Source organism: Watersipora subatra, chromosome 2 (genome assembly GCF_963576615.1).
Source record: "Watersipora subatra chromosome 2, tzWatSuba1.1, whole genome shotgun sequence".
Lineage (NCBI taxonomy): Eukaryota > Metazoa > Bryozoa > Gymnolaemata > Cheilostomatida > Watersiporidae > Watersipora > Watersipora subatra.
In genome coordinates, this window is record NC_088709.1 from 6,315,573 (window position 1) to 6,421,177 (window position 105,605).

General features: G+C 36.6%; 4 protein-coding genes and 2 non-coding genes across 18 annotated transcripts; 1 reads left to right on the forward strand and 5 right to left on the reverse strand.

Moving 5' to 3' along the window:
- Positions 1-464: 464 nt before the first annotated feature.
- LOC137387383 (sulfotransferase 1C2A-like) lies at positions 465-6,829 on the forward strand. 2 transcript variants are annotated; one of them, XM_068073794.1, is made up of 8 exons: positions 465-514; positions 2,838-3,045; positions 3,312-3,512; positions 4,134-4,189; positions 4,779-4,958; positions 5,393-5,536; positions 5,778-5,856; positions 6,274-6,826. In XM_068073794.1, exons 2-8 carry the CDS (start codon positions 2,856-2,858, stop codon positions 6,381-6,383), a joined length of 960 nt encoding a protein of 319 aa, XP_067929895.1. In that variant the 5' UTR covers positions 465-514; positions 2,838-2,855; the 3' UTR covers positions 6,384-6,826. The 2 variants fall into 2 exon arrangements, with proteins under 2 accessions (XP_067929895.1, XP_067929894.1); XM_068073793.1 differs by having other exon boundaries at positions 497-624; positions 6,274-6,829.
- A 977-nt stretch (positions 6,830-7,806) lies between these two features.
- LOC137386848 (bridging integrator 2-like) lies at positions 7,807-31,279 on the reverse strand. Of its 2 annotated transcripts, XM_068073016.1 has the most exons (12): positions 31,159-31,279; positions 27,451-27,531; positions 27,168-27,222; positions 26,249-26,343; positions 25,695-25,898; positions 25,022-25,183; positions 17,362-17,476; positions 16,101-16,207; positions 15,038-15,148; positions 12,944-13,067; positions 9,249-9,397; positions 7,807-9,029 (listed from the first exon to the last, which is right to left on the reverse strand). In XM_068073016.1, exons 1-12 carry the CDS (start codon positions 31,219-31,221, stop codon positions 8,829-8,831), a joined length of 1,467 nt encoding a protein of 488 aa, XP_067929117.1. In that variant the 5' UTR covers positions 31,222-31,279; the 3' UTR covers positions 7,807-8,828. The 2 variants fall into 2 exon arrangements, with proteins under 2 accessions (XP_067929117.1, XP_067929118.1); XM_068073017.1 differs by lacking the exon at positions 15,038-15,148.
- A 9,332-nt stretch (positions 31,280-40,611) lies between these two features.
- LOC137387214 (RNA-binding protein FUS-like) lies at positions 40,612-53,499 on the reverse strand. 2 transcript variants are annotated; one of them, XM_068073552.1, is made up of 12 exons: positions 53,408-53,499; positions 53,087-53,211; positions 52,247-52,289; positions 52,050-52,110; positions 51,704-51,930; positions 50,660-50,684; positions 46,885-46,925; positions 46,083-46,300; positions 43,741-43,870; positions 41,643-41,823; positions 41,318-41,394; positions 40,612-40,927 (listed from the first exon to the last, which is right to left on the reverse strand). In XM_068073552.1, exons 1-12 carry the CDS (start codon positions 53,412-53,414, stop codon positions 40,824-40,826), a joined length of 1,239 nt encoding a protein of 412 aa, XP_067929653.1. In that variant the 5' UTR covers positions 53,415-53,499; the 3' UTR covers positions 40,612-40,823. The 2 variants fall into 2 exon arrangements, with proteins under 2 accessions (XP_067929653.1, XP_067929654.1); XM_068073553.1 differs by lacking the exon at positions 46,885-46,925 and having other exon boundaries at positions 53,408-53,493.
- On the reverse strand, positions 41,096-41,272 carry LOC137388974 (small nucleolar RNA SNORA53). Its single transcript, XR_010978063.1, has one exon. It is a non-coding gene; the product is annotated as a small nucleolar RNA SNORA53 (small nucleolar RNA).
- Positions 51,454-51,630, reverse strand: LOC137388975 (small nucleolar RNA SNORA53). The gene has a single exon (XR_010978064.1). It is a non-coding gene; the product is annotated as a small nucleolar RNA SNORA53 (small nucleolar RNA).
- A 944-nt stretch (positions 53,500-54,443) lies between the features above and the next one.
- On the reverse strand, positions 54,444-103,090 carry LOC137386829 (beta-hexosaminidase subunit beta-like). Of its 10 annotated transcripts, XM_068072982.1 has the most exons (22): positions 102,956-103,090; positions 96,177-96,452; positions 93,022-93,270; positions 84,640-84,737; positions 80,850-80,990; positions 79,180-79,233; positions 78,523-78,564; positions 76,835-76,858; positions 75,023-75,116; positions 74,405-74,559; positions 71,093-71,247; positions 68,586-68,602; positions 67,763-67,983; positions 66,045-66,146; positions 62,701-62,806; positions 61,961-62,156; positions 59,259-59,369; positions 59,073-59,151; positions 57,401-57,593; positions 56,603-56,693; positions 56,325-56,429; positions 54,444-55,164 (listed from the first exon to the last, which is right to left on the reverse strand). In XM_068072982.1, exons 2-22 carry the CDS (start codon positions 96,319-96,321, stop codon positions 55,071-55,073), a joined length of 2,472 nt encoding a protein of 823 aa, XP_067929083.1. In that variant the 5' UTR covers positions 96,322-96,452; positions 102,956-103,090; the 3' UTR covers positions 54,444-55,070. The 10 variants fall into 10 exon arrangements, with proteins under 10 accessions (XP_067929083.1, XP_067929082.1, XP_067929081.1 ...); XM_068072981.1 differs by lacking the exon at positions 68,586-68,602 and having other exon boundaries at positions 71,112-71,247; positions 80,850-80,987; XM_068072980.1 differs by lacking the exon at positions 68,586-68,602 and having other exon boundaries at positions 71,112-71,247.
- Positions 103,091-105,605: the final 2,515 nt, after the last annotated feature.

Here is a 105,605-nt window from a genome sequence, read left to right on the forward strand (position 1 = left end):
AATGTTGCACAAATGAGGTTTTCTTCAGAACTTGCTAAATGTTTTAATATAGTAAGTAACATGTTTGCCTGTTATTTCTAAGACTTCTTTTTGAAGGCCTTTATGTCAAAAGCTCTATGCTTAAATGCAAGTGTGTTTCTCTTCTAATTACTAATTTAGTTGGAAGCCTTTTATTCCCATCTGTCCTGACAAACTGATAAATTGGAATGTAAGCTAGTTGTAACAGCCAGCCAACTGTGTGGCAACCTCCTAGAGGTTAATGCAATTTTGTGAGGAATTTGTAAACAACTGAAAAATTACCCAAACATATAAATAGGAAGTCTTTGTCATACGCTTTAGCCCTAATTCTTTAATATTTTCGTAGGCTACGCCTCATCGCACAAGTGCTCTATGAAACAAGGAACAGGCTTTCTAAGCTGAATCTCATTGGTTACAGGCACATCTATCTTGCTATAAAATGATATGAAATATGAGTCCTGGTGATTATTAGTTTAAGAGCTTCACCAATAAACAGGTAACTAGCCATGCACAGCAAGCATAGGCTTCCGTTTTTAACTAACTCAATCTAACCAGACTAGAGCTGAGCTTGTACTAACCATGTCTAACAACGTGAAAGAAGCGCAGGTAACTAATCTTATTTACAAAGAATAAGGTCATGCTCGTGTGCTTGTTTCTTACCAGATTTAACAAGATTAGGGGTGTGGAAATAGCTTACTTTGTGTTATGACGCCAACACTGTGCAGATAGCTAAGAATTTTGGCAAAACAAAACACCGGTACAGATAGCTTTTATTTGTAAAGCTGTAGGTGGGTTCGCAATCTGCAGGTATGACTTCTGTACAGCTATCTGTGCAAGCAACTAACATGACTATCAGTGTTTAATGGATCAGACAACTAACATGTCCAACAATGTTAAAGCGTGAACTAGGAGATTAGTGTATCTGAGATATTTGGTGCAGTGAAGCAATCTTTAAACTTTTCAACAGCTTTTCTAGTAATGGAGTGGTTAGAGTTCGAAACCGCTCTAATAATTTAGGGTGATTTGAAAAAGTAGAACAGCAACTGTAGAAATGTTGATATACTCTTGTTCGAGAGCAGATTCTCATGATTAAGACTGACCTAATATAGTCTGAGGTACTAGTCACTCATTGGCATTTTTATAGTTCTCTTTACTTCATCTCCTCTATTTTTTCTCCACACTTTTTTTCACCAGTTTCCTTTTCTTCTTCCCTCTTCCTCTTCGCTTCTTTACCACTCTCTTATTGTCTTGTTTTTTTCCTCACTTTTTCTCAACCCTTTGCTCACACTCCTTTCTCTTCTTTTACTCTTCCATCCCATTCATCCTCTTTGCTTTCTCTGTCTTCCTGTCCTTTTCTATTTCTCTAAATTTCCTCTGTTCTACTCTTTTCTGTTCTCTCTGACCCTCTCCATTCTTTTCCTTTTACATTTTTAACCTTTTTATCACTTCATTGGCTTTTTTTCTCACCGCCTCTTACCTACCCTTTCTCTAATCACCCAAGCATCATCTTATTCACCACCACTTCTCTCCTTGTTCTTTAACTTTATTCCATCTCTCCCCACACTCTCACCTCTTTCCTTCTCATTTAACCAAGTCTTACATTTAGCAACTGCCTTTTTCTCTGCTGCATAGTTTCAATATCAACTAGGTTCACCGTCTGGGACACATGACACACGAAAACCAGCATCAAACTTTTTAAAGAAACTCCTTCATCAGACAATAATATTCTCAAATGTTCTTGCACGAGCAGGATCTAATAACACATTCCTTGACCTCAGCGCACCGCAAGCTTCTCAGATGATATCATAGACTTTAATTGTGGTATTAGAAGTATTTCACATCCGCTCACTCAACTCACCCAACTAAATATTGTAATTATAAGGTCAAGCTATTTCTTTGTCTGATACTCCTAATTCTGTTACGCTGTACTGGCTCGCCGCCGCGGCTTTGCATCGTTTTACGTTTTGGTACTGCTGCTGATTCAACTGGTAGCATTGGCTACTTCTGATATCTTTGCTTTTGAAATTCAGTAGTCTTTCTACTTCTTAAGTCAAATTGGCATTTGCTGACAGCCAATCGCAAGTGAAGCTAGATTAAATGCAGGAGATTCAGAGTTGTGTTAAAAAGCACATTTGGTAGTAGATCAGGTAATATATATATAGTAACATTCTTCGAGATGAGAAAAATGTTAGGCGAGACACCTGGCCTTTGTTGCCATCCAGTGCTGAAATATGGGTAAAGTGAATTCAATGTGAGGCCTGTGTAAATTCGCCTGTGCTCAATAAAATGAGTTTCTTCAGCTAGCCGCTGACCTTTAGACAACACTGCATTACTGCAGTAAAGACTTAAAAAGACTTGAGAAAACTTGAAAGGACTTGTGTAACATCGCTATTTAAAATTCTTGGCAGCATTTTAATAATTTTGGAGCTTTTTGGTAAGCATTGCACATTTGAAAGCTGAAGTGGAATAAAGAAACAAGGCATAGATCTTATAAGAGCTATTGTTTGGAAGAGTTCTGTACTGTGTTATCCCAAATATGAGATTGAGTAAAAATTTCTTGTTGAAATAACCAACAAGAAATTTCTACATCTTTATTCGAAGTAGAATGCAAACCATAGGGGTATAACAACTGCGCATAGCCTGTGCTCTAAGAGCAGCAGCTATGCATTGGTAACCATTATTAGGCTGCATCATAGCTTTTCAAGAGTAAGCACATTTGGTTCAACAACATGAGTACTGTCTATATATACTTTTTTGTCCATATGTAAAAGTATTTTTAAATACTTCCTCATTATAGCTAGAAGCATATGTTTTAATAGGTACTGAAAAATTATAAAATGGGACCAAATGCCCCAGTTCATCCTGGAGCTCGATCAAAGAGTGGCCGGTATCTCTCCAGCGAAGATGGAACTGTGCAAGTACCAGCATTGATAGCATTGCCATCCGCATTCAGACACGTGCTATCTGATCTGGAAACATACAAGTGGAAAACAGGAGACTTCATGCTGAATACGTACCCCAAGAATGGTAAGTGTTCAGGTCATGGACTGCGACAGTACTGGTACAGCGATGTAATCACTGACACCTACATTATAAACCATGCGTAACCATCACATTGTACTTGTGCAATAGACAGGCAATAGCCATAAATACATTTCATCATTCATATCATTATATAGCCATGACATCAAAATATTGCTACGATCATAAATTTATCAAAAGTCTTAAAGGTGTCAAATATGTAACAACTCCACGTACACGCTCACTTCTCAGACTATCTAATGATGTTTCAGGCACATACTTTGTATGGGAAATAATGTCAATGCTGCTGAAAGGGTCAGCGGATTATATAGAAACCCCGAAGCAACTGCTCGTGATCGACTTATTTCCTGTGAGTAAAATTGAAGATACAGTTCCATCCCCTCGTGTCTTACAGAGTCACTACAGACCCGATGTGCTTATACCAGAGTTTCGCAAAAACAAAACTGTCATAGGTAAGCTGATTGTCAGGACTTCCATCTGTTGACATATTTGATGATTGATGGCCATTGTGAAATAGAGACATTCTGCCATTAGAAAATGACTTGCAAGAGGTTGACACGAAGCGATGTTGTTTTAGAAAATACAATTGTTTGTACCATGTGCAGGTAAAGAAAGTAAATTGTGTATAATTGAAAGGTTAATTTGAAGCTATTTTAAGTACAGCCATTTAATTCAGAAAGTAAGTAGACTTGTGGAGAGCGCATCAGATGTGACTAGAAACAGTTATTAATATTAAAGAACTATTAATATTATATTCTGTTGGAATACAGCCAAGTGGAAGTAACTTTACGAGATCAAAAGGAAAGAGTGAGAATAAGCTGGATGTAAACACAAACTAGTAATCATAAACAAGGTGATGTTTTTGTTTCAAGCCAAAAACAAAGCTGAGAAAACTGAAACCAAGAATCATTGACTAAGTTTAACAAAAGTGTTTTAAAAGTTGGTAATCTAACAGTATTGCGGAAGAGTCAGGATAATCTGCCGGATAGTGAATTGAAAGTTGTATAAAAGTTTTGGTGAATGAGTCATCTGAATGAGGTGAATATTATATGTATATTCTATATTTTTTGCAGTGATTCGTAACCCAAAAGATGTCTGCATCTCCCTGTACCACCATGAGCGAACAGTGGTGAGTACCGTATGCATCTGTAATATGGATAAGTTGCAAAGATTAGCGATAAGGATTATTGAGTGTTGCTGCGATACTTAAGGTTTAATAGCTATTCTATGAATAGAAGACAACTTCATAACTACTTGGAGTTGTATCACCATTAACAGAGTCTTCAGTTCGCATGCATGAACAAAAATTCTCAAAAAGCTTTCTTCTAAAACTTGATAATTACCCATTTAAATTAACTCTTCACATAGCATATCATACTCATTGCATTTATAAACTTTTTGTCTCTCTACTTTTATCACCAAGTGTTCCTTCATAGCCTTTCCAGGTTATTAGCACGAGTTTAAAGGCAATTTATGGCGCATAATGCTTGTCTGATAACTGTAAGACATGCATTACCACCTTTGTAAGACCATAAGTAGGTGTGAGGTAACTACAAAAGACTATATATGAAAATACTAGCTGTACAACCCACGCTGTCCGGGTAATAAAAAAGTCTTTTGACAGAAAATTTATTTGTATTCGGCATAGCAGGAGAAGATGGTTTAGGTAGCAACTGCCTGCTGACTGCAGATTTTTCATCAACTGTTGTTATTGGTAGATGGCCAACATCATTGAGTCATATGAACCTCTCAGAGACTTATCGCTGTCTGACTGGGTGCGAATGTTCCTCTATGATAAGGATGTGCCTTATGGAAACTACTTTGACTACACAGCGTACGTCTGGTCTCTTAGAGAAGATCCCACTGTGCTTGTGCTATTCTTTGAAGACTTCAAAATAGTAAGTGTTGATGATTATCACATCTGATGAGTTTCCATGATGTTAGGTGGGTGTTTAGAGTCTCTAAAATGTTTTAAGGAAGCTATTCCATTCATGTCTTGCAACATGATGTCATTGACTGACTTCCAACTAAGAATACAGGACTACACCAGCTCTGAGTGTCTGGTGTACATATAGACGAGTGACGTATTAGGAAGAGACACGTACTAGTTTGTCATACACAAATTAACTGTGAATGATTCATTACGACTCATACATTCGGAAAGTAAGATGTAAAAGAGAGCAGTGATTCAAAAACAGCTTTTGAACATATCTAATGGATTATTTCCCCGAGGAAAAATATTTTTTGACTGGACTCGACCTATAACACAACTGATTGGCTATAAGCAATTAATCATCATTTGTACTATCACATCATTTGTTGATTTTCCTAGAATCCCGTGGAAACCATTGCGAAATTGAACAATTTTATGGAAACCGAGAGATCAATGGAACTTGTTCAACAAATTGCAGATGCCACGGAATTTGAAAAGATGAAGAAAGGAAAGATCGAGCATTGTAAAGATTTAGGAGTGAAGGTAAGCTATTGGCTATTGCTCCAAATCAAATTAAATGGGATTTCAGTATTTGAAGTAACAAGAAGACAACTCCTAATTTTGTTTTGCTTACACATTTAGCTGGTAATGATCAGTTGCTTATTGTATATTCACTGAGTTGCTACGGAAATGTAATAGCTTTAGATGAACAAGCAGAACATTCCCTAATGCTCTCTATCCATTTACTTTATTATGAGTATATTTGTTACATCCGTATGCGTAGATGGCTGCCCAGACGGGACAACCAGAGGACGAAACAAAGCAAAAGGCTCAGCTGATAATCAATAACTTATACAGAAAAGGTAAGTGTAGACTCAGAATATTTTCATTGCAATATGAAAATTGCCATTAGTAACTGGAATAATAATTTTATAGCACAAGACACATTTATGCTAAATGATTTTACGGGCAAGTTTACAATTTTACATGTAGTTGGTTTGTAAAAGCTTATGCATGAACAGTATATCATGAGACATGAGTCTACTCGCAATAATCTTGCGCAATCCGTCAGTGCTGATTTGAAGTGAATTGCTGTGAGCAATGTCCAATAAGAATTGATCAATAGAAATTGACCAATAGCAATTAACCAATCATATTTCTACCAAAGCATGCTCTTTATTGGCGACATTTTAAGGTTGCAAAGAAAACATCCAACCCCAGTTTCTTTGTAAATATCATTATTCTTGCAAACAGTTCAATGGTTCAACTAATGTTTGCAGGTACAATTGGTGACTGGAAGAATCAACTAACAGTTGCAGACAATGAACTATTCAACTCGTTTCTAGAGAGCTGGGAAGAAGGAAAAGATATTCCATTTTTGTATGAATAACCAAATCGATATAATCGTTTTTCAAATTGGAAAGAAGTTTTATGTTGGCGCTGAGCCCGGCCTAAACACAGCTTGTCAAGTAGTGATATGTTGGATTCTATTTTCATTATCTGATTTTAACGCCTCTCTTTATCAGATATTGTGTATCCAAACTTTCTATCAGCGTCAGGTAGCAGATCCTTCATAACTTCATAGAAGAGTTGCTTACATTTATGGAGATTGTATGCTATGTTTTGTTTAACACAGCATCGTTTATCAACATGCTGACCAGAATTGACAATCCTTTTTTTCTTTTTGTTGTATCATTTTTTGTTACTCTCCTTTTCACTGTAAATAGTCCAACTTCTTACTTTTGTACCTGATTGCATTGTCAAGTAATTTATTATAGCGATAAAGAAATTGTGTATGAAATCAAAGTAGTATCTCTCAAATAGCCAGCAGTGAAACGTTTGGACCAGGCTGTAATCCTAAAGCTTTGAGGTTATTGACATGAGATCAAGTATTTTATAAGTCTGTGATCGAAGCGGCAGGTTAGAAAAGATTAGACCTACTTTAAAAGTATTTTGTGCATTTGTGAGAATCATACTACGACATGGTATATGCAGTAATGCTACCTTGAGTTTGCGACATAGTTTCTCGCTATATACATGCTAAAGAATGAATGCTAAGACACCTGCACTTGACACCAACTTTATAACCAAACTTTTGGGAAGATGTCTAACTGGATGTACATGATAAACAAATAATATCACAAACTCACAAGTCGACTTTCCTCAACTTATATTCAAAAAATAATATTGTTGTGCTGGTAGTCTGGTTTCTAAAATATATTTTGATGGAAACACTATTAGGCAGAAAGGATTGAAAATGAAGCTGTCTACTGTAACACTATCAATCAGTTTTCACTTCTATGCGTGGTGGAGAAAAAACCAATACAGCAGCTCAAAACGCAAGTTAGCATTAGGTCTGTGTTACACTTGGAGGAACATGATGGAAATAAATAGCTTATTTTTTACATTACAATGATTTACTAAAACTGGGAACCATCAGCCCACGGTTCATAATCCAACTAAATGCCTCTCTAGGGTTTATTCTCTGTGCGATTCATATACACATATGCTTTGTTTATTCACTAGTTACATGACCCTACCCATGGTTTGTTCCGGTACCCGAAGGGTACTCAAACATCCGCGCACTAAACACATACTTCGTCATTACAATGACTATTTATGAATAGTTATTGTAAGTAAACCGAGCGCGAATTTGTGTTATATAATTTAGAAAAACAACTATTCATTTAAATAAATATTCATCAAATGAGGTGGTAGTTTCCATAACTAGTATTTGCATAAGAGTCCTTGCATCTTCTGATCTTCCGCGGATAACACTGTCTCACAAAAACCCAGTTGCGTTTAACAGAATATAGAAAGTACAAACGATAAAATTTCGCTTGCTTCATTTATTAAAGTACAGTATACTAGCTGAAGATATAGTGAGTACTGTTGGAGAGAATGTACTGCGTGCAGCAAACAAAAAGAGGCATACCAAATTACGCACACTAAATAACATAGGAACAAGATATTTGTCCCTACTTGACAGGAAGAGATGTCACTATTAGCTGTGCTTGCCACACCGACCTGTGTTGGCAGATGCGATGAAGCGATATCAAACCTGGCAATCTTCAAGGTATGGGATTGTTGCTATGAATATCACAATCGGCACACAGTATTGATTGGGCAGATGATGAAAAACTGATGATGCATATTCTCAAAGGTTTGCGTAGAAAAATCATAACATATAATATTTGGATAGGAACAAGCCAAAATAAAACAAAATAGTTCAGAGGTATAAAGCCAAGATAAAACTAAAATTAAATGTTATTATTATTATAATTGTTGGTGAATATGCATCTCACTGTCTAAAATTACTGGTGGCGGGGAGCTAAATAAAAAGGCAACAAAACAGTCGATTCCACAAATGGGTTATTTTGGGGCAATCTGATTGGCCATCTGTCACAGGGCCATTGCAGCTCGAAAGTGAGAAATAGATGATTGGCACTTGTCTATACTTAAAATAATATAATATGGTATGGTACATATTCTCATACCACTATGGGTTAGGCTATGTACAAAAAATTTGACAATAAAATTGGCAGGTAGATGTAAAAATAAAATGGACGATAAAAGGAGTAAATTTGAGACTTTAAATGTAATTTGATCAACAAATCTCAGTCTAACAGCTAGGATCTCAGTCTAACAGTCAGTTTAGTCATAGCCTAAGAAATATGTCATAGTAGGTTCCAATCTTAAAATGACAAGAAATTGATTGACTTGCAGGTGTTTCTGCAGAGGTAATCAGCTAAAACTAATGGCTAATGTTAACATACTATTTAAAAAGTTACCCCTGTTTTTACACAATAATAACAGAACTGTCGGAAACTATACGTCAAGAACTTCTACGACCAACAATCTTTTTTGTAAAGTTCTGAGGAAAGACTCCTTTAGCCCCGGTAGTTCTGCTCCTGCCCATCAGCCATCCCTCATCCTCATCATCCGGGTCATCAAAGTCTATCACATCAATGATCTCTCCTGCCACAAAGGAAAGCTCATCCTCATCTTGGGCTGTGTACATGTGGGTTGCCATCACCTAAGGAAGCACCGCACCATCTTCATCAGCTCAAACATAAAAGTCTATTGAGTAACCTGTTTAAAGTTCGGCAATCTTGTTATGTATTTGTGCAGTTATACCCTGCTTTGTAGGTAAATATGACGACATACCGTATCTACAGCAAGAAACCCAGTCAGCAAACCACATGACTTGAGTAGGTATGGAGTTATGAATAGTTAGGAGTTGAGCGCTTCTTACCTGCTGGCCAATCTTCACAACATCTGGTTGTACTACAACTGGGGCATCAGATTTTGTCGTGTTCTGGTACGTAGACTCATTTACAGCGCTGACACCTGCTGACACCTGCGGACGCCTGCTGACACCTGCTGCTTCCTCCTCCTCTACAACTGACAATGACAAACTACTCATTATTACCTATTATGGTTTACGTTACTAGATGAGTGGAATATCAATGCTTCATACTTCAATGAACATGTACCATAGACATGATAACCAATATTTATAGAGACGATACTCCGTATAAACATGCCAATTTCTTATCCATAGACATGACAGCTCTCTATAACAACATAATACGGCCTCAGTTCCTGTTACAAAACTGTTCAACCTGAATCGCATTCACTTAAGTTGCAATTAGTAAAATCGGAGTAAAGAGTTCTTGCTTTTGATGCAAGCAGTTTATCAGAGTAAGAATAGAATAAGTTAAATAAGAATGGGGTGAACACAAGTGCACTTCCTAGTTAGACATATAAGACTCATCAACGCTCCACCATGTCTTCAAGCTAATAGGTAGTCAAAGTTTGGAGTTATCAGTCCATTACAAACCAACTTGTGAAACTATAATTATCAACAATTGCGGAAAGATAACTTTGTGACCAGCGTGATCGCGGGATGTTGTTTAGCGATGCATTCTAAGTCCTGTTCTTTGCAATTAAGGCTTTAAACTTATCAAATCGTAGAAGTTGAAACTTACAAAGTAGCAAATCCTGTCAAGTAAACACAAATAATCACTAAAATAGACAATAAGGTGAGTCAAAAGCTGCCATTAAGATACCGATAGCTTAAGCAGTACGAGTGGTGCGGTACGAGTGGTGCGGTACGAGTGGTGCGGTACGAGTGGTGCGGTACGAGTGGTGCGGTACGAGTGGTGCGGTACGAGTGGTGCGGTACGAGTGGTGCGGTACGAGTGGTGCGGTACGAGTGGTGCGGTACGAGTGGTGCGGTACGAGTGGTGCGGTACGAGTGGTGCGGTACGAGTGGTGCGGTACGAGTGGTGCGGTACGAGTGGTGCGGTACGAGTGGTGCGGTACGAGTGGTGCGGTACGAGTGGTGCGGTACGAGTGGTGCGGTACGAGTGGTGCGGTACGAGTGGTGCGGTACGAGTGGTGCGGTACGAGTGGTGCGGTACGAGTGGTGCGGTACGAGTGGTGCGGTACGAGTGGTGCGGTACGAGTGGTGCTTACATAAAATGATTTGATGAGCTTTACTTTGTATTTTCTATCTTGCGAGATGACAATAGCGTGTTTTCATGATAACAGAAATTTACAGTTAATTTAGTAGAAAAATAGTAAGTGACATTTCTACTGTTTAAAAAAACAATAATTGGTACTTTATAAAAAAACATGGCATACAATATGATTTAGTCTCTAATATAGGGGTAAATGTAGGCATCTACATGTAGGTAGGTACATTTAATGTAGGTATGTACACGTATGCATGTACATGTAGGTATGTACATGTAAGTATGTACATGTAGGTATGTACATGTAGGTATGTACATACCTACAAGTACACATAGGCATGTACAAGTAGGTATGTACATGTAGGTATGTACATATAGGTATGTACTTGTAAGTATGTACATGTAGGTATGTACATACTTACATGTACATGTAGGCATGTACAAGTAGGTATGTACATGTGGGTATGTAAATGTAGGTATGTACATGTAGGTATGCACATGCGAGTATGTACATGTAGGCATGTACATGTAGGTATGTACATGTAGGTATGTACATACCTACAAGTACATGTAGGCATGTACAAGTAGGTATGTACATGTAGGTATGTACATGTGGGTATGTAAATGTAGGTATGTACATGTAGGTATGTACATGCGAGTATGTACACGTAGGTATGTACATGCAAGTAAAATATGAAGGGAGTTATGATATTTGCCATGTCCTCAGTTCATCAGCAGGCCTGTGACATTATCTCCTGATCTAACAAAGTTTGCTTGAGGCTACCTCAAAATAGAAGCCAACGGGAAGTTTGCCTTCACATAGAGTAGACAAACTCCTCAGCTGATTAACGAGCTAGAGAGTGAGGCCACGCAAGTTGGATATGAGAGTGAAGGCTCTATATAGTAAAAACTTGAGTAAAAATTTGAAATGACTTAGATTTTAGGGAAGAAGGGGTAGGAAAGGTCTATCTTAAATGTAGGCTATGCAGAAAGGATGGAGTGATCTGTTACGGTGACAAATAGTTATAAGTGAAGCCAATAAATGATGTGTAAGGCATCTTTAACAGGCCGGTACATTCCATTCCTTGTGGCACCTGACGTACTCAGATATCTGCTGGACTTCAAAGGTGCTCATACTTTTGCTCACGTACAGTTTGTTTCGTGTAGAACTGTGCAAGGTTTATATACATACCTTGGTATGAGACAAGACCACCTCAACTGATATAGCCAAGCAAGAGCAGTGCAATCAAACGGTACTGATCAAGCTAGTAGAAGCAATAACTACCAGAGTAATCTGTTCCACTATAATCACCTTGCATGATACACTCAGTGTATCTTATTAGAATACAGTCATACCTCGACATACAAGCGTAATGTCCTCGAGGACTGAGCTCATAGGTCGATGCACTGGTATGTCGATGCACTGGTATGTCGATGCACTGGTATGTCGATGCACTGGTATGTCGATGCACTGGTATGTCGATGCACTGGTATGTCGATACACTGGTATGTCGATGCAATATTTCCTGTATAAAGTAACTAAATACAAATTAATTTTTTCCTATAATATAGAAACGCTTAAAACAGGATATTATGATGGAAAAACGTGTTTTTATTGTTGTAATTCAGTAACTACGCTCACCAAGCGAAAAAAATACCCATTTAGTGGTTATAATCTGCAATAAATTGTAATATTACTTTGTATAGTACTGTTTGGAGTTCTCATCTTTGAGACAGACGTAGTGGTTAACGGTGGTGCAAGAGAGACTTGCTACCAACTCATTCGGTAAACTAGACTTTTGTGACGCTACGTAACATAACATTTAAATTTAAACTTAAATGAATTTAGCTTACCAAACACACAGTTAAAGCAAAGTTTTAATCTTTTACTACACTCAACTTCAATCTTGACATAATTTTTAATTTTCATTATCTGTTTTCGATTGGACGCTTTTTGCCTCGCTTTTACTATAACTTTAAGCCGACCTTATCAAAACTTTTTTCAAATTGATACGACAAGACCAATTAATGCTGTTCTTGAAAGTGGCCTCTAACATACTTGCCGGTTTAACAGCCATCAAAAACCGGCTCGTATCTCAGTTTCTCGTATCTCAAGGTAGAAACTTGCTCGAAATTGTGCTCGTATCTCGATTTTGTCGTATGTTGGGGTATGACTGTACAAAAATATTTGTTAGCCTTAAATGTTTGTGTATAAATCTATGTATGACTAGGTCCAAGTAGCTGAAAACTATGGAACAAGTTCAAGCCTTTTTAAATTCACAAGAGAAGACAAGTCTGTTTTATCTATGTCAAACAAGATAGACGATTAATAATGCCCTATGATTGCAGATTACAGTCTGTGTGCCTGTTTTATGTTAGCGATTTGTCATATTTTATGAACATCCTAATAATCATCCCTTATTTTACGGGAGTTTACGCTAGAGATAGATGTTAAATAATTAAAACTTACCATCAATGGGACTGCTCGGAATGTCATATTCTACGACGTCTGCAGAAGTTGCTAGCAGTATTGTATCACCATATTCTTTGTTACTAACAGCTATTGGTTGATTCCTTGAACTAGATGTTCCATTCTACAGAATTCAGAAGGCTGTGCTAGCATTCCTCAGGCTGTACTAGCATTATTCTAGTACAGTATGAGGAATGCAGATGCATAAAACTGCTAGTACTGAGCTGAAACAAACATAAGTACATGTAAATATTTGAAATTTATTTTACTTTATTAAAAGCTTCATTAACTTGTTGAGCACTTTCTTTTCAGTTAATTTAGTGTAATGTTTACAAATAATCATGTATATGTATCTACATGATTAATAATAGCAGTAGAAAAATAGATTAATATATATCAACAGAAAAAAATACATATATATATACACTAGGTTAATCCCCGGCATTGCACAAGTAATAAAAAAGTTTTTGTACAAAAAATTTACCTTTAATCAACATGTACAACATTTACTATTCTTACTTTTAAATGAAGGTGTTTGTTTATCTCTGTGAACTGTGTTTATATTTGTGTAATTCATACCGTACTGGCTGCAGTGCCTATTAAAGATCTATACTGATTGCAATAGTCGTGTTGGCTATATGGGTTCAAGTATTTTTCTTCATGTATGGGCATACATTTTTCTTATGGTATGGTTTCAAAGAAAGCAGCAGCAGTGTTTAATGTGAAGCCATGAAAGATTGGGATGTGTTTGAAGTATGTGTCCAATTTGTTCCATGGTATAGCCAGTTGGACAGAGCAGTATTATTGGATAATATAATACATAGTAGTATAATATTGGATAAATGGTTGTCTGCAGAACTGGAGGTTGTGAGTTCAAATCCAGTTCACAGCAGATTTCTCATTCATAAACCTTAATTGCTAAAGCTGGACAGACACAAGTACAGACAGACAAACATTGAGATTTATATATAGGCCTTATATACACATGTATATACACATACTGTATATACATGATTAATAGCAGCAGATAACATTACTGATCGTGTGGTTTCAATAATATTTTTGTAGGCTTTCAAAAAATACCAGGTTTATAAACATTTTCAAGTTGTAAAAATGAACAGAATGATTCACAATCTTTGCTAAAAATTTATTATTCAAAGTACTCAATTATATTAAAATTGTTTATTTTGTTGAACTAGATTATCTACAAGTTTTCCATTCAGAATCGGTATTCATGAAAATTGTGGATGGGTTAACAGGTAATACTCAGATGACTTTTGAGAATAGCTAATTTTAGGAACAAGTTTTGCACTTTCCAATTTGTGTGAAGCGAAATTTCTTGCTAGAACACTCTACAAAATGCTAGCACAAACCGATTAGTATAATCCTATTATAACAACCACTCAAAAGTTAATGCGGGATGTACAGACGAGATGGGCGACTAGATAGGGCGACTAGATGGGGCGACTAGATGGGGCGACTAGATGGGGCGACTAGATGGGGCGACTAGATGGGGCGACTAGATGGGGTGACTGGATGGGGCGACTAGATGGAGCGACTAGATGGGGTGACTAGATGGGGCGACTAGATGGGGCGATTAGATGGGGCGACTAGATGGGAAAATGCATAAGACATGTGGCCAACATAAATGCTTTTGTCTCAGTGTTCAAGCATCGACTAATCATCAGTGTTAACATTATAATTCATGTTTTGTCGATAAAATGACCGCCTTATGCGACAGCTAGGAGCTTGCATCAGCATTTCTAAGCTGTGTGCACAGCTTAGTGCTTTTGTCTCCCAAACTGGTTCTTGTTCTTCTAATATCAAAATGTACGCCGAAAAACATGACTATATAAGAATAAATAGACGTAATTTCAAAATGCTGTCAGTTCATCGTCAACTCAGAGAGCGAGAAAAGCTGCTCATAAAATAGATATGTAAAAGCACTTGAGACGACAGTGCTGTATAATGCAAAGATACGGAAAGGAGAACTTTTCAGACGAAATACGTGACTGTATGAAGTGTGCATCTGACATTAGAACAAGCTAAGGCAGTAGAAAGCAGGTTGAGATAATTTCTAATCTCTGGTCATACCGCATTTTCCTCATTCAAATCATTTTCCTCATTCAAATCAGGCTGAGTATCATTGTTCTCTACAACTAGAGGTGACTCTGAAAGTGGGGAAGGGTCATTAACTTCTTCAGCCTAAATATAGCAAGCAGTGGTTAGAAGCTATAACAGTTAATATAAGACAGCATCACCTCAAAAAGGCTAATACCATAAAACCTAGTTAAGCCTAAAAGTGAATGGGACAAAAAAGAGCTAAACCGCCCTAGCATAAATACACCAGAGTAGCGATAATGTTAGTTAGCTGTCAAGTGCGGAACAGGGAGCTCGCAGATTAGAAAACCAACAGGGTAGCAGCAAAGAGCAAAATAGATTTTGGAGGGTTTTTGAAGGTACAATGACAGGGTTATGGCAAAGATCAAAACAGAGATTTTGCAGTGTAGTACAGTGCCAGGGTAGTACAGTGCCAGAGTAGTACAGTGCCAGGGTAGTACAGTGTCAGGGTAGTACAGTGTCAGGGTAGTACAATGCCAGTGTAGTACAATGCTAGTGTAGTACAGTACCAGGGTAGTACAGTGCCAGGGTAGTACAGTGCCAGGGTAGTACAGCGCCAGGGTAGTACAGTGCCAGTGTAGTTGCAAAGAGCAAAATGTAGTTCCCAGGGTAGTGACCGACAAGGCAGCTGCAAAGCAGAAAGTTTTCAGGGTAGCTGCAAAGTGTAGGGCAGAAAGTTCCCAGAATTGCACACTGGCGGGGAGTGATAGGGTTACGCTGCCAGAGAAAAATTTCTTGCGAACCTTCTGTATAAGCAGCAAAGAACCTTCACAGAATATGATAGGCTGTCATACGATAGGCTGTCATACGATAGGCTGTCATACGATAGGCTGTCATACGATAGGCTGTCATACGATAAGCTGTCATACGATAGGCTGTCATACGATAGGCTGTCATACGATAGGCTGTCATACGATAGGCTGTCATACGATAGGCTGTCATACGATAGGCTGTCAACATATGTAAGATAAGACCTAAAAAATAAAAGCAAGCGAGGCAAGAGATGAGAATCAATATACTAATCAGAGCAACACACCTGATGAGATGCCCTAATATCTGCAAACTTAGTCTCAGATCTAGATCGCTGCCTTTGAAGGTTGAAGTCACTGTGAGGTAAACCTTCAGAGATTGCTGATTTTTCCACTGAAAGATAATAACAAGATAAAAAGGACGACTGCAAAAAGGAAGACAACTCTCGACGACCATGACCATGTACCGCCGTTACTCAACTACCACCACTTAAACTGTCAAGCTTTACGAAAAAGATTTGTCCGTAGTTAGTTATCAATTTGTAAGCAGATGTGTTTTGCAGTGAAGGTAGGCATTTTACCTTACATATAACACGGGTAAACCCATTATATCAAAGATTGGTGCACCATTTGTGGCTTGCCAGTGAAAAAGTTATATTCTCCATTTTCCTTCTGAAGTGCCTATTCATTTCTTTTCAATTCTTTTTTAGACATTCTTATGAATCTGAATCAACTTAAATTTCTATTCTCTTGCTCACTATTACTCTGAAATATACTTCCATCTGTCCATAAACACCCTCGAATTCATCATCATAATCCACGTATTAACTCCTGTGTCTATGTCCTGCGTTTATGGACAGATATAAGTATATTTCAGAGTAATAGTGAATAAGAGCATGATGGAAATTTAAGTTGATTCAGATTGATGAGAATGTCTAGAAAAGAATTAGAAAAAAATGAATGAAGGGGCACTTCAGAAGGAAAATAAAGAATATAACTTTTCTACTGGCAAATGGCGCACCGGTCTTTGATCCAATTACATTATCTCCACGAAGTAGAGATTTAGAAGCAATAGAACAAAGGCTAAGATCCCTTTCTAGAAAGTTTAGCATGGAGCATCATAAAGTTTTCACTTTTACTGTTAATGGGTACATACGGTGCAACTGCTAAACCTGCAAATGGCTGTTAAAGGTGAAAACTGACAAGCCAACTACAACAAGCTTTTTATGATAACAATCATTTGATACAGCATTTTTGTTGACTGTAACATGTGCAGAAAGCTTTCAAAAAGATATCAAAAACATCTTATAAATCATTAATTATCAAAAAAACAGTATCTAACATGCGCAAGCATAAGCATTTTGTTGAAATCTTATCAGAGAAATATAATTTTCCAAAAAAGTTCATGTTACACTATTCCTAGGAGCAATACAAAAGTGCCAAAATAGTGTTCAGACATTGCTGGGTTCAGCCCGCTATTGTTAAAGCTGGAACAGCTGAGTCAGCCAACAACTTGTTGCAAAGATTTGACATCGATTGATAACATACGGTTGGAAAGGTCATGTCCTGTATGGTCCAATGGATTGCTGTATGTGTCATGATTCAATGACCTGTCTTCCGCTTTGGGTATGCCTTCCATAAGTTGATGTAGAGCTAGGGCTATCTGTGCATATACAAATATAGCCAGAAACTAGTAGCTAAAGTCACAAAATTTATTCACAATAAAGATAAAAGTAGAGAGACTCAGTATTTACAAGAAAAATTCAAATTAATTATAGATGCGCGCTACTAAGTCAGCTGGCCCATTTTTCAGCAGCCCTCTCATCACCATCAATTATTCTACTCATCAGCCACTACCTAAAGTCCTAGGTCATCAAGAGTGGAACTGAGCCGCTAGTCAATCATGTCTGAGAGTTAACTGATAAGCAGTCAACCATCGACGTACACTCACTTCTACATACAAATCCTTCGATAAATACCGTACCATTTATGCCAAGTTTTACTAATGAATGCCTAATTCTTACATGAGCATCTGCTCCAACAAACAAGTTTTTACACCCTAGCAAGTGCTGTAGAAATCCTACTTGTGAAAGACTCTCCAGTAGAAACTTACAAGTTACAAAACATATGTTTGTAGAAATATTGCTTCGACCTACGAAGGATGTTTTTGGATATGAAAGACTGAAAAGCCTTTCACAATTAGGCTTGTTTGTTTGGTTTGTTTAAAAAGCAAAGCAAAATAAATAGCACAAAAGCTGAACAACAACTTCAATTATACTATATTATTAATTATACTACATTATGAATTATACTATATTATTAATTATACTACATTATTAATTATACTACATTATTAATTATACTACATTATTAATTATACTACATTATTAATTATACTACATTATTAATTATACTACATTATTAATTATACTATATTATTAATTATTCTACATTATTAATTATTCTACATTATTAATTATACTACATTATTAATTATACTACATTATTAATTATACTACATTATTAATTATACTACATTATTAATTATACTACATTATTAATTATACTACATTATTAATTATCCTACATTATTAATTATCCTACATTATTAATTATCCTACATTATTAATTATACTACATTATTAATTATACTACATTATTAATTATACTATATTATTAATTATACTATATTCTTAATTATACTATATTATTAATTATACTACATTATTAATTATACTATATTATTAATTATACTATATTATTAATTATACTACATTATTACTTATACTACATTATTAATTATACTGCATTATTAATTATACTGCATTATTAATTATACTATATTATTAATTATACTACATTATTAATTATACTATATTATTAATTATATTATTAATTATACTATATTATTAATCATACTATATTATTAACTATACTATATTATTAATTATACTACATTATTAATTATACTACATTATTAATTATACTATATTATTAATTATACTATGCATGTGTTCGTTACTAGTTTACTGTCTGCTCATTTTCTTACATTTTATCCGTTTTCTCTCTGCTATCAACCGTTGACCGCCTCCCCGTTGGTGTATAACTCGGAGTTATCATTTATTACATACAGAATAGGACAACTTTAGTTTCTAGTAATATTTAGTTTCTAGTTTTTTTGTTTGAAGACAGCTTGTTAGTTCAGGCTGCTGTAAATGAACATTTCTACTTACCTTCCTACAACATACTGAACAAAACCAATACAAGAATACAACTCCCACTTCCTCTGCTTTCCACTCTCGCGGTCTTTACCTACCATCATCGAGACAGGCAACGCCACATTTAAAATTTTGATTTATTATTTTCCTGTTCTCTCTTTTTCTATGTGTAGTTTTTCTATTTGTTATCTAGTAATATAATTCTAACACGTATTTGTTACAGGTTTTAACCATTACATGTATTTATAATTTATAGAAATACAGTAGACACAGCTAAAGCGTAAGACCCCGTTTACATAAACTCCACTTAATGTAAAGAATTTGTGTAAATTTTTTGCTTCCTACTATAAAAACATTCCATATAATGTAAAGCATCAAGTCGATGCAAGTTCACAAATCCGATCTGAGTAATGAGAGTTCGATAGTCAGCCTTGATAATATCTTTTTTTTTCTGTCGCACTTGGGAGAGAAAATGACATATAGAGGTATCTCTATTATATAAACAGGTACCCTGGCAGTCTGGCATGTCGTGAGAGATCGTCAGGTGTCATGATACTACTCAAAGAATAAGTAGCTGTATAATTATTCATAAATACTGTAAAGAGTCGATTGGTGCAGATGTTAGAGCGTCGGTTTACCAAGCTGAATGTCATGAGTTCGAAAGCAATATTTATCCTAACCTCTAACCCTGGCTCTGGACAAACGGACGCAAAGACAGACATCGCTTTTGCTATACTAAATATATATCTTTGTTTTTATTTATTTAGACATAAAAAAATTTTCCTTTGCAACATAGACCTTGCTGTCTAGGAAAATGTGAAAAAAGCTCCACTTGAAAAGAAAAAAAGCTCAAGTCAACGTAAAATTACCGTAATCATGAAACCAAATCAAGTGATAATGATAATAAAAAAGAGAAAAGTTGTCAATACGAACCAATAATACCAGTTACTCTACAGTCATTAATGTTGGAAATATCTTCTCAGGTATATGCTGACTAACTGATTTATTTGCAATTCTACCAGAATATATATACACATAGGATGTAAAAACAATAGTTTGACAATAACAGATTAACCTGGGTTCAAGTAAGGTCAAGAAACCACATTGATGACTTGTGGCTCATGTAAACATTGACCTCATCTATGAGTCAGTTAATGTCCATTGAATTACTTTCTGTCCAACACTCCCACTTAATTCATATGGTCATAAAGATAAAACAAGCACAAATTTAAATACAATATTCAGTACATAACCATCACACAAAAAAGAAAAAGATTTCCATGAGTAATACAAGTATATAATGATACATAAACAGAAATTTGACCTAAGTACATGCTTTCCCTACTTCTAGCATGATTTTCCTCCTCACACCTTTTATTACATTAAATCTGTTGTCGAAATATCAAGTGTTTATGCATACAAAAAGTAATTACTCTTTTATTAATTCCAAACTCGTGGCATCCTACACGGCTGATGTACCGCACACGATACCAAGCTTAGAGCGCAGAGCCTCAAATCGTTGGCGTGGCATTGGCTTTGTTAGTAGGTCAGCCAACATAACCTCTGTTGGGCAATAGGCTGTTGCAACAGCTTTCTTTGCTACCATCTCTCGAACGTAATGGTACTTAATTTCCATGTGCTTGATGTTTCTACTGCTTTTACCGTTTTTCGCGATTGCTGCTGCCGCAACATTATCAATATTGATTGTAGTGGGATTTGATTGCTTTACACCAAAATCAGAAAACAGTTGTCTAAGCCACACAGCTTCTTTTGTTGCTGAAAACAACGCAATATATTCTGATTCCGCAGTTGATAGCGCAACAGTCGACTGACGCTTGCTTAGCCAAACTATGGGGCTATCCGCGCAGGTAAACACAACTCCACTGGTTGAATGTCTATCTTCATTGTCCCCCCAACTAGCATCACAATATCCTACTACCTCAGGCCTCAGTCTGGAATACCTAAGCGTGTAGTTGCTTGTACCCTTCAAATAGTGAAATACACGTTTAGTAGCTGTGAGGTGTGTCTCTGTTGGGCAGCTATTGTACTTTGAAAGTGCTCCCACTGAATATGATATGTCAGGCCGGGATGCGACAGCTAAGTACAACAAACTGCCTATCATGGATTGATATAGAGTTTGATCCACTGGCTTGCTCCCATCATCCTTAACTAGCCTAACATCTACTGCTGCTGGTGTAGCTACTGGTTTACAAGCTTCCAGCCCAAATCTCTTCAAGATTTGCTCAATGTATGTTACTTGATTCAGGCATACAGCATTTTTATTTTGCACAACATTGATACCTAGTACATACTGCAGACTTCCCATGTCTTTCATTTTAAATCTAGCAGCTAGGGACTCTTTGACTGCACACATTTCGGATTCAGAACTGCTTGCAATAACCAAGTCATCGACATACACTGCAATTATAGTTTTCTCAACATCATGCGCTCTGATGTATACACACTGATCTCCACCTGACTGACAAAAACCTTGCTGTTTTAAAAACTCATCTAAAACTGCATTCCAGCACCTAGGTGCTTGTTTCAATCCGTATATGCTTTTCCGTAACTTACATACCAATTTTTCAGAGCCCTTTTGACTAAACCCTTCCGGTTGCTTCATGTATATTTCTTCCTCAAGTCTGCCATTTAGGAAAGCGGTAACAACATCCATTTGGTGTATGAGCATGTTGTGGGAGGCAGCATGTGAAATCAGTGCTCGTAGAGAAGGAAAATTGACCACCGGGGCAAAAGTTTCCTCATAGTCGATGCCATACTTTTGCTCAAAACCCTTAGCCACTACTCTACCCTTAAACCTGTCTACCCTGCCTTCACTATCATATTTTATCTTAAAAACCCATTTACAGTCTATCACTTTACGCCCTTTTGGTAGCTCCACCAAATCCCAGGTTTCATTTTGAATTAATGACTTATACTCAGCATCAGCAGCTGCCTGCCATTCCTTTGACTGAGAACCTGAGATAGCTTCGGAATAACTGCGGGGTTCAATTATGTCACATGCTTTCAGAGCTACATAATCAGCACAAGCACTTGTGTACTCATCAATACCAAATCTCACAGGTGGCTTGTGAACACGAGTAGAACGATGCGGATTGCTCGTTGGATTTTCAGTGCCATTTTCAATTGGGTCTGGGCTTGCATCGACATCACATGACTGTGGTTGATCAGATAGATCAGTTTGACTGGGTAACCCTAACTTTGACTCATCAAACACAATGTCACGACGCACTACTACTGTGTCAGTTGTGGGGTTGTACAGCCTATACCCCTTGCTTCTGACACTATATCCAATACAGATCATGCGCTCGGCTTTGACATCAAGTTTGCTTCTTAGCTGATTTGGAATATGGGCAAACGCAGCACATCCAAACACCCTAAGATGACTAATGTCAGGCCTGCGCTTGCACCACAGCTCATAAGGAGTTTTTCTAGTAGCCTTAGTGGGTAATCTATTTTTAATATAAGCAGCATTAGCGATGGCCTCTGCCCAGAAACGCTTTGGCAGCCTCGCTTGCGCTACCATAGCCCTAGCAGATTCGCACACGGTTCGATTATAGCGCTCCGCTACCCCATTTTGCTCAGCCGAGTACCGCACAGTAAGCTGATGTAGAATGCCACAAGACGAGAGATAGTTTTCAAAATCTTTTCCAATATATTCACCACCATTATCACTACGTAAAATCTTGATACTCTGGCCAGCCTGATTGCTAGCAAAAGCCTGAAATTCCTTGAACTTAGAAAGTACCTCAGATTTTTCACGCATGAAATAGAGGAAAGCATGTCTAGTATAATCGTCAATAAAAGAAACAAAATACTGGCTACCACCGATGGATTTTGTTTTCATCGGGCCACACACATCAGTATGTACTATTTCTAGTCACCTACTAGACTTAACAACACCATCTTTAGGAAAAGGTTTCCTAGACATTTTTCCCAAAATACAGGGTTCACACACATCTATTTTGACTGTAGACAAATCAGCTCCTGTCACTAAGTCCCTAGCATTTGCCATGACAGATGCACTTGCATGCCCTAAGCGTTGATGCCATAACTCTGAAACTACAGAAGCATGTTCTTCATTTAAACATGTGTCTAGATAATAGAGTTTGTCAATCAAAGTTCCGGTGGCTCTGACCTTGCCACTCTTGTTCTTCAGCCAACAGCGAGAGTGGCCGAATTGCACGATAACACCATGAGATGCTGCTGAATGCACGGAGAACAGGCTCACCTTCATTGCAGGGACGAGGAGTACATCATGCATAGTATTTGGTTTAGACTTAGTACGACTTACCGCGGTGTAGACCTCCACCTTACCAATGCCGACTGCATCCAGCTGATGGCCATCTCCAAGGCTTACCTTCCGAGGCTTTCCGAACTCGGTAAACTCTTTGAATATACTCCTGTTAAATGTCATGTGACTCGTGGCTCCAGAGTCGATGAGCCACTTGCATGTCTTATTGTCAGTAGCGTTAGTGTTTTGTATGGTGAATGCTGAGTCAGAGCTGCTCTCAGCTCGATCATCTGCAGCGTGCTTTGCAACGTGTTTTTGTCGATGAGCGTAACCACCAACGTTCAATTTCAGTTCTGGGCAGTCCGATCTCAGATGATATAGACTCCCACATCTGTAGCACTTCCTGTCGTGGTTCTGCCGTTTGTTTTTGAGTTGCCTTCCCTTGTTGGCAAGATTGGCAGAGTCTGGTAATGACAACCTTGAGTTTCCAAATGATTTTTCGTCCTGACGTTGCGCTTCATTTAGTATTGCCTGTTGTACATAACCCATTGAAAGGCCAGTATCCACTCTAGCCTCCAGTGCTGTCACTAGTGTGGAAAAGTTTTCTGGAAGACTTCCCAGTAGAGTCACGATCTGATCTTCTTCAGATATTACAGCATTTACTGCTGCAAGCTTATCAGTTAATTCTTTCATAAACTTTAAATGCTGCTCCACAGAGGAGCGCTCTTTCATTAACGCTCGAAAGTATTGTTTTTTGAGGAATAGCTTGTTTGCTAAAGTATCCCGCACAAAATGTTTTTGTAGGATGTCCCACACTTCTTTTGGCTTATCACAGGTAGTGATTAAGTATAGCAGATCATCGCTTACCGAGAGCACCATCAGCGACATAGCCTGATTAGTCTTTTTCACAAAGGTTGCTTTGGCTGTTGCTTCTGTCGGTTCTTCAGCAGACCCCTCCACTAATTCCCATAGCTCCTTAGCTATTAGCAGGTGTCTTAGTTTAAACTTCCATGTGCTGTAATTGTTCCTTGTCAGCTTGTCCAAACTTAACTTTTCTTCACCAGTCGCCATGCTTGATGCAGTTCAGTAATAAATAGTAAAGTAGTAAATTTAATAAGCCACTATGACTGGGCCCATAACCTGTTGGAAATATCTTCTCAGGTATATGCTGACTAACTGATTTATTTGCAATTCTACCAGAATATATATACACATAGGATGTAAAAACAATAGTTTGACAATAACAGATTAACCTGGGTTCAAGTAAGGTCAAGAAACCACATTGATGACTTGTGGCTCATGTAAACATTGACCTCATCTATGAGTCAGTTAATGTCCATTGAATTACTTCCTGTCCAACAATTAAGATAAAGAGCTAAGTTTAGTTTTTCCTATTTGAAGGATAAAGGAGTGAGTTTGACCAAATTGTGGAACGAATTAGGCAATTTATGTATTTTATGGTTCATATAACATGAACTCCCAACAACATAAACCTTCGAGGAACAGATTATTTACGTTGTCAGGGTTTTTACTGTATTTCCATTCATCCGTACTGTCAGAGTTTTGCAAGGGCTTAGAATGGATTATAACATTCACACGGTAAAATGCATTCCTACTTACCAAATTTTCTCAGCATGAAACGACACCAATTAATTTCGTAGGTAGAGCTTCCGCTGTACTGGAAAATATTAGCTGCAAATATTAGCCAATAAACACAAGCGCCTCCTCCCTCACTAACCTTGCCTGTCTCCGAGTGAAATGTGCAGTTGGTTGAGTAGAGTCTGCTGAGATTGGAGCTGAGAAAGTCTATCCTATAGTTGTAGAACTTTGGCAATTCCCTACACAATTCCATGTTCAAGTCATTGTAGAGTCGCTCTGCCTCATTTAGGGATTCATGAGCCTTACATGAAAGTCAATCAAAAAGTCAATGAGTGAAATACTCACTAAGAGCCACGCCACGGTTATGGCAAAAACATTTGAATGAAATGATGAAAATATGAAGAAACAGAATAGTTAAACACAAATACATATTTTATGTTTATCTTCATTATGTTTGACAATTCTGAGACAGTATAAAATTATGAGCTTGTGAATAAACAATATTTGTAGTGACCATAGTTATAAACATTTACATAGTTATAAACATTATACATCTACCATAAAATACTAAAATGTCAACCATTAACTTATGACGATCTTGTGATGAGCAAGTGATGACCATATTTTAAGAAAGGTACACTGAAAGCAACAACTAGGCAAGAGCTGACCCATATATGAGTAATTACAATTGGACACGTAATGCTGCTGGTAAAATAAATGTGATGTGGGATGATGCGTTGTAAATAATCTTTCACCATCATGGTCACTCCAGATAATTATGTAGGGAAGGACAACTCTCAAATGATTCTCACCTTTTGCATTTTACCCTCATCTGGTTTCTTAGCGTTGTGAAGACCTTCATAGGTGTGCTTGGCATTGTCATAGTCGAGGAGCTTTCTTCGTCGTTTGCTGATTTTTTCTTTCATCGGATTGAACAGCTCGACGTAGTTGCTGAGATCAGCGCAGACTCTCTCAAACAGTTCAGCCTCATAGTTTGTACAGAGCATATCGAGTTGCTACAGGTAACAACCAAGCAATGTTTAACCCATCAGTGTTAAGTATATGCTCCCAACTTGTGTCTATAAAATGCTTACGCTCTGATAGGTTGGATGAGCTGCGTCAAAACCAATCTTCATCGAGAGATTAGTATCAGTGTGGCTGTAATTGGCAGAAGATGTTGCTTCCAATAAATCAAACACCAATTTCACTTTAGCTCAAATCATTTGTATGGAATGGAAAAGAAGAGCGAAGGGAATGAGTGAGCATGAAACGAGCCATGAAGACAGAGAGATACTCCTGCACTCCAATTATCGATTTGAGCCAGCACATTGACATCTACATGTTTACTGGCAAGAAAAACACTTACCCGGAGAGCTGAGTCAACTGTATGTAGGTCAACCCACTCTGGCTCATAGCACTCCTTAATCACTACATTCAGGTCTCTAGAAGCTGCTGACATAGCTAATAAACGTAAGAAAAATCTACATTGACACAAATATATAATCTACATTGACACAAATATATAATTTACATTGACACAAATATCTAATCTACATTGACACAAATATCTAATCTACATTGACATCAATATCTAATCTACATTGACACAAATATCTAATCTACATTGACACAAATATCTAATCTACATTGACACAGATATCTAATCTACATTGACACCGATATCTAATCTACATTGAAATATCTAATTTACGTTTACACAAATATCTAATATACATTGACACAAATACATAATCTACATTGACACCAATATCTAATATGCCTTGATATTTAAGACTATTTAAAAACTAGCTAGCATCAACAGGCTAAATAGTAAATATTTTTTCGGAGGGTGGACCCGTTTTTTTGGGACACATGTTAATAAGCAACGGTTATTTCATAGATTTAAGAATTTTTAGTTAAATTTTAGTCAACGTTCTCAAAAATATGTGAATTAATTACTTAATTCCAAGTTTGACTTTTTTAAAACCAGAAAAGAAGAGCACAAAATTCTTGTACCACTCAGCCCGGGACCACTCAAAAGGCACATGATAAAACTGTGTATAGTATGAGTATAATGTAGAATGTATGGGGAGAACTTTTGGTTGAACCGGCTGTTGTTATTAGCATGATGTGAGACAAACAGCAACCTTTTAGGACTTTCATGAACAAGTAGCTGAAATATTAATTGCTTAGAACAGAGCATCCCGAGTGTAGACAAACTCAAGTTTTAAAAAGATGATACACGAAGCTTCACATACATGAACATTGCCTTAAACTAAGCTCACCTTTAACGCATTGTACATAATGCTTCACCTCTTTGTACAAACGAGCCGCCATAGCCTGCAATGCAAATATAACAGTAGCTCGACATAAGCCCTTAAGAAAACTGGTTGAACAAATGAAACCAGCTATGACGATAGCGAGCTGCTCGGAAAGATTACCGTGTGTTCAGAATGGTAACGTGTACTGTACACAGAAAACATGCAGAAACAGCCAAGAGTCTTATACTAATGTGCTGTGGAAATCAAAACCAGACACAGTGACCGAACAAACAAGGTCATTTCATACTTGTTGCCTGGTAAAGTTGGCCACATGATCCTCAAATCTATCATCCGTAGTTTTCTCAGCTTTTCCAAGATTTTGCAGCACCTAAAAACCAGGTGACAACCAGAGCAGTTTAATGTTCGACATTCGTGAATTTATTTTCTGATAACCAAGTACTGCAACGCATTGATGTGTGAAAGAAGTAACAAAAATAGGTCATAACGTACGTAGTTGGAAGGTTAACACAACTACATTAACTATGCTTTGTTTAATGTCCGTAACTTGAAAAAAGATTTGTAAAAAAAGCTGATGGCAGAGCCCAATTCTAAGTTCATCCACTTTTACTAGCAGGACTTGGGAAGTATGTTTACACAAACTTTAAGAAAAATACAGCTATTCTAAATAAAACCATATATTCACAACATACTAAAATAATATTGATTGTTCCAAGTATAATCTTGTTTTATTTAATTCATGTTGTTACCAGAGATTATTAAGTGAAACGAGAATGTGAGCTGACTAACTTAGCAGGTTTCACAAATGAATACCAGCTTATTTTAAGCTATGGTCATGTTAGCAATTGCAAACCCTTAAACTTTTGCATGTACAGTTATTCAAATTACAGTTTATTCCATATTTATACTACTTATCAAACATGAATTACATGTGAAAGCAAGTAAATCAATGCAAGGTAAAAAGGAGCTTCGATCAGACTACTTGCAAAAAGGTTCAATTAAAATTAGAACTATTTCAACAAGATTTATACACAAGCTTTTTATTACATTGATTGAGAGTTTGCATCACAATGCAAAATGGTCAGAAAGTTTGTAGCTATGAAAGATATAGCAGAAATTACCTGTCTAATTTAGCCTCTCAAAATACCCATCCATATGCATTTTAGTAGGCCTATTGTAAACAAAAGAGAGTTTTCCTGGAATGTTTCCTGCTTTATACTACTCTAACTTTTGCAGTGACCAATTTTATTTATCTGCTCAAACTAATATTGTATATCTTGTAATGTTTCTGTATCAATTTGTTTCCCCGACACCAGACATGACATAAAACGACAGTAAATTTTGTAGTTTTATGGCTTTTTGTTTGTCTGCCAATTATTATTATTTGCATGCTTTGAATAACTTTCAGTCCTCTGTCTAGATATAAATAACATTTGAATATGAGTCTTTATCTGCAATGCTTCGAATGGGTTTGGAGTTGCTTCCACTCAAATCGTAAAACTGTACAATCTGAACACATTCAACACCATTTTACTTCCCTAAATTTGTGTGAAGGCATTCACAATGAGATTACTTCAACACCACAGAAATTCTCACTGCTGATAGGTCCAAATCGGGCTGATACTCGTGGTAAGCTCTCTTCAGTGGAGGTAAAAAAGATTCAACCAGACGGGTCTCTGCGCCCAAAATGCTCTACTGCTACTAACGACTAATTCTGCTTGACTTTTTTCTTTACGTTAACATGTACATTCCAAGGATGGATTGCTACTATGAGGATAACAAAACCATAAATTAGTGCAGTTAGTTGACTACGCATGAATTGAAGTGACTGTGACCCAAAATTGAGTTTACTTTAATATGTTTTGAGGGATACATCGCGGGTCTTTAAAAAATCTATAGCACAAGCCCGAATAGTTGCAACAGTAGGGTGTGAATTCGTCTGCAGTCAGCAAATCCGAAACCATTTAAAGCATGGAAACGCAGTGTTTAACTAGGTCATAGATATGCCTCATAATGCATGCCTGTTTTTTTTTATGTCACAAAAACAAATTATTGATGAAAAAGAGATCACCATTGCAACAAGCAACAGTGATTAGGTGATTGCAGAGTTTTCTTTGTTTCTGGCATATGACATTCAATTTTATAAATAATCAGAAAAGACAGATTAATAATTGAATAACAATACCAGATGTTGGAATTTCATTGTGTTGAGCTTAACTTATAAAAACAAATTTATCACAGCTCTGATTGACAGTTTTGCTTGATCTAAGTAATATGTATACATAAGCATGAGCCAAAATGAAAATTGGCAGATCATTTTTTATTATAACTGTTAGAATAATGTAGCTGTGATAACAAAATAACGCAGTAATTGCCTTGTGCATGAGGAGGATGAAAATGGAGAAGGAATAAAATGTTTGATCTTCCTCCAATGAATAGGTAAAACTTGTTTATGCTGCCAATTTTTCAAAGCCGGCATGAAAAGACAAGTGTAACTACAATATAACATAAGCCATTGAATACCTTTAATTAATAAAAATATGCGTTCTTTTATCACTACATTACTTTCTAAGAGAAAAGGAAATAAAAAACCGTCGAAAAATGATAACCCAAATCTGCAAATAAAATATATCTCACAAGAGACCGGCATTGTTAGACCAAGGAGCCGCATTTGTTGCATCATATGTTAAGAAATATGTTGTTATATCTGAAATCCGCCATATACAGATAGACCTGAAGAAGATAACAAGCCACATCACCATGCAGCTTACATAACTAACTCCCAGAGTTACGACATATGCAAATCCCATGATTGGGATTAGTACCATCACATAACACCAAGACAATAACAACCTGCATCATGCTGTGTATGAAGATCCGCATCTGGTACCAATCTACACCAGACCAGGGACTAAAAACTGAAGATTAAGTCATGAAACCCCCGGTGATGGAAATACAACAGGACATAGCCAGGAACCCCACAAGTACAAAACTCAAAAATTGAAGAGTTGAAACATTCAGTTTCACTCTTGGACACCAGGGCTAACTCTCAACCCATATATAAGGACACATTCACCCATATACTTCACTCTTTCAATACAGCTTCATCATAGCAGGCAGAAGTGTCAGCAGATTAAGTGCAAGAGTCAACTTTCGTAGAACAAAGGGGATGACTATATTGTAAGTCTCTAGAAATTACTTTTATAAGTTTAGTCTAGAGTGCAACTTATTATATATTTTTCTTGTTCTTAAATAAACATAAGGTATTGGGAAAACTACCTTCGCATACATTAGGGATTCCCTTTCTCAGAGTATAGTCTTAGATTCACACATCTAGGAAGGTCTTTTATAGGGTTTTGATTACATTAATCAACAAAACATTGGTTAAACAGTCATGTATCAGGACTGGTCCTAATCTGAGAAGTTAGTACTAACAAAACAAGCAGTGCATCTGCGTTCGATAATAAACTTGAGCTACTCCCTAACAGTTGTAACCTAACAGTTGTAAGATTAATTAGTAAGATAATTCAATACTATTAGTAATCAACACAACAATGCCCAATCTCTGTAAGAATCTCCAAAACATAAGTTTCCATAGAACCTGATACTCAATTATTTTAGACGGTATTGGCATAAATACTCCTATAGTACTTGTCCAGACAATATCAACAATGTAAATGTACATATGGAACTGGAAACCGATTTGACACTACTGAATCAACACACTGGCCTCTATACACAACCTCGGCAGATTGTAGACAACGTATGCTCACACACAGCCGAAACTTTAACAGCAAGATGCCGTTACCTTAGTTGTATATCTCTTTTTAGCATATTGTAAGTGCACATGAAACATTCAGCCTAACTTACTCAGAAGCGCACAACGACACTGTATTTTAAGCATAGCTCAGGCAAGGTTAACAGGTAATAAACATTTTCTACATAAATTTGAACAAACACAATAGCTTTTATTCGATAGCACGAAAGGTTTTCATACTTTAGCTTTGGTCCTGATTAGCGTCTTCTGGAAAGCTTTAGCAAATGCACTTTTGTTTTCCATATTTTAGCTTTCTGCATCGATTTAAAAAAAAAGTACATTCGTTACAGCAATTTATCAGGGCAAGAAAGTTCGTCGCAACAACCTCTGTTGAATTATTGGCGATATTTTGTTTCAGCGGCTGTTGTCGTTTCTATTCAAAATAATGTAGTTGTAATGTATACGTATACGAATCTCAGTCTAATCTCTGCACGCCGTTAAATGAACGCAACGTGAATAACTCTAAATAGATAAGTCTGTCAACGAATCAATTTGTAAGCTTTTGTTCACTCAAATGTTACTGGTTCGGAAGCAAAACGGAACGGTCAAAGCCAGGTGCACGCGCGTGTCTAATAAGAGTTTTACGATTGGGTTTTATCATTTTTTACTCCAGTCACTTTGATAGTAACTTGTACACAATGTTGAGTAGTATTGTTTTTGCAGCTGTAGTTTCGTTTCATATATGCATACTGTTATTCAGTGAGGGATAGAATCCTAGGGATGTTGGGACAGAATACCTCTGAGACGACAAAACACAGTGTCTTAAAAACTCTAGTTAAATCTCTAGGTGCAAGTGGGTTGCTTCAGGGGAAAACAGTGTGTAACAGCGTTACTGCATTGTTACATAGCCTAACTGTCTATTGATTATGCGGTTTCTGGTAGTACTCTCATGTCTCGCATAGTTATTGGTAAAAAGCTGTTGCGAACATACTGGGGGGTTGCTTATAATGAAGTGAGTTTACCACGACTAACGTTACCTGTGGCTATCGCTGTTTTAATAGGTGCAGATGGGAGAAGAACCTATTGCGCTGGCGGAATTATTTAAAGCCTGTCTTGATTAAGCACTTCTGATGCATTTCAGGCTGTTTTGTAGACAAATGATCTTCAGAAAATCAGTCCTCACCATCAGTATAAATAAATGCAGGTACTGTAAAAAAAGTATTCAAACGATCAGTCCTAAATTTTTGAGAGATATTTTGGGACCAAATATTGGTTTTGCAGAAAAATTATCACAACACCATTTAAGAATAATAGTAAAAAGAATTACTATTTGTTTCATCTTTTTGAGCAAGCAAATGGTGCACAATCAGTGCAATTTAATGCAAGTAATCAGTGGAAAACTTTTGCAATGTAATGAAAAACATTGTTTTTTATCACCAATCACAGATATATTGTATAGGTGTAATAAAGTGACGAGGAAGCGTATCAGGCACAGTAAGTATTTAGTTATATTACAATGCAAGGGCCACCGTTACTGAACCCTGCTTTGCCAGCATTATTTATTGGGCTGAGGCTTGTCTCTCAGTTATTGATAGAAAGCAACCTTGGCTACCATTCCTGCATGACATTGTAAAGCAGCAATTCCTGCATGACATTGTAAAGCAGCAATGATATTAGCCATCCCTAAAGATGTTCTTTCCATAAAAAAATTTTTGTATCACACGATGTATGTATGTGTAGCACACAAATATACAGAAATGCTTGGTACATTTGGTAGGTAGATTGAAATAAATGTAGACTGGCTATAACATATGAAGAAGAAAGTTTAAATTATAAAAAGCGAGTGACAATTCTTTTAAAAACAAATGTTAACATTTCCAGGACAAACGCTTACTGACACTGATTTTTCCATTTATTCCAATCCTGTTTGAATTCCATTCAGGTATAATATATCATTTGTGTAGGAATTCGCCCCTGTAGTTTTTGGGATTGACTCTGTGCTAGTCTACGATAAAAAGGGCATCTAGGCAACAACATAGCCTGATAAATCCGGGAACACGTGCTTATTTACAATTACAAGTCTCATAGATGACTGGTTTTGAGTGATTTTCAAAAATCCTTAAACACAATCTATAACTGAACTTAGATCGAATGTCAACATTGCTGAATGCATAATAGAATTAAATAGTGTGGACATTAAATCGAACCATACCATTGTCTATTTCAGTCCGCAATCAACCCAATAGGTAAAACCTAGGATATCATATTAATATTGTTTGGAAGCATTGACAAGATAGTAGAATAAAAAGCTGACTCAATTGAAACATGCTTTAAGCAAACTATTATGGAATCAATAAAATTAGAAATTGGAATTACATCAAATATTGATAGAACAACAGAAAGCAATGTTTTTTTAATTCAACATTACAAACAATACTAATAAAGGCAATTGGTTAACTTAATGTATCAAATGACGGAAGGTTAAAAACTACAAACATTTTTACCTTATACAAACAAGTCAATAAATGCCATTGTCAATAATTGTCAATTGTGCTTGTCACGTCACCAAAACTTGCCCATCCCAAAACAGGCTTGAGATTATCTGGAGTCCATAATTTGTGAGCCAATCAGTTCAATAATTATAGCTTATAAATAGCGTGTGTGCCGTTTCGCTCGGCTTATCTTGCTTCACCTTTATACTTTATTGCGTTCTCTTTTTATTAAATTAATAAAGACTGCAGTCAAATCGAAGACACAATCGATAATTTTTACTTACCTAAGCGTCGGGGAACAACAAGCTAGTATAGTCAAGTTTATGTTTGTATTTAGTTTTCAATGTACAGGCTCACAAGGTGATAGCTCACTTTCTACTGTTCAATATTGTGAAGTTGCGTTTACATTATCCAACAGTATCAAACAGTTCCTCCAATGGTATCAAACACTGTAGAATGGCTACTATTGATAACTTGGCTATGTACAAGCCTCCGACGTCGTTGCTGAAAAAGTTCAAGACGCTATGGTTGAACAAAAGGTTGGGCCGGCTGAGGCTATTAATCCATCATGAATTCTACCCCACTAATGCATTTTCATGGTTATGTCATAGTCATGTGTGTGGATTTGATGTAGCTTGCTTTAGCGGAGTCATCTTGTTCTCTACTTGTTCTCTACACTGAAATTAGTCAATTTTATATTAAAATGTTGTATTTACTGTGATACAAACAAGTGATATGTAGTTGAGAAATATGATATAAGCTCCTTAGCAAAGCAAGAGCATTCAGAGGTCAGCGCTCTGTACGTCACTGTATTTCCCATATCATTTCCATAAAGTATAACTATAAAAACAGGAATATGTTCACAATGTGTCTAATTTAATAGAATAATGTATTATACTATGGAATGTGTGTAACACAAAAAGCTCAAGGTCACAGGTGTGGCGGTGTGATACTGCGACACTATTCTTGTATATACTTCATGGCCAGGACTGGAATAAGATTTTTCAGCTGTTGGCTAGCATGGCCACAGGTTGTATCGTCTCTAGTAGAGGAGCAATGTATTGTGATAAATTAAATTTCTAAAAAACTTTTTTCAATTTCTGAAGTTTTGTTTATTGTTGATTGACGTTGTTAATCAATGGTCTGTCTACCTTACACTCCTGTGAAGGAGCCCTCTCCATAAGGACTTTTCCTACGACCAAACACGAGCGAAGCGATTGTTTGGGAGCTTTATGATAAATGCATATGCGCACACAACTCCCAAAAAATTATCCGTCAACGGCCATTACCAAACCCTTGTACCGAAATCCCATCAAAAAATTCAACCATTTTTGTGTAGAGTCGTTTAAGTGTAATAATGATACACAACACATATAAACATATTTAAATATGTTATCAAGTCGTTAAAAAGTTGACACAATATCCTAAAACTAACCCATCTGATCGGATTATACATAACTAGACAGATTAATTTGGCCTAAAATCGCCATTAAAACTTGACAAGCGTTTTTAATCAAAATTAAGACTGGCCAACGAAACACCGATAAGGCCGTTCGAAAGAGAGTAGAACCATTAAGTTCTGCGCATTTCATGAAAAAACCGTGCACATTTCACCAGTCTATGGCATTGTCCAATTGCCGAAGGTTTCTGTAAGTAACGTAGAAGTACTGAAAAGTAATCGTTTCTATTTTGCCAATTTTACCAGACTCTGACATTTTGGACACATATAATGAGTACTTTGGTATTCCAACTGATGTCCAAAGCAGTGAAAGTAAAGGAAATGACGATGATATTTTTCTAACGATTCTTATAAGATTATTACAATATTTAATTGCAAGAATAATTCGATTTTATAAGATTATTATAAAATTTAGTTATAAGAATAATCATTCGAATTTACAAAATCGAAGTATATAGTGACCGATGGTGTGCAATATGTTACTGTTATTATTTTACTAAAGATTTTGTTGATAATACTGCGGCTGTGCCCAATATCGCCGTACATGTACTGCCAAGCCGTTTTTAATATCTGCAAAATTAAGTAATAGGCCTACACTTTTTTTTTGTAGATTTACATCTATTTCTATGACAACCAGCTAAAATCTGTTTAGATTTTTAAATTCAGCATAATTCTTTAGATATAAATGCAGAAATCTAGATAAATATCACAACTTCTTGATTTTGGTTGCTAGGACCAATGATAGACAGCCCCCCCAGTCTGTGTATATTACACAGCAGCTTGCCATTTTACTTCTAATATTGCATTTCTCCTGTTTCAGGGAGAGATATAAACATATAATCTTTTCCTTTCATTATTGCTGTTTGTTTTACATAATAACCCCCTGTACATTACAGCTACCATTGCAGTTCTCCTATTGCACTGCAGTGCCATTTGACTGCTAATATTGCATTTCTCAACCAGCAGTACCCTTTCTTTTTCCATTATCATTTTGGTCGTGGGCTGTATGACGGAAATTTTTTGTGTACATAAATGACAACAATGATAATGCACTATTAATAATGTACAAGGATAAAACAATAATAGTGTTTCAATTTCTTGTTCTTTGAGTTTGCGGTCATGATTGCAGTTTAATGAATCAGGCATGGGATTGCCATTGCGTTTACTGAATACTAATAAGTGCAATAGACTAGATCATCTATTTGTATGGTCAATGTGTTTGTCCTACATTTATAGAATAAGTAAAATGGATTTTCCAAAAATGAATAGTAATTCACACTGCAATTTATTTCTTGTATGTGCAATTATCATATGCTAGAAAGAGACTACAAATATTGCTTCCCTGGCTGTAAACATCATATTATAAGGTTGTGTAAATCTCTAGGTATGTTGCAGAAATGGTAGTGATATTATTCTAAACCCAACATTTAATGCTCTGGTAGAGAGTGCCATGGCAAAGAATGTGAAATGAAAGTGTCAGGTTTTTATCATTACCTATCATAATGAGCATTTTTTGTAAACCAAGTAGTGCAAGCATACATACACATACAAAGCACACATACAGCATTTCCTGTTTACTGTTATCATATCCATGTAAGGGTTTGTGCATTTTCGTCCATGTGCAAACTAAGATTAGTTCTTCAAATCAAGCAAAAGCTTATGTTTGGGTATAATAATAAGCTCTTTTTTAATTTCTAATTTGCTAACGGAAACAATGATTGTTGAAAGTATCTTGCTGTGCCATAGAAGGTTGTCTGTATAAGCTAGTGAGGTATCGATGGTATGTGATTGGCTACAATCGTGCCGGCTGCTGATCATTTCTATAAACGTATGTACGTATGCATGTATATACTGTAAGTATATTACACACTGCGCTGTGGGATAAGCTGCCGACTGTTTTAAAACAAATAAAATCTCTAGGAAAATTTAAGGTGGAGCTGAGGCTCTATCTTCACTCTATCGAGTGATCGTTATTATCTTGCTTTGTGCTGCTGACTCGGGCTCGCGTACTGCTGGCTTTGCCATTTCGCAATGGGCCCCATTATCATCTATTCGGGTTATCTCTTTTTTACACACCTGACTATATGTTTTCTGCTCTTTATTATTATAACCTTAATCTGTGTATATTTTTTGTTTGTTGATGAAATAAACACACACACGCATGCTTGTATGTGTTATTCTTGTGCTGTTGCTCCTATCATTGTACGAAATTACCTTCATTTTGTTTTCCTTGCAGCTACTTAATACTTAAGAATGAAGACTCGAAATGAATCAGCTAGAGCTGCAGCCTCATCATCAGCTTCAAAGGTAAAAGACAAACAGAACAGTGACTTAAAATGGAGCCGAAAAGAAAAACAGAAAATATTAAGTATCCTGAAAAATATCAAGAACCTTCGATTACCCGACGATCTCATGACAATTCAACGTCAGCTCAGCAAGAGGTCTACCGCTGAGATTCAAACCTACCTTGACAGCCTTCTAAAACCTGCTATTGAGAAATCGGAAAAGAATCGGTACACTTTTGCTCAAACCAATTTGAAAAAATGGATTGACTGTTGTGATCGTCTCTCAGGTTTAAAGGATACATGTTCTCCAACAGGAAATGGTATAGTTGCAATACCACACCCCGGTCTGTCTGCAAGCGATCTTTTTCAGGTTGCAAATGCTCACGGTTCTCCAACTGAACAAAACACTAAAGATGCTTCCTCAATGCCAATCGATTGGCAAAAGGTACACTGGTTTTTCCAAAAGGTCATAGAGGGTGCTAATCCCTTTGAAGAATGGAGTTGCAAGTGCAAGCTTGAGTCAGCCGTCATAATAGATCTCATCAGAGAAATCTCACAAACTGCTGGTGACAAAAACTTTGATGAACAACAAGAGTTCTTTTTTCATAAATCTCGCGAGGCAAACGGAACAGCGATGTCTGCACCTTATGTCGAATGGCCAATCCCAAATAACCTCTTTGATTCGAAATTTCTTAATCCTTTGGGTTTGAGTGACGCATTGTGTCAAAGTATCAGGGAGGGAGAGACATCACATCACTGATACGCATGACCGATAGAATACGCATTCACTAACCCAACAAAGCTTGTACTTAGTACCATAACACTGAATTGTGCAAATTGTTTTAATTTTTCATGAGTTGATTTTTGTGTCATAATGATAATGTTCCAAGTTGTTTTGAAGTTCGCACATTTTTTATCGTTACTTCAATTTGAATATAAACAATACAGTCATTATTTAATCTGTAATCATCATTTCACTTTTGTGAAATGTTTGAGAATTCCTTGGCATCACTCAGTATGTACATGTAATTCTTATTTGGCTACGCAGACCTTGCCTTTTCGCTAATTGTATAGACAATCCAGAGCACTTTTTACTCATCAGTAAAAATCCTGACAAATCATAGCTAGTAGTAGCCCTTGATTGATTGCTTAATCAAGACATACATATAACACAATTGAGGAAAGCAATGAACCACACAAGACAAAAGTTTTAACTTATTGTGAAATGCTAAAAATGACAATTACAGCAGTTTGAATACCAAAAGAAATAATTTAGTTGATAAGTTTTGCAAATACACTGAATTCTATAGGACATGAGAATCATGCTGACACACGCATTCACACACAGAGCTGCCAAGTTGATTTACATTTAGTTTCAAGTTGTTTCCTTATATCTTTTTTGTTTTAATGGAGAAGCACAATGTTATAACTAATGGAAAAATTTGAAACCGTTCCCTATGGACACGATTATACAGCAATTTATATGCCATCCGACTCCATCAGAATTGTGATAAATTGTAGTCGTCTGGCTTCACAACAAATGTTTTCACAATCATGCTTCAAAACATTGTAACCGACGGAACTGATTGCATTTATGAGTGATGTAATTATACATATACATATATGCATCTCATTCTTTACTATTACTGCTTTGGGCTGGCTGTTAGGAAAGTGAAGGCTTGCATTTACACACAGAGAAAAACTCGGATTTTTGTGTGCAGATAAAAACAACACTGAACCATGTAATATCCTGGATTTGTTTGAAACATTCAATAAACTGGGTTGATAATTTTTCACACACATTCATGTTGGAAGTGCTTTCAATTAAATGTGAAAGAAACAGACGTTCGTAGTAATCCATAATACCATTCTAAGGGGTTAAGGATTAATTTAATAATCCTTATTATTAAATTATTATTAATATTTAATAATCTAAGAATTAATTTTTAATTTCCTGTGGCACTTCCAAATATTTTATTAACATGTACTACAGGTAAGAGTTGTCTTATCTCTATTACTTGTAATAGACAAGAGTTGTCTCAGTAAATGAACAGAACTGAAGTTTTGAATAGCCAAAATTCTTTCACCTTGCCAAAACCTACAAAAAACTACTTCAAATATTTTGAGTCATTGATAACTCTATTAAAGCATAAGATTTGTCCCAAAACAAGACCAATTTCAAGGTTTAAGATGGGAAAATGGTACTAGAATAACAGCTAGTATCATGACATTTGGCAAGACAATTTTACCTGTTCATACAAAACTGAATCAATATGCAGCCAAACAAAGGGTAACACAAGTAATAGCATTCCTTTTATAATATCCGGTTGGCATTTGGTGTATTCTCATCTATTATCATATATTCTAGAAAACTTCATCATGACAGTTGGCATCTGTGTTAATTACTTTTCTATCAAGCTACTTTGTAAACAATTACTAGTTGCCATGAATTAAGGAAGTAAGTATTGGTGATACAAGGGAATTGCTCAAGCATCACTGTTAGTCTAGTGAATTGCATTCTCATTTTTACTCTATTGCAAGCTGTAGCCACAACTGCACTGACAATCATTAAAATGACTGACAATCATTATACCGATAATCATTATATGTTTTTCTTTGTCTAGAGATAAGTCTGCCATAACCATCATGTGGCAGCCACCAAGGCGGGTATTAGTCTAAATTAAATGGTGCCCCTTCGCAGCACAATAACAAGTAAATAATTTCTTTCTTTTTACAAACCCAAATAGTTTAGTAACACTGGTTATTTGAGCAGTAGTTTGAATGCAGCCATCAGCAGAGGATGCGCTTGCTGTTCTGTATTGATATTTACAAGTACATATGAAACAATAGTCAACAAGATAGACCAAGCTACTAAACAAAAGCTAGGTTCGTTTTATTTTTACTTCTGTTGTTATTCAATTATTTAGGAACATTCATGTCATGTTATACGATTTGTATATCAATTTCATATTATCGCATATTATTGCGTGGGCTTATGTTATGTAAACCCATTATCTTGTAGATTTCACGGTGTTTCATTCAAAGCTCTTTGTGTGGAAGTTGAAACTATATATAAATAATGAAACGTTATATAACTTTCTGAACAAACATTCATCAGTGAAGTTTCACGCTCCAGTCAGTAGCTTGCTGTATTAGCAAACCAGTAAAACTGCTTTAGTTAGGGTCAAATAATATTCCTATTTTAATACCTTTGTTAATTATGCATTTCAATTCAAATAACGTGAGCCAGGATAACAAAAATCCTAGGCATGTTTCTTGGTCATTAACAGGATAGAGTGATGCATTACAACCTGTAGTTGTGATACTTAAACTCAGCAGTAATAGCAGATAACATTACACACCGTCATGCATTTTCAAACGTAAAAAATTGTGGGATATCTAAAATGTAGCAAATAATAGCAGGCTTGGAAGATAATATAAACAACAATCGCAAAGGTAAAACAGTACTACACACGTTTATTGTCGATTGAAAAAAATGTTATTTACAGAGAAATCGGACAATTCAACTATCCCAAAGGATAGATCCTTATCATAAAACTGCAATGCTTCTTATGATATCACGATAATATCTACATACTTGCTTCTGTCTATAAATGTACAGCTACAGAGGTGAACCTAATGCACAATGAGTAAAACATGAGTTGAGAGTTAGTATGGGCGACTACGTCGGTCATTCCTATCATCGTATCCACGTCCTCCACCACGACCGCCACCTCTTCCACCTCCTCTACCGCGAAATCCTCCACCGCCACCTAAAACGTAAGGCTCAGTTAATTTAACCACCAGCCAAATGTCTGGAGAACAGTTTGAGATTATTTTTATCCAGTTCATCGATTTTCTTTCATGCTCGTGACAAAAAACATTTTACGACAAAAACTTCTTTCAGCTTGTTATTTTCTCCAATGCATAAACTAAAGTTAGGTGTCCCCAGGGTATGGCAACTCCTAATTGAATAACACAAAGGAGATATGAGACATACTAGGAGTTATATTTATATGACACACCAATGACTCAAACGCTGACTATATAGATAGCATGCTGCCACACTAGCCAGTGGGAGCAGCAGTACCGAGTCAGCGGATCTAAGGCAGTGTGTAATAAGTGACAAAGCTATTGAAGGAAAATGTGTAGATCATTCTCACCTCCACCACCATCGGTTCTCATTGTCTTACACTTGTTACAGGAGTCCCTCCATGCAAAGTTTTCATTTCCACACTCGCTACAATGACAGTGCATATGAAAGCTAATCGCTCCGCTTGCCAGGAATATTGCAGCGCTTGATTATCAAAACAAAAGGTGAATTAATTTGTCAAGCAAGGATCAGAAAGTATGTCTTTTACAGATCAAGCATGATATCAGGTTCAACAACAAATGGAATTTTAAAGCCATCTAGTCTGACAAGGACAGGTTTAAAGATATGTGCTGGGAATCCAACTACATCATCATCATCAGAAAATGAAGACCCACCTGCATGACCAGTCTCCTGGCCGGCCACCACCTCCCTCCCCACGCCCTCTTCCACCTCTATCCCCACCTCGACCTCCTCGGAATCCTCCCCTGCTGCCACCACGTGCTCCACGAACTCCAACGGTCGAAGTAGGTCGCTGTGCCAGCTCCACATGAATCTGACGACCTTTAAACTCTTTATCTACAGAAGATGATATCAATAATGAAACTGAATGTGAGCGTTTGCTCTATAGCACACAGACCAATGCAATTCTTGGCCGGGTCAACTAGTCCCTGCCTCCCATGCTAAGTATTAATGGGACGCTGACACACTAATAAAATGTACCAAAGTGATTAGAGTGCTGACTGAGTTTCTGGACTATAATACGCCTACACCTAGTTAAGATGAAGTTTTCAAAGCGAGTGCATGCCTGGATTTAAGTTTCCAAACAGTAACCATACTATTGCTTATTAGTCACAGGAATTATCATTTAGGAAATTATTATTTGTTGCTATGATCAGTAACATCTTCCAATATCACTATTCAATATCTGTCCAGCTTGGTTACTAAATACGGCTTCATATTCCCTTGTCCGGTGCAAACATAGTACCATGTTTATTTGTGTTGAATCAAGACCAATCATAACAAACCCACTTTGGAAAATACTTCAAATGTGATAAATAACAAAACCAAAATTTTTATAATATTATAGCAAAATTGTCTAATCTTCGAGGTGAGCGCAAAAAAAGAACTGAGTGATAGATGATTGCAGCAATGAATATGTATATTTCTTAAAATTTCAATAGCTAGGAACTTTCTAAACGAGGATTAGCTAAAATGTTCCACTTTATGCACCATCGAGTTAGGTCCAACATTGTGATGTTAGAGTCAATGTTGTCGCTGTTTAATTGGAGTGTGCATGTTTTATAAATGTGTAAAACATTGACGACAGAAAAACAGACTAGTTAGAACAAGTTGATCAATCTGTAGCATTAATAGTACTGGGTGAATTGTAATAAGTACCATTTTTCTCAGTTCTTCTTTGAACAACAAACATCAAATAGTAAAGGAATAATGATGAAATTTTTCCAACAACGTTGTCAGATTAGTGTTCGTGTTTAACTGCCTTGCTTCAATTGCACAGGTGAGCACCTTTAAAATTACAGTGGAATCTCGGTTCTCGACGACAATCCATTCCAGAAAGTTGGACGAAAACCGAGTTGATCAAGATCCGAAACAGGTTTCCCCACTAGAATTAAAACATGTAAGTTTTAATCCGTTGCAAGTCGATTTAGCAACTTCGGTAAAGTATTTTTTAACACTTTACACCATAAACTGTACTGTATACAGCATATTATAAATAAAAACGGGTAGATATAGATGGTGTTTAACCTTAATAATAAAAGATTTTCTATCTATGATGATGAAAAAAGAAAACGAAAAGTGAACATTTCATATGCTTCGCTTTATAACGTCGAAAACATTCAGTGTTACGATACAATGCCAAAAATCGCAGAAATTGATAATGAAACAGCAAAAAAATGCAACATCAGTTACATCAAAAATCGTGTGAAAAAGAAAATAAAAACAGCAATGGCACATTTACTTCACATCTTTGAACAAAAATCCTCATCCAAAACAATTTAGGGTAACTCGACTGGAGGAGTTGTGTCCCTAGAAAATCTCTTCAGTAGATAGCCCCTTTTTGAATTAATGAATTAATGACGTGAAACTTCTCCTTTTTTTGAGAACCTTTCGCAAGTGGCTCATAACAACATCGTTAAACATATAAACATGTTTTTTTCTGGAGCTGTTCCGAACGTTTATTCAAATGCGCATGTTCTAGTTTGGTCGAGAACCGAAATTATGGTCAAGATCCGAGTCGAACAAATCTTAAATATTTTGGTCGAAAACCGAGTTGGTCGAGAACCGAAGGGTTCGGAAACCGAGGTTCCACTGTACATTGAGCTGTTACAGATTAGAACATATGCAACAATTATAGCCGAATTAGACTAAAATACAAAATAAGCCTTCAAGACTAGCAGCATATATTTTTGCCGATGCTTTGGGCCATGACATTGAATGAAGCTTGAGATGTGTGATGTACAGAATACTAACTGTTGAACCATTCAATCGCTGATGTTGCTGTGTAGGCATCATCATATGTAATGGTTGCCTCTCCCTTTGGCAGACCTGTTTGTTTGTTCTTATATATCCAAATTTTGGGACTGTTTGTCTTCTTGTCAATCTGTCAAAGTTACCAGAATCTAACCATTAAATTATCATTAACAGACAAAAGCAAATCACATTAAAAAATAATAAGAGAAAATAACTTAATACAGGTTATAATATTTTTATTGAGGCAATAAATATGAAAAATAGTGTAACCATAGTGATCAGCATAGATATTTGCTAATTGAAAGACTACTACTTACGAGATTCTTCTACCAGTTATGGTGTAATACAGTTTATAATTTAAACTCGTGGTAAAGTTTACAACATACGCACTGCACTAACCCAACCCGTAAAGGATTCATTTTTTTCGTCTAGCAAAATTAAACATTTAATTATATTTGTTGGTACCATATTTAAATAACAAAAAAAGAATGCACACACACACATATATATATATATATATTAACCTTTTTGCTTTGATGGGCTCATAAAATCGGTGTATGCAATTTGGTGATGGGCTGTGTTATTGCATTTGTTTGCCATACGACATCAACAATGTCTCTCGAAATTCAAATTTGGCGGTCAGTGAGCTGAATACATCGAAAAAATGAAGATGCCGATATGCTATCCGCTAATATCCCTAGCACAATGCCCGAAAATGATACGACGCTCGCTCTCTCAGCATTCGCCGTGTTTCATAAATACTTGATATTGCGGGAATGAAACGAAAATTAGTGAAAAGTGAAAGTAACAATTTATTGCGCATTTTAGCGTTTAGTATAATACTAGTTGAATGCCCGGTGTTGCCCAGATAACCAAAAGCCTTCGACAAAAAAATTTATTTTTATTTAGCATATACAACATTTATTGTTTTAACTTTTAAACTTGATATCATGGAAAAAGTGTTCTTCGTGCAGTTTAAATGAACTGGGAGAAAAAACAAAAGAACTGTAAAGGTTTTCAAACTGTAGCTTTCAAATTTATACCATGAAATAAGTGTTTTGTTGAAATAAATTGGGAGGAAAAATAAAACTGTAAAGGCATTTAAATGTAAAATCATTAGCAAGCAATGGCTAAATATAGTCTGTTTTGCTACGATTACAGTGAAAAATTATTTGGTATACGATTATATGATTTTAGTTCGTTTCAGTGTTGGCATCATTGGGGAAAATATCGTATAGACGTATAAAACCCCATGGTAATTATCTAATGCAATCACTGCCTGTTAAAAACATCAAAACCATCATCATTAAAAAATACTAACAAAACAATATGTTAACCGTAGTAACTATAGTTACCTACAATAATTTTGGTGCATTTTAAGGTTATGATCTGCAAGAAAATGCAACATTACAATGTACTACGTGCAGAGTTCTCACCTTCAAGACAGACATGCAAACATAAACACTGAATTTAACTTATATGAATTTAGCTTACTAAAAACATACTTGAAGAAAGTTTTAATATGCATTTTAGTAAAGTTTTGACCAAAAATTGGTCACCTATCTGTTCGCGGACCTGTTTTTACCCTTGACTCCCAGGGGATGATGCTTAACTGAGATACTATCGCTAAATTTTAATTTCGTAAAAACTTATTGTTGATATCGTTTTGCGGAAAAAAAATTAGCCCTGGTACAGCAAGGACACAAAAACATGTTTCATAGAATTTCGATTAATACGTCAGTTAACGTGGGCAATCGAGAAAACGTATATGGTATATGAGAAGAGCGATAGAAAGCTAAGGACTGTATAACTCAGTGGTTAAATGCGTGGTGTGAAACTTGTGGTGACAAGCTCCTCGAGGTTCAAATCAAGCATAAAACGTAAATTTAATTACAAAATTTTAATAGCTATAGCTAGACATACCAAAGTACAGACATACTAAAGTACAGACAAGCTATGATATTTATATATATATTTCGTTACAATTACCTTCAATTCATAATACATATATAATTATATAACTTTAATTCATTAGCCAAGGGTCTTAAGATTAATAACGACCTAAAAGTAAAAATCATAAGGATACCATAATCACTAAAGTTACTGTAGGTAACTATAAGCACTTGAGTTAATAAATATATTATATTATTACTAATTTTTAAAATGTACATTACGTAGTTACAAGTTTGATGTTTTTTTACTAGGGAGTGTTTGCATTAGATAATTACTATGGGTGTCTATACACCTCTATGCCAGCACCGGGAGTCTACTGTATATATTTAGGTTAGCAGCTGCAAATTCGAGTAGGTAAATTACAATGTGATGAAGTAACAACACAATACCTTAATGATGCCTATTTGACCAAAGAAAGTTTCCAATGACCTCTCATCTATTTCTTGAGGAAGACCTTGTACAAATATAGTATCTTGTTGTGTTGTCATATCACAGTCAGTTCCATACATGCTGGCAGTGCCACCAGCACCACCACCTCCAAAACCACCTCGGCTGCCGCCTCTGTATCCACCGCCACCACCACCTCTGCTGTCATACCCTCCTCCGCCTGACAACAACAGTGCCTAATAACTCACAAACTCAACCTCAAAAATTTTACCCAGTCAACTATTTGTTATACGCTTTTGAGCTGAAATACCACTAGCCTCCTGATAATTTATTCTTCCAGCCTAGTATATCCTGTTATTTCTGGAGCTCCTTATGGTAGCAGCCATCGACACAAACCTAAACCGCTTTCGAAACTAACCGTTTCCATTACACACTAAATTTATAAAAATAATGGCACACAAGTCATGATGACTCCTGATAAAAAGAGGGCATAGACCCCTTTAGACCTAAAAACTATACTTATTATTTTCATACCCTTGCAAGTAATCAACACAGTAAGATATGCTGTATAACCTGTTCAAAAGGTGATAGCCATTATTCGAAGGACTGTCAAAACCTCTAACACATATATGAAAAAAACATTATTAGTCACCCGAGGTTAATACATCCTTGGCATACCTGATGCGAAACCTTAAAAACCCGACCCTCAAAAATAAACCATAAATCGACAATTTTTCAACCCGAAAAATCTTTAAAATCCTAGGACGCCAAACTAGAGGCTGTTACGTGTCAAGAGCCACTTACCACCACCACGCTTTTGATAGCCATCCGATCCGCCACTGTTACTGTAAATATTGACACATGGTACACTTGATTGTCACGCAGTTGTAGGACAGCAGACAAGCAAAACGACACGGGACTCAAATGTGCTGCTTTTCTCCCCTTCCTGTCATTTTTCATTTTCTCAGCAGATATTTCAATGCTAAATAGTGTTTGGCTACGGTGTTTGGGAGTAAACCTATAAGTCTTAATAGAACAAAAATTTTCATGATTGTTAACGCTCTTCAACTGCTCATCGTGGCATGATCATTACAATCTTGTTCTTTTATACTCGAACGTACTATGAAAACAATACTGGTGTCACAAACAACTCATGATATTGACAGACTTGTCGACACTAATTGATTGATGTTAACTACCTTTCTACTTAGACTATTCTTTATAACAACATCTCTTGGTCATTTTACAAGGCCTTTTAACAACATCTCTTGGTCATTTTTTACAAGGCCTTTTAACAACATCTTTTAGTCATTTTATTACAAGGCCTTTTAACAACATCTCTTAGTCATTTTATTACAAGCCTTTTTCCTACCACCTAACACAACTTACTGTACAACGCTCTGACCTTTCTGTTGAACAATATGACATCTTAATATCCTTATGACAGCAAAAGTTTGGTTTATAAAAAAAACTCTTTGTAAATCTGTTTTATATCTTATTCTTTTTATTTATTTTCTTTCTAAATGGTAAAACTCCCGGTGAATGGCTTTCAAAAGTATTCATTTTTATCCAAAAATTAGCAGCGAGTCCCGTGTGAATGCTGTCATTCCATAGTAGTAACAATCTTCACCCTTCATGATCAGTTGACACTGGTGATGCTCTTGCTTGCATGCCTATTGCCCATTGGCTATCACCAACCAATTGAATAGAGATAAGACGACAAAATTGCTGCCATAATGCAGCATTAACAACAGTATGAATGCACCAGTAAAATGCAACTTCCAAATTATGAGAAGCAAAATTTTAAATCATCTACATTCATTAAACTATCAAAATGTGTCATTAGTTTAAAAACTACTCATAGGCGTTATGGGTGATACCGAAAGACAACCATCTTTACTTGCAATTCTTGTATTATAGCTTAACCAATTAAATTTGATGATGCTAGCGAGGTATTAGTCTTTATAACCATTTGTAATGCTACATCCCACAAACGATCACATTATTACAGCCATGCAGACTTCTAACTGCTGATGGGAGTTTTATGATAACTATCATTCAAGACTTGATACTATGAAATCTGAAGATCATGCCATGAGCTTTTAACAGCCAAAAAAAGGGTCGGATATAGAATTTTGCTGTCGCAGAGTTTCAGAAAGATGTGAGAGACTAAAATTTTGAGATAAGAGAGCATTTGCAAAAACTGTTTTTATTACAAGATAACTTTCAATCTTATTCTGCTAGTTTTCACTGGAGTTGACGTTTTTTACAGACTGAAAATTTCATACATAAACGCTTTTTTTCTGGTTGTATCTTTCTTTTTCTTTGACGAGTGGTGTCTTTAAGCTCTTCCAATAAATATAAGATTTGAACTTCTTTTTCTTTCCACATGGATTGGTTATCATTCATGTTGTAATAATGGGTTTAACAAATAACTACTCTCCCAAGTGGTTAGTGAGGTTGTATAAAAGTTAGCATAACTTTTTTAGCATAAATAAGTTGGTATAACTCAAGCTTACTTAGCTAAAAACTCTTCTTTTGCGCGTTTCAAGTCAGATGCTAATAGAAATGATTGACTATATATTTATACATAGATACAGACTAACTAGCATTTTGCAGGAAATATATTGCAATGCTCTTAACTCGATAAGAAAATTTAATGTTGCACTCAGCAAAATAGGCGATTTTATTTATTATGCAGTTATATGAGCTTCTTTGTTGAAAAGTTTTGAAAAACTACAAGCAAAATCTTTTTTGCTGCCGTACCACATGTGTTTCACTAGCAGATCCATTTCAACAAAAAAGTTTTACATTAAGAGATTTCAAAGAGCACTCAAACAAATTATTCATCACGTAACACGTTAAGATAAAAAAGTTGAAGCTAAACTGTTTGGTGTTAAACTGATAAACTTAAAATGATCTTTATAAGTCATTTTGCGACAACTTCACCGCTGCAATGTAGGATATGAACTGGTGTGCCATGGCGATAATACAATTTCACCTAGTTGGCTTAACTTAACGCGGTTAAATAACTTGTAGAGTTTATGTTCATTTAACAGTACTGTACTTTTGTCTTGAGCAAACAATTATTACTGTCTTTTTGAATAGAATAGGACTTGCACAACTTTAAATGTTATTATTACCTGTGTATTGTGTACCAAGTTATTTTCAACGCAAAAAGTTCCCTGCCAACTAGCAACATTTTTACATTTTGCTATTTGTTGCTTTACCTCTCCGTCTATAATGACAAACATTCTTCCAAAATATTTTGTCAAATAAGTAGATGTTGTTGTAAAGCTTCACAGCAACTATTAACGACACAGTAAAACGTAAGCGAATTGGCACTACCAAACATTCCACCGGGTAACATTATAAATGTTACTTTCCTTCCAATAACCCAAATAAAAACCTAACAGTGAAAAAGATTTAGCAGAATCTTACCTATTCTAAAATAACAAACATGGTAAAGGAATTTAATTGCCCCAACCGAGTGCCCTTATTACAAAACTGCTGCATATGGTGATGTCAACTAGTGCACTAGAGCAGTTGTTTCAACGTGCCAAACGGCCTCGGCATACATGATACAGTAGACGCTACCACAAAGTAAATAATCCATTCCAGGAACGTTTACGTTATAGTGACTTTATGTAATAAGAACAGTAAAAGACATGTAAATTGCTAATCCATTACAGGATCTTTCCAAACTCACCCCTTCAGCCATACAAAAATATGTTTTTACCATAGCGTTTACCACATCGACATCTATCTGTATTCAGGAGTTAGGATAAAATAACTTTCGACAATACTCCAACTCATGACATTCATATTGGTAGACCGACGCTGTAACACCTGTGCCAATCGATTGTCTTCAGGTATTTATGAACAATTGCGCAGCTACTTATTCTCTGTTCTGTTGACACATGTGACGATCTATCACAACAAACTAAAATGTCTTGGAAGTTTTATAATAGATACAACGCTATACATACGTAACTTTTTCCCTCGGTAGTGCGGCGAAATATGTTTCCATTCAAATTAAATTTGAGAGCTTGCCCCGACTTGCCACATAACATTATACGTTTTATACATTTTAACGTTATCTGGAATTTACGTTGTAGGAAGTATACATTATAGGAGCGTCTACTGCACATCAATAACATAGGACAATGAATCAATTCTCTACCATGAGGTAAACCATTTGCTGACCTGTAAAAGGTAAGTGCTTGACGCCATAATTTTATTCCACTCAATCCATTGCTTCCTTATGCTTCTTTCACTGTCATTTTGCACATCAAGTCACCAAAAGTTAAATATAGCAGCAACTCTACCCTATAGTTATGGTATATGAGCAGGCAGACAATATAAAGAAATTGTTGCCACCAACTCCCAATGAATAGCTTGTTGCATAAGCATGTTCGTTATAGTTGCGGAATTATCTTAAAAACAACATTGTGAGAATTATCAGCGTGTCAACATTATCAAGATACTCAAAAGATTGCACAGCCAGTTATGGGTAGAGTTGCTGCTACATCTAGAAGGAAATTGAAGCAAGGATGGGTTTGCCATCTTAAACACTCACCCATAGCTGTCTCTGTCTCCGCTGCCTGCAACAATAAGAAGCCTCGTCAAATGAAAATCGACAGCAGCAGTACAACCCAGAACAGTCTATTTTCATGTATTTCCATGTATTAACTACAGCATGTAACTAATTGCTGAGAATTTCTCATCCACTATGTCTGCTCTAGTGAGTGAGGGGCTTTATTTGTCATAATAGACTAACTGATAAGAATCCTCAGGGGTAAGAAATCAATGACCTTGAATAGCCAGGAGCTAGCGAGGAGAAGCAATAGGAAAAGAATATTTAGAGGCAGCCACTTATTTAGCTTGTGGTGTCTTAGCAAATAAATGAGTCATACAAGAATATTAACAAAGTTATACGCGAATGACTTCTTCCTGATTGAATTTCCATAAAAAACCAATTCTACATTACGGATTACTGACAAGATTACGGATTACTCTCCTCATGGGGTGATGAAATGTTCACACGCCGACAACTCAGCTAATGCCTAACTAAATGCTGAGTACACGAGTTTCATACAATATATGCATACAATTGGGCTGTTTTGCATACTTCTAAAATAACAGATTTCATGTGCACTGTTTTTTTATTAATTGACGAAATCTAACGACAGAAAACAACCTAATATTAAACTTTGCAAAAATTCAAGCTACCGCAAGTGTTATATCATTGCTTGTATTCTTAGAGAGTGTCAAACAATATACACCGACTTTCTTTCCTACTTGTCACAAGAAACATTTACGACCAAAACCTCCTTCAGCTTGTTATTTTCTCCAATGCATAAACTAAAGTTAGGTGTCCCCAGGGTATGGCAACTCCTAAGTGAATAACATCAAGGAGATATGAGACATACTAGGAGTTATATTTATATGACACACCAATGACTCAAACACTGACTATATAGATAGCATGCTGCCACACTAGCCAGTGGGAGCAGCAGTACCGAGTCAGCGGATCTAAGGCAGTGTGTAATAAGATGAAGAGATCTCAATACTATAATGAGATATACATGTACACAAGGGGTAGCAAGGAATCCTATATTACCTCCAAATCCTCCCCGACTAGAACTGTATCCACCTCCGCCGCTACTTCCACCCCCATATCCACCTCCGCTGCTACTTCCACCCCCATATCCACCTCCGGCGCTACTTCCGCCACTACTTCCACCCCCATATCCACCTCCACCACCATAACTTCCAGAGGATCCTCCGCCATAGCCGCCAGATGAACCGCCACCAGATGAACCGCCGCCAGATGAACCGCCGCCATACCTACATGGTGTAGACAATTTGATGATTAATTTACCAGAAACAAGAGAGATAAAATGTACTCAAGATGACAAAGGTATATTACCACCGTTTGTTCTATGGCTCTGCATATGGATACTTACCCACCACCTCGGCCGCCACCACTGCCGCCGCCTCGACTGCCATAGCTGCCTCCACTGCTGCCTACAATTATCCCAGCATTCAGTGATCTCACAGATATTTTAAAAACAGAATTGTTGACAGTGAGCAATCCGCCTAGCAAGTGAAACCAGTACAATTCTAAGGGACGATAAAATGAAGGTATGGAATTGTATCTCACCATATCCACCAGATGGCGCCGAGGAACTGCCTCCACCATACGACTACAAAATAAACGCATTGCCTTGCTAATTGTTCTAAAAGATTGAATAAAATGCTCTCTATCTTTGAAGAAATGAACTACATCTCCAATGTCTGTGATTAGACTTCAGACAAGCATAACAAAAATGGTGCATCACCAAGCAGTTTTTACAGAGCATATCAATAAATTTGTATATTGAGTGGCATGATTTTCGGTTGATTTATATTGATTAATACTCGATGATGATCAGTAAATGTAAAATAAAATGCTTCAGAACATGCATCACAACCTGTCATTTCACAATCAACTTCACTTTTAACATTACTGAGTTAACACTATTTAAATTTTATTTTTATAAATCATTCACGGACAATATATTAAAAATTAGTATTATGTTATAACAAGAGTGAATGAATTCCCCAATCAAGCTTCACAATCACCATAAAATTAAGAAGTTGGCACAAATGGCTTGGTGGGTTTTGAACAATTTACTTTTAAATACCATGTTTTTATGGGTTTTCTGTGAGGTGAAGCTGAGAAAAGCTACAATCTTTACATGAATTTTTTTAACTCTGAAGAAACTACACCGATCTGTATGCGCACGGAATTTTCATCCTTATTACATTTACCTCTGTGAAGCCTATTTGCTAGTTGCTCATAACTAACAACTAAGTGTATTTCAAATACTAACCCTTCGTAAATATCAATAAAAAGGAGGTATGATTACAAAATAGAAGAAAATGAAATAAATTTCATAGCAGCGGTTGAAGTATATGTGAGTTGGACGGTAAATGGGGTAATATGAACGTAAAAAATAACCTGTTGAGATTGAGAACTATACCCTCCACTGCTACCATTATTATAACCACCAGAAGAACTACTGTAGCTGTTACTTCCTCCACTTCCTTGCCCGTAACCTCCTCTACTATTATAGTCACCGTACTCTACAACAGGACAAGCCATTGTGACTATGTTGATTAACACACAGAAATGGCGTCAAATAAAGGGAAACTCACCGTCAAAAGCATTCACATGCTGTGCAATGTGTCACATATTATAAAAATACTATACTAAATTTACAGGCAAATACATTTAAAATTGTAAAGTTTTCATGCACGCAGATAATTAAATTTAACATACGAGCCATGCTGAATTCGACAGATTTCCAAGTTCAAGATGGAGGAAAAGGAACAAACGGAAGCTCAAATAGCGGTCACTTACGACTGAAATTGCATACATATATGGCTTCTAACACGATTCGACATCAATGGGTGGGAGGTCATCTGCTCCGAACTTGAATATTTATTTGCAAAAAGGACAACTCCAATACGATCCATTTATTTTCTATGCAAAAACGCCAACTTCTGCCATGACTTATCGGGGACTCACTATCCAAACCAGAGTTGTCTGTAATTTTCTGAATTGGTGTCAATATGTACCAATCTACACATAACTTTTGTTAATATTTTAAGCTCCATATGATGGATTAGAAGTATCTAATTCATCAGGTGTAGGTGTTTCAAGTTAGCATGCTCGAAAAGCATTTGGATGTCTCAATAATAAGTTTGAACTTATATGCATTTTTTTCTTGATCTACATATTTAAAATAAAACAACCAAAACAAACAAACAAAACCTATAACTTAATAATTTTGATTATATACAACATGAAGTCAGTATTTTTCTAGTACTCACAATATCAAGCACTAAATCAATTTCCAGTTGATATTGTCAAATACTGAAAGCTTTAGTGAAATTGGTATTTACTGATGAAAGAATGCCAAAGAACATCACGTTTTTTTTATCTAGTAGCTTTAACTTAACAAGTATAAACTCACAAGCAATGGATGGTGCTAAAATCACTTGGTGCGTAATATCTCAGTACTTGCAGTTGTTTTTCTAGGAAGTTCCTTTTTACCTAGGAAAGTCTACCTAGGTAAGTCTTCGTTTGTTTTGTTATTCAACTAGATTTTAATCGATCAAAAATCAAAGTGGACAATACTCGCTCTCCGACTAAACTCTCGCCTTCGACTAAGCAAGGAAACTTTTCTGAGCGAATCTGTTATACATATTGACCATTCATGGGCATTTATAGTTTGTCGAAGTAAGTAGCAGATGTAGAAAGGGATGACCTAAATGTTGAGTGAGCAATATTATAATTTCATAACTGGCTGGTCTAGAGTAAACCACACAGATATTGAATGAACACAGCAGTAGCAACACAAGTAACCCTTTGCATGACCTTAAAGGGAAACAGGAAGTGGCTCAAAAAATTATCACAAATGTAGTAGAAGAAAACGAAAATAAATTACACATTGCAACACAAAAACCAAAATTATGCTTCACAAACAAAATATTCCAGCCAGTTTCGTGTTGCTAAAAAACCATTACTAAAAAAATAGATAATGAAGTACATATGGGAATGATTGTGCTAAGCTGGGATACTGATTGGAACATACAACTGAATACGATAAAGTAATAGGTAAACAGCTCTTAAGATAGTATTAAGAGAAGGAAAAACGAAGCTTGCAATCAAGAAACAAATAACTAGTGACTGCACTGGATATCTCAGGCCTGATTCGTTGAATGAGGAAAGAGCTGTACAAGAATGAGGTGGATGTCCTGTGTCAAGGTAAACGATGAATCGAGATAAACCACCGACGAGTCTAACAAGTTGGTACTGCAAGTGGTATATACATTCTAATGGATGTTCCTGATTCAGTGATGAGTTATAACAATAGAGGTGAAGCTTGGAGCGAAAGAGCTTGGTAAACCATGACTAGCGTATAATGCTTCTGCTGATGCTAGAAATTAGTATTCGCCTCGTAAGGTGGCTTGATCTGCATGCGGCCCTTGCAGGACCCAGGACCTGAGTTGGGCTGCGCACGCACTCCACGCCTACAAAAAAGTCAAGAGAAAATAAACAAAAAGCTTTTGAGTTAAGTGCATTTACATTAAATTTCACTATAGCCTGGTTTTAATAAAGAGCACCTTTTAATCTAATCTTTTAATTTAATCTAAAAGGCGCTCCAAAATTTATAGGTTGAAGGCAAGAACTGCGCACCGACAAGTAAATCACTGATAACATAATATTTGTTGTCATGACAAATATCAGGCAAACTCCAACGAAATTCTACAAAAAAGCTGATCAGAAGAAACGCATGTGGTAACAAAGGATGGTCATAGCCTTGGTTCTTGTTTTAGTTAGGCTAGTATGCAGTCAGCTTTATGATTGTGATGAAGATCTTCCAGTTTTGTCATTGACCTGCTTATTCGCTCTTGCGGAACAAGTAGTTGAAATTGTTTCACCAGAACACAACTCCTAATAAAAATAGAATTGTTTGCCTCATGATTTTCACAAAATGTTTAGACTTTGCGACTGCTAAACCTCCTTCAAAAAGCACACTAACTTTTTATGATTCGAACTGCTAGGAGCGCTCTATGAATTTTATTTTATTGATATTTACTACTGCCTTTATTACTGCCATAGCCATTCACATCTTTCTACTAATATGATTTAATCCAAAGTGATTTTAATTTTAATCAAAACAAACTGATGGCTATTATGATTTTGAATAAAAATAACCCCGGAACAGAATTATGGTTGCTGTGAATATCTAACATTAAACAACAAAAGTATATCAACAAATACTTAAATTTCTCTCAGCAGTTGGTTTGTACAGCTACACTGGTTTCAGAATGATCAATTAAAACTCATACACTTGAATTACGTACAACCTTTTTTGACGCAATGTAAACTCACCTCTAACTTCCTCTTCAAAAGAATAACGACTCGTAGGAAAGAGATTCTTAAGGCAGGAAAATGCAGCAAACTCGAAATGTAAAAAAAATTAAAAAGGTAAGCTCAAAGAACTGTTAGTTTTGCGAGGAGTTGTCGTTCCATGTTTTTACATTGTAGACGGACGCCTGTTTTCATTTTACTTCCATCTCGTGTCCTAGTTATACTACATTCACACATTCGTGTCTGCTTATCTACTAACAATAAACCTGACAGCATTCATATTCGTGACAATCACAGGAACAAAGAAGTACCGTACCTTGTCATGCGGCAGCGATGGTTTTCAAACCTGGTCTCAGCTTTTCTCCAGTCATTCATTGCAGCTGAACTCCAGAATTTCTCGGCTGGAGAACTCGCCCTTGGCCTGTATTAAGGAGAATGTATAAAAGTAATTGCGAAGCATGAGGTAGTTTCTAACTATATGTGGACAATTAGCCAAATTTTAAAAATTATGCATAGAATAATCCTGTCTAGCAAGCTGACTAAAACCAAAAGACTAGATTAGACTATTGTAATTGTGATGAAATAGAGCTTTACCAGAGCGTCGCCTCGAGGTTTGTCTCATCTATATACTCCGCCCAAACGCAGACCTGCCCACCCAAGACATAGTCCTTGTAGGTATCTGCACCTGTGAACAAGCAACAACATGTCAGATATAGGCCTGTTGCTTCTTGTCTCCAAAAAAGAAAGGTTTAAAAGCAGTCACTGAAGTAGGTCCCAGCTTGAATGAAATCAACACATGCCTAGAAATTGTAATTAAAAAGGGAAGACAGCTTTTCAAACTTAAGCTCCTGGAAAACAAACTGTTTACTAATTAAAATTGTTCTCTTCTCCAAGAGTCTGCTAGTCAGGAGCTGAGAGAATGTTGCAGTCATAGCAACACTGCGTCAGACCAAAAAAACAGTGAACAAACTGATTGGGTGCGACTAGTAATAAACACTGTAGGACAGCTGAAGGAGGATATGGTTGCCATTAACCATTAGCTAGAGATAGGGTCTCAGATGGTATGATATAGTAAGTTTATGTGTGACTGTGGCCCTCATTTGTTTGGAATTCAAATTTTACTAACACATTTTTCCCCGAAAGAATGTGCTAACTTGTATATATAAAATTACCTGTTTACCATAATAATAATATCATCAAGAAATTTCTTTGCAGTCATACAAGACACTCTCTATAAAAATTGGAAATTTTAAATAGACGATCTACCTGTTCAAGTTTCAAAACTAAACGGTTGTAATATAAACTTTTGACTGTATAGAATAGCAATGAACACCGATCGTATTTTAATAATATCGGTCGTTGTTGTTCACTCGATTGTTCTAGCCTACAAACCTAATGAGTAAGTGAGAAAGGAATGGGGGTCCTGTTCATAGTATTTAGTCCAGTCTTTTCCGTAGGATATATAGTTGAGATACCAAGGCGCGGAGAGAACAGCTTTGTATCCATGCCTAATAACATTCTCCATTGTATACTGCCACTCATAGTCCCCTCCTTTCCACACATTGATTATCAGTTCATCCATCGACTGCAAACAGCGTACAACCAACTGAGAGACCTCTCGTCATCACGAATAAATGAGCTATACAATAAAACTTGGGAAGAGCCTTGGCTATGTGCGGAACAGCAATAGTTAGCATAAAACTACTCAAAATACTAAATACTTGAGGCAATTCAAACACACCCAAAAAGTGAGTGCTAAAAATCGTAAACCACATAAAATAATACAAATTCAGTTAAATTTTTTTTATCATTTTGGCATAAAAAATAATGAAGAATTATAGTGTTTTCTATATCACAAAATCGGAGAACGGTATAAGATCCAGTATTTTCAGCAATTTTAGACCATATATGAAGTATTATAAAGAAAACAGACCACAATAATGAGTAGACAGCAAAGAGAATAACACTTTTTAACTTTATCTCAAAGGTAGACGCGTGTTTCAATGAAATAGCAATATAGCCTGAATTATAAAATGATAACAATATAGCCATAGTTATTTGTTTCATTACAATTCTAAACTTTCCTTCAGACTGAAACATTTGAACACTGAAAAACCATTTCATTAAATGGATTATTCTTAAAGTGTGTTTATAGAACTTTCAGTAACAAAAGACATATTTTTTGAAACTCTAAAAAGTGTGACTGCTAAAACTGACATTGACAATCTACTAGAACAGAGGTCAGAGGTCGGCAACCTTTTTCACTCAGAGAGCTGTTTGGACCCGTTTTCCACAGAAAAGAACGCAGTGGGAGCCACAAAACCCCTTTGATATTTTAAATTAAAAAATAAATAAATACTGCATGTAACGTTTTTGTTTAGCTTTTAATGCTTTTATACCATGCTTACAACATAAAACGAAAAGGTGTGGCATGTATAATGATTTAACTGTTTGAAAAACAAAATTACACTTTTGCAAAGAACAATAAAATAATTTTGGCGGTTTTACTATTACTAATTCATAAATTGTTATGAGATGTACGATCTGTATTAGTGTTGTTGTTTGTTAGTGTTGTTGTTTGTCAGTAGTGTCATTGACGGTATTGCGGACCTAAGTGGCTGGCCAGCCTTACTAAATGTCTAGTTGTTTAATCCAGTTCGTTGACATAATAACAGAAGGTATCTCGTAGAGATCTGGTACTTCACGCGAAGCCGGTAGTACATTTTCTGTACCTTTATGGTAAAGTTAAAGCAATGTGACATGTTAGATCATGTGATAGGGTACTAATAATAATATAACATCAATAATGACGCATAACAAACGACCATGTTTGACTTACCACCATGATTACATTTTAAATTATATTACAAAATCTAGTGATAAAACTTCTATATTTTTATGAATTACTTGGCATATGGGGAAAAGGAAAAAAATCCAAACTCAGAGAGAGCCGTAGCGAGGGGATGAAAGAGCCGCATGCGACTCGAGAGCCGGGGTTGCAGACCACTGTACTAGAACTTCAGAAAAAGGTCTGCCCTTGAGTGTAAGCCTCAGAATCACTCACCACATTCCACATCTGTGCAGCACTAAAAGCTTCTTCCCAGGCTATCTTCTTACGATCTCTTGGCATGACCTCCAGGAGGCTGCAACCATACAACATGGAGGTACACTGTAGTTACCAACAGTAGTGCAGTGACGACCTTGGCTAGAGGCTTACTGAAAGAGCATGTTTAAGAGAAAAGCGACTCACTGTTTGAGATAATAACCCTGAAGCTTGTCCCCGTCGAGGGTCAGGTAGTCATACTGCTCCGACGTCATATTCTTCTCCAACATAAACTCTCTTAACTTCTTCAATCGTAGCCTGTCAAAATATTCCACGATGTAAAAGCTTGTAGCAACAGACTGATGTAGTGCAGCGCAGACCAACACTGTAGCACTGGCTGCCAGCAGGCAAATAATCCACTTCCCACTCCCAATGTTTCCATGAAGCGGTTAATCTCCAAGTTTACGCAATCTGCATAATTAGCTGAATGCTCGGCATTATTTTTATTTAACATATAACAAGAGTTACCATTCTAACTTTCACACTTCATATCATGAGAAAAGTGTCTTGTGCAGTTAAAATAGATCAAGAGAAAAAATAAAACAACTGTAAAGGTTTTCAAACGTTTTCAAAACAACTGTAACTTTTTAAATTCATATTATTATAGAAGAATTTTGTTGAAATAAATTAGGGAAGAAACTGTAAAGGTATTTAAATGTAAAATCATTAGCAAGCAATGGCTAAATATAGTGTGTTTTGCTACGATCACAATGAAAAATTATTTGGTATACAATTATACGATTTTAATTCGTTTCAGTGTTGGCATCACAAGGCGAAAATATCCTATAGACATATAGACTGGTATAGCTATAGCTGGAACGACATACATACGACCAACTTCGAGAAATATACATATACTAGCTGTACCACCCGACGTTGCCCGGGTAATAAAAGTCTTTGGACAGAAAATTTAATTGTACTTAACATAAAATAACATTCGCCATTCTAACTTTAAAACTACCTATCAGGAGAGAAATATTTTGTTATTGAAATAAATTAACAGAGAAAATAAAAACAAATGTAATGGTTTTCAAACTTTGTCAAACAACTGTAAATTTCAAATCATGAAAAAAAAACGTTTTGTACATGTCAAATAAATTATGAAACAAAATAGAACTATAAAAATTGTTTAATTGTAAATGTGAAATAATTAGCAAGTAATAGCTAAATTAAGTCTGTTTTGTTACAATTACAATAAAAGATGATTTGGTAATGATACAATTAATACAAACTGAGAAAACATAATAAAAATCCTGAAAATGTTGAATTAATAATAGCAATTCATGCATAGAGGTTTGTGTGTATAAAAAAGGTTACTGGTCCACAAGCTATCTATCAAAACATTGAATACGACGATACTGGTACAAATTTAAAAATTAGATATCGGACTGTCTTTGTCTGGTACTTTGTCTGACCGAGCAGAGAGAGAATGTAGAGGCTATTCCTACTCGAGATAATACCATGGTCTGAGTGAAAAGTATCGGCCTTTACCGGATTTAGTAATTGAACCATAAGAACAACTGGACATAGAAATTCACGAAAACACAAAAATGATCGTGTTTCATAGAGTTGATAGAGTTTCAATTAATTCGTCATTTAGCGTGTGTGATTTTAATAGCTATAGCTGAGCAGGCACACATCCTAATAGACTGAGCAGGCACACATCCTAATAGACTGAGCAGGCACACATCCTAATAGACTGAGCAGGCACACATCCTAATAGACTGAGCAGGCACACATCCTAATAGACTGAGCAGGCACACATCCTAATAGACATAGACATAGACTGAGCAGGCACACATCCTAATAGCTATAGCTGAGCAGGCACACATCCTAATAGACTGAGCAGGCACACATCCTAATAGCTATAGCTGAGCAGGCACACATCCTAATAGACTGAGCAGGCACACATCCTAATAGACTGAGCAGGCACACATCCTAATAGACTGAGCAGGCACACATCCTAATAGCTATAGCTGAGCAGGCACACATCCTAATAGACTGAGCAGGCACACATCCTAATAGACTGAGCAGGCACACATCCTAATAGACATAGACATAGACTGAGCAGGCACACATCCTAATAGACATAGACATAGACTGAGCAGGCACACATCCTAATAGCTATAGACTGAGCAGGCACACATCCTAATAGACATAGACATAGACTGAGCAGGCACACATCCTAATAGACATAGACATAGACTGAGCAGGCACACATCCTAATAGACGACGACAAACTTCGAGATTTACATACATAGACATATATAATCAAGTGTGGTTAGGTTCCTCGCACATTTTACTGAATATTTCATGCTTGCATAAAATTGAAACGACATTTGCAGATGATGCGTAAAAGAATACTGCACAAGCTATTCCGTTTTAAATACTTTCCACGCTTAAATCGTCCTCATTTCGATTTGAGCAGTTCTGAAGGCGGTGGTACAACCACTGGCATAGAATCATAATCCTATTGAATAAAGCATCTGCGTTAATCCGCACTATGCAAATCTCCATTAAAACACTTATCGTGCGGTCACTCCATGTACACACAACTCCTAATCCGTATCATTCACATCTTGGAAACATAGTGAGTGTGTCAGTGATATAGCGTTTTTCTTAGACATTATCCACTGCAGCCTCTGACCAGCCCGCAGAGCATGCCTTATACATACCCAATATTGAAGGAGTAGTGATGCATTCACTAAGAACCTCAATCGTATTAACAAAAATGCAGGAAATTGTTTTTTGTGCAGTTTAGCAGACAATAATTGGTAGTTTAGCAATAGAGTTCAACTCGTGGCCTGCAGTTTAACAAAATGGAGATAAAAAAACTAGCAGTTTCTTACCAGCATTTATAGTTTATCTCGTCTCCGCCCACATGAACCGTGCTGTCAGGAAACAGGTCATGTACCTCTGCCCAAAACGTGTTCATAAACTCATAGGTAAAGTTGCTTATGGGATTGACAGCTCCAAATGGGTGGTAATCAGCACTGCAGTTGGTGAGGAGAGCGGGATAGCCAAGACCCCATGACCTTGTGTGACCTGTAACAAAAGACCCCATGACCATGTGTAACCTGTAACAAAAGACCCCATGACCTTGTGTGACCTGTAACAAAAGCAACACGTAAATATAAGTATTACAAAAAACGACGATTCCAATCTACGACGTTTTCGTGATGGCTGTGATGAACTGTTTGTTTTGTAGCTTTTAAGAGCTTGTAATCCCATTTCCACATATTTTTACACCTACCAAATAACTGTAATGTGAATTTTGTTGCGAGTAAACCTTTAAAATTAATATTTAATAACACTTCTACCCATAGAATATAGCTTAGCTGTTGAAAGTTATATGCTGTGCCTCAAGTTTCAATATATTTGCATGTCAATAATGCTTAGTATCAACATATGATTGCAGTGTATTACATATTTAGATAAATCAAAGTTGTTTTCAAAAATGATAATATCCAAACTCATTTTTTGCAACCATGCAATATGCTTTTTAGCATAATCGAGGGGATTTTAATCACGAAGTTCAAGCATTATCAGTTATCTTTTGCGGCTTTTCCGCAAGTGCCGAGTCACTTACCTGGGGAGTCAAACTCTGGTATTACCCGTATAGCTCTATCGGCAGCGTAGTCAATGAGATTGAGAATGTCTGTCGGTGTGTATATTTGATCACTAGAATATGCGCCCTAGAGAGGATACAAATAAACACTGTAGATGACAGCCAAACAATTTTCTGCTTCATAGATACCCCAGAAAAGTTACAATAATGGTGGCGGACAAAGCTAAAATAACTGGCTAAGATGATTCACGCTGGTTGATTTAAAAACCGAAACTATCCATGTACACTGCACTCTCAAAACACAATTACTCTGATACACGTTGTTTTCACCTTACGAAGTGGAACATGATAATTTTTCCCCATCACCATACAAATCTTATTTCACCATCCGAATTCAACAAAATTTTCGCCCGAGTTCAAATATGGCAGTTGGTGTGCTTATTACGTACGTCGAAATGACAAAGACACCGAAATGCTGTTCGCCGAAAATACCTTTACAATGCCTGAAAGAGACACGATGACCGATGTCTCTCAGTTCAGCATTTCTCATGTAAAAACTGTTACATTTTCTATTGAAAAACAGTAGCAAAGTTGGAGTTGTGATCCCTTCAAACAAAAGGTCAGTGGTCTAACAACTTCTCTCAACTCTTAATTTTAACTCATACTAAACAGAACATTTTTGAGAACAGCATCACTTGCCCTTTTTGGAAAAATAGGTTAGCAAAAGGTTTTATGACGCCAGCTAAAAGTCATAGTAAAACGAAGCCAGAAACTGAAAAATAATAAAATTTTAGTGATACAAAGTGGAAGTTCAGTAAAATAGTTAAAAATATATACTAAAACTTATCTTCAAGTGTGCATTTAGTAAGAGATACAATGCTTATTCTCTCAATGCTTATTCTCTCAATGCTTATTCTCTCAATGCTTATTCGTTATAAGTGAAAATGAAACCGGAAACAAATGGGTGATACAATTTCAGACGATGATAAAATGTTAGACGATGATAAAATTAAAGTTTAGTTCAGTAAAATACATACTAAAACTTAACTTCAAGTATGTGTTTAGTAAGCTAAATTGATATAAATGTTGACTTGCAACAAAATTCACATTACAGTTATTTGGTATCAAAAGATTCACGATGTCTTACTCTGCTGTGCTGTAGGTGCAAAATATGTGGAAATGTGATTACAAGCTCCTAAAAGCTCAAAAACGAACGGTTAATCGCCGCCATCACAAAACCGCTGTAGATTAGAACCTCTTTCCAAAACGGCTCAAATGGGACATAGTTGTACAAGATGGCTTCTGTTTACACTTTCACGCAACCTCATTCGTCGAAATATTTTCACAAATATACTTCACGCATTCAATAAAACCATGTCTATTGTTCTTACGCGTCTATTTTATCGTCATTGTAATGCTGTCACTTTTAGCAGCGATATCCTATAACTTACCGTAAAAATTCGTATAATTTTTTAACCTTAGCTCGAAGGAGTACATATCATTTGTCTGATAATCATGACGAGCCTGTTGGTCACCTGTGATAATCGAAAAGTACTGCAGATAATATTTGCGAAGTATTGGGTCACATGATCAGATTATGACTAGACGATTAGACCAAGTCGAAACAAAACTGTAAAGTAGCGAGCATCTATATTTGATACGGGGCCTTCGGTAAAACCCGAAGTGTTTGTCATAAACTAGTGCTACGATATGTTTTATAGTGAGCCTTTTATTGGCCTTTCAATTCACATGAGAACATCACGTGACAAGACAATAACCAAATGTAGTGACAACACCAGAGAAATAAACTGATTCCAATCTACGACGGTTTTTCGTTTGTGAGCTTTTAAGAGCTTGTAATCACATTTCCACATACTTTGCAATTACCACACAACAGAGTAAGACATGGTAAATCTTTTGATACCAAATAACTGTAATGTGAATTTTGTTGCAAGTCAACCTTTAAGTTAAATTCAGTGTTTATGTTATACAGTGTTATGTTTCGAAGGTAAGAACTCCCTATGGTACGTATTTCACATAGTACGTTGTAATGTTACATTTTATTGCAGATCATAACCACTAAATACACTAAAGTTACTGTATAATGGCCTTTTTATACACACACTTCTATTCACTAATTGTTATTATTAATTCAACCAAATCATGCTTTTTATTCTGTTCTCTCAGTTTTTATTCTTTATATCATTACCAAATCATGTTTCACTGGGCTCATAGCAAAACAGACTTTATTTAGCTCTTACTCTTACTTTATTTAGCTAATTATTCCACAGTTACATCTAAACACTTTTACAGTTGCTTGTTTATTCTTTTTCCCAATTTATTTGATCATAAAACACTTTCCTCCAGAAAAGAAGTTTAAAATTTTAAAAGTTAGAATGTTAGAATAGCTGTTGTTATTTGTTAAACAAAAATAAATCTTCTGTGAAAAGGTTTTTTCATTATCCAGGCAACGCCGGGCATTCTTCTAGTATTTTACTAAACCTAACTTTAATTTTGTCATCGTTTTAATTTTGTATTACCTGTAGCCAGCTTTGGCACCTTTTGTATTACCTGTAGCCAGCTTTGGCACCTTTTGTATTACCTGCCAGCTTGGCACCTTTTGTATTACCTGTAGCCAGCTTTGGCACCTTTTGTATTACCTGTAGCCAGCTTTGGCACCTTTTGTATTACCTGCCAGCTTGGCACCTTTTGTATTACCTGTAGCCAGCTTTGGCACCTTTTGTATTACCTGTAGCCAGCTTGGCACCTTTTGTATTACCTGTAGCCAGCTTTGGCACCTTTTGTATTACCTGTAGCCAGCTTGGCACCTTTTGTATTACCTGTAGCCAGCTTGGCACCTTTTGTATTACCTGTAGCCAGCTTGGCACCTTTTGTATTACCTGTAGCCAGCTTGGCACCTTTTGTATTACCTGTAGCCAGCTTGGCACCTTTTGTATTACCTGTAGCCAGCTTGGCACCTTTTGTATTACCTGTAGCCAGCTTGGCACCTTTTGTATTACCTGTAGCCAGCTTGGCACCTTTTGTCTCGGTTTCACTACAACTTTAGCCAACCTTATTATTAATAAAACTTGTTTTTAAACTAATTCAACAAAAAAAAAGCGAAGCTGTTCAAAATTGAATTTTAGAGAAAAATTGTGAAGTCGTATGGTAGAGAAAATATAACGAAACATCAAAAAAAACTTTGTGTTCCAGATCATGAGGCAAAAAACCGCCAGACAGAGACGGCGTAACCTGGGGGTTCACAGCGTAGCATAATATTCCATGAGCACGAACCAGAAAGCCAGTTCAGTTGATTTAAACCCATCTAATCCCAAGCCCCAAGACTGTATTGAGCAGTTACTTACCAACTTGCTGAGGTTCGGAAAGGCTTTGCTGACATATGGAAATGATTGGTCATCGACGAGGTGCCAATGAAATACGTTTAGCTTATTGTAGCTCATGACATCCTGCAAATTGAATGTACTTAGCGTTACAGGAAAGACTGTTCCAGGCACTGACTACAACAACAGCTTACGGGTGGACTTAATAAATCACTGCGGCTCTAGTTAATCTATGACAGGAACGCTTCAACAGATTCTCACAGTTCTTACTAGTCGATCATAAGCAGTTTGAGCTGTAAGGATATCTTATATGGGAGTTGTTGCTCCTTAGAAGAAGGGCCTACTGTACATTAGCATACAATTTAAACAAGGTACAAAATTTTTGTTAAAGATGAACTTGGACAAAATCTAGGTAGATTTTATCAAAAAGTATCGGTAGTTTTTCATCATTTGAAAATATTGTTTGATGTTTAAGGTAATCTGACTGCCAGGATGTTTCAAGATTAAAATTGACTAAATTTTTGAAAAATATGCCGATATGAAGTCACTAGTAGGCTAGTAGCTATCATTGGTATAGCCTAATACGTACAAGTTTTTGTGTTACGCATCTCTGTTCTGTCGGTATCTTTGCAAATATAGATGTTATAATCACACTTTCGCTTGATCTGAGCGTTTTAAACACGATCAAGTTTGTTTAATTTATCACAACTTTACAAATTTATTACACAAACAAAGACTCATTTTAGGGTTATTTTGACTCCTTGCAACCATACTTGACTAACCACACTCCTTGCAGAACCAGGTGCATTTTCAGTAATACATCAAAATAGGTTTTATTATAAGGAAAGGTCATAGTAAGGTCATGGTAGCCAATTCTGCTCGACTACACTATTGAGTAGCTGGCATCTGTAGAAATCTTCAAGTAATCTTCAATAATCAAATATCATAAAAAAGCTTTATACGTACACTTGTATTTTCATGATAAGGCAACCTTTGATAATGAAAATGCAGGAAATATGCTCGTGGCTAAAAAGTGCTTTCCCTACATGAAGGTGTGTGTGCGCGCGTGTGGAGTACACATGTGGTATTTGAATTCCAATTGATGAGATCTCCATTATACATGATAACCAAGTCAGGTAGGCATGATGGCCAGTGTTGATATATAAACACAAGCAATAGCCTGAGATATTAACAAATGGCTGATACTTGCGAGTCATGATAATTGAGCGATGAGCATATCACAACCATGTTCAGTGAATTCTAAGGCTTCTACTGACTCAGCACCAAGTAATTCTCTAATCAATAGAAAGAATGATTATCACGTATAGTTGAGTATAGTTGAATGCAGCCTATAGCGAATGATTCAGTTTATTGATACCCGTGAGCCTAAAATACTATCGCTTATCATGTACATTCATTCAATGTTAGATATTTATAGAGATGTTTTCTGTGTGTTCCCCTCTAGAGTACGAATAAGAGTCTAACAAGCCCTAAAGTCAATGATAGAGTCAATACTATACACTATAGGCTACACAAAGCAATAGTGACCGGAGTCATACAAGTTCAAGTGTAGCGAGCAGAGATTTTTATCCATACCAATTTGTAATCAGCTGAGTTTCTCAGAAGTACCAGAGCCCACTGACCGCTAGTGCTTGAATACAAGAACAAATCTCTAGTTCATTGTTAATCGTTAGATAGTTGGAAACTCATTTCTTTTGGAAATAAAAAACCGAGTGACTCACCAAGGTTCGTTTTAAATTTCTGATAGGAATATAGTGTCTGGCGGTGTCGAGCATTAGACCTCTAAAGCTGAACCTCGGGTAGTCTTTGATATGAGTTGTGTTGATGACTGGGTAGCCCTGGCTGTAGTAGATGAGCTGACTGAATGTCTCTAGACCACGTATTACACCCCAAGGCTCCTGGGCAGACAACTCCGCGCTCAACCCACTGACACTGAGCTTATCTGCAAGAGAACAACACCGGTGTCTTTATGCGGGTGGACCACACAGAAGAGCAAAACAGAGAGAAGAATTAAGGGCATACTATGTCTTTCGGGGCATAGAAATGTTCATCTAATATAAAATATAAAAGACGAGAGCCGGCTCAGTCGGTAAGGAATTACTAAGCTTTCACGACAAATAAACCGTATATTGGCTACTGGCATCGAATCCTCTCGCGAGTTTCGAATAATCATCAAAGCCAATGAAACATGACAGCTATCTATCGCATCAATTATTATTTCCTCCTTTCAGCTGGCCTCCAGCCAAATATTTGCGCACCTGGTTACAGTTAGGACTATTAAGGGCATAGGTGAGAATGCGGTGAGAATGCGCTAGAAATATCGGATAAACATAAATATACAGAAGTCTTTTCGTGGAGATAAAGAACACGGTATATGCAGCATAAAAATCGGATCAAGTTTAAATAACATTAAAACCACCAGCGTAACAAATCTGCGGTCAAACTCTTCAAGTCTTGCTAGTGCTAGTGCAAGGAAATCACACATCAATCCCAAGTACTGTATTTGACATGCATTAATATTTTTTGTCATAGTAGGAAAACCACTATAAAGCATAGTAACTGTTTATATTAGATACGAGTCGCTATAAAGCATATTAACTGTTTATATTAGATACGAGTGAAAAGCAAATTTTGTAAAAAAAATAGTAAAACTAAGCAGTTTTTAGCTTTTAGTATTCCATAGAATCTGCATACGCTGCCAGCAATGGTACACGCTGCCAGCAATGATACCCGCTGCCAGCAATGGTACACGCTGCCAGCAATGATACTCGCTGTCAGCAATAGTACCCGCTGCCAGCAGTGGTACGTGGCCGATGTACCGCCATGCCTCAGTTTGAGTGAGGTATGTTAGCCATTATCATTACTTTTTTTGGCAACTCATCAGCGAAACCAAGTCAAAGGGTACTTTTCTTCACTTAGTAACAGCAAGCTCTAATTTGATAGCCATAATAATGGAAGAACATCGGACAGAGAAGGTTGTTGCCTGCTGCGCAACTCTAATAGAGATATTAGAATGACTAATAAACTATATTCAATGTTTAGTTAAAGCCTTCTTTAAACTTGAAACTCCTTCATTTAACACGTCTTGCATATAAAATAGGAAAGTGCAATTGAAAACCTAGTCCTAGTTGCTAAAGCTTTTGGAAACAGCCAAAGTCATAGTTGAAATCCCCAATACCTTTTTGGTGGCATTAGCAAGAGTTAACTAGTGTGAAACGTTCCAGCACTTTGGGTAGCATCACTCTGTTTTAATGATTATCAAACAAAATGCTGCCCCAAATGAAAAAGTTTATTTTTAACTCTAATAAAATTCTAGCTTGCTGCTACAAGCTTTTGTTAATATTTTGTAATTACTGTGCTATTAATTACTGTGTGAAACATGGAATAAACTTAGACATGTTACAAAGGTATTTGTTTTTCTCTCCTTAATCACAGTTTCTCATCACCTCCCATCCATCTGATGTTTATAGATCTACCAAGATAAAAACTGACCTTATAAGACAAGCGCTGCAACAGGCCAAGTGAATCTGTCATAGGTACATACATGTGCATCATATGAGATAGATAGACACGTGAAAAGGGAAGGAGATCGGGAGAATAGAAAAGGTCAAAATTTTTAAAGGAAATGAGTATTGTAAATAGCTGTAATTACAGTAGATGTTGCTACAATATAAATAATCCATTCTGGAAAAGTGTAGATTATAGGGACCTTACATTATACAAACAGTAATATGCCTAATCCTAAAAACTAATTTTAACTCTTTAACTTAACGACTATCGTAACTGTAGTATTATTGGTTTGTGTCGACAACTTCTCTTCTTTTCCCCCACTTTCACTTGGTTTAGGGCCCATGATTAAAGGAGAGCACCATCAATGTTTATTTAAATAGATTTTTACACTTTTTTCCTAGACAGCAAAGTCTGTGCTGCCAAAAAATAACAAAACTTTGTGTCTAAAATAAAGTAAAGCAGAAATACATCTTTACTACATTAAGAGCTGTGTCTATCTGTCCAGAGGTTAGAGTTTAGATAAAATATAGCCTTGACCGAGACTCCAACTCATGACATTCAGCTCGATATACCGACTCTCTAATATTTTCGCTGTTCGACCACCTTCACGTTTTTCTGAATAATTGTGCAGCCACTTATTCTGTTCTTTATCGATACACTTGACAATCTCTCACGACACACTAGACTGCCAGTGTACCAGCGTATATAATAGAGATACCCCCCATATTTCATTTTCTCTCCCATGTGTGACAGAAAAAAAAGATATTATCAAGGCATGGAAGCATCGTGATAGAAGCATAGTGATAGAAGCATCTACTGTACAAAGTGTCTAAATACACCTGCATTATGATTGCAACTATTATGACTAGGGTTGCCAAAATACAAAAACTTCTTGTAACATTAAAAGCTCATAAAAATACAGGAAACTGACTCAATAAAATCACTAGACAATCCACTCCATACAAACCAATTAAGTTGAGAATAATGCGAGGCAAAGCCTAACCAACAACACAGGAATCATTTGTCAAGCTAATAAAAACTAGCGAGAATACTCTAACTTTATGCGAGAGAAAAAACATCTCAAACTAAAGGAAATTCAATGATTCTCGTTTCATAAGGCTCCTTAGTAACTCTAACAAAAATGCTAGCTTGTTTTACGTTTAGCGTGTCACGAAACATTAGTTACAAAAATGTTTGCACTTTATTTAGCCAAACACTGCTTGAACTGTGCTAACAGGGTACATGCGCTTCAAAATTGACTTATGATATGCTTCTGATGTTTCTATGGATGTTAAATGCATGCTGACTAAAATCAAAAGTTGAAAAATTAATGCTTATTGTTGCTGAATTTGGTCAATGACAGAGCTGGTTTGCGACCTTAAAGTCCTGGCTAGCATTTCAGGCGTAGTAAAGAGTTAATGTCATAGGTTCTTATGCTATGTTAGCGTCAGTTCTCACAAGTAAAGAGATTTTTTAAAAACAGAAATAAATTCAACAGGATTGTACCCAGGAAAGTACCTGGCTTGGCCAGTCAGATGCATTTCCATAGCAAATACCTACATTGCTCAGACATGTGCTCATGTGGCAGCTCCTTATTACGACAGGGACGACTCAGCTTGACATTGAGTACGCGTAAGACTCTTTGCTTACTGCTCGGTTGCCTCAGGGTTTTTCCGTCAGGAATGTAAAGGTCAACCTACATCCAAAAATCTCATGGCATATGGCAAAAGCAAAGAACTTTTATTCAAATTTTTAGGTTCAAGGTCGAATACAAGCTTATTACTAATTACATCATTTTCTATACTTCAAAGAGCAAAACTAACTATTGGTAAAAATGCAGCATATAAGGAAAAAGAAAAGAGTTAAGATTATAATCTGTCAACACCAGCCAATGGGTTACTCATGTCGCTAGTAGGTCACAAGAAGGTACCAGACAATAAGAGATCAAGTATAAAAGCAGCCAATGGGTTAGCCAGAGGCTGTCACAAACCGATGGATAGTCAAGAAGCTGATACGAACTCATGATCTGGAACCAGTGCTGGTACCAGCCAGTAGGTGGCCTTTTCATAGGAATGCATATTTTCACAAAGTAAACCTACATCTTTGATTAAATACAACACCAAAATTGAGTTTCAAGCATAGCCTAGGTTTTTATATGAGACTTTCGCTGGTCAGCAAGGGGGATATCTTTATCTTTCGCTGGTCAGCAAGGGGATATATTTATCTTTCGCTGGTCAGCAAGGGGGATATATTTATCTTTCGCTGGTCAGCAAGGGGGATATATTTATCTTTCGCTGGTCAGCAAGGGGATATATTTATCTTTCGCTGGTCAGCAAGGGGATATCTTTATCTTTCGCTGGTCAGCAAAGGGGGTATATTTATATTTCGCTGGTCAGCAAGGGGATATATTTATCTTTCGCTGGTCAGCAAAGGGGATATATTTATCTTTCGCTGGTCAGCAAAGGGGATATATTTATCTTTCGCTAGTCAGCAAAGGGAATATATTTATCTTTCGCTGGTCAGCAAGGGGGATATATTTATATTTCGCTGGTCAGCAAGGGGATATATTTATCTTTCGCTGGTCAGCAAAGGGGATATATTTATCTTTCGCTGGTCAGCAAAGGGAATATATTTATCTTTCGCTGGTCAGCAAGGGGGATATATTTATATTTCGCTGGTCAGCAAGGGGATATATTTATCTTTCGCTGGTCAGCAAAGGGGATATATTTATCTTTCGCTGGTCAGCAAAGGGGATATATTTATCTTTCGCTGGTCAGCAAAGGGAATATATTTATCTTTCGCTGGTCAGCAAGGGGGATATATTTATATTTCGCTGGTCAGCAAAGGGGATATATTTATATAGGGAAATATGAAAGATGAATGAAGAGATTAGAAGATGTGTGACACAATTGATTTCATCAATTTATAGTATGAACAAATATTCGATTGTCAAATTCGTAAAACCATAATATATGGCCATAGCTTGAATTCCAAACTTGAGATTGAGGACAGCCTTCCAGATTCACACAAATTGTCACTAAGATTAAGGTCTGGACCAAAATAGATTTTATTGCATTTGGTGAAAGCAAACAAGATATGATTAGATGAAATTTGTTTTCAATTCATTCTTGTTTCATAACATATAATAATAACAATAATAATTAAACAGCATTGCTGATAAAATGAGGCGCCAATGGAAGGGTTGGGTATCATAGTTAATCTATTGGCACGGCTAGCAAAATGATTTATGTTGAGGTGGTGTTGGGGCTCTAACCTGGTTTCTCGCATACAACCTAAGTCACATGTACTATTCATTAAAGTTAAATTCAACATTTCTTATATAAGTCTGTCTCGAAGGTGAGAACTCCCATGGTACATACCGCACATGGTACATTGTAATGTTACATTTTATTGCAGATCATAATCCCTAAATACATTAAAGTTACCGTGGGTAGCTATAGTTACTAAGGTTATTATACTATTTTGTTATTAATTTTTAATATGTACAGTACTTGAATAAAATTTTGATGTTTTTACTAAAGAGTGTTTGCATTAGATAATTACTATAGGTTTCTATACTCCTCTATGGAATGAATAAATGTTGTATGGCGAGGATTCACTGTACAGTTAAAACTTGACATTCAAATTCCATAAAAAAAATCTGTAAAACCATGTAAAATGTAAAGAAATATTTGTCTCAACATGCAAAATAATTTCCGAAATATATCATGCTGTCTGAAGTTGCAGATTTGTAAATCTGAACGTGCCAATGCAACTCTCCTTTAGAGTTTGGTTCAAGGTCACTCGAATAATATTGTTTTTATATTTCAACCTTTACACAGTTTTATATAATGCATTTGTTTTGGTGTTACGCGTAAATAGCTGAAGTCTTTATGTTAGGTTTTGAACAAATTAAATGAAACTCAACGTGCTACAAAAATATTTCTTTTTACAATGATGGTTTTTGAGAAATGCAACAAATATTGGAATAGATTAATTTTATACATGCTATGTCAAGGTCTAACAGCTTGAATACAAAATACCTTCCTAACTCTTTCACTACCGCGCTAAATTCGTTATTCTGACCAAATTATTTCGAATGGATTTTCGAAGAATCCATATACCGCTAGTATTTAAACAATATCTCGAGAATGAATGCAGAAATTGTTTTACTGTAAAATGCACCTTATTCAGAACAAAATTCTTTACAAGACAAGTATAAAATTGTTTAGTGAATCCCACTCACGCAAAATTTCTGACGCCTCCTTCTCCGCTGCGCAGCCAATAGAAAATCTTAGTGATTGGCAACAAGGTTGTTTCATTGGATACAAAATTTGATTGGTCTAGCTAATGTGTGAGCTTCGTAATAAAAAGAAAAGTGAAACCTTTTTGATAGGCCGATACATCGGCTTGCGGTCTGTACTTATATTACCGCGAAAGCCGATACATCACCTTACGGTAGCGAGAGAGTTAACCGATCCTAAGCATATTGAAGAGCCATTATAAACTATTTAGATTTTGTTTAGACAGACAGAAGTGCTTTGTTATTCCAGATTCTATGACAAATTTTGAAAAACCATATTTATTTAGTTTTCAGTAATCATTAACCTTATATTAGTTAATAAATAACCAAGACTATAGCATCTACAGAAGACATTTGCTCTACATAATGACAGCAAGCAGACTCTTACTCCTCTATGTAATAATAATTAAATGAAACCAAAAGATCGACATAAAAGTCCAGGGCCGCTAGCAATAATAATATAGACATCATAATATTATAGAATATACAAAGTGGTAGTGTGACAGTTCAAATCAAAGCAAAGTTGAGGGAGGGTCTGCGATTACGATACCTTGCTTCTGATGTGCCTCGTGTACCGCTCCACTGCCTTATCTACTCTATCACAGCTCTCAGCTGGAGGCACTATCGCAAAGTTATCCATATCAACAACGGTCAAGGATGGCTCCGTTAGGTATGACTGAGGCATAGGCCAAGGAGTGCCAACACCTGCAACAATCCCCTAGCTTTCAACAGCCTCTCATGCTAGATGATCGACTCTTACTATATTTGCACTAAGAAAATTAGGTAGTTTTTAAATAGCCAAAAACCATAAAACTAAAATTACCCTCATAGAGCAAGAGCTTATAAAATTCGAAAAATGTACTAAAATTTAATAAATATATATATATATATATCCTGTTGGCCATTTCACACACTGTAAAATCTATCTGCATTACATAGTTCACCAACAGACACCAACCACTCTTTCCTCTAGAGAGCAACTTGACTAAACAGTAGAATATTACCACACTTAAAATTTCCACAGAGAGTATTTTTTAAACGCAGTCTCGAGCAACGGATAATTGTATCAAACAAATCTTTTATATTGGCATTTTGTAAGTGTCATCAATAAAACCATAACAGCAGATAAATAGTTATCTGAACGACCTCCAGGGCGCCTTAAACTCACCTTCACTGTGTTCTGGAGCTCGGTCAACGTGGATCTGAAGGAGGTTGTTTGGGTTCTCATAGTCATATGATTCCCACTGTCTCGTTTTCTCCCTCTAACAAGCAGTACCTCCACATTATTAAACATCTGTTTCCAGTTAATCCAATTTGATTTAATTCGGCATTATTAAACTTAATGAACTATGTTGTTTGTGCAAGGATTTGTGATACCTTTGATGGTATAGCTATATAAAACATACTTCAGGCACTTCTGCTAACATGAAAATCTGTGTGTACCATGGCTGTTCCTTAATACTGTTGGCATGTATAGCGCATACACAGTTGATATGCCATTCAAAAATTATAAATTTTTATTCCCAAGTTAATTTACCAGAACAGCCAGCATAATGATAGCTAACATACTGTTGTCCTAGAAACCTCTTATACAAACAGATCAGAGTTGATGAGATCTTCTGGTGACTTCACTGCGAAAAGCCAGCACTGACTCGTTTTAACCAAAACAAGTTGTCACTTTAGCATGTCCATAGTGCTAAAATTTGCACTTACATGTATATGACATGAGGAAAAAGTGGCTATCTGCTCTCACTTATGATACTATAAATATGGAATTGACCCGCCATTTACGTGTCTGAGGAAATTAACTTTTACAAGTGTCCCAAACAGATATAGTCTTAGCCGTTAACAGGGTTTTGTGACAGCAGGTAAAACCACGAGGATGTAATAAGCATCAGTAAAAAATTTTGCTAAAACAGGCCATGTTTTCTTCACCCGAGTTCAGTAGGTCAGGCCTTGCCTGTACAAGCAGAAACATTCGCTCCGGGCAGAAAAGATAACTTCAATATAGTGAAATTCTATTTTCCTGGTGAATATTCTATTCTCCTAGACAGCTATTGCATATTTGAGAATGAAATATGAACAGGACAAACATTTTTTGTTAAAACAAATGCTGCCTTTTACAGTAGTAAATACATAAGCTTGTAGGTGGCAATGCTGATGAAATAGGAATGTTCTGCCAAAATGTCCAGATATATGTCTAGTAATCAATCATAATCTTGAGAGTTATGTCAGAACATATGAAAACAAGCTTGTAGGTTGGATTAAATGATGACATATTACATATAACATCACACTTATCAGCGATGTTAACTAGTGCTAGATAAAACTAGTATGGCAATACGTATTGGCAAGTGATCTACCTCTCACTCACCAAAAACATGGATACGCCAATTCAGTAGAATTTATGTATGATTAGCCATCAAAACTCAATCCTTGACACCACACCTAGAGCTCCACATTCTAATCTCAAAAAACTAAAGCAGCATGCAAAGCAGCAAATTCTAGCAGCTGGGTTTGCTCATAAAAGGGAAAGACGATTACGAAGCAGCAGAATTGTTTAAGGTTTATGGAGTTGTTGTGGCAATTATAATGCTGTTGAAGCGGAGGAAGATAACAGACTAAAAATCCATGAGAAAGGGCGTGTCGAGACCTTTGGTGTCTGCGCATAACAAAATAAAAATAACTCCAACTATAAAATTACGAGGGCTCTGAATCAAACGAACAAGATGAATAGCACACACTATGACTACACGAGTTGTGTTTCTACAACAAATTTCAAAAGCACAAGCTATTTTTTCTCCAATGCCAAAAAGTCTCCACCAAAATAAATAAGCGTACATCCAGCCTCAAACGGATTTTCGAAGTTTACAAACACCAATTTACTAACGCATGTATATCCTTATCCCAAAAAATTGCTACATGCTCCCTACTATAAACCTTACTAACAGCAAGGTCATATTCCCAAACCGCAACTTACTGTTAGCTTTGTTGTTCGCGCATTCTGAAATAAACAAGTGACTTGAGATGATCGGAAAGCTTGGATTAACATTAGGTCAATACCTGTGTCTATGGGATGTTTAACTAGTAGAAAGAGGTACATGAATTAACCATGGCTCTCTAATTCCCTCCACCCCTGAAAAAAGTAACAAATTCTACCAAAAAGTATGAAACCTCTTGCTAACTCTTGCTCTCAGCTCGTCTCTACTAACACTCCACGGTTGGGTAGATACTTCTGCAGGACAAAGAAGAGGGTGGAAATGTAATACGAGTATTGTTTGATAGTCTCTTAAAATAGAGTATTCAAGTTACACCAAATGTCTGGAGTAGAGTAACTTGCCATAAACCTTGCAGATACCAATTTTGCGCAGAAAGACATCTGTAAAGTTAGAGACACCAGTGGAGCCAATCAGGTAAAACATTTCTTGGGCTGCCAGAAGTTAAAACTAAGTCAATTCGAGACCTTGAAAAGGTAGACTAAGCAGGAGTCAAAGGTACGAAAGACAAGAGCTTGCTGTTTATAAGACAGAGTAGATAGTGAGAAGGACAATCAGACAGAAATTTGGGATATATAAAATCGTGTAAATGAATTTCCACCCTTCGTGGTGAGCAAGGACCTAGCAATTACCTCTTTCTTATTTTTTCCAGAGCTACCGTATTTGTTTGGCTGAAACAGATTAAAGGACGTGGAGTATAGCATTATCTTGAACACCTTGATCTTTAACCACTTGACACCACGACTGACAAAGTCAGAGAAGGACGTCTGTACTAGCTATGCGTCTGTACTAGCTATGCGTGTGCATGCAATCAATAAATGCTGCTGTGGTGGTGGTGGTCGAAAAGACGGAGAGTATAAATCAGTACATTAAAGGTTAAGGATAGTGGCAATTATCACAATGAATGAGACATTGTGGATTTTAAAAAATACCGACTGCCAATTAAAACGGTTACCAAATAATTTACTCAAAGATGTAGTAATTATCTAAACTGATATACGTACTAGATGTACACGTGTCAACCTTTTATATTTCCACACAAACTTAGCTTTAAAATGTGTGCTAATAATTTCCCAGAAGTAACCTCATCGTGTCTATGTTATGCGATATTATGAAAGGTCTCAAAATCGTTCTAGAGATAAAATATTAGTAGGAGTCGCTAGCTTGTTCACGCAACATTAACAATCGCTATCTAAAACAACCATTTGCCCAGGGGTTTTCACAGTAGATGGGTGTATTGGCCTTATCTGATACGATATTGGGACACTTAGCATTGCTGTTAAAGCTGGTGTGATAACCAAAAGGCAAATGTTAGAGCATGCCAATGGTAACATTTATACGGCAAGTAGCAGATATCCAGATACCGTGCATGATACATTCAATGCCTGTGAATTGCGGGAGACTACACACATTACTAGGCTATCCAAGTATGTTAGCGGGTCACACATTCATCCATTGGATTACAGCCAGCATCTAAAAATTCCATTTGCACTGTGAGGGATTAGAAATTGCAGCCGAGTGTGAAGGAATGAGCAAGGTTACAGCAGTTGGATGTTAGTAAAACCAGTTAGAGACATAGACACATAGACATAGACGTGTGCCAGCGTGAATGGCTACAATTAGGAATGAAAGCCAGCGATAGATAAATCTATGTGCAGACATTCAGCGTTACCTTAGCCTGAGCCTTTACCAAGTACGGGCCAGTTTTTTTCTCCTAGAAAAAGACATTCGCATGACTTATTCGGTAGAACTAGTCTACAAATATGAGCAATAACCAGTACCATATGTCCCTCCAGTTGCAGTAGGAAGTGGAATAGAGCGAAAGAGAATGACAGGAGATTTAAGAAAGACTAGAGATAGCCCTGAGACTAGCCAGTTTTGGACCAATCCAGGGCCACCAGGAGTTTGTGGACCAATCCAGGGCCACCAGGAGTTTGTGGACCAATCCAGGGCCAACCAGGAGTCTGTAAATACCCCCAAAAATATGGAACTAATTTTAGAGATAGTACAGAGGTACAAAGCGGAAGGAACCAATCATTCTTCGTGTTAAAATTAGTAAGGAGTGTGTATGTCACATTTATGACCTTGACCCATCACAATCACCTATACGCAAGCTGTTCATGCCATGCAACGAGCTACCATCTTCGAAAAGCTAGCGGGAAGAGCCTGATAGACAAAGTTTGTGCAGCCAATAGGTAAGCCATGATGCAGTGGCTTTGTGGTGGTCTCACAACGTCACTGTTGATGAGGGTAAAACAAGAGAGCAACAGAAGAGTTCACCTGTGACCCCAACGAAACATAAGCCCAGATCATGTACTTTGATAATTACCTCCGACTTGATTTTGGATTGTATTGGAAGTGCCTTGTTATCAGGCTTATTCTTCTGCAAAGATAAAGTTGACGTGATGAGCTAGTCTTGATGCTAGCTTGATCACGCATCTAGTTGATCAAACCCACTACCAAGTACGCATTAGCAGAATTATTGACCGACCATGAGAAACTCTTTACAATTAGATGGCCAAAGACAACTACAGACCCAGAGGAGCACCGCTAAAGGTACGGCCACACGTAACGAATTATTCGTTAATCTGACCGAATTCACGAAATTCACAGATAATTCGGCCGAATATCACAGAATTATCTGAGTTGTGCATGCACACCAAATTTGTCACATGTGTGCATGTGCAGGTTTGGTGTGCATGCACACCAAACCTGAGGAATCTAATTATGTTTGTTCCACTGCATTTATTTTCACATCACTATATTTTCGCACTCATCAAAGCTGCGAAATTAAATTGCAGCGAAATTAAGTTGCAGCGAAATTTTACTCTGTATGCTACTCATGAAACTAAATACTAGCGAAATATAAGTGTCCTAGGGTATGTTGAATTGCACTAGAACTTTTATTGTGTGTCGTCATACGTGTCTTGGACTATACTAATTGCAAAAGCTGCTAAAATTGTGCTCGCTAATGACTCGTTTAGCCAATTAAAAGCATTTCGTAGACAAATTATGTGTGCATGCACAGCTCAGATAATTCTGTGATATTCAGCCGAATAATCTGTGAATTTCATGAATTCGATCAGATTAACGAATAATTCGTTACGTGTGGCCGTACCTTTACACGGAGGATAGACTCGCACCAATGATATACAGCCCCCAAGGATAGGCGACCGCTATTATATGGGCGAGGTTTAATGATCGTGCTCTGTTATGATTGTGCTAGCCTGGGTTTCGGAGCTAACACAATTCCCGCAGGGTGGTTGCGTTGCCTTGTTAGGTTTTGAAAAACATGACTTGCCGTTATCGTGTCATTAGCTCATTCAGTCAATAGGCCCCGCAATTCACAATAGCAAACCTTGAATTTCTACAACGTTACAGTAGAGGTAACACCTAAATAAAAAAATGGATCCATGGCCAATAAAACATTTCAAATTACCTACATTTACTAATTTTGAAATTGGTAAAGGTCGTAGTATATGCTTAAAGCTGAATATAATTTACCCAAAATTACCCGAACAACGGCCGTTTTTCCCTAGTTTTTGATTAATATTTTGCCACCCCTAATATAAAATGACAAAGTCTTTCATCGTTGTCACATTGTTTTACCTGGCCAATAAAATGGGACAGCAGGCAAAGCTGTGCAGTGTAGTTTTCATACTAAAAATCTAAATATAAAACCGAATTTGGGCTATTTTACAATTGTGACTATTAATATCATGAATGCTTGTGAATGGCAACTGACTGATAATAACGGTGACAATATTGGGAAACTATATTTATTTGACAACAAAATGAATTTAACAGATCAGTAAAATAACCACTATAGTTTATAATATTTGTAAATTTACAAGGGGCTTTATTCAGCATATTGGTTTGTTCGGGTGCCGTGGTCCGTGTTCGGGTTCATCCCAACAGAGCTCGATCATTGAGCCCCGGCCACATGATAGCGTCGGCTATCCTTAAGGGGCTGTATATCATTGCTCGCACTAAACATACCTGCTGCTGAGTGTTAGCTTCTGTCTCAGCTACCTGTTGCTGGTTGTAATTGAGCTTGCTGGGCTTGGAAGTAGCGGTAAGGACATGTGACAGGGAGTGTGATGAGGTAGAGACATTGTCCGCGGCTTTAACACCGACCTTCTACACAATGAGTTAGTCTCAGCCACAACCAACAAGAACAGCTTTACATTAATTATGCTGCTGAGGCCAGAAACAGGGTGCAACTGATTCAAGATGTAGGTGCGCCTAAGTGAAATTGTTAATTTGGTATTGTTACCAAGATATTAGGAGAGAATGGGCGAGCCTTTTGTAACAGTAAGTTTGTAAGTTGTGCATACTAACACAAACTCAAGTTTGCTTTAGCAGCAAACTGGTTGACAGAATAACATAGATAAGTAGATAGCGATCAAGTGGCTATTAGCTGACAGCCAGGAAATATTCACTTGAGGATGACATATCTACAGTGTATGTAACTATTTTGGGCTATTAAGTGATAAGTTAATGTGCATATCACTTAGTAGCCCAGAATCGTTATATATATAGTTATATGTGATGTACCGTATTGCCTATGGACTCCTGTACCATTATTACACGGATGGCTTAGGAAGTCTCTGACATGAGATGCCAGGTGATCCACCAAAATAACAACTTTTACGATGGGGAAGGGTGTATCACGTGCGTGCGGATGACAGATGTAGTTCATACAATTAGTAATGAAACTACTCATTACATCTGTACACCGACTGATTTCTATAGGCGAAGAGAGGACCAAGTAGCATTGGTATTTCCTGTTTGTTACTCGCTGCCAACCACCAGTCCTCTCATATTGAGGAAAGTTGTTAAGATCTTATAGTCTTATATCTCTTAGTCTGGTAGTGAAATTTGCTGCTGAGGGTTACTCCCGTTCTTGAAAAAAATAACAATGAACACTACAGAATAAATAAATTCACACACGGAATACTTCCTGGAGCAGTCCATTTCACTACCAGAGCAGCCCACGGAATAATGGAAATGGTGATATGCAAGCCAATTGTGGCAGACACAGTTTAAATGGAGGCTATGCGCGTGTAACGTAGCTGAAAATTTTCTCTTTCCAATGAGCTATCATGCATTCGGCTATAAACGCAACAGATTTCAAGTTATTGATAATGGCAAAAAACCTCCATTGAAAACTCGCCGATGCAATTGCAACATTGTTATCAAAATAAAGTAAGAAAAACAAAATAGAATAACTCAACTTAATGTGACCCACGACTAAAACAATTGTATTTTATTTTTAAATATTCATTATACATTTAGAGATATGTAAGCTTCGGCATAAAAATTAAAATTAATTAAAAATTAATTTTAATTAAAAATAATTAATTAATTATTACCCTCTCACTTTAATTAAAAATCAAAATTTCTATTAAAGTGAGAGGGTTCATGGTGTACAGTAGTGCTGGGCACGAGTACTTCTTGGTCAACGGGTTTAGACCCGCCCCCTTCTGTTCGGGTTTTTCGAGTATCGGGTAGCTAGTAGTGCTAGGCTCGGGTATTTCTTTGCCTATGGGTTTTTCAGGTATCGGGTTTGTTGATATGGATTTTATGTTTAAATTTTCTCAACAGATATATCTTCAAATTTACAAAGCAATTATATTTCTTTTCAATTTATTTATCATTTTTCAGTTTTTAATGACTGACATTCATACTCGCAGCGTTAACAGGCGGATTGTTAAACAGTCAAGATAGTCTGGGCTACAGGGCATTTTCGTGTCAACAGGTGGCAGAAGATAGGGTCTATGGTAGCTTAATACTTAAGCATGTTCTATGTACCTCTCTGACTTTTGTAGATGGTGCTCCAAATATCATAAAAAACTTTAAATTATCGGCTTTTTCCGTTAGTAAGGCTTGTTGGCTTAGTAAAACTTGGTTATAATGAATTATGTAATCCATAATAGCTAGCTGTGGTAATCAATTTAAACAGAGTTATTAAATTTTCACTGCTACTATTTTCACTGCCGTATTAAAAATGGCATAGATTTGTTTATGAAGCCGATTTGGCTAATTGCGCAAATAAAATTTGATGTAAGTATTTCTTCTCACCTTTTAATGACAAGTAATCACTGCTTGACTGCAATATTTCTAGTAGGCATAGTAAATAAGGTATGCTATATATTTCATTCTATCTATTAAATTAAAAGACTCGTTAAACCCCATTGTCATGCCTCCTTAGCAAAAATGACACAGAAATGCCCTGCGGTCCTAGACTAAGAGCGCAGGGTGCAATAGACCGAGTTTTTGTTAATACTACCCGATGGATCCGTGTACCAAAACCCGAACTTGAAAGTCAAAAACCGAACCCGAAGGACCGGAATACCCGAAATCTCTATTACCCGATACTCGAGAGAAGATAAACCCGCGAGTTCAACGAGTATTACTACCTGTGCCCAGCACTAGTGCACAGCATGCCACAAACTCTGAACATACCACCGTTATTCGTTTTGACATTTCGATATAGAGATACATTATGTATCATTTTATTCCTGATTCTATTTACAATTCTATGGCTCATATAAAGTGCCCCGTGCAAGATTTTTAAGGTTGACAGAAAAAATTCACATTACAGCTATTTGGTGTCAAAAGATTCACCATGTCTTACTCTGCTGTGTTGTAGGTGCAAAATATGTGGAAATGAGATTACAACCTCTTAATAGCTCAAAAACGATTGGTAAATCGCCACCATCACGAAACTGCCATAGATGGGACGCAGCTGAACAAAATGGCTTCTGGTTACACTTTCATGCAACCTCATTCGTCGAAATACTTTTACAAATTACTTCACGCATTCAATAAAACTATGTCTATTGTCCTAACGAGTCTATCTCATCATCATTGTAATGCTGTTACTTTGAGCATTGCTATCTTATAACCTACCGTAGAAATTCGTCTATTTTTTAACCTCAGCTCGAAGGAGTGCATATCATTCTCTAATAAACATGATGAGCCTGTTGGTCGCCTGTGATAATCAAAAAATGCTGCAGAAATTATTCGCGCTGTTTGGCAGGAAGTATGGGTCACATGATGAGATTACGACTAGACAATTAAACCAAGCCGAAACAAAACTGTAAAGTTGCGAGCATCTATACTTGATAAGGGCTTTTCGGTACAACCCGAAGTGTTTGTCATAAACTAGTGCTACGAGAAGTTTTATACTGAGCATTTTCTTGGCCTTTCAATTCACGTGGGAACATCACGTGACAAGACAATGACCAAACTGTAATGACTATGTCAGAGAAATAAACTGATTTCAATCTACAACGGTTTCGTGATGGCGGCGATTGAATGTTGTTCGTTTTTTAGCTTTTAAGAGCTTGTAATCACATTTCCACATACTTTGCACTTACAACACAGCAGAGTAAGACATGGTGAATCTTTTGATACCAAATAACTGTAATGTGAATTTTGTTGCAAGTCAACCTTTAAAAACTGGTATATAGCCTGATACCTGCCCATGTAACAATGGTAATTTACTCTGAGAAATCTAAATATCCATGAACTAGTTGAATGACAGTTATCCATAGCGCCATACTAGATGTAGCTACGTAAGTTAGGCCTATATATAGCCAAAAATAAAGCTCGAAAATAAAGCTCGAAAATAAAGCTCGAAAATAAAGCTCGAAAATAAAGCTCGAAAATAAAGCTCGAAAATAAAGCTCGAAAATAAAGCTCGAAAATAAAGCTCGAAAATAAAGCTCGGTGAAGTTGAGGAGAAATGAGTTGAAGGTACTTACAAGGGCACTTTACTCACCTCTTCAAACTTGTTGTTTATGGGTGCCTTGTTATAACCACCAGCTGAATCCCCATAGCTCGATACTTTTGACCACTGCTCTTGTCTGCTGAGTTCATCTGAAAAACAGTTTTACTTTAATGTAATCAAGTCTAGGAAGCGCTGCGTGTTTAGATATGACATGTACCACGTAGAAGTGAAGTTAATTACCGTAAAACCTATAGTTCAGCGAAATGGTGCTGTATTTTTCAACCCTCTCCTTATAGTGGTGTTGTAATACATGTTCAAATAGAGGGTGATGCATTATTTTTTGACTGGCTTGTCAGAATTTTGGAAAGAATTATTTAACACTTTTACGAACAAAAAGATGTCAATGCCACCTATATTTTGCAGTCTCCTCTCGGTAGAGCAACATTAACGCTGTCGGCCTCTGTATTTTTGCTGAACCGTTTTTTCATATACATAGAAGTATCAGACCAAGTTAAACAAGGAACTACTTCGTGAGTAATACATTATACGGATACAGTTATTATTTCTGTGGTGTCTCTTTTAAAGTTTTAAAGAAAATAATCAAAAAGCTTTGCAGTTAGAAAAAGGACTTGGATACGCCATAGCAATGTCTGCTGTTACACCATACATGGTTCCTGAAGAATATTCTCATTGTTTATTAAAACACTTCAACTCTTCAGACCAGGTTGTAAACCACCTTATGGACAAATCTGAAAACAGATCGGATTTAGACCTTAATGGCTTCAAATCAAAATGTAGTTCTGATGATTGTGATCATCAGTTTTCTCAGGTAGGCTTACGGTGTCACTAAAACCGTAACAACACTACAGCAAAGACAAAAGAAGTAATTATTATTCATGTAACCGAGTCATTATTGGTACTTTTCTACTGATCACGCTCTATTATGGGTTCGTAAAGATCAAAGAATGTCAAAGTGGCGGTTTAATAGAGGTAGCCTTCAATTAAAGGGTGGCGATGTTTTGTCAACCTTTCTATAGTGTCATTGTGTTAAAGGTGGCGATCAAATAGAGGTGGTGGCATTCAAATAGAGGGTGCCGGTTGAAGGCAGCTCAAATCTAATGAGCTGCCTCCAATCGGCAATAAGACTCTAATGTCTTGCCTTTTGGGACGATTATACAGTAATCGCTTCTACATTACAGGGGATGCGTTTTGGATCCGCGTGCGAAATAGAAATTTCAGGGAAATAGAAACTACAGTGAAACCGGTATTTGCACGTCATTGCGCTCTATTTTTCAACCCTTCCCCTATAGTTTCGCTTTATTAGAGGTGCAGTTCAAATCAGAATGTTTGAGAAAATAAATTTAACCCTTTCACAGGCGAATCGAATGTCACCTTTATTTTGCACTCTTCTTCGGGCAGTGCGACACTAACCCTTTTGGACGCAAGAAATTTGCTAACTTACCTCCATCTTGTCGTAGATCTCTATAGAAATATGCACGAGGAGGCCGATACACGTCTCAACCAGTTGACATCGATTGCTTGCAATTTAACTACGATGACCGTACGATGACCCTACGATGACCGTAGGCCTATAGCCTGCATTGCAATTAATTGGAGCTTGAAAGTTTTTTATTCAATTTTCAATTTGAAGGTATATTTTCTTTTTTTATAACTATATTTAACAAGGTTGCATAAAAGCTCAATGCACCCATCGATTTATTTGCTACAGTTTCCAGCCTAAACTGGCTTTTTATGCGTAATAGAACAGGAGTTACGAGCGTCGATCATATGTAAGCTGAGTTCCGATTACCGCAGTCATGCTATCAAATAATAAGCTATAAACCCGCAAATTTAGTTTTATAATAATTATCTATATAATGCTACAAATACCGTAAAACCTCTAGTTGAACACCACCTTTAGTTGAACACCACCTCTATTTGAACGCCACTTCCAATTGACTGCCATCCTGAGAGTTAAAAAATAGACCGCCACTCTCCAATTAAGCGCCACTTCCATTTGACCGCCACTGACATTACCTGATCTTTGCGAGCCTATAATACCAACTGAACAGTAGAAAAGTGTCCACAAAATAGTATAAATAATGAATTGTTTATATTAATAACAATTAATTCTCTCATTGTCCAATTCTAAAGTTTTTCGTTTTTTTCATTAAAACTTTGAAAGCAACACCATAGCAATAATCAATAACGGTCTCAGGCTAGTAGTAGTTCTCTGTTTAACGTGGTCTTTCTACTTCGAAGTACTCTACACATATAAAAGAACGGCTTAAATTTAGAAATAGAAAATACTAGAAATAATAGAATTACTGTCTCAGGCTAATAGTGGTTCCTTGTTTAACGTGGTCGTAATACTTCGAAGAACATGCATATAAAAACGGGTTCGCAAGTTTTGGACCAAAGGTTACATTTACCAAGCATATCCTACTTTTATTGTGCTAAATGCAGCGCGTAAAAGCTTTGCTCTGCCAAAAAATTTTTGAACGTTAATATCAACTAGTTTAGTAGTGCAGAAGAAGAGTTGAAACATGGTAGATTATATATATCTACTATACATGTACATGTCCTTGTACATACAGCATACTTATATAGTAAATTATATATGTACTATATATGTACATGTCCTTGTATGCACAGCATACTTGTATAGTACCTTCTATATGTACTATATGCGTACATGTCCTTGTACACACATACTTGTATGGTATATTATATACCTAGTATACATGTACATGTTCTCGTACACGCAGCATACTTGTATCGTACATTATATACCTACAACTAGCTGTGCCAACTGGCGTTGTCCGGGTGTTAAAAATCAGCTTATAAACAATGAGAGGTAATGAGAGTTGCCTGCCACTTGCTATTAGCCTGGCAAATTGCCAATGGAAAATTTCAATAAGCTTACTAATAAGAGCTCAGCTTTTAATGACGATACGCCATGACTTTGCAGCATGGTATTTGCTCACATATAGCGACCTATATGGCCTAGGGAGTCTATCAATCACTGTGGCCGAATCGGTATGGTGTCGGCCTGCCGAACAGGAGGGTCCGAGATCAAATCTTCTTCGGTACGGATTCTTTATTCCATGATTCTAATAGCTATAGCTATATAGAAATATATAGAAGATACATGTCCCTGTGCACACAGTATACAGTGCTCCCTCAGGATATGATTACCCTGATATGTGACTTTTTTAATTTACGAAGTTGAACATGGTAAGATTTTCACCTCACTATATGAATTTTATTTCACCATACAAATCCAAAAAAATGTTTGCCCTATTTCAAATTTGTCAGTCGGTGTGCTTAGTAAGTACGTCGAAATAACAAAGACGCCGAAATACGGTTCACTGAAAACAATTTCACAACATTTAGAAGAGACACGATGACTGAATTTTCTCAGGACAGCATTCCACGTGGGAAATTTTGTGAAGTGTAAGCAAGAGCAAGTATTCATTTTTAGCCTTATATTCCTTTTTACTATAAACTTTTATTTAGCATACGTATATAACTACAAGTATCTATATTTAATTCATTAGCTATGGACTCTTGAGACTGATACAAACGTTACAAGACAAGGAAAAATGATTTCTATGACAACAAAGTTGGAGGTCATAAATAATTAGAAGGCATTGGTAATATTGCCAAGGAATATGGTCGCAATCAATTAACTCTTGCGATTATTGTTATTAAAAACAAGAAATTCGTTAAAGCAAATACAAGGAGTTTAGGACTGACTTGAAAAAATTAGAGGTCATGCACGAGATCAGCATTCAAGAAGAGCGACCATTTAGTGGTGGCAAGGAAGTAGAAGATACAGAATAACCTACATTGGCAGAAATATTTCAAGTGTTTAATTTACTGATGTGGACTGGTACATATAAAAACAATAATTTACAATGTATGTATATGTAAGCCTATTATTAATTTATCTTCTCTGTGTGGTGTGTTTCATGTTTTATTCATTTCATGTCTTATTTTATTTCATGTTTTATTTATTTCATTTTGATTTTATGTTTTATTTTCTTGTTTAATCATGTATTTCCAGGCGGGCCTGTTTGCGACTACGTAAATAGAAATCATCGTATGTATCATTGTAACTCATATATACATGTATATAGCTATAAACAGACAGTTGTGAAGCTGTTGAGCACAAGCATTATATCAACTCTTCCACCCTGAATCAACATCAGCGCTATCACACCAGAAACTTTGGAAGCTGGTAAACAATAAAACTAAAAACCCGAAAGAGTAAATGTAAAATTGCGAAAGCCAATCCTGACACGACTCTGGTCGCTACAGTTACTACTTTGATGTGTATCAACATACAGAATGACGCTTCACGGATTAAGAAAACATCCATTTGGTAAAGCGTCCAACTGACAACTATAGGCTGGTTCACACTATATCAGCCTTATAAACGCTGTATGTCAGCGTTTTCCTTTCGGCGCTCATAGTCGATTATGTGAACCGTAGACTGATGGAACCAACGAAGCAATGGTCAGTGCCAGTTGCAACGTGCATTGCAATGGCCAGTTGCAATACAAGTCGGGAAAGTTTGAAGCTGTCAAACTTTCACAATACTTCGCCGAGCATCGACGACCGCCTTTACAATGTGAGAAAATTCAACGATAGCGATTCGTGGATAGCTTGACTTATTTATTTCTATTTATGATAGTTGATGTGGGACTAGTATTTGATCCCAGCATAGGAAACCAAACTAACAAAAAGGTTTCTCCGCGACAATTTAGAAAGAAAAATGAGAACACTATGTCTAGTATTTGCTGAAGCAAACGCGGATGGGTCTGTGATAGTCTGAACATGGCTATCATCAACGATCACCGAAGTATTGTGGAATCAATGCTGAGATACAGAGATATATTGTAAACCAGCCTTATGGCAACTTTACAAATGCCGATCTTTTCGCAGATTGATCAAATTTGGGGCAGAGACGGTTGCAGGTTTAAAACTGGCACATTATCTATCTGATGAACTAGCGCCATTAGCTAGCAATATACTTTACTGTATTGACTCTGTAATCTAATTATCTGTACTAGATTATCCATATTTCATAGCTGATGTCGTCACAAAGAAAGAACATGCCAATTGTTCATCAACAGGACTAGAGCCAAATTCAACAAGCACGTATGGTATGTTTAAATAAAACACTGTCAAAGGTACACAATACATGAAATTGTACGTATTACGTATAGCATATAGAAAGGTCATTGACGCTATAATACAAGTTCGACACAGAGTTAATCTATTCCAATATTTTATTACCATGTCAAAATTTTCATTTGTTGGAACAAATTTTTTTCAAATTTTTTCTGACTCATTTCAAACGCGAAAAAAGAAACTTCAAACAATTGTGTGTATTAAAGAAAATGAGTTAGATAAACCGACATAAAAATTGAACAGAAAAATTAAAATAATAAGCAATAATAAAATGCATAATAAAAACATAATAAAATGCTATAGGCAGGTTTAGCAATGATTAGATTCGACACGTGAGTTAGTGGTATGAATACGCTGCCGTGACTAAATGGGGACTCCCGGTGAGAAATTACAAGTCGCGCCTTTTTCTTCTGAGCGTTTTAGCCGCTATCAAGTTTTGTCAATTTTAATCTTGAAACAACCCGGCAGTCAGATCACCTCAAACATTAAAAACAATTGCAAATAATAGAAAAATACCGATACTTTATGATAAAATCTACTAAAATGTTGTGGAAGTTCACCGTTAAGTCCGACTGTTCACTGTAATACTTGGCATGAAACATTAAAATTTGAATCAATTTCGGCATTCATACAACGTCTATGATGTAATTAGTTATATTACTAGTCACATGAATCCACACGTGATGTACCAGGGAAGATTAGACTGATTTTGCAGATTGTGTAAGATCTGGAATTCTGGGTAGCCCTGAGCCGGTCTATGTAATATAGGTTATAATGGTAAGCTGTCAGTTGTGTTAAGGCAAGCTGACAAACAAAAGCGCTATTGAATAATGCCACGAAACCTCAAATGTAGAATTGCAACAGAAAAAAAACAACTGCGTGGCAATTATAGTTCTGTAAAATTTCGTAGTCCGAACTGTTGGATAATATGGAAAATTGAAAGAGAATCCATAGAGCATGGTTCGAGGCTTTCCAGAGTTCAACAAAAGTACTTGTAGTTCAGCTGAGCTAATGTTCTTTGGTCAGTTGAAGAGTGTCATTTGCGTGACAAGCTCATCTCCGAGTATGTGATACGTGTGAATACAACCAAGATGTTATGATATGATTGAAGCAATAATACCTGCACGCAAGGTCAGAGCATATTGCTGACAGAATGCAATAGAAACCCAACTATTGCAGCCTTATAGTGACCCTATAGTTTACATCAATTCAAGAGTACGCGACACCGTGACTGGGATAATTGGATTGTTCACACATCCTGCCAGCATCTCATTCTGACGTCTTGTCCAAGAGTGACCTCTTGTCACTTACCCGCTTAGCTAGAGTCACAGATCCCAGATGGACAATTAAGAAACTCGTTTGTCAGAGTAAATAGTGCAGTGCACATCTGCAAACATGCCACAACACGAGGGCTATAAAGAGAAAGAGCTGTCACGCACAAGGTAGAAAAATCTACCTACAACGCTTTGCGAGCTGTTCGCCTGAATCCTAAAAGATGTTTGGCCCAACAACAGTCAGAAGTGTAGTGTCTACGCTTTATGACGATAGGGCTCTCTGTGTCACTCCTGCATCTCTTGCATTATCATGCAAATTACCCGTCAACCGAGCTCCACATAGGAACTTGTCCAGCCAGACTGGAACAAGGATGATGCCTCCTAATAGGAATTGTCTCTGGCGTGACAAATAGACTCACCACTTGATAATAACATTAGCCAATTACTAGTCATAATATCTGACATACAGGATGTTGTAAAATAATTAGCTTCATAATTCCTTCACTAATAGTTGGAGTCTAGTCGGCCTAGCCTAGTTTAGCAAAAATTGAACGAAAAAGGGAGAACCAAAATCAAATGTCAAACAAAATATACTGTGATTCAAGTATACAAAGCATAATTAGAAACAGTATATACATGAGCTCGGTGTAACCAGATCCAATTGAATGGTCTATGGAGCAGATGTTAGCACGCTTGATAACTCTTTGGAGATATTCAAACAGCCTGAATCACAGTCACGTATCATAAAGTGACCAATAACGCAGGATACACGGGAGAGACCATATATAACTAACTAGAAAGAGGAAGTGGATAGTAACAGCTGGGTCAGTCACGATCAGTCACCAGTCCTAATCAGGCAACACTCAGAATGCGGCAACAGAGAATAGGACTAGTCCAAACTAGACGCTGCTCTCAAATACCATTCCAATCTTAAATATCAAAGACTCTTTTGTCCCTCTCTGCTTTCAATCTCGAAGCAATGCCAAGATGAATACGTTAATCATTCCTGAACTTACGTAGTCCTGGGATTGTCACTGACAACTTATAGAGGACGCCAAGACTATATATTGAAAATAGCCTAATTGAATTGAGCACCATTATCGACAACTCTTGGAATGTTATCACCAAGCTGCAATAATAATGTAGGCCCTATATAATAAAAGTAACTCGGGAGCAAGTATGCGCTTTCACGGAATTGAACAAAAATTTGGTGAATGTTGATAGGGAAATAGAGTTTTAGCTATTGCATGTAGCGTCGCGCATTACCCATTGGGTGAAGGCGTGATTACATGACAAATGAACAAAAATATTTCATATGACAACTGAAGCTAGTGATTGTATGCTGCACTGACCTACATAAAGCAGCGTTATCAGCCAGTAAACAGGAAGAACAGAAATAGAGTGAAAATTGCTTTTACTAACAATAAACCTTCCAATCAGGTTCACCAAAAAGGAAAGTAAACTTCTAATTCCCTCTTCGGTGATAATCCATCTTTAGTAAATGAATAACATTATGAATTGATAGCAGAAAACAAATAACATTCCAAGCAAACCAAGTACGGCTGCGGTGATCAACTGAATTGCGCATTTCAGAAGCTTTTACAGGATCTACAAACAGATGCTAAAAACCTCCATTTAAATGGTTTGTAGCCATTTTTAAAACCTATTCATCGCTACCTACTATGTAGTATAAGTAATGTCTGGTGATAGGATTCCCAGTGATCTGATAGCCTGTGCTAGGAGCACGACAGCTTCTAAGCTTCTAATCGGGGACTTGACAGGCTCTGCTATGGGCATAATTCAGAAGAACTGCCGTTGACTCGTGACACTGGCTATACAGGCAAAAGCAATTAAATATCACTAATTTCCACTGTTTGCTTCACACCTGGAATGAAAAAGGATTGTGAGCATTAAAAGGCTTGAAAGCATTCATGTAAAAATAGAAGCTGGTAAGACATACCTGGTGTGATAGGCTTATCCCAAGTTAGTGCCGTGTCTATCCTTGCTGGAGCAGGCACATTTCCTCCATTGGCTGAGAGATCCATTCCCCTTCGATCTTGACCCAGCCTATGAGTACCCGCATTCCTATTGTCTAATACCTTTGCCACCCTCGTCGTTGGGGCTCTAAGGGACTCCAGACTGTCTTCATTTGCATTGAGCATGCGTCTTTCTACAACTGTTTCTGGATGCATCCGCAAGGTGGGTTGCTCTGCAATGAACATAGCATCCTTCTACATCAAACGTTTAAAACTAACCGGAAGATACCCTAGTTTCTAGCAGTTTTAGGGCCTACAACATATCGGTATGAGCTATTCGACCTGAGCACTAAGTTAACATACTCAGCAAATCGACAGTATAAAGGGAACAACAAGCGTGGGGTTGATATTAATGGTTGAAACGCAAATCTATTGAATCTAGTGAAAATCTGACATCGCCTGTGGTGATAAAGATATGTATAGGCAAGGATTATGAGTAGCCTATACTAAGTCAGTCTTGCATGTTATTACCCCATTGAAAATAAGTAAACATGACCAGCGTTTAAGAATTAGTAGCTGTGAAACTAGGAATTCTTGTCTAAGCTCCCAAATCAACTGCTTCACTCTGAAGTCATTAGACATAATAAAACATCATTATTATATCCACATATTCTGTAGTTAATAAAATATGGATACTTCTGCACCCTGTTAGTTCTGCCAGAAAATCAGCGACCCAGAGTTTTTAACAACACGCTATTGTAGCCTAAGTCTGCATCTACAAAAACATGCCAACAATGCCACAGCCTAGCATCAACGCGATACAAATCGGTTAGCGATTTTGCACTTTCATCTGAGCTTTCGTAGTGGGCTATGTCTTCGATGTTTCCAACACTTGTAACCTCTAGCAATTCCTCTTAGTTGGTTTGATGGGATTTACCACAGAGAAAAGAATCAGCATAAATCCAACTATCAATTGTAGTTACAATGTTTTATATCATACTTACAGTCCACATTTTACACACATATATATAAATATATATAACATTCTTACATGTTTTGTCTTGCTAATAACTCTCTGTTAAAAGGAGTACATACACTAGACTCCAACTGATTATTAGCCTTGTCTTTTTCATAATGAACGCTATTAGGCTATTCTGAATATAAACAAATCAGACACTAGAAATCATGGCGTAAATAATTCAATAATATGCCATTGCCAACATGCCATGCAAGCTGTTAAGAGAACACACTTACAGCAAAACATAACAAATACTTCATAAGCCTGCATACATACGGCCATTGCTAATCATACCATTCTCATAGTTAGGAGCATACATTACGATAATTAGTTTAAGAAAGGTCCATTATTCCTATTATACTTATTATTATTGCAGCTCCATGATTGTATTTAAGTCTTGTCAACCCAGCGCTGAGCGGAAGTACTGGAGCAGTGAAAATTAGTAATGCAACTTTTATTAACGAATAACTACCGGACACAAATGAAGCCAACAACATCTTTCATATAACAAAAAGTCACTTTTTGACAATTTTTACAAAATAAATATGATTTATACTAAAAATAAAAATGTTTATTAGCAACAGAAGACACATAATTACAAGAAAAACAATAGTTTTCATCCCAAATAGTATTTTCTACATGAACCGTTTCAATATTATTAATACAGATGTTGCTTACAAAATCGGCGGAGATCTCCAAGGTATTTTTAGTATAATATGCTTTGGTCGCACTACCCCATCCATATGCTTTGGTTGTACTACCCCATCCATATGCTTTGGTTGTACTACCCCATCCATATGCTTTGGTTGTACTACCCCATCCATATGCTTTGGTTGTACTACCCCATCCATATGCTTTGGTCGTACTACCCCATCCATATGCTTTGGTCGTACTACCCCATCCATATGCTTTGATCGTACTACCCCATCCATACGCTGACCAACATCTGAGCATGAAAATTAGCCTTATCGCTCACATGTACGCTCATCAAAGTAGTCTTGCTAGATGAAAAACTTTGCAAATGATTAAACACACTAACAGCTAACAAGGGTGTATTATTATAGCTACCTTCATTATTTAAAATTCCTCTTATAATGGCTATAACAAACACTGATTTACAAAGTTATACCTTATACGCATTAAGAAGCACTTGAAAGCAAGGAGCTTGTAAGTCATGACATATATATGTATGTACATATGTAAGTCATGACATATATATGTACATATGTAAGTCATGACATAGGCTATACATGTACTCAAGGAGCATTTATACCAAGACGATTTGTCGTAGTAGTGTTTCTAGTCTGTTTATGATTTTATATACGTTTTTTACATAGACTACACCAAACCAACTCAAACTATACAAAATGGGTCATGTCTTTTAGCCAATAAAATACAACATCGATATCCATTCAAGTTGGTTGTATTTTAAACGCTATTAACACAGCGAGATATGATTGGTCAATTTCATGTTGTTCTCCTACAATGACGGCCGTCAAAAGTGGACAAACATGTATGCAGCATTTCATCGACGTTGTGTAGTGCAAGATCAAATGCAAGTGTCATATGTAGTGCAAAATAATAAAGCTGCTATGATGACAAGGTTTCAATGCTCATTATGATGTTCATGGCTAACATAAGAGGTCACAAGACATGTGTAACACATGTTTTTGTTCTTATGGCTAACAAATCTCTTGCATTTTAGGGGCAATTCAGAAATTATTTCTCCATACCCTTTTTTCTTATTATCATGGAATGGTAGAATTTAGTAAAGATAGTTATTTTGTATAACATTAGAAAAGAGATTTTGTGCTGAATAAAATGTAATTTGTAGTTCAAAGAAATACCAACTACTTCTCAAGTTATCAAAGACTATATATGGCCATGTGAACATTTGAAACTTTTTGAAAACCATTTCCGATTTTAAAGAGTTGATGGTTATTCTGCGGAGGAGAAAAAATACGACACGTAGTGGCCACTTTATTACTGATATGTAATTGTTAATTAAACTGTTTTTCTCAATCTAAAGAGAATGATAGTTTATCGTCGTGCATATTCAATAATGCTACAAAGTCGTAACTTTGGAGGGGATATCACACAATAGAGCTAATTTGAACGTACCATGAATGTAGGGTTTAGGTTCATCAGCATGAAATCCACCAGCAAGCATGTAGCTAAAGATGATACCAAATAGCAATAAGAGAACCAGCTTCACAGCGCTGCATCGCTTGAGGAGATGAGATGTGAGAAACCGTTTCAAAGCCATGATTTCGTGCGAGCAGCATCTATAGTGGGGCAAGGTAGTCACAAGTCTGACAGGTTCTCTTGAGTCTACCCATAGTGACAGTTCATTGTTTAGGGTAGCAACAGGAAGTTGGATAAAGTTGTGCCTTCAATCTACAAGCAGGCATCGATACACCAGCTTATGTTGTGTTGGTTTGCATTACATAATAGCAAGCTACCGTAAAACCTCTATTTGAAGTCCACCTTTATTTGAACCCAACCTGTATTTGAGCGCCACTATGGGAGAAGGGTTGAACAATAAAGCACCCCTCTTCAATTAAACCCAACTACTATTTGACATTCTTAATCTTTGCGAACCCATAATAGCAAATGATCAGTAGAAAAGTGTCCACAAAATTGTACTAATAATGACTCGATTACATCAATAAAAATTAGTTCATTCGTTGTTTCTGTTCGTATCGAAGTCCGTTTTCCAACTCCAAGTCTTAGGGTTTATTGTCCAAGTCTCAAGTTATTTATTGCATCCAAAAGGTTTAATATCGATTCATTGGAAGGAGAGGGCAAAATACAGGCGATATTCGCTTCACCCGTAAAAGAGCTAAATTTATCTTGCCAAAATTCTGACATGCCATTTGAAAAATACAACACCCGCCTCTATTTGACCGCCACTAAAGAGGAAGAATGGAAAAATAGAGCGCCACGGCGTTCAATTAGAGGTTTTACAGTATATAAATCTCAAAGTCTGTGTGCCAGTATGTGTGTGTACTTCGGTTTTTCTAGTTAAAGCTATTAAAATTTTAAAATAAAAAACTAACTGCCTGCTGGATTTGAACTTACACAGATAGCAGCCGCAAGTTTTAAACCACGCATTTAACCACTGCACTATACAGTCCTTAGCATCCAGTCGTTCTTATCATATACCGCGTGTGCACGCTATAGTGCACTTTTGATTATTAACTAATATTACCTTTTGCATTTGTTACTTTTTGAAATTGTTTAAAAAGTAATTTTTTGTTACTATTACCTGTTTTTTTAACTTGTAATTTTTAAATGTGCTGTTTCAATTTCAAATGTGCCGTTACACTTCTATTTCCAGTTTTTCATAAGGTTCAACTGCTAAATCGGTAAAGGCTAATACTTTTCACACAGACAATTGTATTATCTCGAGTAGGAATAGACTCTACATTCTCTGTTTGGTCAGACAAAGACACTACAATATCTCAGTACGTTTTCTTAGTTTGTATTAATTGTTTCCTTACCAAGTCATATTTAATTGTAATCGTAGCAAAACAAACTAATTTTGGACTTATTTCACATTTAAACAGTTTAATAGTTGTTCTTTTTTGTTTCCTAATTCATTTGACCTGCACAAAACATTTCTCTCATGATACAAAGTTTGAAAGCTTGAATGGTAACTGTTGTTATATTTTAAATAAAAACAAAATTTCTGTGTAAAGACTTATTACTGAGGCAACGCCAGGCAATCATCTATTATAGTTATAAAATGATAATATCCCTTCAAATTTGAAATAAAAAACTAATTTACAACAACAACAAATTGCAATGCAGGTTATAAGATCATCGTAGGTTAACTGCAAGCAAAAGATATTAAGCGATAGAGACATGATTGTATCAGCTTCCTCGTGCATATTGATTAAAAGCTCTACAAGTTGGCTGTAAGTTAGCAAATTTCTTGCATCTGAAAGTGTTAATGTCGCCTCGCCTGAAGAAGTGTGCAAAATATAGGCTACATTCGATTAATCTGTGACAGGATTAAATTTATCTTCTCAATATTCTGACGAGGTGTCACTTCTAATAAAGCACCACTCTAAGAGAAGGGTTGACAAATATAGCGTCATGACATTCAAATACCTAAAGGTTTTACGGTACATATAATAATGTTGTATAATACAACCTGTTCCTTTAATAAAAAAATTGCTTCAACAATAAAGCGTTAACAATAAAGCGCCTACCTCAGTGAGATTTTGGTTAAAACTCTGTAATTGAGTCGTGTGTTTTAATTTGGAGCTGTTTAAATGTAGATATGGATAATAACAAAACTGAATGTCAAAAGCTGGTAATAGCATGTCAGCATAATAATGCCAGCAGCTGCCGTCAATAAATAAAAAACTAGCAAGAGCAATGAAAATATATCAAAAAATAATCGTGTCATTGGACATCACTTGAAATGGAAATAAAACTAGGACAGCAAGTATAACTTAGTAAAGCTACCAAAAGTCTAGTTATTCCATTGCTGCACATTGTAAAGAAGACTTTTTGTGACATAAGTTTTGTGTGCAAGTTCATGGAGCTTCATGTAGCCTAGAGAACTTTTTGACAGCCTTATGGTACGTTCAACAGATACGAATTCCCACGTGTTGTATGCCTCACTTAGTAATCAGGAGTTATAGGAAAAAGATACCAACAATGGCTTTCAAGGTAAAAATGTGTAATAAGTGATAATCAGCATTTACTTTATCCAAGCAAGTTATATAGTTGAGCAGTTTTACCGTGGGCAGAAATGCTAAGTTTTTTCAGATGAATTTCTGTTCATCATGTCTCACACTGTGTTAAATGGCCCGTTGTCTATTTTAGCTATTGTAATAAAAAAAGCCAACAGTAAGTACGACACTGAGTTTCTACCACTGTCGTCGCAGAACAAAACCTTTGAAATGGAAATGGTGGCCCTGAAAAGGGCCGAGGCGGGTGATGGGACTACTGGCACTCAGAAGTCGATTTTTACTGGTGACTCCAGCAGTCCGAGAGCCTCACTGTCATCTCCGATAGGGTCTGCCGGCGAACGAACTATCCTGGACTCTACTTCATGCCGTAGAGTAGGGCAAGCGTTAATGGCTAGCCTACAGCAAGGCCGTCGATTTTGTCGTGACCTTGTGTAGCGTTTCCCTCGATAATGGTATGAGCGACAGGGTGAACATGATCTTGGTCTCTGAGGTTCGGTCTGGGTATACTGGGTTCTCATTGGAGATGTGTGCTGGCAGGAGAGGATGGGCCGTGAAGACTTTGTCACAGGAGCAGCAGTGTCTGTGAACACGAGCATGCCGCTGCAGGTCACACTCGGTATTTATAGACAGCCAGCATGCGTAATAGAGTTTGTTTATAATCCAGCAGCTTCAAATTGCTGACTCAATGTGTCTGTATTACGTTTTATGTGATTTATCGTGGTTCAAATGAATTTGAATACCATATTTTTCGTACAATTAGCCGCTACTTTTTCCAGATGTTTTGAGCCATGCGGCTCATTTAGAGGCTGCGGCTATTCTGTGGTTTTTTCTTTCATCGCTAGAGTCACACTAACCGGAATCTCCAGTTAGCGCGCCTCTAGCGGTGAAAGAAAAAACCCTTTAATGCCTAACGGTACTGTTCCGTCTTAACCAGCAAAGTTGCTGCAGTGTTAAAAGCACTGTCATGAGTTCTGCGGCCTATACAAAAGATGTGGCTTATGCATTGTTTTATTTTCAGTATTTTTTAAATAGAGCAGATTCTGTTTATATAGGGGTGCAGTTATTAGTCCGGAAAATACCGTAGTCATTTACAAGGCGCACGCTTAACACCTGTCCGATGTAGCATATATGTATGTTTTGTACTAGCAATTTTTTATTTTAACCATTTATTACCATATTGTTCTAAGATGTGCATGTTACTATGTAAATACTGAGAAAGTTATTAATACTCGTATTGTGCGATTAGTTAGTGACGAATATTATTGTTTTTGCATTTGAAATATTTTATTGTGGCAACAGTTGACCTAATTATTGTGTAACCAATCGAATGTGGATTTTTCCCTTGGTTTGCTATATAATCCTTCAGTTTTGTCATAGCTGTTGTCTTATTGCTTTGCACTGAGAGATACATGTATAACAGCGATAAAGATACTGCGTTCATTAACTATAGCTCTGCTTGATTTTCCAAGGCAAATAGCGTATAAAATTCTTGCCACTGTTTCTGACTTGAGCGTTGTAATATTAGCCAGTGTATCATAGCTTCGCTCACTATAAGTACTATTGGCCGAACAACAAGAATTATTGCAATTGGCTTACTAGGGTGTAAAAATTGGGAGAAAGCACCAAGTCTGTTTATCGGCCCAACCGCCGAGTCTGTTTATCGGCCCACCGCCGAGTCTGGTCATCGGCCCACCGCCGAGTCTGTTTATCGGTCCACCGCCAAGTCTGTTTATTGGCCCACCATCAAGTCTGTTTATCGGCTCACCGTCGAGTCTGCTTATCGGCTCACTATCGAGTCTGCTTATCGGCTCACCATCAAGTCTTTTTATCGGCTCATCCTCAAGTCTGTTTATCAGCTCATCCCTGAGTCTGTTTATCAGCTCATTCTCGAGTCTGCATACTGACTCACCATCGAGTCTGTGCGGACTCGCTCTTGAGTTGGGAGTTGCCTAGCCTTGCCTAGTAGGGTTTACTTCACTATGCTGATGGGTTTTGATACATAATGGCTTATATTAATTCCCTTTAGTCATTCTCTAAAAATGACTCGCATCCAACTAGTCAATTGATATCAAGACTATAGACTACCTCGCATACACAGCTTGATACGATGCTTGGTACAATGAAGAAATCAGTTCCCAACTGCATAACGACTCATTAACAAATCCTTCAGCCAAATTGAATTCTAGAACAAACCAGGGTTGGTTTGATATATATATCACTTGATATAAATCATCGATATATATCATCGATAGATATGATATTTTTGGGTAAAAAAATCGATATTTTTAAAAAATATCCATTTTATCATTCCATTTTCATCTTACAACTATTGATAAGTCTAAAATGCTAAAAACCACCTAAAATCATCAAATACTTGCACAGGGACATATTTGGCTTACCCAACACAGACAAACAAAGACAGCCAAGGTGGACTAAGGTGGTGACATTGGCTAGACCAATAAATTAGTGTTTGAGTTGAGAAGAGTTTTTCAGATCTAAAATGTATTCCTTCATCCCAGTACTATCTCCCTAACCTTATTATCTCATTTCATGTTAAACTATTATATTTTATTGCCTTATTGGGAGACCAGCCTGTTGAAAACCTTTGAACTTCGTAATCCATGATTTGGAATTGGAACAATCTGACACCCAGAAACAAAATTGTAAGCACATTACAGTGACTCACTGAGATGACAGAGTAACTCATCTCATCATTTTCTGCAAAAATCTTTCAATGAATAGCTTCAACGGATTCTGGCTCAGTATAAAATCTATAAATATGATGGTATAACTCTGACTGCTAGTGTTGGGTGCGTGTTTTCATTACGTGGACTAGTTCACAGCAAGTTTTGAAATTGTCTCGGTGTGGTGAAGGCTGGCAAGTTGGTGTTTGTTTACAAATACCTAAACTAGACAAGAGTAGGACTATAGAACATGGTTGGACTATCATAGTATGTATTTAATATTTGCACTATTTTGTTTGCACTTTGCATTCATGTCATGATTTCCAATCCAATATTTGACGAACATTTTCATATTTATAAATATTATTATTATACTAGGCTTACAATAAATCAAGTTTTTGGTATTAAACATTGCTAACTGGTCCCATACAACCTATAAAATACATCAATCACAATGTAAACACCATACAAGTTCAATCTAGCTTCAAATCTTTTTCAAATTTGTCATTTGTTTCAAAAATATCATAAATATCAATAAATACCATGATATATATCAGTGATATGATATTTTTAAAAATATCGATACTTTTGCTAACCCTGGAACAAACCATTGCTAACGCGAATGTTCGGCGCTCTGCTGATTTTTGCTAAGCAAACAGATTTTTTTGTAAATGTTGGTCAAATATTTATATGGCTATCACCTAGTATGCAATGATATTAAACTGAGAAATTTTTGGGCTGATCAATCTATCAACCTACTAATTCTTATTGAGAATTGACCATAAGTTGTCAATAGCCCAGTAGTTGTACAAAATGTTAGTTTAATTAGTTGGTGGCTTAAAAAAGTGTATAGGCCTATCTCAGACCCGCCAACCCAAGAGTGGGGCAATGCGTGAGATTTGGTTTTGGGGCAATTGATGTATCAATGATAGTATATATAAAATTATGGAAATTGGGGAAAAAATCTCACGCATTTCTCACGCATTTTCATTTTTTCTTTGAGTGATTGCGTGAGTCTCACGCCCAATGCGTGAGAGTTGGCAGGTATGGCCTATTTATTGAAAACTTTGCAACAATCTCACTGCGCATGGTTCAACACACCAACACCATTTAATCAAAAAACAATAAATGAATATTCTTAGATTAGATAAAGTTTTGATGACGGTTTAACAACTTAATAGACCACCACACAATCATTAATTATTAAAATGAGAAGTTTGTTCAATAGCTTGTTTCAGAAAACGAACAAAAATAATGTATCGACTACTCAATTAAAAACATAGATATATAAAGTGGCCCACCTATTTCTTCAAAACGCATGCATACGCCATTATTACGCTTTTGAAGTCATATGCGTTAACATATAATCTGTCCGTCAGTAAACAAATAATCATCAAACGATGCTTTTTGAAATCAATTTCGCATCAAAATCAAACAATTACTTGAAGAATATTTGGTTGTAGTGAAAATAATAGTGGTGGTGCATTTTGTGAAATAGCAACTTACTTACCTGTAACATTCGCTGGTAACACTAAAGATACTCTAGAACAGCGTTTAATAACAGAAACAGCGCAAGACTGTCGTATCTAATTCAATTCAAGTAATAAAATTTTTAAAGATGAGCGGTCAGCTTGCGATACTGACTACTAACTAAGTGATATTTTGACCGACGTCAAGTTAGAACTGTTCCATTCGCTGATAGGGTTGATTTCATAGTCGTGTTCCAATTTATCATCGATCTTTTCAGCATAGACAGAGTTAGTTTTGTGGTATTCACAGAGAAAGGACAACTTCAAATAAAAGGGTTTGTTTAGACGAGCGAGTACAGTAGGTACCTACATTACATGTACTTGCAAAATAAACAATGAGTCGGCTATCAGCCAAGCGTATATTCTGAGTATTTTACCATGTGATTTATATATGACAATTATTTGATATATACACTGTATGTGTTTATTTCACTGATGATTGCATAAATAAATATTCTAATAAATCCTGTAAGTACACATTTTTACACTTCATTCTTACACTTCAATAGCTTTCTTTATAATAGAGCTAAACTGAAAACAAGCTAAATAGAAAATCAAACAGACACCTTTTTCTAAATCTTTAATCAATTGGTATCACTTTTCTAGTTGTTGCAACAGGTGTGTCATTTGCTAACAAACAAATACATTTAACAAAGCTGTAATGTATTTGATAAAACTTGCAACGACTTATAGGCTAGCAAATTTTCTTATCACTCAAACAGCATCAGGGGCAATTAAATTTTATACGCCTAATGATAACCCTTAAAGCTTTCTCTTAAAAAATTCTGCTTGGCTCTGTTGGGTTCTGCGAAAACTGATTTTGTTATAGCAAACAACCCAGGGGATAGTAGCTTAGACTATTTAGATTCAGTATATTATTTTGATAAAAAGCTAGTACAACTTTGAGTACAAAGCTTTGCATATCATGGTAAATTGTAAAGATATATTTCTATTTAGGTACCATATTCAGTGAGAACATAGGCGATCATGGTTTTCCTTTGCTTCGTAAAACCATGATTGTTTTTGGCAAGTTTCAATAGTGGTTTGCCATTGCCTTCTGTTGGGTGTTTTTATTGAGACACCATTTTTAGTTCGATGTCTGTTGGCTCACAGAAAAGCTCCTCCGCCCTATATCAGATTACATTTTTAGTCTTACAGGGTTGTTAGCCACCCTCCTCATCAACGATGGAATGCAGATCAAGAGCCGGTTTAGTCGCCGATGACCCAACTGGGCGCTAGAGCAATTGTAGTTGAATGCCCTTCCTAACACCACCAGTGGTCCTTATATGACTCAAATCGCTGACCTATTGATCCCAAGTCAGCACCCTAACCACTGAACTGGAGCTGAGTAAAGATATAGTTAATAAATAATAAACATTGTAGTGAAATACCTTTCACCAGGATAGACAAGCTCTTATTGTATGCAGATAGAGTTATCAGCCTATTTATCATTGGGAAACAACTCTTTTCTTCAGCCAAGTGGCTTGCATGAACTGTTCCTCCACATCATAGCAGAGCATCAGCTTATACGTAAAACACACGCCATGCTAGGCAGATAACTGTTGCTCAGAGTAGTTTATACATTGCTATCAATAGATTCTCTGTTAGCCTACACTTTATAGAATCAGTAAAAACGGTTGCTATGCTTTGACTAACAGTTTTTATATTATGTACAGTTTGTAACAACATCCTGATTATCAATGCTGCTCCCTTAAGGCTAATAAACTAAAAATGAGTAAATTCTTTTATAAACTAGAGATACAACGTGCTACACACAAACAAAGATTTGATGAGCTGGCATACACCTTCTGCTTTGTGTTGATCATAGCCTACTCACATTGAAAGGCCTAACTGCCAATGTACATCATAAGCTAATTATAGAAAAGTGACTATGCTTCTGGAACCTTTGTGTTATCTTTTTGATGCGGTTGACTGAAAAACTGACAGTTTTAAAGTGTATATATGTGACCAAAAACTTTTCTCATATGTTATACGCATGTTTCCAACAAAGTGACTAGTACTATGACCTCACATGAGACACATTTTAACTCAAGTATTTGCTCATTAGTATCTTGTACATGATTTTTAGGAAATACCAAAAAATATTATAATTACTTTGGTCTTTGAATACAATTAAAAGTTGACTAAAATAATTGGCTAAAAGTCTGTAGAACTTTGTTACAACGTAAGTGCTTAATACTAAAATTGAACACTTCCATTACTTGATTGCTTTAAGAGTGACTAGTTGCATGATCATTGTTGTAGATCTATCAAATTAAGGCTAAACCTGCAAGTTATAATATAATTTGTAATATAGCAATTGCTGCTCTGCACTAGTTTAAGCCATGCGATATTTGTGGAAACTTTTAAAATATTTCTTTTAACTCAAGGCGAAAGTCATCATAATATAGGTACAAAAGCATTACGTTCATGTTTGTTGTCTTCACATTATGACTGACCTACTAAATTCATATCATAAATTTGTGCAACTCAGGGCTGAGAGCAAAAAATGGCAGCGTCTGTCTGTGAGCACCCCAACTGGCAGCACTTGTTTGTTATTCCATAAAGTTGATGGAGTCACAGCGGAATATTATAAGTAATAAGAGTCAAGATTTGTCACTATATGTAACA

What these genes read in the sequence shown, in the direction of transcription:
- LOC137387214 (XM_068073552.1), bottom strand. An exon ending in ATAGTTCTCAATCTCAACAG is followed by an intron (nt 52,290 to 53,086) that starts GTTATTTTTTAC and finishes TTTATTTTGTAG; the next exon opens with TCGTATGGTGGAGGCAGTTC. An exon ending in GGTGGCGGCCGAGGTGGTGG is followed by an intron (nt 51,931 to 52,049) that starts GTAAGTATCCAT and finishes TACACCATGTAG; the next exon opens with GTATGGCGGCGGTTCATCTG.
- LOC137387383 (XM_068073793.1), top strand. Translation starts at nt 598, where the DNA reads ATGTCTAACAACGTGAAAGAAGCGCAG. An exon ending in GAATACGTACCCCAAGAATG is followed by an intron (nt 3,046 to 3,311) that starts GTAAGTGTTCAG and finishes ATGATGTTTCAG; the next exon opens with GCACATACTTTGTATGGGAA. An exon ending in CAAAAACAAAACTGTCATAG is followed by an intron (nt 3,513 to 4,133) that starts GTAAGCTGATTG and finishes TATTTTTTGCAG; the next exon opens with TGATTCGTAACCCAAAAGAT.
- LOC137386848 (XM_068073016.1), bottom strand. Translation starts at nt 31,221, where the DNA reads ATGGAAAACAAAAGTGCATTTGCTAAAGCTTTCCAGAAGACGCTAATC. An exon ending in TTCACTCGGAGACAGGCAAG is followed by an intron (nt 17,477 to 25,021) that starts GTTAGTGAGGGA and finishes GTATATGCACAG; the next exon opens with ATAGCCCTAGCTCTACATCA. An exon ending in TTGTGAAGATTGGCCAGCAG is followed by an intron (nt 9,030 to 9,248) that starts GTAAGAAGCGCT and finishes GTGCTTCCTTAG; the next exon opens with GTGATGGCAACCCACATGTA.
- LOC137386829 (XM_068072982.1), bottom strand. Translation starts at nt 96,321, where the DNA reads ATGGCTTTGAAACGGTTTCTCACATCTCATCTCCTCAAGCGATGCAGC. An exon ending in AATCCAAAATCAAGTCGGAG is followed by an intron (nt 78,565 to 79,179) that starts GTAATTATCAAA and finishes GTCTTTTTCTAG; the next exon opens with GAGAAAAAAACTGGCCCGTA. An exon ending in TTCCGAACCTCAGCAAGTTG is followed by an intron (nt 62,807 to 66,044) that starts GTAAGTAACTGC and finishes TATCCTCTCTAG; the next exon opens with GGCGCATATTCTAGTGATCA.